At 43.7% G+C, this 143548-nt stretch overlaps 6 protein-coding genes and 1 non-coding gene across 15 annotated transcripts in view; 2 read left to right on the top strand and 5 right to left on the bottom strand.

The window, feature by feature from the left end:
* Positions 1-31393, top strand: part of LOC139407001 (AT-rich interactive domain-containing protein 1B-like) — a 115423-nt gene extending 84030 nt beyond the window's left edge. For 6 of the 7 annotated variants that reach the window (XM_071150237.1, XM_071150232.1, XM_071150234.1 and 3 more), the window contains 16 exons: positions 12-255; positions 1162-1251; positions 4788-4964; positions 9093-9462; positions 13348-13514; positions 13765-13886; positions 16104-16313; positions 16617-16830; positions 21107-21245; positions 21406-21581; positions 22030-22186; positions 22451-22567; positions 22678-22771; positions 25689-26496; positions 26998-27128; positions 27621-31393. In XM_071150237.1, coding sequence (XP_071006338.1) covers positions 12-255; positions 1162-1251; positions 4788-4964; positions 9093-9462; positions 13348-13514; positions 13765-13886; positions 16104-16313; positions 16617-16830; positions 21107-21245; positions 21406-21581; positions 22030-22186; positions 22451-22567; positions 22678-22771; positions 25689-26496; positions 26998-27128; positions 27621-29384 — 4980 coding nt within the window. In that variant the 3' untranslated portion in view covers positions 29385-31393. Of the gene's footprint in view, positions 1-11; positions 256-1161; positions 1252-4787; positions 4965-9092; positions 9463-9837; positions 10049-10273; positions 10345-13347; positions 13515-13764; positions 13887-15366; positions 15532-16103; positions 16314-16616; positions 16831-21106; positions 21246-21405; positions 21582-22029; positions 22187-22450; positions 22568-22677; positions 22772-25688; positions 26497-26997; positions 27129-27620 lie in introns of all 7 variants that reach the window. The other variant, XM_071150239.1, reaches the window with a different exon arrangement.
* The window catches only part of LOC139407008 (transmembrane protein 242), a 407233-nt gene extending 368352 nt beyond the window's left edge, over positions 1-38881 (bottom strand). The window contains exons 1-4 of one of the 2 annotated variants that reach the window (XM_071150249.1): positions 38757-38859; positions 38447-38547; positions 32757-32894; positions 32449-32607 (exon numbers count right to left, since the gene is read on the bottom strand). In XM_071150249.1, the coding sequence (XP_071006350.1) occupies positions 32482-32607; positions 32757-32894; positions 38447-38547; positions 38757-38841 (450 nt within the window). In that variant the 5' untranslated portion in view covers positions 38842-38859 and the 3' untranslated portion in view covers positions 32449-32481. Of the gene's footprint in view, positions 1-31464; positions 32608-32756; positions 32895-38446; positions 38548-38756 lie in introns of those variants that run through there. The other variant, XM_071150248.1, reaches the window with a different exon arrangement.
* A 10052-nt stretch (positions 38882-48933) lies between these two features.
* On the top strand, positions 48934-97273 carry LOC139407007 (palmitoyltransferase ZDHHC14-like). 2 transcript variants are annotated; one of them, XM_071150246.1, is made up of 9 exons: positions 48934-49838; positions 73015-73175; positions 84532-84690; positions 84954-85091; positions 88650-88698; positions 90179-90281; positions 90679-90788; positions 93929-94031; positions 95773-97273. In XM_071150246.1, exons 1-9 carry the CDS (start codon positions 49594-49596, stop codon positions 96193-96195), a joined length of 1491 nt encoding a protein of 496 aa, XP_071006347.1. In that variant the 5' UTR covers positions 48934-49593; the 3' UTR covers positions 96196-97273. The 2 variants fall into 2 exon arrangements, with proteins under 2 accessions (XP_071006347.1, XP_071006348.1); XM_071150247.1 differs by having other exon boundaries at positions 95818-97214.
* Positions 97274-101670: 4397 nt separating this feature from the next.
* On the bottom strand, positions 101671-110424 carry LOC139407000 (galectin 8a). Its single transcript, XM_071150231.1, has 9 exons — positions 110210-110424; positions 109533-109621; positions 109168-109378; positions 105286-105405; positions 105000-105053; positions 104752-104778; positions 104158-104246; positions 103800-103965; positions 101671-103319 (listed from the first exon to the last, which is right to left on the bottom strand). Exons 1-9 carry the CDS (start codon positions 110246-110248, stop codon positions 103170-103172), a joined length of 945 nt encoding a protein of 314 aa, XP_071006332.1. The 5' UTR covers positions 110249-110424; the 3' UTR covers positions 101671-103169.
* Positions 110425-111965: 1541 nt separating this feature from the next.
* Positions 111966-117769, bottom strand: LOC139406998 (ribonucleotide reductase regulatory subunit M2). Its single transcript, XM_071150230.1, has 10 exons — positions 117454-117769; positions 117136-117204; positions 116390-116533; positions 116181-116297; positions 115952-116085; positions 115259-115353; positions 115050-115183; positions 114753-114857; positions 114403-114516; positions 111966-112460 (listed from the first exon to the last, which is right to left on the bottom strand). Exons 1-10 carry the CDS (start codon positions 117544-117546, stop codon positions 112308-112310), a joined length of 1158 nt encoding a protein of 385 aa, XP_071006331.1. The 5' UTR covers positions 117547-117769; the 3' UTR covers positions 111966-112307.
* Positions 112606-112740, bottom strand: LOC139408175 (small nucleolar RNA SNORD94). Its single transcript, XR_011634229.1, has one exon. It is a non-coding gene; the product is annotated as a small nucleolar RNA SNORD94 (small nucleolar RNA).
* Positions 117770-123640: 5871 nt separating the features above from the next.
* On the bottom strand, positions 123641-135343 carry LOC139406997 (Kruppel like factor 11a). The gene is made up of 4 exons (XM_071150229.1): positions 135179-135343; positions 132967-133218; positions 124746-125709; positions 123641-124605 (listed from the first exon to the last, which is right to left on the bottom strand). Exons 2-4 carry the CDS (start codon positions 133207-133209, stop codon positions 124319-124321), a joined length of 1494 nt encoding a protein of 497 aa, XP_071006330.1. The 5' UTR covers positions 133210-133218; positions 135179-135343; the 3' UTR covers positions 123641-124318.
* Positions 135344-143548: the final 8205 nt, after the last annotated feature.

The following is a 143548-nucleotide window of genomic DNA, read 5'->3' as shown; positions in this document are numbered from 1 at the left end:
TGCTGTTCCAGGACCTGTCTGGCACCATAGATGACCTTCCTACCGGCACAGAGGTGGCCGTAAGCTCAGCGGTCAGTGCTTCGGGGTCCACCAGCAGCCAGGGCGAGCAGAGTAACCCGGCCCAGTCTCCTTTCTCTCCCCATGTATCCCCGCGCCTCCCCGGCCTGCGCAGCGGCCCCTCGCCCTCCCCCGTGGGATCACCTGTTGGCTCCAGCCAATCACGCTCCGGCCCAATCTCCCCCGCCAGCGTCCCAGGTATAGAACGAAACCCTGCACCTAGTTCTAGGAGTAACCTTCAAACACTATACCCCATCTCACACACACACATATCATACTCCAGACAGGGAACAAGGGCCATTTTGCCAGGCTTGATACACTAACTGAATTTGTAGTATTTCAGCCATTTCTAGTTCAGAGAGCAGTTCTGAGACCTCCACAGTGGAACAGCACAGCTCTGGTTGTCATGACTGGCACAACTGTGGAGGAAAAAGAGCTTTGTCTCATTACAGGCAGTTCTTTCAGAACTTCTTTTGCATTAGCGACTCTATAGTAGTTAGTCACAGTGGAAGAGAGAAGTCTGGTTCCGTACAGGCAGCTGGGGATTGGTTCCGTACAGGCAGCTGAGGAGGAGCTCTAGCCTCAGCTCCAAAACAAAGGCCTCAGTCATTAAAATAGTTTCTAAACTATGTTAGCAGTTCGGAGTCACTGTAATACAATTACTCTCCCACAGTGCAGCGCCTTGTTGCCCGTTTGACGCCAGGCTGGACTAGTTTAGGGAGATTTGTCCTTATTTGTGGCCAGAGTTACAGTTTATACCCCGACCCTTTCTCTCTCGCTACTCTGGGTGGTGATAACGAGGTCGACGGGAGACTATTTAGTCATCTACACACACACTCTCACCCCTGCTGGGAGAGCCGTCAGCCATTAGCCCCCACACTGAGGTACCAACGGACTTGTGATCGCCTCTGCATCCCATCGCCACAGAAACTGCTGCACACGCACACATACACTGTAGGGCTCATTAAAGTGCACCAGGCACACAGCTCCCAGGGAGAGGGGTTCGTTTTGCTAGACACACTGCTGCTCTTCGGGCCAACACACTAACACGACAGATATGGATGTGTGTGTGTCCCACTGACGTTTGCTTCCCTCTACTCCCAGGCACCCAGATGGCCCCCCAGACCCCTGGGAACATGTCTGATGTGGGCTCCCATTCCACCCTGAGCCAGTCCCCCATGTCTCAGGAGAGAGGTGAGATTTTCCTGCACATCACACCACCTTGGGAACCACGATCCTCCTCTCTCTCTCCAGGATATTTACCATGCGTGTGAACGATGAAGTCTGCGGGAATCGGTATACGCTCGGATAAGTCAAGTACGGGGGGGGGGGCTTTTTGCACACGTCCACTTCATTTCATCGATGGTTTGATAAATGAGGTTCCCCTCTTGTACACAATCTTGACCCTACGAGGGAAATATTTGAACGGAATATGGGCAACTCAAGCTTTTAGTCCCTCCCTAATAATGTATACTAGTGAACCTATGTCCCTCTAGGAGTCAATTTCCCCTGCTCGGTCGCAGGTGTTTTCCATAGGATCATTAGTACAACAGATTAGCCATAGATCATCTTCCCTTCAATGCCTCTAAACCACTGGGCTGCTGTCAGCACTGGGCCAGACCTCTGGCTGTGTCCCAAATGGCACCCATTCCCTATATAGTGCTATGATTTTGGGCTCTGGTCAAAAGTAATGCACTATGTAGGGAATAGTGTACCATTTAAGACGCAGACTCCGCTTCATAGAGGAACCGTAACTCTGTCTCTCAGCAGCGGCTGCCAATATGGTTGTCAGTGATGTCAGGCCATGTCAATGAGGCTGTCCAGCACTGTGGCTGGGGGGGGGGGGGGGGAGTAAAGGCCCAAATCAAATCATATTTGTGAGTAGTAGTCAAAATAACACCTCGCCAGCCAGCCAGACAGAAGCTTTTTCTCACTGTCTGAAGGGGATCGTTGTAACAGTGGTGGCATTAATACAAATGATCACTCACTCCAAGGCCCAAGCTTGGGGAGGGGAGTCAATTAAAATAGGTTTTGTGAGTGCTGTGAAAGCCCAGGGAAGGGGAAAGTCATGTTTTTTTTCTTCTTTTGACCTCATAGAGACTAAAAATAAATTGTTAAAGGGATAGTTCACCCAAATGAATTGCTGTCTTACCGTGTCCATAGACTGATTACAGGGCAGGGTTTTTGTTAGGAAAGGTCGGCACCAGACATTTGGCCAGGGGCATTTTAATTCAAAAACATTTAAGACATTTACCGGGTACATATGCATTGGTTGCGCAACCTGATCAGGGTGTCCAACCACAGAGCTCTGAATGTCAGGAATCACATTTACTTTAAAAATATAAACGCAACATGTAAAGTGTAAAAGAAATAGAAATATTAAATACACACAAAAATCTTACTTCTCTCAAATTTGTTTACATCCCTGTCAGTGAGCATTTCTCCTTTGCTAAACTAATCCATCCACCTGACAGGTGTGGCATATCAAGAAGCTGATTAAACATCATGATTGTTACACAGGTGCAACTTGTACTGGGGACAATAAAAGGCCACTTTAAAATGTGCAGTTTTGTCACAACACAATGCCACAGATGTCTCAGGTTTTTGGGGGAGCGTGCAACTGGCATGCTGATTGCGGTAAATGCGCTGTTGCAAGGGAATTGAATTTATTTTACCATAAGCCACCTCCAACGTAATTTTAGAGAATTTGGCAGTACGTCCAACCGGCCTCACAACTGCAGACCACGTGCAGGGTGGCATGTGGGCGAGCGGTTTGCTGATGTCAACGTTGTGAACAGAGTGCCCCCATGATGTGTACATATTCACTGTCTTTATCATTGGGTCAGTGCCACTTTTGTTAGTCCCAGAGTAGTCTACCCTGTAAATTGTGTGAAAAAACATTCTGCTAATGTGTCCAGTCATTTAAAATGTAGTAGAATTGCATGCAATTTAAGAAAGGCCAACATTGTCCTGTGATATAGCCTGCTTACTGGACGCCACTACGTACTACATTGAACAGTCTTTTTTTGATTGAGTTATATTATTAACCTATTATTAGCCTAAATTATGACTATCTTACATAGGTCTACAAATGTGAGGTTGCATGGAATGCTTTTTTTTCTAAAGGTGCATTTTTATGCTGAAAATTAGCTTCCCCAAACATAAAACCCATACGCACAGCAATGCGCACAAGGCAGTAGGCTACGCTAATTGCGTTATGTTTGTTCCATAATGCAATTAGTGGGAAAACACCATTTGTGAGGGGTTTCATGTGACAGAGATGAAAATATCAGTTGAAATTTAGAAAGGATATGTAAATATGCAACATGGAGCACGGGTTGCTAATATGACTAGGAGTGTGCCTTTGGTTACTGGACAATGGGAAAGAAAAAGTTGATTTGGAAACCAAAAGGCTACTTGTTTTAATGGCATATGGAAGTGTTTCTAAAATAATCGCCTGCACGTTTGGTTAGATTTTGGCTAGGCTACTATCAAGGCAAGGCGTGCCTCAAAATAGTTAGTAAACCGTTCAGGTTTTAAACAATTAAGTATGTGTTTTCAAAATGCATACTGCCTCCAGCTCATTGCAATGTGACAATCTGAAGCCTGCCTAGTTGCCAATGCACTTGAATGGCGAATGGGAAGCGTGCTTCAATTCACCAGTTGAGAAGAAAGAAAATTGTAGGCCTCTTTTTAATTGTGACAATGTTTGTTTTTTTCTTCCTTTTTTTTTTACATGCAATTGCCTTTAGAATTTTTGCTCAATGATTGGGCTTATTAAAGCAAATGTTTCACTCCAGCAGCAACAAACTTCTGTTTGATGAGCTGTCGCAGCATCTCTCGTGCTACATCAACTGGTATTTCAATCAATTAATTGGCTAAAATACATTTGAACATCTTGGCCATGTTCTGTTATTATCTCCACCCGGCACAGCCAGAAGAGGACTGGCCACCCCTCATAGCCTCTTTCCTCTCTAGGTTTCTTCCTAGGTTCTGGCCTTTCTAGGGAGTTTTTCCTAGCCACTGTGCTTCTACACCTGCATTGCTTGCTGTTTGGGGTTTTAGGTTGGTTTCTGTATAGCACTTTGTGCTTTTACACCTGATGTAAGAAGGGCTTTATAAATACATTTGATTGATTATCTCGCAATGGGCTTTTTTTATTATTTATCTTGGACAATTGACCGGCGGCAATTTTATTTATCGTCTTTTCATTTTTTTGAACGGAAAAGCCGGCTAATACCGGCTAACGGAAACATTGATACAGGGTAAGGAAACAGTATGTAATTTGGGTAAACTATCCCTTGAAGTGGTAGTGAGGTACTGTATTCAAATGATTTTCTCACTACTATGCCCTTAGATGTGGTTTTGATCAAGCAAGATGAAAAGTTAAAATTTATAACAGATGAGACCTTTTCTGCAGTGGCCGGGCGGATGTATTAGCTCTTGTGGTATTTGTCGCCCTATTCAGATCAATTTAAATGTTTATTTGGTCGTTCGCTGTAGCATTTAGTAGTGCTTTTCAACAGACAAGGCTAAGTGTTACCATTCAATTGAAGTGAGTTCACTTAAATTGAACAGACTTGCAACATTGACAATTGGGTTCTCATATCATTGAGTACGTGAGAGATTATTAGAAATGTCTCTTTTTTAAGTACCCCCATTCTAACCTTCCTTTAGTTCGGGTCTCAGTTTGAATGCATTTAAGATTATCTCCCTCTCTCTCCCTGCAGGGTTCCCACCTGCCATGCAGCGGAACACCCCAGGCCCCCAGCAGTCGGGCCAGGGGCCCCCCGTGTCCCCTCACCCCTCCCTGGGGGGCTCCATGCACCCGGGCTCCTATCATCAGCAGCAGCAGGGGGGCCCAGGCCCCTCGTACGGATCCCAGACCAGCCAGTACGGCCCCCAAGGTAATATTCCGCTCCAGGGTGAAGTTTCCCCGAAGTACAAAACTAGGATCAGCTTCCCCACCCCCAATCCTAACCTTAACCATTTAGTAGGGGAAATGCAAAGCTGACCTAAGATCAGCATCTAAGGGCACTTCCCCACAAGGTGATACATCCTCCGTGCTAGGGACTGATGAGTATGTCGGTGCCCAGTAAGACAGTCCAGCCCGTTTCTTCACCCTAGTCTGGCCTATAGAAAGACTCAGTCTTTACTTAACTCACTTTATTGTCCACTTGGGAAATGTGTTGCAGTGTGATGTACACATTTAAATGGTGTTTAAGAAAAAGGACAAGAACCATGCATACAGTAGACAACAAATTCACAATAACAGTTATATACAGTATGAGAGAAGAGCAGCCTGTTGGGTTTAGTGGGTGGATAGGGGGGACACTCTCGCCCCTGAAGCAGAAGGCTATATTTGACATTTACATTTAGCTCTTATCCAGAGCGACTTACAGAAGCAATTAGGGTTAAGTGCCTTGCTCAGTGGCACATCGACAGATTTTTTTTCATGTTGTTGTGTTGGGGATTTGAACCAGTGACCTTACGGTAACTGGCTCAATGCTCTAACCACTAGGCTACCTGCCACCTAGTGGAATGGTGCCAGTGCTATGACTATCCTATGGCCCAACTCCAACACGTTTCTACAGGGTTGGAGAGAGCTGGGCTTTTTCCGCAGCTAAGTAAATCTCCAATCAACCTCCAAGTTTTTCATTCTCTACATATACTGTACTCTCCCTCCCCTCCCGTGTGTGTGTGTGTGTGTGTGTGTGTGTGTGTGTGTGTGTGTGTGTGTGTGTGTGTGTGTGTGTGTGTGTGTGTGTGTGTGTGTGTGTGTGTGTGTGTGTGTGTGTGTGTGTGTGTGTGTGTGTGTGTCAGGGCTGGGGTAATGGAGGAGAGCTGTGTGGCTGGCTGTGCTATCAGCAGACCTGGGTTCAAATACTATTTGAAATAATTTCAAATACTTTATCTGGGCTTGATTGAGCTTGCCTGGCTCAATGGAACCAAAATAATAGTCCCAAAACTCTAAACCCCTCCAACCTTGCACTCTACAGGGACTAAGGCAAATGCTCAAAGTATCTGAAAGATTTCAAATAGTATTTGAACCCAGGTCTAGTGTGTGGTGTTCAGAGCCTACTCCAGGCCTAGCAGGGCAACAGAGCAGAGCAGTGGCACACACACACAAGCAAGGACTATTAATCAGGCTTCTGGAGCGGGTGGGGGCGAGGACCAGAGCTATGAAAACACACACACATCGGCCACGCATTCATCATAAAGGCACAACGCATGAGATGGATTACCATAATGACCCAATGTGTGTGTGAGCCCCCGCTCCAGATGAGTACACACAACCCAGCACACACACACACACACATTGGTTCATGGGTTGGTTTTCTTCCTCAGCTGAAACAACAGAGTAGCTTGATGAATGCTGCACAGCAGGCTTTCATCCAGTCAACCAAAGGGTTCTCGACGCGCCGCATGTCTCCAGTAATTCAAATAACTACATTCCAACGTCTCAACCCTAAAGAAAGCCTAAAACAGAGGCCCCTTCACAACTATCTATAAGCATCTATGCAACAGCCCTGAGCAGTACAGATCCCTGTGGGCGCTGGTCAAAAGTAGTGTATCATATAGGGAATAGGGTTCTATTTGTGACTCCATAGACTTTCTGTGGACACTCAGGGAGGTGGAGGGGGGGTTTACCTAGTCTCTGATCCGTGTCACACCCAAAGATGTATACAGTGAACAAAAATATAAACGCAATATAAACATGTAAAGTGTTGAAGTTAAAGATCCCAGAACTGTGCAAATACACATGAAAAAAAGCTTATTTCTCTCAAATTTGTTTACATCCCTGTTATAGTGGGAGCGGGCAATTGGCATGCTGACGGCAGGAATGTCCACCAGAGGTGTTGCCAAAGAATGTAATGTTAATTTCTCTACCATAAGCCGCCTCCAATGTTGTTTTTGAGAATTTGTCAGTACTTCCAACCGGCCTCACAACCGCAGACCACTATGGCGTCGTATGGGCGAGCGGTTTGCTGACGTCATCATTATGAACAGAGTGCTCCAAGGTGGTGGTGGGGTTATGGTATGGGCAGGCATAAGCTAAGGACAATGAACACATCATTTTATCGATGCCGATTTGAATGCACAGAGACACCTTGACGAGATCCTGAGGCCCATTATGGTGCCATTCATCCGCCGCCATCATCTCATGTTTCCGCATGATAATGCACAGCCCCATGTCACAAAGATCTGTACACAATTCCTGGAAGCTGAAAATGTCCCAGTTATTCCATGGCCTGCATACTCACTGGACATGTCACCCATTGAACATGTTTGGGATGCTCTGGATCTACGTGTACGACAGTGTGTTCCAGTTTCCTCCAATATCTAGCAACTTCGCACAGCCATTGAAGAGGAGTGGGACAACATTACACAAGGCCACAATCAACAGCCTGATCAACTCTATGCAAAGGAGATGTGTCACGCTGGATGAGGCGAATGGGGGTTACACCAGATACTGACTGGTTTTCTGATCCATGCCCCTACTTTTTTTTTTTTTAAAGGTATCTGTGACCAACAGATGAATATCTGTTTTCCCAGTGGTGAAAAAACTGTAACTCAGTAAAAATCTTTAAAATGGTTGAATTGTTGCATTTACGTTTTTGTTCAGTGTATAAATCAAATTAAATCGGTCACATACACATATTTAGCAGACGCTATTGCGGGTGTAGCGAAATGCTTGTGTTCCTAACTCCAACAGTGCGGTAGTATCTAATATACTATTGTCATATATATATATATATATATATATATATATATATATATATATATATATATATATATATATATATATATATATATATATATATATTATAATATATATATATATATATTATAATATATATATATATAGATAGATAGATAGATAGATAGATTACAACATGTATTATATTACAGACACCTTAATGCATACTTCTAAATGATGTCTGAGCTATAAAAACATTTTTAAGTCATGTTATTTTCCCCACTACAACAAAAACTACTTAAATACATGTAATTTTGTCCTTGAAATACTGTAGAATTCCTATGGCGGACTGCACCTTCTGGGGAAGGTATGGCCGACCCAGTGGTTTCACAGCCTCTCATTGACCAATACATAGCATCAGCAATCCAGGGTTAAAAACATCACTGGTCACACCCTCTGTTCCCCAGGGGGATTCTGGGTATAACATGACTCAACAGAGGAGCTGTCGCTGCCAGATCATTACCATATACACTGAGTGTACAAATCATAGACTGACCAGGTGAATCCAGGTGAAAGCTATGATCCCTTATTGATGTCCGTGTTAAATTCACTTCAATCAGTGTAGATGAAGGGCAGGAGACAGGTTAAAGAAGGATTTTTAAGCCTTGAGACAATTGAGACATGGATTGTGTGTGTGCTCCATTCAGAGGGTGAAGACAAAGATTTAGGTACCAGGCGCATCGGTTTGAGTGTGTCAAGAACTGCGACACTGCAGGCTTTTTCATGCTCAACAGTTAGTCTGGCTGCCAGGACTTAGGCCTACACTTCCCCACTCCTATCCTCTCATCCCCCTCTTCTGTTCTTCTCTCTTCTATCCCTCTTTCCTCCTCACATCATCTCTTTCTCTCATCCTCAATCTGCCTTTGAACAGAGCTCGTTATAGGGGCAGACCTAGAATAACTCCAGGAAGAGCCAAAATGGCAGCTCTCCCTCCAACGCCATGGCCGAGAGTCTTTTTGGAAGTCTCACATGACAAAAGCATCTCTGTGTGTCCCCCCCCCCCCCCCACTCTTGTGAAATACACTATAACAGATTGTGAAAGTAACCGGTCTGGCTGGAGTGAACATCCAGTGGCACAGAGGAACATGAGGCAATGCTCTGTTCACATCATATTGCTTGCATCCCAAATAGCATCCTATTCCCTATGTAGTGCACTACTTTTGACCAGGGCCCCTGCTTTTGAAAGTCTTAACATAGATAGAAGAATGAAGTGTCTGTGAATCATGCTGATGATTCTCAGTCCTGATGAGTTACTGTATTTCTCTGTCTCTAGGTAACTACCCCAGGCCCCCGAACTACGGCGGGGCTCCCAGTGCCAACTACAGCGGCCCCGGCCCTGGCATGAGCAACAGTTTGGGCATGAACGCCAGCAGCCCCATGCATGGCCAGGGCCCCGGACAGCCCTGTGGCTCCATGCCCGCCGGGCGAGGCTTGGGTCCAGGGGCCAGCGGGCGCCCCTACCCCTGTGCCACCACCAACACCATGGCCCCCACCTCTCCCAGCATGCCGCAGCCTGCCGGACAGGGTCAGGGCATGAGACCGCCCCTGCCCAACGTTAATCGCAAGCCGGGCCACGAGGCAGGCCCCGGCCCCAACGCCATGCAGGGTCCAAACGCTGGTTCCAACCCCTCTGCCCAGGGCCGGTGAGTCAGGACAGGGGCCAGGGAGGGCCACAGAAGGGTTATACATGCTAATAGGGCGCGTCCCAAATTACATACTACCCCCTATTTTCTTTTACCCCCTTTTTTTACCAGGGCCCATATGGCTCTGGTAAAATGTAGTGCATTTTACCAGAGCCATAGGGGATATTGGGGATATTGTGCCATTTGGGATGCAACCAAGGGCTATACTGACACTTAAGTTCCTCATGTTCACATTGTCTCCTCCACACCCCGCATCCACCCATCTTTCACACACTAAGGTTATGAGGTGTGTACTAAAGAACGCTACAGACTTTTTCCTCATGTGTCTCTGTGAGTTTGGAAACCAAAGACTTCTCCTTCCGTCCTTCACTCCAGGCCTCCCTACGCGCGCTCCCCTGCCTACCCCAGCCAGTCTTGGCCTGGGGTCCGTCCTCCCCTCTCTCCCTCCCCCCATCCCCACCCACAAACCTCCCCACACCCTCAACCTCATCCCCAATACAGCCCCCATCCTCACCCTCAACCCCATCCCCATTATCACTCCCAAACCTCCCCACATCCCCAACACAGCCCCCAACCTCATCCCCAACACAGCCACCATCCTCAACCCCATCCCCATTATCAGCCCCAAACCTCCCCACACCCCTATCCTCACCCCCAAGACAGCCCTCATCCTCGACCCCACCCACATCCTCGACCCCACCCTCAACCCCATCACTCTCCCTCCACCCACCCCCATCAGCCCCACCCTCACCCCCAAACCTCCCCACACCCCCATCCCCGACCCCATCACCCTCCCCACTCTCCTTCCTACCACCCCCAGGTCAGCAGTGCAAAGAGCCATATCCATCCCATGATGCAGCAGCAGCAGGCTGAGCAGTACGGGTAGGTGTCAGTGTCACGGCTGCAGTCTGTAATACAGACTCTGCATGCTGCTGTCCACTGGTCACATCACTAACCGAACCCTGGGCTGCACTGGAGACACTTTCCCCCCACTCACTCAGACAGACTAACCCTGGGCTCCACTGAGGCTCTGCTGCACAGGAGTCCCACTCCTCAACTGTGGGTTGTTGAGACTAACCTGGCCACTGTGGCCAGTAAACACGGGCATGTTTTCTCTCCTGCTACTGCATGGCTTCGTCAGAGACCAGCGGATGTGTACAGTACTTTATTTGCACCGTCGAAGAAATCCCTTGACAAATCAGAGAAAAGGGCCAAGCAATATTATGATCCTGCAAAGTCAAAAGGGAACAATGCTGATTAGAAATTCAGAACTTGATTGAAATAAAACATGGGCAACGCAAAAGGATTGGATATATTATTAGCGAGACTGCCAGTGCTCCCTCTAAGCTGCGCGCGTGTGTGAGGCGCGCAGCTCCCCCAGGACTGCCGCACAGAAGAAATATCAGCCCATGCAGAGAAGCATGAGATTGAACTTTTCCCCCTTAGTTAACTATCAACGTTTCCCTTTACTGTGGGAATTGCGATAGAATCAACGCAATGTTAGCCACTTTCAATACAACCTTCTGAAACAAAAGGAACTATGCAAGACTTAATCTCTTACATAGTTAATATGTAAAACTTTCTTGTAGGCATAACGCATCGGAGTAGGATTCTATTGCATTGACAGGCACCACTCAGCCCGTACTCTACACACTAACCGGTGCATAACCAATCAGAGCTACGGTAGGCCTGTATGTAAATAGACCATTGCCATATATGGATCTGTATAGAACAAGAAGGCCCGCACACTGTTAAAGCTCCCAATTCACCAATTCAACGTTTCCTTCCGAAACGGATCTTCATCAGGTCAAACACACTGAGGGTTCACATCCCAAAATATACACATTTCACCTCACATGACCATTGCGTACATGACGCACGGTGAGTGCAAAAAACATATGTATATCTCTAATAATTAAATAACAACGAGATGGGTGCATGTAATGGTTCCAGAACATTAATATATATTTGCAAAATGACCAAGTAGGTGACCTGGAAGGCAAGACAAATCAAAGTGACATGTTCATGAAAGAAATGGTCTGATATCAAACTCCTGGCTCAGACCTCTAGGAGACATGGTACACAAACGCTGAATCCAATCCTATTCTCTTCTCAATAATAAATGTTAGTTAGTGAGTTATTAGCCCAGTTATAGATCATTTGTAGTCAGAAATTGGGGGAGTCATAGCTTTCTACGAGAACACAAAACGTGTACATTTCTAGACATCTTTGAGAAGAGCTTTTTTTGTTTTTAAGGGGCAGTGTTGTATTTGAGACAGGCTTGAATAAGCTAAGTAGCCAATAGGCAGAGGGCAGGATCATTTTCCTGATTCTCTGTAATAATTAATGGTCATGTGGTTTCTTGCACCAAACAACACGACAACATGTTCAGTCAACTCCTTGTCTGAAGGACAAGTGGATAGACGAGTTCATGTCAACCTCTGCATGGTTTTTTTTTTTCTTCTTAAAGTCTCATGGAATGTTGGCCTACATTGAACACCACTCATTGGCTGGTACTGTAGGCTGAACGATAGAACAGCTATTTCCGTGTTACCATATTATGGGATGCATTTTCTGCATTGTTTTTGACAGTAGGCCACTCTAGTAGGCCTACATTATGATCAAATAGCCACAGTAGCCTCTTTGACCACTGTCTGAAACTGTAACTTAAAGCGGGTACAGCCTCAGTGTTCACAGTAAACGCGTGATGGAAGTTGCACAGACCTGAAATTTGCTCAGTGGCCCCCCAAAATTTGAGGGAACATTTCTGTCAGACAGAGTGAGAGAGGGAAGGTAAATCCAATCCCCTGTAAGCATTGGTTGGATTGTTAGCTCCATTAGTTTAGTATTGATTTAATTGGTAATTTAGATGGTCTCATTATTAGCATCAGTGGATTGGGAGAGGAATGAATGTTGGTACCGGGGGTGGGAGAAGACAATGGTTGTATCCCAAATGGCACCCTTTGGGCCCTGGTCAAAAGTAGTGCTCCATGCAGGGAATATGGTGCCATTTGGTACTGGTTGGGTATAGACGTGTTACTCCAATAGAGGTCGGGGACGTTACTCATTTAATTTCCCCTCTAAGGGAAAGGAAGAGGGAGGAATCGAGGCATGTGCTGTGTTTGAGTACTTCCCAATAATCTTTATTTTCTCCTGAAGTGTGCACTCATTCACTACTTCCCACAAATCTAAAAGCATTGGATTTGTGTAGGCATGAGCTAGAAGGAGTTTCCACTATATTTCTTATACCGGTATTTCCCCTTGAATCGGTGAAGGGAAGTGAACGAGTGCACACTTTGGGGGGAAGGAGACATTATTAGGATGCATCCTCTGTGTGGCGCACAGGGAGCCTGACGGTGGGTGGGAGCAGTGAACACAGGGGGTTTCTTCTCACTGCTCCCCAGCCTTTAGATGTGCATATTATCCCCCCCCCCCCAGGATTTAGTGTTGTAAATGTTCGCTCTACTTCTTCTGTTTTAACAGCGCGTTTTCTTTGAGGCGTTGAGAAAAGCTGCTGCCGGACTGCTTTTCATTACCGACATGCACTATTCATATTGTCTCTTGCTCACAACTAAAATCCCTCAATCTACCAATACTTCCATCTGTCCGTCAGTTCAACTTGAATGTACTGTATAACAGCGGAGACTGGTGGCACTTTAAACCGGAGGACCGACTCCTAGTAATGGCTGAACCGGAATGAATATGGTTTCCCGGTGTTTGAGACGGTTCCGTTCATTCCATTCCAGCCAGAACTGTGAGCTGTCCTCCGCTCACTAGCCTCCACTGATAGTTGAGTGTGCTGTATGAATATAATGCCTTTGGTAATGATGTTATGTATTAAGGTGATGGTAAATGACTAATCCAAACTCTTGCTCTGGTTTTCAGGCAGGGAATGACCCCCATGCCGCACCACCCAGGCATGAACCCCGTGGGCCCCGGAGGTGTGGGCCCCAGCCCTGGAGGCCTCTACAGCCAGCAGCCAGGGGCTAACACCTCTGGAAGGATGACTCCACAGGGGCCCCACCCGCTCTACAACGCACCCCCACCCTCAGGTATGCCACACTCTGTGACATGCATTCTGACAAGGCAGCTAACTAATAGCCTGTTCCCAGATCTGTTTGTGTTGTATAGCCAACTCGTATGATCATTCATGGCCATAGGAGTTGTCTGTAAAATACAAACAAACAGATCTGGGTTGAAACTCGCTAACTAGCCCAATGTCCAACGTCTTTTTACATGTATACCAGACAAGCCCCAGTATAACAGTGAACAAGAGCCTAACCCCCTTTCCCGTCGCCACAGGGCCCATGCAGATGGGAGGAGAGGGGATGGTGGGTCCCCCTGACCCCAAACGGAGGCCCCCAGAGCAGCACAGGGAGGGCAACACTCCTGCCCCTGCCGTCGAACCACCACCTAAACCCAAGGTACCAGCTATCGCTCTAACAGAGGCATCCGCTTTTCCTCTCCGTCTCTTTTACATGTACTCGTTTCCTGCCAGTGCCTCTGAAAGCATGTCCTAATAATGCATGTGTTTGGATGAGGAACCTGAATGTGGCAAAGCGCAGCAAACACCGCATCTAACGAGGCAGCAGACAAAAAGGAACACAGAGAACTGAGAAAAACATTCTTGAGTCGTTGTGAGGATTTTCTAAAGGAAGAAGCACTGACATCGGTTCGCTTTCTCCATCTCTATCATAGTCTTCTTCTGTGCCCACTGGGAGAGTGGATGCCAAAATAAATACTGCTTTATAGCGGTGCCATTTTGTATTAAAAAAGGCTTTTTATGCTCTCTTTTCAGCATATTGTTTATCATTATTACCCCACTCATGACTGTGTGAGTGAGTGTCTTTTTTTGACTGATTGTGGATGTGTGACAGACAGGCATACCAAAATAACCTGTCTCCAGTCAACTGCAAAGAACTTGTTACTGTTCACAATGCTCTCTCTCACGGGCTCCCATTTCTCTTGTCAGAGCTTCTTTTGGGGTTTTCCTGTTTTTTTCTCTCTCTCTCTCTCGTTTCACCCCCCTTCCTCCCTTGTTTCACATTCCCCTCTCGCTGGTTTAGTTTGGTATTTGTACTCCTCTTAGTTCCAGACATAGTTGTGTGAATGTGAACAACTTTTTTTTTTCTCTCCTTCCCGCGTTCATTTGAGTCTGTTCACCTCATTACCGGCTGGTGAGAAAGGCCTCTTGATCACAAACTACTGAAAGAGGTCTGTCAGCCCAACTCGTCTGTGAGGAACTTCTGTTATTTCTGTTCTGTCTCAGGTCTAGTTAATGATCACTCCTCCTATATTTGCCTGGCTTTGTGCGTTTCTGCTGTCAGGGCAAAGACCGCAGCAGTAGCTAGCACGGCTTCATGTTTCAACTCGTGAGAACATAAGAGTACTAGTAATAACGGCTTGTGGCCTTTGGTGCTAAAGCTCCTTGCCTGCTCCTGTTTGGCTGCCTGCCCTAGAATGCTGTTGCTCAAACCCGTCTAGTATGGCTGCTCTCACCGTGTAGTTTCCACCGTGTGATTTTCCAATTGTGTTGGAATATTTTGAAGCCAGTCAAACCTGCCTGAAAGACTCCAGGTGTGACTGAGAGAAGGGCCATCGGGGAGAAGAAAGAGGGGAGGGGGGGGGACGCAGAGAAAGAGCGAGCGAGGCAGGCGAAAGGTTGCATACTGGCTCGGGTTTCTCTGTGGGGTTTCTCCGTAGGGTAGTTACACGCGCACGCGTTGGCTGCAGGCCCGCTGAGTGCTCACTCACAGGATGCCTTTGAGGAAAGGTTTTGCATGATTGTTTGACTCTGTTTTTGTGAGAAAGTGTATGAAAGTCCGACATGAAATCTCTCTCATCACGTGTGCGTGCGGCGTGCGTGTGTTTTATGTTTTTGTTTCCGTCTATTCCCCGTCGCAGGACCGCTACAGCTCCTCTCAGTGTATGTCCCAGCCCCCCACCCCGTGTCCCCTGTCCCCCAGCCCTGCTAGTCTGTCCTCTTGTCACGGGGCGCAGGACAGCAGAGATATCATTAGCAGCCACCCTGCTGTCGCTGGGGCCTGGCCAAAGACCCCCACCAGCCCTGTAAGTGCCTCAAGCACTTTTACTCAGCTTGTTGTTTACAATTTTTTTTTTACATTTTGTTTGTCTTTGTTTTTTGACGCCTGAAATGTGATTGTGTTGTCGTTATTTGTGACCGAGACTTTCTTATTAAGACATGCATGCAATTGGAGCTGGACAAAAGGATTCCCTTCTAACACTCTCTTTCCTCCTACCTCTTTCCCATACGGCGCTGGTTACCTGGCAGTCCTGCTGCCCCACAATATCTCAAATGCTTCTCTTGTCACATGAAACTCTCTAGTTTGTATTGCGTATTATTGTTCGGATGATTGATTGTGTTAATGAGAAAGTTCTCCAATCCTGTGAGTGGACCTGTGTCACATGCTCCGTTTCTGTTTGACAGCCGTGGGACCTACCTGGCTGTATAGCTGCCATTCAACTGGGTTTGAATGGAATATACAACAACAACAACAAAGTCTAATAATGTAAACCTGGATGTTGATCACATCAGTCTGTATGAAAGCGTCCATAACCAATGACAACAGTGGTAGCCCTGACTGACCTCCCCACCTCTACTATATGCCCCACCCCTTTAGAAGCCCAGCCCGGCCACCATGACCAATGAGAAGATCCGCATCCTGTATGAGATGGGTGGGGAACCCGAGAGGAGGATGTGGGTGGACCGCTACCTGGCCTTCATGGAGGAGAGGGGCACGCCCGTACCCATGCTGCCTGCCGTGGGCAAGAAGCCCCTGGACCTATGCCGCCTCTATCTGTCTGTCCGAGAGATAGGAGGCCTGGCTATGGTGAGTCGTAAGTGGCTTCCCCTAGGTACAGATCTAGGATCAGCTTCCCCTCCCCCAATTTGAACCGTTAGTGGGGAAAATGCTGGCTGATCACAGGAACGATAGGCTGGAGACTTTAAGCAGTAGGTGTGCTGCATCTACACCTCAAATTCGTATTTCCATCAGACAGCCCCTTACGTCACCGATCGCTATTTACGGCCGATGTCGCCCATCCATCCTAGTGCTACCAGATCATATACGCTTTCATACCCAACTCTGTTTGCTCAGTCTTCTGTTGGCCATGCCCCCCCATTCCCTCTACAGGTGAACAAGAGTAAGAAGTGGAGGGAGCTGTCTACCCACCTCAACGTGGGCACGTCCAGCAGCTCCGCCAGCTCTCTGAAGAAGCAGTACATCCATTACCTGTTTGCCTTCGAGTGTAAAGTGGAGCGGGGAGAGGAGCCGCCGCTGGAGATCCCGGGAGAAACCAAGAAACAGGCCCAGGCGCACCAGGCTAGGATCCAGCCGCCCTCACCAGGTGAGTAGAGCGATGGAGATATGTATATCGTGTGTTGTAATTCTGTTTGAATCAGTGAAACGGTGGGCGTTGTCCAGGAGGTAGGCTCATGCCCTCTGGGTCGTGTCGGCTCGGGCAAGGCTTACTTTACTAGGAACTGTAGCCACGTCACTGAGCTGTGACCTGTTGCTTGTGACACAGGCGGGTTGGCTGACAACGTCACGAAAACGATGGGCGCTCATCGATGTGGCCCGGAAGGCCGTGCTGGTGTTATGCTTCTGAGCGGCCAGATGGCTAGCAGCAGTGACAAGAAGCTGCCGTGTGGCGAATCGTAGGTGGCTCGTTTCAGCCAGTCGTATCTTGTTCTTGACACCACGTCTTGTTTTGAGGTGTTTTGACTGATGTCAATGCTAATACGGCTAAAGCGTTTAGCTAGCTAACCGACAACTGTAACGATGTATTTGAGAGACAACATGTGCTCATGGTGCAAATGTATTTATATTTTCAATTAACATTTGGAGACGAAATCTAGTTTTAAACAGCCAACCCCATCTGTTTCGCCCCATAGTTGCGTGCGTGTCCCGTTTTTGTTGTTGCTAAACAACCAACCCGTCCATGCAGTGCAATACAAACCTGTAATAACGCATTCATCTATGCTATGTCCCACATGCGGTGAGTTTACCGCCCTTCACTCATTCCTCTGTAGATATAGGAACATTACAACAAGTCATTGTGTGTAACACCTGCTGTACGTCCAAGGTGTGAATGCTGTGTGTGTAGACGAGAGTGATAAGCTACCTGCTGCTGTGGTTGACAAATATGTACACCCGTGCATAGTCATCTTACACAGGGATGAACAGGGGAATATGCATACATCCACAGGCAGCCCCGTACGGTGTGTCTAATCTAAGCACATCCTCTGCTCACTCATCCGGCCCTCCAGTTAATCCATCTCCATTCTCCCTGGGCTGGCTACTCCCTCCCTGCGCCCTCCCAGCACGTGGGTCTATTTCTGTCTGACAGGTGATTGTGTCAAACTGCCGAGAGGGAGGGAGAGGGGAGAGCTGTCAGACAGCCAGCTGTAGGATTCCCCCCCCCCCAGGCGAGATGGTTGATGTCAGAGGGAGAGCGAAAGAAGGGGGGGAAGAGAAACACAGTTAAGACCGGGGGGGGGGGGGGGGGGGGGGGGGGGGGGTGTAGAGCTGTCAAGCAGCGGGGGAATTACCCTTCCCCCTAGAGAAGATGAATAGGGGAGGGAGGAGTGTGGTGTGGCTGTCTGGGATATAAACAACAGTGACCTCCGTCTGACCTAGTTTCCCACAGACAGATGGACCAGTGAGGCAGCATTTTTTTTTTCTCTCTCTTTGTCTCTCTCTCCCTTGCTCTCTCCCCGCCTGATTATGGTGGGGTCATGTGGGTTCACGCTCAGAGAGAGAGAGGGGGAGAGCGATGGCGTGTGGCTGAAACACTTCATTGTTTACTTTTGAAACACCTCTCATTTACAAACACATTGACCTGGCCAGCCAATTCTCTCTGCCTATCTCTCTCTCTCTGCCTCTTATTACAGACAGGGTTTTTAATAATTTCCTGAATTGTCAGGTTTCTTTTATTCTGGTCTTGTATCGTTAATGAGAACAGTCATTTTGATATAAGGAGATGCCAGAATGTAAAATTCTGAATTAATTGCATGCATCCCAAATGGCACCCTATTCCCTATATGGTGCACTACTTTTTGGGAAGCCGACGTTATTGCTAGACTAAGCAGTCGTCATACATAGCAGAGCCGGCTTGAGGATCCATCTAGCCTGAATCAGAGAGGTAACATTGTTGTACCAGTGGTGTATTGTACATGTATCATAGATTTTTTTACATTTAAGTACTCATATTTATCTCGTACAATGTTGTTATTCTCATATATTGAGTTCGAAGCATCTTTCTTTCCCAAATTCCATATATACAACACAGATTTAGATATATCATATCATATCATATCTCATATCTCTACCTCTAGACTTGCGTTTTGTCCAGGGGGTGTCCTTGTACAAGCTGCCTCATGCTACACAAACAGAAGAGGGGCTCCTTCCCTCTGGTGCGTTCTCGTCCTGACGAGGCTTACTTATACTGTACATACAGTATTGCAAAATTGTTCAAGCTCAGTCAAATTGCATGGTGACCGCTCATGGACTGCACTCTTCAAGTCATCCCACAGATTCTCAATGGGATTAAGGTCAGGGCTCTGACTACGCCACTCAAGGACATTCACCTTCTTGTCCTTCAGCCACCGTACGGTTGCTTTGGCGGTGTACTTTGCGTCATTGTCATGTGGAAACGTGAGCCATCGCCCCATTTTCAACTTCCTGGCAGAGGGCTGCAGGTTCTCCTCAAGAATCTGTCGGTATTTTGCACTGTCCATTTACCCTTCTATCCTGACAAGCGCTCCAGTCCCTGCTGAAGAGAAACACCCCCACAACAGGATGCTGCCACTGCCGTGCTTTACTGTAGGCGTGGTGTTCTTTACTGTAGGCGTGGTGTTCTTTACTGTAGGCGTGGTGTTCTTTACTGTAGGCGTGGTGTTCTTTACTGTAGGCGTGGTGTTCTTTACTGTAGGCGTGGTGTTCTTTACTGTAGGCGTGGAGTTCTTTACTGTAGGCGTGGTGTTATTTACTGTAGGCGTGGTGTTCTTTACTGTAGGCGTGGTGTTCTTTACTGTAGGCGTGGTGTTCTTTACCGTAGGCGTGGTGGTCTTTGCCGTAGGCGTGGTGGTCTTTGCCGTAGGCGTGGTGGTCTTTGCCGTAGGCGTGGTGGTCTTTACTGTAGGCGTGGTGTTCTTTACCGTAGGCGTGGTGGTCTTTACCGTAGGCGTGGTGGTCTTTACCGTAGGCGTGGTTGTCTTTGCCGTAGGCGTGGTGTTCTTTACCGTAGGCGTGGTGGTCTTTACCGTAGGCGTGGTGGTCTTTGCCATAGGCGTGGTGGTCTTTGCCGTAGGCGTGGTGGTCTTTACCGTAGGCGTTGTGGTCTTTGCCGTAGGCGTGGTGTTCTTTACCGTAGGCGTGGTGGTCTTTGCCATAGGCGTGGTGGTCTTTGCCGTAGGCGTGGTGGTCTTTGGGTGGAAAGATGTATTGGGTTTTCGTCAAACATATAGTTTTGCGTTCAGGCCAAGAAGTAAAATTGGTCTCATCTGGCCACAGAAACTTTTGTCACTTGGTCTCGGAATCTACAATGTGCTTTTCGGCAAAGTTCAAACGAGACGTGGCTTTTTTGGGGGAAGTGGTTAGAGGCCATATTTGTGGAGCGCTTGTGATATCGTGGTCACAAGCTCCTTCAAAGTCGACATTGGTTTCTTAGCCACTCTGATCAGTCTCCTCCTCCTCCCGGTCATCCAGTTTGGAGGGAGGGCCTGATCTATGCAGGTTCTGGGTGGTGCCATACGCCTTCCACTTCTTAATAATGGTCTTACCTGTGCTCAGAGGGATAGACAAAATCTTTTTATATCCATCCCCTGACTTGTGCCTTTCCGCAACTTTATCTCCTAGATAATTTGAAAGTACCTTTCCGCCCATAGTGGATTCTTTGCTTTGAATTGAACTACTGCTTTTATTCTGAACTAATCTGTCACTATAATTGATCACAGATGGAAGCCAATTAGCTTGATTTGTGATCTGGAAGGTGGTTGGTTAAACCCCAGCAAGTTTGCAATTGCAATTCTGGGGGGGGGTTCACTTATCCAAATAGGGTATTTTACGGTTTTACTTTCAAATACATTTTTAGAGTTTTTATATGTATGTTTTTCCACTTGGATATTGTGGGTTACTGTGTAAATAAAGGGGAAAAGGCAACAAAAGGTGAACATTTTGAAAGGGGGTGGTGACTTTCTATACCCACTGTACATATCTCTATATGGGGCAGCAGGTAGCCTAGTGGTTAGAGCGTTGGGCCAGTAACCGAAAGGTTGTTAGATCGAATCCCCCGAGCTGACAAGGTAAAAAAAAATATCTGTCGTTCTGCCCCTAAACAAGGCAGTTAACCCACTGTTCCTAGTCCGTCATTGTAAATAAGTATTTGTTCTTAAAAGACTTGCCTGGTTAAATAAAAATAAAATGCAAAAAATATGCTGTATGGCTGTGTCTTTTCCCTCAGGCTCCCTGTAGAGCCCCCATGTTTGTTGTATAATTCAGTCAATATTTCTTAAATACAAAAAGTGTTCAGTATCTTACTCCATTAGCCGGCTGTTACATTTACCAGAACTCTGTTTATTTAGTTTTACAATTTTGACTGCCGTTGCTCATTTTCCCCCCAGCCAACTCCGGCTCCCTACAGGGACCCCATACCCCCCAGTCTACAGGCAGCAGCTCCATGAGTGAGATGCCAGAGGGTATGAAGCGCCCCACCCCAGCCACCACACCCCACGGACACATGACCCCACAGCCAGGAAACAGGTAGAGGCCAGGGCCCGGGGGCCACTCAGTGTGTTGTAGGGATGTCTGTGTTTCTGTGTATGTTTGTGTGTGTGACTTAGTCTTACTGTATACACACATGGATACCCTTTGTATCATCCTTTCTTGTCCTCCTCACCCCTCCTGTATGTGTCTGCCTCAGGAACAGTGGTGGAATCCGTGTCCAGGATCCCTTCTCAGAGATCAGTGACCCTGCCTTCCACAAGCGAGGGCCTATGCCCTCTGGCGCCCCCTACCAGCAGAGTGGCGGTAGTTCAGACCCCTCCGTGAGGATGCAGTACGATGCCAACAAGGACCTCTATGGAGGGCCCCAGAAAGGTGAGTGGACGATCTTAAAACACGTAACATAACACAGTGCACTCATACACTGGTATTATCCCCATTGCTTGTGTGCACTGTGAATTAGATGAAAATCTACATAATACACCTATTGTCTGAATAGGATATGGTCTGGTACTTTTTAAATGTCTTTTTCGTCCTTGTTTTTGGTTACGCCATCAGAGCCGATGTAAAAAAAAAACGCTCTGTAGGGATGATTGTTTCCTTAGACTATGTTGCCACCCAGTGGTCAACTGATGTACTACACACCCTTGCCTTGGATAACGCTTGACATGATTATGATTGCTGATGACATCTGAATCGCCTGTATTTGCAAAGTGCATTTACGCGTACCAAGGAATTTGACCTGGTGAAAGGGTGCTGACTTAGTGTTGACACGTACTCTACATACAGTATATACAATACCATGTCTATTCTCCCTCCACAGGGCCAGGGGGAAGTGAGTCCTATGGACCAGGTCAGATGCCCAGCGGTGCCGTGCAGGATATGTACCCCCGTGCTTCTCCCTCAGGAGCCATGCCAGGGATGGGCATGGGCCCCGGTCCGCGGTCACAGTACCCCTACGGGCCTGGCTATGACAGAAGGTGTGTATTCTGCTAACCATAGTAGATGCATCGCTGGGTGTTATACCTGTAGGAAAAGGGTTGTTTCGTGCTCAAACAACTGGAGTAGAGGTGCCACCTTCAAATCGAATGCTGGATCAAAAGTTGAGGCACGGCACTCTATTATAAAACATATATTATTAATTGTAAATCACGAGTCATTAACATTGCACAACGTTTCAGTCAGAGACATTGATCAGAGAGTTCTATAAATGCCCAAAATAATTGTTTCCTCCTACCTTCCAGACCAGACCATGTGATGGGTCCAGAGGGGGGTATGGCTCCCCCTGGGGGTCAGAACAATATGGGACCTTCCAGCGGTGACCCCAGCATGTACTCTGCCAACAGATACCCTCAGCAGAGGTAAGACGTCCGTCTAGGCTAATGGTGATCATCAGTTTAGCATTGCGCAGAAACACGCCCTTGTCCCCATCTATCTGTGTTCTAACTGGTGTCATCCTCCTCCGCCACAGACCACATGGACATGAGAGTTACGGGCAGCAGCAATACCCTCACGGCCCCATGCCCTACGGTTCTCACCAGCCTGGAATGTATCCACAGCAACAGGTCAGTCCCAGCCTCCCGTTCCTAGAGGGCATTGTGCTTAAGCTACTGAATCTATTGGAAGTGACCTGGGAAAATAGACTCACTTAGCCATTTCAATGCAAAGTGAAGTTTAAACTCAACTCGATTAGCAGTCTACTAAGAAATGGTCAGCACATCATGCAGGGGGAAAAGTAAGGTCGGTACCGGTAAAACATGAGCCCTATCAGAATAATTACAACTAAATGTCAAGAAAACTGTCTAGTACAGCATGATCTAAAAACAAACAAAAGACGGGACTCTGACGCGTGCGACGATACAGTATATTGATTCGTCTCTGACATTCTTCAATTATTGTAGGAGACCAAAAAAATTGCGCTTTTCACTTTCTGAAAACAGATGTTTAAACCCAGGCAGGTTTCAGGAAAGCGCTTCAGTTGTTGGGTCCAGCAACAGATGAATAGCCAGGAAGCTTACTTAAAAAAAAATATTGAATAGAGACATTGCTGATTTTATCAGTGTAATCAGATTGAATATATTAGGATATGTTATTGACATTGAACTGACTTCTATAACCTACTAACCAGATGCATTTGCCTTTGAATAGGGAATAGCGTTATGTTCTGCCAACTATTAGCTGAGAAAAAAATTGCCACAAGGCCAAACCTATTGCCGACCCCTGCTGCACACCATTCTAGTTTAACGGGGATAGGAGTTTTTTTTGTCTCGCCTAGGGCGGCAGAACGTCCAGGGCCAGGCCTGTTAAATATGCCCATAAATGTTTTTGGGGAACGCAAGTGCACACAAAGATGCCCCGTACCGGGAAGAAATTCAATCTTTCACCCCGACGTGTCTTGTTGCTAGTGATCTTAGGCTTGTGTGTGCGTGCGGCTGCTCGGCCATCGAAATCCATTTCATGAAGCTCCCGAGGTAAAAGTTATTGCGTTGACATTGCTTCCAGAGGCAGTTTGGAACTCTGTAGTGAGTGTTACAACCGAAGACAGATGTGCTTCAGCACCCTCCGGTCCCATTCTGTGAGCTTGTGTGGCCCACAACTTCCCGACTGAGCCGTGGTTGCTCTAGATGTTTCACAATAGCAGCCCTATCAGGGCAGAAATTTGACGGACTGACTTGTTGGAAAGATGGCATCCTATGACAGTGCCACATTGAAAGTCACTGAGCTCTTTAGTAAGTCTATTCTACTGCCAATGTTTGTCTATGGAGATTGCATGGCTGTGTACTCGATTTTATACACCTGTCAGCAATGGCTGTGGCTGAAATAGCCAAATCCACTAAATTGAAGGGGTGTATCTGTGTGTGTGAATACAGTGTATTCGGAAAGTATTCAGACCCCTTCCCTTTTTCCACATTTTGTTACATTACAGCCTCTGTTTGTTTACATGCGATATCCCCTCCTATGAGTGAAAAGTATGTGTTCTATAGCTATAAAGTGTAGGGAGGAAGATGAGCCATGGTTGGCTTCCATGAAGTGTTGCGCAAGGGCACAGTCCATGTTTTTATTGCAAATAGCAGCCTTGTGTTCTACGACGCAAAGTTGCTATGCTTGTTTAGTTTGACCGATATAAGCAGCCCCGCTGACGCATTTGAGCATGTATATGATATTTGTGGTGCTACAATATTTTTTTTTTTTAAAAGATAGTATTGCTCGTACTGTCACATTGTACACAGTGGCCACACTTGTAATTGCCATTGGGCGAGTTCGGGAGCCAAGTGACACACTTCTTGGGTAGCTGCATGCTGTGCATAATCGTTAGCTTTGCCGGTATGTTCCGTGTAGACCGGGTGGTTACTGTCTGGGGGTAAAAGTGTATTCCTACTCTGTGGAAGATGGTATACTCCCACCTGTTGTCTTTATTTTTGTGAATTGTAAGATCCAAGAAGTCTATTTTCTCCCGATTTCTCTCTGCTGTGAATTTATATACACTCTACCGTTCAAAGGTTTGGGGTCACTTAGAAATGTCCTTGTTTTTGAAAGAAAAGCAATTTTTCTGTCCTTTAAAATAACCTCAAATTGACCAGAAATACAGTGTAGACATTGTTAATGTTGTACATGACTATTGGATCTGGACATGGAATATCTACATAGGCGTACAGAGGCCCATTATCAGCAACCATCACTCCTGTGTTCCAATGGCACGTTGTTAGCTAATCCAAGTTTATCATTTTAAAAGTCAAATTTATGATTAGAAAACCTTTTGTAATTATGTTAGCACAGCTGAAAACTGCTGATTAAAGAAGCAATAAAACTGGCATTTTTTAGACTAGTTGAGCATCAGCATTTGTGGGTTCGATTACAGGCTCAAAATGTCCAGAAACAAATAACTTTCTTCTGAAACTCGTCAGACTATTCTTGTTTTGAGAAATGAAGTCTATTCCATGTGAGAAATTGCAAAGAAACTGAAGATCTCGTACACCGCTGTGTACTACTCACTTCACAGAACAGTGCAAAATGGCTCTAACCAGAATAGAAAAAGGAGTGGGAGGCCCCGGGGCACAACTGAGCAAGAGGAAAAGTACATTAGAGTATCTAGTTTGAGAAACAAACGCCTCACAAGTCCTCAACTGGCAGCTTAATTAAATAGTACCCGCAAAACACCAGTCTCAATGTCAACAGCGAAGAGGCGACTCTGGAATGCTGGCCAGTTTCCATGCTACAATATTAATTTACAACATTAACAATGTCTACACTGTATTTCTGATCAATTTGATGTTATTTTAATGGATAGCATATATATATATTTTTTTTTATTTTATTTTTTTTTATTTTTCAAAAACAAGGACATTTCTAAGTGACCCCAAATTGTTTGAACTGTAATGTCTGTGTATGTTTGAGTAAGGTACGGCTGCAAATGAGAAGCTATCATTTTTGCAATGCACTGACTACAGTATCTAACGTGTAATGTTCTGTGTTCCCTCTCAGGGCTATAAGAGGCCAGTAGGACCAGAGGTCATGTACGGTCCCCCTGCTAAGCGCCATGAGGGTGAGGCCTACGGCATGCAGCAGTACGGAGGACAGCAGCCAGGCATGTACAGCCAGTACGGAGGGAATTACATGGGGCCAGAGCGCAGGCCCATGCAGGGCCAGTACCCTTACCCCTACAGCCGAGACCGCATGGGGGCCACCCAGGGGCCACAGCAACATGCCATGATGAGTGGTGGGCCCCCTGCTTCTTCCGGAGCCTCTGCAGAGGGCCCACAGCTTAACATGTGGCACCCCAGGACAGACATGGGCTACCCCGGGCCTTACCGTGGCCAACTGGGCCAGGGGCCCCCTTACCCTGGTTTGGGACGGGGCCCGGGGGATGACCCAGAGGGAAGGAACTCCCCAGATGGGCAGTGGCCTCCCGGACCTCCAGGCCAGCACCAGCCCCCGTATCCACCCCACTCCTCCTCTGCCTCCTCCATGCCCCCAATGGCATCCAGACAGCCCACCTCCTCCTACCAATCCAACCCCGCCATGGCCAACCACATCTCTAGAGCCCCCAGCCCCTCGCCCTTCCCCCGGCCCATGGGGGGATCCGGACCCCTGTCCCCCAACAATGGGGGCCCCTACATGGCATCTCTGAAGAAGGCAGGGATGCCCGGATCCATGCCGGGCTCACTCGGCGGAGGGATGTCAGGGCAGGGCATTCTACCTCTCCACAGAGATATCAGCTTCCCTGTGGGGTCAGTGGAGGCCACCCTGCCCAAACTCAAGGCCCGACGCAGACTTACCTCCAAGGAGACCGGTAGGAGAATGAAGCATACTAACTAAATTCATAATGGCTGCTTCCCAAATAGCACCTTATTCCCTTTATGATGCTCTACTTTTCACCACAGCTTTATGGGCCCTGGTCAAAAGTATTGCACTAAGTAGAGCAAAGCTGGGCGATATGGACAAAAATCCATATCGTGATAAATTGCCTAAATTGATTCAATAACGATTAATAGAACTATATATTTATAACAATCTGCACCATGTTTTTTTTTTCATCCTTTAAAATACTACGACTAGTTTGACTGTTGTAAGCCGTCAATTGTCTCATTAACTATCACCCATATTAGCAAACTTAATTAATTTATACTTGACATTTCTCTAGTATAGGCTACTTATCATAATGAACGATATCAGCAAAATGCCTGTGATGAGTGATCGGTACGGTCGGTGTTGATTTATGTTTCTTTTATAGTCCCAGCTCTAATATAGGTCGCTCCCCTCCGACCTCTGTACTTTGACCTCTTACCCACAGGAACTCCGGAGGCGTGGCGCGTGATGATGTCCCTTAAGTCAGGTCTGCTGGCGGAGAGCACATGGGCCCTGGACACCATCAACATCCTGCTGTATGACGACAACACTGTGTCCTCCTTCACCCTCGCACAGGTGAGACGGTGCTACACAAACCATATCCAATGTCCAATGATATCCATTATCCACGAGACGGGACTAAACCAATGATATTCCCTCCGATATCTATACTATACCATGTCGAATACAGGCCCACACCATGGCTTCATTCTAAGTGGTGTGGATATTTGACAACCTGCACCCCCTGCACATTGACTCGGTACCAGGTACCCCCTGTATAACGCCTCGTTATTGCTATTTTGTGTTACATTTTATTTTTTACTTCAGTTTATTTAGTAAATATTTTCTTAACTCCATTTCTTGAACTGCACTGTTGGTTAAGGGCTTGGAAGTAAGCATTTCACGGGAAGGTCTACACTTAGTTATATTCGGCGTATGTGACAAATATAATTTGATTTGACCATGACTGGATGATGAAGGACAAATGATTAAGCTATTGTCTATGGTCTTTCACACAATCATTTCAGAATGCACCCAACTAATATGTTGTTCCCTGTGTTATCCCAGTTGCCTGGCTTCCTGGAGCTGATCGTGGAGTACTTCCGCCGGTGCCTGATCTCCATCTTTGGGATCCTGGATGAGTATGAGGTGGGCACAGAGGGACAGAGAACGCTGCTAGGACCAATCGCAGACCAGGAGGAAGAGCCTACCGTTCCAGAGCTCGGCAGCCAATTACGCGAAGAGCAGAGGGATAACAGGCCAGAAGAGGCGGAGATAGAGAAGCCCACAGCCAACGGCAGCACAGAGGCGGCGGTCCCAGACGAAAAGACGGAGGAGCCTGTCGAGGTGACTGTGAAAGAGGAGAAGGTAGAAGGGGAAGAATCTGAGGTGGGGGCAACCACGGATCAGTCTGAGCCTCCCCAGCCCGAGGGGCCCCCAGAGCCGAGGCCCAAACAGGCCAGTAAGTACGACAAGCTGCCTATCAAGGTGGAGGAGAAGAGTGCGGCGGAGGACCAGGTGGAGGAGCGCCAGGGACTCAGCCTGCCCAGGGGCTTCAGCTCCGGCCTGCTGCACTGGAAGGCTGGAGGGGGGGACTCCACGGCCCACATCCAGACACACTTCGAGAAACGCAGCGAAGAGACAGACAGCAAGCATACAGAGGAGAGGAAGGTGGAAGAAGGGGCCGTTGTAGAGAAGACCATGACTGAGACAGCCACCGTGGACGATATGCTGAGTGCCCGACCAGGCTCTCAGTCTCTGTCAGAGAGGAACGATCTTACTGGGACGTTCTCCTTTGGAGAAGGGGCGCAGACCCAAAGCCCTATCTTGACCCTGCTGGAGGACGAGCCTCGCTGCTGGGACGAGGCGCCCCTCTCCACGGCCGAACCCTGGCAGGACGCCCTGGCCCGCCGCTGTGTCTGCGTCTCCAACATCGTCCGCGGCCTCTCCTTCATCCCAGGGAACGACAACGACATGTCCCGCCACCCAGGCCTGGTGCTGATCCTGGGGCGGCTGGTCCTTCTGCATCACCTGCACCCCCAGAGGAGGAGGACGCCCCCCAGCTACCAGAGAGAGGAGGAGCAGGGCCGGGCCTGCAGCAAGGACGAGTGGTGGTGGGACTGTTTGTCAGCCCTCAGGGAGAACACTCTGGTCACCCTGGCTAACATCTCAGGTCAACTAGACCTGTCCCTCTACCCAGAGAGCATCTGTCTGCCCATCCTGGACGGGCTGCTCCACTGGATGGTGTGTCCCTCTGCCGAGGCCCAGGACCCCTTCACCACGGCGGGCTGCTCCTCCTCCCTCACCCCCCAGAGATTGGTGCTGGAGTGCCTGTGCAAGCTGAGCATCCAGGACAACAACGTGGACCTCCTGCTGGCCACGCCACCGTTCAGCCGCCAGGAGAAGCTCTACGCCACCCTGGTGCGCCACGTGGGTGAGCGGAAGTCCCAGGTGTGCCGGGAGATGGCGGTGGCTGTGCTCTCTAACCTGGCGCAGGGGGACCCGACGGCGGCGCGTGCCATCGCTCTGCAGAAGGGCAGCGTGGGAACACTCATCGGCTTCCTGGAGGACTGCGTGGCCATGGCCCAGCACCAGCAGGGACCCCACAGCCTGCTACACCCAGCACCAGTCCCCCACCCCGAACCCCCCAGCGTTAACATGATGTGCAGGGCCGCCAAGGCTCTGCTGGCCATGGCCAAGGTGAAGGAGAACCGGCCAGAGTTTGTTCTCTACGAGAGCAGGCTACTGGATAGCTCTCTGTCCTCTGTGCTGAGCTCTGCCGTGGCGGCCATCATGTGTGAAGTACTGTTTAAGATTGGACGCTCCTCGTGACAGCCACAGGCAGAGACACAGAGGGAGGGGGGGTGCTTGGTCTGACAGCCAAGCTACAGTGAACATGAACATGGGTGTGCGCGGTATAATATTTTTATTTAAATAAAACAAAAATGTTTTTACATACAAATAAATATATAGAATATATATAGCTCCTATGCCCCATTCGCAACCTTCATTTGGGATTTTTAAATCATTTTAATACAAATATTTAATACTTTGTATTTTACATTTTTATCTATTATTTTTATTTGTCGGTTCTTTTTGTTTTAACCAAAGTTGGCACCCGATGATAGAGAACGTACTTTAGTTTTGGGGTCTCTTGCTCTTAAAAAAATGTTTGGTAATTATCCGTGGCTGTTTGTCTGTGTGGGATCTTTCTGATGGTGGTTTTCTGCAGGAAGAAGCAGACTTATTTAAATTGTGAATCATGTTGTAGATAGACCTCTTATGTATTAATGTAAAGGAAAAAAACACTGACTCAACTCTGAATATACAGATCATCATGTATCCTGTTCTGGGGGGGAGAAAGTATATTGTGCAAAAGGATTAAGGGCCTGACTCAATCAGAACCACTTTAGCCGACATCCGCATAGCTGATATTTTGATGGTGGAACTGCGTTAGAGCTGTCAAATCAGCAGGATTCCACCCTGCATCCCACTGCTGGCTTGCCTCTGAAGCTAAGCAGGGTTGGTCCCTGGATGGGAGACAAGATGCTGCTGGAGGGCCAGTAGGAGGCACCCTTTCCTCTGGTCTAAAAAACTATTTCCCAATGCCAGTGATTGGAAAGGGGGATACCTAGTCAGTTGTACAACTGAAATGTGTCTTCCGCATTTAACCCAACCCCTCTGAATCAGAGAGGTGCGGGGGGCTGCCATAATCGACATTGCCCTGTGTAGAGTGTGATGTTAAAGGGGTTCTGTGGTCACTAAAGATCCCCAAGTACTTATCGTAGGGGTGTTAACGCTGGTGTCCTGGCTAAATTCCCAATCTGGCCCTCAAATCATCCCCAGCTTCCAATTGGCTCATCCCCCTCTCACCTGTAACTATTCCCCAGCTCGTTGCTGTAAATGAGAATTTCTCAGTCTACTTACCTGGTAAAATAAAAATCTACAAGCGGCTCCTGGCATTCTACCTAAAGTGAACATTGCCATTGGCTGCATGGAGTCGCATTAAGAAAAATCCCACGCAGCCTTGTTTACAAGTTTGAACACTGGAATGTGAGAGAAAATTCCTCATTATTTCATTTGAATGATTTTCAATTCGATGGGTGTGGCTTCATGACAATAACCACAAGAGCAGCTGCTCACCAATTTGACAGCACCGACACAGTTCCACCTCCGGCACCGCTAAAACATGAGCTATACGGGTGTCTGCTATCGCTGGTTAACGCTTGATCAGATTGTAATTAGGCCTTAGTTGGCTTGTTTGGGAGAGATTATGAAATAAGCATTGCATAATAATATTACAATACCAGTATGAGGGAGACATGAGTCACCCTGTTCAACTGACTTACTTTCTGGTAACCATAGCAACAGACAGGTAAACTCTCAAACCCACGTGCAGTACTTCCCTCAGTCTTATTTTTTCTTTTTTTATATATATATATAAGCCCATGTGTATATAGAAGTTGTATATTCAGACAGCCCTATTTGGTATCTTCTCCGAGAGATGTGGTATAGAGAAGTGATGGTAGTTGATCATTATAATGGATGTTATGATTACTTTGTATTTGGTGTCATTTTATGTATTTAAAAGAATGATGTTGACTGACTGACACAGGTCTCTTGACATATAGGGATGATTTCAGTCTGACTAGTTTTGACACTTATTTAGATTGTACAGTCAGCTAACTAATAGATCACAATGGGCAGAACTGTATTCCGGAATTGAATTGTTTAAAAAAAATCATGTCCGATTGACAGTTGACATTTGATGAACATTGTTTTTCAGTAAAATGTTTATACTATATGTTCCACATGTTAAGAATAAATGTACATGAAATCTGGTTGAGCACTGTGAAGGGTGTTTGACTCTTTTGTCCAGCGATTGTAAACTGGAGAATCGTGGCAGAATGAATATGGCCAAACGTTTTTATTCACTTCCATTGTCCAAGAATCTCCTCTACAAAGTATCACAACCAACCATGTAAAAAAAAAAATGCATGCATTCATGACTAAGTCGTTTTGGATAAAAGCGTCTGCTAATTAACTGCAACCTATCAGACTGTAGATAAGTACAGAGGTTTATTGATCATATGCACGACAGATCACATACACAGAGAAGTGTCAGTTCAGCTGTAACCAACACCGTGCTCCACGTCACAGCTGTGGCATCAAATGTTTGCATGACAACATCAGGGGCGGCAGTCACAAGCACATTTAGGATGACGCACACGTATTTCTACGGCTAGCCAGGACAGTTTAAAATAGTTCAGGTCTGTTCTCGCTTTGATACTTGTCTTTCATGGGAATAGCTGATGGCAAACACTTAAATAGGTGTTACATTGGATGATGGGTCTGTTTTAAGTGAAACCAGACTGGTGCCTCACATTCAGCTGGCCAGCCTTCACTGTCTTCAGAACTGCAAACACATTTAGCTTTTTTAGTTTCATAGAACAAAAATAGAAGTGTCAATTATATCATGATGGCCTATGAAGAAATCCAAACAGCCAGAGATTACAATATTAGAAAGCAGTTGCTGCCTAGGAATACTGTGCTATCATGTTAAGTTGTCACTCATTGGCATGACAAAAATATTTTGCTTGACAACGAGCAATGGAGTTGGCAAGAGCACACAGACTGGCACTAAGCCTAACTCCTATACTAGTACAAGACAGTCCTGTGCTCTTAAATATTAAGCCTCAAATCAGAAATTAAGATTAACCATGCTGCCTCAATCCATTAGTTTAGTTTATGATTTCTCTTCCACACAAGGAGTACTCTGCATGGACTTCAGATGAGCATCGGTGAATGAGCCCAGTAACCTGCAAGTACAGCTATTGGATGCCAAGTTCCTTTCCTTCTCAGCCCATGCCACAGTAATTGTTTAAATCAGTGGTTTATTAAGGCTGCCCTGAACCAGACAGGGAGAATGTCAGCTAGATCCGTTGTTCTCTTTAGACTTGAAGATGGAGTCCCATTCCTCCGAGTTGGCCGGTCCTTCCTCGTTTTTGGGAATAGCTGGGAAAACAGACTGCATCTTCTGCCTGAACTCTGTTAGCTGTGAAGATGAAGTGGAGGTTTCTTGAGCAGTACATGCATGGACTTTATTTGTTTACATTTACTGAGTGTTAGTTAAAAGGTGTTGTTAGTCTTTCATGCTTTTCCGATGGAATGATAAGGGCAAGACCATGATGGTTAAATACGTACACTATGGACCCCCATGGCTTTCCAGACTGAGACACTGAGCAGGCCCATTCCACACCAGGCGCAGAGAGAGCCCCACCCCAGGGCACGGAGAGCCAGGGACGCCCCAGTCTCCGGTACTGCAGCAGTGGCCATTGTTCCCTTGAGAGAACACATACATACACACATGAGTTGCTCTACACATGGTTCCAAACTTAAGGTTACTTTCGTAACACCGGTTCTCTAATGACTGAGCTTTATCACCAACTCGAAGGACCTATCAAAAGCGTCTGTTGGAGACAGATGGGTAGAATGGCACTTCCTTATTAGGAGCCTCTCTCCCACTTCTCTTTCTCACGCTCTTGCAACCAGGGGAATGCGGTGCTACATCTCACTCATCAGAGAACCGGAGTTACTTGTTTCAATGTATCACTATGGGGATATGGCTGCAAAACATGCTCTTCGAAGCCTGGGTAGTCCCAACCCTCAGAGACGACAAAACAGGGAGTATGCACCAAGAGAGAGGGGGGGAGGGGTGATTACAAAGTGAGGGGAAGCCCAATTCAGCTCACATAATCTTAGTTTAATGAGATGTACCTAATAGGTTAACTCCTATAGGAGAGGGCCCTTTCTGTTCAGTCATACCATTTCTAAAAAAAAAACTGTAAAAACAGAGCGTGCATAAGGGTGCTGGCACTCTCTTCCTTTTTCCTGACTATGCCCCGAGGGCGAAAGCATTCCGGTGAGGGTAGAGAATTGCTTTGTTGCTTGTAGTTACTCCACATAATTAACCTAAATGCCAGAGTGAAAATAATACGGAATACAAATATTCCAAAACATGTATCCTGTATGGAACAAGGCACTAAAGTAATTTTTTTTAAAGCAAAGGAATAAACTTTTGGGCCTAAATGCAAAGCTTTGTGCTTGGGGCAAACATCCCATCCCTGAGTAACTGCCTCCTTATTTTCAAGCATGGTGGTGGCTGCCTCATGGTATGCTTGACATCGTCAAAGACTGGGGAGTTTTTCAGGATAAAAATAAACAGGATGGAGCTTAAGAACAGGCAAAATCCAAGAGGGAAACCAGCTTCAGACTGCTTTACAGCAGACACAGGGAGAGGACTTCACCTTTCAGTACGACAATAACCTACACTGGTTGCTTACCAAGAAGACTGAATGTTCCTGAGATTTTAAATCCACTTAAAAAATCTATAGGAAGACTTAAATTGCTGTATAGCCATGATACCCAACACCATGACAGCTTGAATATATATATATTTTTTTAATTGTTCAAAGCTCGTTATAAAGACTCACAGCCCTAATCGCTGCCAAAGGTGTTTCTAACATGGGGTGAATTCTTAGCTTATCAAGGTATATTAGTATTTTATTTTCATTAATTTAAAAAACGATATCCACGTTTTTATTCTACTTCAACAGAGTATTTTGTATAGATCAAAAATGTTTTTAAAAAATGTTTTATCCAACTTTGTAACAAAATGTGGAAAAAAATCAAGGGGGTGAATACTTATGATACCCACTGTACATGAGTTGATCTACACATGTGAGCAGAAAACAACATCTTAAAGGAGGTGAAAACTGTTAGCCACCCTGCAAACGGAATTGATCTAACTGAAAGAGAAACTCTAAACCTACCCTGGAAGAGGAGCTGTCTTTCAAGGTTACGTCACAAATGGCACCCTATTCCTTATATAGTGCACTACTTTTAACCAGGCCTCTGATCAAAAGTAGTGCACTATGCAGGGAAAAGTGTACCATTTGGGATGCATCCAAGACTGAAGAAGCGGTTTAGAAACCAGACGCAGGTCACTAATATTATTACCTCTTAATGTAATTATTGTCCATGTGGCCTGCTCATTAGATTAGCTATTATTAGAGTTTGGCCAGACTCACTGTAGCTCTTCCTAGATGGTTAAAAGGCTGCCTGAAGAGATTTGATTTAGTGTAGGCTAGTCAGTGTCCATCAACATCAGCTGCCTATCCCTAGTGTTGCATATAATGTTACCAACGGTCTTATTTTACGTCTGATTCTTTACGAGTTGTTTTGCTCTGATGGGTATGAGCGGTCCTGTGAGTGTGCTACAAACATGTCTTATGGAGTTTGGTCACTTTGGGCAAACTCTCTTCTCAAAACCAGCCATAAGTCATAACAGCATGAAATCTACATATGCAAGTTGCCAGATTCATGTATGAGATACCAGAGACAGCCCTGGTTCCATGACAAACAAGCCTTGAAATCTGCTCTTTACAGTGCCTCCATTAACATAACAGTGACATGTTAACTGTCTAGCAATCTCGTCAGGTTCTGGACAATCTCTACAGTCCATCTCTGTTCTCTGTGAAAGAAGCACTCCAGCCAGCCAGTGTGACCTCACAACCGCATACCTCTTACAAAGCACTAAATCAAATTTGACCACTTTACAAGGCATTTTCGGCTGAGATTGATGTTTACAAAGATGGCCCTATGGGCTTAAAAATAGACTTAAAAATCCAACAAAGGCACCACTATGCTGCTGGGCCAAGTATATCTTCATAACTAATATCAGCTCAGAACTTGTGACTGTCCCAAATGGCACCCTATTCCCTAAATAGTGCACTACTTTGTCCAGAGCCCTGGGCCTGTATTCACAAAGCATCTCAGAAAAGTTCCTAGGAATCCTGTTAAAGCCCGTTTAAAGACTAAAAAAAATCTCTCAGCTCAAAGTAACATTTCTCAGCTGGTAATCAGACAGTTTGCGGTACCACAAAGGAAAGATGGCAATGCCTCATCGTGATTGTTGCATGACCCCTTTCCAGTACACAACACACTGACGCGCTCGACTCTTGCTGGCAGTAAGAAAGCCATCTCCATCTGCACCCATTCAACATAGATTTACAACTCTTTACTTCAACAAAATACATTGTTGGAGTTCTCATACACTTACAATGATGTTTAGATTTCTGTTTTAATATTCGCTAAGATTATATTTGTTTGATCTTTGCAAAATAACTATTTTGGGTGTAGCAATTGTTAGCTCGAATGCTAACGCTCATTGATATAGGCTGTAGCCAAAGAGATTTAACTGGTTGAAGTGTTTAAGTATAATGCAGTTGATTTGCGGTGATGACACAAACATTATATTAAGCAGGACTAGGGCGGTCACAAACCTTTGTCAGCCAATGATTGTCAGGCAAATAACGGTTGGTCTCACGGTAATTGACAGTTAATTAACAAACACATTTAGCATCTCCTGGCTTCGACACACAGCCACTAATGCAGACCTTTGGAACATCTACATTTTAAAAAGTCTAACAAATCCATGTAATATAACCTTCACAATAAATCCATGATTTATTTTAGACAAGTTTAAAGAGGCATGATATGAAGAAAATGTAGTCTATTTCAGAAGAATAGCATACTCTTGAGTTGTTCTTATGTTAGGTCCTGGTGTGGCTATGCCAAATGGCTGTGGGCTACACAAGTTAATTTAGCTGACAAAATTGGCTTAGAATTCCGTGGCATTATTTTAAAGTATAAAGAATAAAATTGAACAAAGCTGAATAAAATAGAAAGGATATTTTCTCCAAACAATGAGGAAGTGCGCACACGCGGCTACTCTAATGAGCGGTTAACAAATAAATAGGTACTTCTATATGCTTAATTTAGAGTTATTAATGTAACTTTAGTTGTTCTTCAAACGTTGGGCTATATGTTTGGATTTTTAATACATTGTAAGGCTGAATGATGAGACTAATGATGATTTGAAAAAAACTTGCTTGAAAGGCATGAGCTCTGCTTTGTTTTTTTGAGTAGGCTGTACATATTTCAATAGTCTCTCATTCACAACTTGACAAGCATGTGATAATGCCTGGAATTTTACGGTGGCATCCCCTTTGTGGCTGTAATGCTCAATTTAGAGTGGACCATCATCATGCACCCGTCTCAACTGGGGCAGTGGGAAATAAAATACATGTCATCTATGCTTTTAAATAGCGAATGGAGGACTCTTTTCCTGTGGGTTATTTTCATGCCAGCCAGGTTGGCTATACTCCTGTTGTAAAGATAAACAATGTGCTTAATATTAGGAATTTGATAAATAAATATAGTAGGCCTAGTCTATAGAAAGCTAATAGGACAACCCTATTTTTAGTAGAGGCCATCACTCTGTTTTCTCGCACAATTGCATAGCCTATAGAAATGTTGCGCAACATGAGCTCATGAAGTTTGATTCGATTTTCGATTACATTTGCATTGATGTCAGGTGATTAGAGGGACAATAGAGTGCTGAGTACCAGGCAGTTAGCAAGCTTGGTAGGCTACTAATGATCAGCATCAGCTTGGAGAAGCCTAATTACCGTGACTAAACGGTCACGTGGAATTTGACTGCGTTCATGACTCGTGACCGCCGGTGTGGCGATAATTTGGTCATAGCAACAGCCCTAAGCAGGACATTCATACGAGCCTTAAAATCTAATTGTAATCCAAAAGTAGTGTGAAATGCACTCATAAGCAACATGTAAATAGAGCCTTTTTCTTTGCTGCTGTTCTGTAAGAACTCCCTCCCCCTTGTTCTGCCACCAACTTGCGTGCATCGTCCTAGTGTGGAAATCTTTGCAAACACAGAAAGGGGTCTATACAGCATGCTTCAGACCACGACAGTGAATGTGAGCATATATCAAATGTTGTAATGGTAAAACATTTTATAAAACATTTGCCTGACAGGATCTTAATTATTGCCATGCATAGCCTTTTTTAATCACATGTTTATGGTTGTTAAAAGTGTCATTTGCACAATATTACCGTTATCAACACACTCATCGTCACTCCCGTTTAACAACTAAATTGCTTTGGCACCGTAGGCATCAAGTCACTTGCAGATAATGTTGCATACAACGTCGACAGGCCATCATTTTCATCAAACACTATCAAAGTTAACATAAGCACTATAGATGCCTTCAATTGCATAATTTATATGCATGCCCAATTGAGGGATATTTGTAACAACGTGATGTGGCGTTCCAAATGGATAACTTGAAATAACATGAACTAAGTAATTAAATAATCCAAAGAAAATCATGTATTTATTAGCCTAGTAGTTATAAGTATTTAGGCATGTCAGGTAAAATATGTCTTGTGAAATTGTCAAGAGATACTACTGTTACATGTAAATCTAGATTATTTATGGATTAATAAAATATCAAAACATTATTAACTCAAAAGCAATTGCATGTGACAGAAACCACTGACTCGCTGCAATTTTCTATTATCAAGACACCTGCTGGTAACTTAACTGGTTAGGACAGCTTATTGGGTGTCCTAAATACTGTAACTGTTTGAATCCCCAAGCAGACTAGGTGAAAAATCTGTTGATGTGCCCTTGAGCAAGGCATTTAACGCTGATTGCTCCTGTAAGTCACTCTGGATAAGAGTGTCTACTAAGTTACCAAAATGTAAACATTATCCCACCAATGTAGCAATTTTGTAGAACAGCAGTTACAGGGTAAGCACACTTGCTACCAATTGTGCTGTGCCATCAAGATACAGTTGTTCTTGCCTTGCATACATGGAGGTCAAGGAATGCAATTAATGCCTTTACATTTCAGACATTGTCATTATGTAGCCCAGCCCTATATAATATCACTTCGTCATGGGTCAAGACTAACATGAATGTGACTTAACCTGTATGTAATGCTGTAGCTATATCAAATCATAGCTACCTTGCTAAACCAGCCTGGACTCTTTTTCTTGGCCAAGGCTAACGTGGAGCCGAATCCTGCTATCATCCCAGCAGATGCGACAGTCGTCAGGAAAGCTGCACCTGAAAAAGGTCGATGGGACGTTGGTTATGGGTCTCAAAAAATGATCAGGTGAGTAATCAACTATACTAGCTACTGTACTAGCTAGCCAATAATTCAATACTTTGCAGTGAGTCTGTCAGGGTCAAGCTAATGTAGCTAACAACAGCAATACAAAAACCGAATTAACTGTGCAAACAGTGAAACAATTGTTAAATAAGCAGTCGCTTGCCTTTCATTTGCTGTAGTTTGTCGTCGTTATCTGTCACAATTGCAGTAGTGACATTCAAACTCGTGTTTTCTTTCTCAGCTGTCATTTTGTAAAAAGGCAAGCCTCTGTCCGTCACTTAAAGAATTCCGGTGGAAACATGCTAGGAACATTTAATTCGTTTTTAACGTTCTGTCACGAAAATCTAAGCCATTTTAGGGCTACCGAATCAATACATCGTAGTATAATGATTCAGTACTGTGCATTTGAACATGGGAATGTATATTTCCATTTGAGAGTTAAATACATGTACGGGTACAACGATTCCCATGACACTACGTCAGTGGTGTAAAGTCCTTAAGTAGTACTTTAAAGTATTTTTAAGGGGTATGTACACTTAGCTTTACTATTTATATTTTTGTTAACTTTTACTTCACTACATTCCTAAAGAAAATAAATGTACTATTTACGCCATACATTAACACACAAAAGTACTCATTACATTTCGAATGCTTAGCAGAACAGGAAAATTGTCAAATTCACGGACTTAATCACGATAACATCCCTGGTCATCCCTACTGCCTCTGACCGGTCTGACTCACTAAACACAAATTATCACTAAACACAAATGACTGGGTGACTTTCACTTTTGCTTGAGTCATTTTCTATTGAGGTATCTTTTTTTTTTTTTTTTAATCTATTTTACTCAAGTATGACGATTGGGTACTTATTCCACCACTACACTACTTGCGTGCGCTCGTATCTGTCCACTGACGTGTGCTCGCTCACATGTGTTTGTAGGAGCTGCATTACATTATAGGCAGCGGCATCGTGAGACTGTCCTTTTAGTCATACAAATGTCCCATGCTTTCAAACAATGAACACAAAAATGCGCTCCACAACGAGACTATGATATTGTACTATAATAATTGGGATGATGTGAGATGTATCAAAGCATCCTGCTGGACATCACTAGCCCACTACCTGTAGCGTCTATTCATGAAAATACAGTATCTTCTGGTCGGGGGAGTTTTCTGAAGAGCCAGTGACGACCCTTCATTCAAGCAGGTGGGGCAGAGTCTGTTTTGCATGTTATTTTGGCATTAATACTTGCCACATATCAGTTTTCAAACAATGTAAAATAATATACATCTCATTGAGTTAATAAAGCTGCATACAAACATGGTCTCTTTTGTTTTCTTGAGTAAGGCAGCTCCAAAAATGCAGGTGTTTCAGCCTAGCTCGGTGCTTTCTGTGGTGTTGGGGCAAGTGAGCAGAAAATACAAAGCGTTGTGCTGTAATTAGCTCAGTGTTCTGTCACTCATGGGGACTTTATGTCACTGCCAAGTGTAAGAGGAGACATTGGAAATTCTAGCCCTTAGGCTGCTGTCATGGAAGTGCCCATCCAAGAAGGCTCAAGGTCATTGGTCACAGATAAAATGATGTCAAATCATGTTATATGTTCAGTAGCGTTGATTGTGAAAGTATGATGTTGACATGATCAGTCCAATCTTAGCTAGCAGTCATCATCATGAATCAAGTTGACAATCTACTGGCAAATCATTTTTAATCCTTGTCATATGAAGAGAAATAATGAAGAGAAATGATAGATAAAAACTTGTCGGTGCTCATCGGCCATTGGACATAAACATTACACAACAAGTTACACAACAAGTTGGTAATCGCAAATTCAACGAGTGGTTTTGAAGGAATCAGTGACAGTGGCTCTGTGGTCCCAAATCTGGGATTAAGAGGCTCTTTTCCAAATTTAAAATGATAAACATTCCCATTGGCCATGCTGTCAATGAAGCATGATTTGTGCCACACCCAAAACAACTGTTAACTCAGAAGGCCGAGATCCTACTTGGTGAACACTGTAGAAATGGCCCATGTTCTGAATTTGGTCGCTGTACAATTCAAAAGTGCTAAACAAATAGTTTATATTGAATAACATTACGTCCGTCCAAACTCGCTCATTGTCTTAATCAAAATTACTGATGGCCTCTTATCCACTTCGTCCCCTTATGCCATAGTTTGCACATCTCAATTGGCATTAGAAACCACATTGGTTTATTAAGCAAGTCAGCCATGTTTTTTTTAAAGGCAGTAAATGAGGCTGAATGAACTGTTTCGCTGCCAGACAAGGCTGCGCTGATAGCCAGGTGTAGCAGTGGTAAGATGTTGGGACTGCTGTTGGGATGGCTTTATGTTGGCCCTAACAGTTTGTGGGCACCGTTTGTCGCCATTACAGTGCAATTAATGTATGGTTTAGTGTTGTATTGTGTTGTGTTGTGTAGTGACTTTGCTGGCATGCATCCCACTGGTTTTGGAAACATAAGGAATGTATCTTTCATATCAGCAATAAGTATATTTCAAAAACAAAAGGTTAAATTAAAGATGCAATTAGCGAAAGTGTAGTTCGTAGGCTGGAGGCACACATAGCCTTATGGATCTGTGCAAACCTGCTACAGTAAGTGTATATTTTTAGTTTGAAAGATTGTTTCTGATAAGTTCCATGTTTTGTAAACCCTATTCCAAGTGATTTTCTGCCAGGTCTCATAGATTACACGTAACATAGTAAACGTAAATCCAGGGAATGTAAATCCGTTTGGTATGGTAACATAAGACAGGTTACTTAAGGCAAAAAAATGAAAGGAGGGTGGTTGGTCGGGGTGGATGAGTAGGAATATAACTCAAACGTCTATCAACGCGATGGTTGCATGTTTAAGTCTCATCAAGGACAACTTTAGCATTTTAGCTAATTAGCAACTACTTGCTACTTTGCAACTACTTAGCATGTTAGCTGACCCTTCCCCTAACCTTAACCCCTTGCCTTCTAGCGACCTTAACACAAGACCTCATCTTGGTGTAACGGATAAGGTGTTGGGTTGACAGTCGCTGGACCTGGGTTTCAAATAAAAATGTATAATCAAATCAAATGTTATTTGTCACATGCGCCGAATACAACAGTGAAATGCTTACTTACAAGCCCTTAACCAACAATGCAGTTTAAGAAAATACCTATGTAAAAAAAGTAAGTGATAAGAAAAACAAATAATTAAAGAGCAGCAGTAAATAACAATAGCGGGGCTATATTTGTATACATTTTTTATTTTAACTTTATTCAACTAGGCAAGTCAGTTAAGAAATGACAGCCTAGGAACAGTGAGTTTACTGCCTTGTTCAGGGGCAGAACGACAGATTTTTACCTTGTCGGCTCAGGGATTCAATCTTGCAACCTTTCGGTTACTAGTCCAACGCTCTAATCACTAGGCTACCTGCAGGGGGTACCGGTTCAGAGTCAATGTGCTGGGCACCAGTGTTGAGGTAATTATGTACATGCAGGTAGGGTTATTAAAGTGGCTATTCATAGATAATAACAGAGAGTAGCAACAGTGTGGGGGTGCAAATAGCCTGGGTAGCCATTTGATTAGCTGTTCAGGAGTCTTATGACTTGTGGGTAGAAGCTGTTTAGAAGCCTCTTGGACCGGCGGTCTGGTACCGTTTGCCGTGTGATAGCAGAGAGGACAGTCTATGACTAGGGTGGCTGGAGTCATTGATAGTTTTTAGAGCCTTCCTCTGACACGGCTGGTATAGAGGTCCTGGATGGCAGGAAGCTTGGCCCCGGTGATGTACTGGGCCGCACGGACTACCCTCTGTAGTGTCTTGCGGTCAGAGGCCGAGTAGTTGCAATACCAGGCAGAGATGAAACCCGTCAGGATGCTCTCGATGGTGCAGCTGTAAAACCTTTTGAGGATCTGAACCAAATCCATGCCAAATCTTTTCAGTCTCCTGAGGGGGAATAGGTTTTTGTCGTGCCCTCTTCACAACTGTCTTGATGTGCTTGATTCCATGTTAGTCTGATGCTGATGTGTCAATGAATTTCTCCACCTCCCAAAAATCAAAATATTAATCCACTATAATCAGAAAAGGAACGTTCTTTACTGTGAACAAATCCATTCCCACTTTAGACCAAGGACGTGCTGGTACGTCATGTGGGTGCAGCGTTTCCTTTTGATGCTTAGGTAGATTAGCATTACATATGCTGCACACAGCCACAAAGTGTTTAATTTCTTGGGTCATGTTGGGCCGGAATACTGAGTCTCTGGCTTTGCTGATACTTGCTTTGACCCCTGAGTGCTCTGCATGGGTATGAGAGAGAATCCTTGGGTGTAGAGTGTCTGGCACTACCACCCTGTCGCCTTTGTAGACAACCTCTTCCTGCATTGTGAATTAGTCTCTGTATGTCCAGTAGTCCTTCACCAGGATGGGTGTACTCTTTCTTCTATCTGGCCAGCCCCATTAGGATAAAAGACTGAAGAATTTGAGAAGTCTTGTCCTCTGCTGAATGAGCTTTGATAGCATCCTTTGTCTGTGGGGAGATGTTTTGATCAGTAGCATAGTACACATCTTCAACCTCAGCCTGTAGAGCATATACTGTCTCATTTGTCTGATATTGCAGGTAACTAGCTGTTGGTAGTGCTGCTCTAGACAAGAAATCTGCAATGTGAAGCTCTACTCCTTTCTTGTATACTACCTGTAGTTTGTAATTGTATTTATTATTATTATGCACTATTATAGCACTCTTCGAGGGGTCCAGCAAAATTAAGGCAGTTTATACCATTTTTAAAAACATTACAATACATTCACAGATTTTACAACACACTGTGTGCCCTCAGGCCCACTTTGAGCCAGGAGAGCCAGGAGAGAGCCAGGAGAGATTGACATGCATATTATTAATATTAGCACTCTGTGTACATCCAAGGGCCAGCCATGCTGCCATGTTCTGAGCCAATTGCAATTGCAAAGTCCTTTTTTTATGGCACCTGACCACACGACTGAACAGTTGTCAAGGTGCGACAAAACTAGGGCCTGTAGGACCTTCCTTGTTACTAGTGTTGTTAAGAAGGCAGAGTAGCGATTTATTATGGACAGATTTCTCCCAATCTTAGCTTCTGTTGTATCAATATGCTTTGACCATGAAAGTTTACAATCCAGGGTTACTCCAAGCAGTTTAGTCATCTCAACTTGCTCAATGTCCACGTTATTTATTACAAGATTTAGTTGAGGTTTAGTGAATGATTTGTTCCAAATACAATGCTTTTAGTTTGGGAAATATTTAGGGCTAACGTATTACTTGCCACCCACTCTGAAACTAATTGCAACTCTTTGTTGAGTGTTGCAGTCCTTTCAGTCACTGTGTTAGCTGTATAGTGTTGAGTCATCCGCATACATAGACACTCTGGCTTTACTCATAGTCAGTGGCATGTCGTTAGTAAAGATTGAAAAAAGAAAGGGGCCTAAACAGCTACCCTGGGGAATTTCTGATTCTACCTGGATTATGTTTGAGAGGCTTCAATTGAAGAACACCCTCTGTGTTCTGTTAGACAAGTAACTCTTTATCCACATTATAGCAAGGGGTGTAAAGCCATAACACATATGTTTTTCCAGCAGCAAACTATGATCGATAATGTCAAAAGCTGCACTGAAGTCTAACAAGACAGCCCCCATAATAATTTTATCAATTTCTCTCAGCCAGCCATCAGTCATTTGTGTAGTACTGTGCTTGTTGAGTGTCCTTCCCTATAAGCGTGCTGAAAGTCTGTTGTCAATTTGTTTATTGTGAAATAGTATTGTATCAGGTCAAACCATTTTTTTCCAGAAGTTTATTAAGGGTTGGCAAGAGGCTGATTGGTTGACTATTTGAGCCAGTAAAGGGGGCTTTACTATTCTTGGGTAGCGGAATTACTTTAGCTTTCGTCCAGGCCTGAGGGCACACACTTTCTAGTAGGCTTAAATTGAAGATGTGGCAAAAAGGAGTGGTAATATCGTCTGCTATTATCCTCAGTAATTTTCCATCCAGATTGTCAGACCCCGGTGGCTTGTCATTGTTGATAGACAACAATACTTTTTTCAACTCTTCCACACTGACTTTAATTCAAAAGAATTCAAAAGTACAATTACCGTCTTTCACAATTTGGTCCGATATACTTGGATGTGTAGTGTCAGCGTTTGTTGCTGGCATGTCATCCCTAAATTTGCTTATCTTGCCAATGAAAAAGTCATTCACGTAGTTGGCAATATCAGTTGGCTTTGATGAATGAGCCATCTGATTCAATGAATGTAATTTAAGGTGCCCCAAAGCCTTTTACTATCATTCTTTATATAATTTATCTTTGTTTCATATTATAGTTTATTTAGTTTAGTCACATGATTTCTTAATTTGCAGAACGTTTGCCAATCAGTTGGGCTACCAGACTTATTTGCCATACCTTTTGCCTCATCCCTCTCAACCACACAATTTTTCAATTCCTCATCAATCCAGGGGGATTTAACAGTTTTTACAGTCATTTTCTTAATGGGTGGGTGCTTATTAGTAACTGGAATAAGCAATTTCATAAATGTGTCAAGTGCAGCGTCTGGTTTCTCCTCATTATACACCACAGTCCAGCAAATATTATTTACATCAACAACATATGATTCACTACAAAACTTCTTGTATGACCTCTTATACACTATATTAGGCCCAGCCTTTGGAACTTTGGTTTTTCTAGATATTGTATTGTATTATATTATATTGTGATCACTACATCCTATGGATTTGGATAAAGCTTTAAAGAAAAATTCTGCAGCATTAGTAAAGATGTGATCAATACATGTTAAGGATTTAATTCCTGTGCTCTTTGTAACTATCCTGGTAGGTTGACTGACAACCTGAACCAGGTTGCAGGCACTGGTTACAGTTTGAAGTTTTTTTCCTGAGTGGGCAGCTAGATGAAAGCCAATCAATATTTAAAATCACCTAGAAAATATACTTATCTGCTTATATCACATACATTATCAAGCATTTCACAATTATCCAGATACTGACTGTTAGCACTTGATGGTCTATAGCAGCTTCCCACAAGAACAGGCTTTAGGTGAGGCAGATGAACCTGTAGCCATATTACTTCAACAGTATTTAATATTAGATCTTCTCTAAGCTTTACAGGAATGTGGTTCTGAATACAGACCGCAACACCCCCCCCGTTGGCATTTCTGTCTTTTCGATAGTCATTATAACCATGTATTGCTACCACTGTATCAAAGGTATTATCTAAGTGAGTTTCAGATATAGTCAGAATATGAATGTCATCTGTTACAAGCAAGTTATTGACTTCATGGACCTTGTTTCTCAGGCTGCATATTGTTAATATGAGCTATTTTAAGCACTTTTATGGTTTGCTTCATTGTTTTAATGCTTTACTGGGAAGCTCATCAGAAGTAGACTTGCTCATATTATTTATGTTGGAGCTGATTGTGCAGCTCACCCTGCACTAAGTGGTCTTCCTACTAGGGCACACCACCTCAGTGCTAACAGTGTAACTGGTTCATAGGTTCATGATTACTGCATACAATATCTGTAGGATAAACAGAGGTATTCGGTGCAATTAGGGTCACATAAATTAAGTTACCTACATTGTGTTTGCCAATGCCTCTAGGATCATGTACATTAGATGCAGCATTATGACAACTCATTGTCACAATTGTAGGGACTAACTGAGCTGGCCTTGGATCATTGAAAAGTCATTGTTTCAAAGCAGCCTTGAAATGCGTGGGCAGAGTCCAGGAGCCATGATGATTTGGATGGACTCCATCATTCCTGCAGAGTATCTTCTGTTTCCAGAAGGTGTCAAAGTTATCAATAAAAGTGACTCCAGCAGAGCTACAGTAATATTTTAGCCAGATGTGTAATGCCAGCAGAATCTTTCACACATGCGGCCCAATGGTGGTAATGGACCTGAACTGATTGCCCATTTTTTGGAGTCTTAATGGAGTCTTAGTTCTTTAAAATCAATTTTCAAATGTTCCGAGCTAGCCCTCCTGATGTCGTTTGACCCCACATGGACTACGACAGTGTCAGCTCCTGGCAACAGTCGGAAGCAGCCCTTAACCACTGCAGCCTCCTGATAACGCTGAAGCTTTAGCATCAACCTTTGAAGTCGCTTTTTTTTTTACCCCGTTTTTTTCTCCCCAATTTCATGGTATCCAATTGTTGTAGTAGCTACTATCTTGCTACAACTCCCGTAGGGGCTCGGGAGAGATGAAGGTTGAAAGTCATGCGTCCTCCGATACACAACCCAACCCATCCAACCCGGAAGCCAGCCGCACCAATGTGTCGGAGCAAACACCGTGCACCTGGCAACCTTGGTTAGCGCGCACTGCGCCCGGCCCGCCACAGGAGTCGCTGGTGCGCGATGAGACAAGGATATCCCTACCGGCCAACCCCTCCCTAACCCGGACGACGCTAGGCCAATTGTGCGTCGCCCCACAGACCTCCCGGTCGCGGCCGGTTACGACAGAGCCTGGGCGCGAACCCAGAGTCTCTGGTGGCACAGCTGGCGCGGCAGTACAGCGCCCTTAACCACTGCGCCACCCGGGAGGCCAGAAGAGGATTTTTGAAGATAACTTCAAGCGACTTGTGATCAGTGTGCACCGTGATAAAGTCCCCGCCATGAAGGTATTGATCAAAACGGTCACAGGCGAACACTATGGCTAGGCACTCCTTTTCAATTTGGGAATATCCTTGCTCCGTGGGTCTCAATGTCCTTGAAGCAAATGCAATGGGCTGCCCCTTCTGCAGGAGCGCTGCCCCTAGGCCTTTGTCACTTGCATCACATTGTAGGGTCACTTCTTCAGAGAGGTCATAGTACCTCAGTCTTGGTTGGTTGCTTACCAATTTCTTGATTTGCTCCAATGCATCATCACGTTGAAGAAGCCATGCCCACAGCACATTCTTTATTGGTCAGCCAACCCAATGGCTCACATACGTCAGACATAGGAGGTAAGAATTTGGCTAAGTAATTTACAAAACCAAGCAGTCGCTGCAATGCTTTTGCGTCTGTAGGTGGCGGCATTTGCTGTACTGCCTCCACCTTCTTGGGGTCTGGCTTCAGGCCTTAAGCTGTCAAAATATGTCCCAGAAATGTAATACTTGTGAACCGGAGCTTAACTTTGCCTTTATCTGCACACTTTAGGAAAATTGAATTTTCATACAACCCCATGTGCTGGGCATTTGGCTCTTGCGTGTGTTGATCCACAGTACATGCACCATCTTTAGTATTTTTCCATCTTGCATCACTGTCTGATGAATGTTTCCATTTTTTATCAACATGGTCTCTGTATTTGTTCTGAGTGGCATAATTTACAGATTCTGCCTGTTCAGGGACAGTGTTGATCTTTTTTAATTGGATCTGCATCTGTTCGCTTGCTTTGCATATATCTATGGCTTTAGACAGCGTAAGTTGTGGTTCGCACAGCATACTTGCTCTTACTCTGTTATCTTTACACCCAATCACAAGTCTGTCTCTGATCATTTTGTCTGTCATTGATTCTAAATAACATGAATCAGACAATTGACGTAGCCTCACAACATATTTTACCAGACGTCTCTGCTTGAGTTTGTTCACGTGTTAAAAATAAATCTTTCATAAATCACATTACGACTGGGTTCAAAATGTCTTTGTAAAACGTCAAGGATATTCTTTGAAGCATATGGCACTCTCTTAAGCAGTGTTGCCACTCGCACATGCAGGTCTTTTTTTAATCAGGTCTTTTTAAAATGGTATCTAAGCCCGTAGTGATTTCATAATTCTCCCACTGATCACAGAAAAACAATTTGACTGAGAGACATTGCAGGCTCTTTGTCCTCGCTCAGCTGTCCCACTTGCGTTTATTTGACAGCGATTACATTGTCCACATACCGTATCCTATTTTCCATATTCATACCACTTCTAACACCACGTTATTATGTATATGGGAATAGCTCATGTCAGAGAGTGTGGTAAAAATGCTAGCATAATCCTTTACTCAGGTATTATAAATTACAGGTCACACATCCTAATCAGATACTCATAATGCACCTGTTTATATATCCTAGATAGGTGCCCCACTAGCGCCATCTCTGGGTTGGCATTATGCCCATTATCTTAACAACTATGTTACCTCTACCAGCGACAACTATTAACGTGTACTATGTTACCTCTACCAGCTGAGTCCAGGTTGGATTATTGATGTTTCTAAATGTTGAAACAGAGCTTCGGGATTGTAGTTTACATGGTCCCATCAGTAAAGGGTGTTTATAGCTGAGAACCTTTGTGATTTGCATAATGCCTTGTTTAATGCCTTGGGTTCTCGAGAGCAAGGGCACGACGTTATTGCGCTGGCGGCTTGCAAGAAAAGCCGTGCCACCACTTCTAGGAAATCTAATCGGCGCTATTCTGCAGTAAAATCCTCGTCTTTTATTTGTCGGACATCCTCGTTGGAGAATGGCATTTTCTACACTTTGAGTGGCATGTGAAAAGCATTCTTCTCTTTTTAAGGACACTCGAAGGACGTATTTATGACTGGGTTTCTTCTCGCTTCCTCTCCAGATTTTTGATTTTCATTGTGTTTACATAAATCTGGCCACTTGACAGTGACATCGGTCGCCTAGGGTGGCTACAGGCAGTTAGTTTTTTTTTTTAACGCAATGGAAGTATTATTCAAACAATTGAGGTAATGATGTTTCTTTTCTCAGACAAAGTGGCATATCTGATCAAATTCAGGAGGATGCAAGGCCGAAGAGGAAACGTAATTTAAAAAGTAGGCTATGTTTTATTATTTGAATAAACGATCATCAGGATGTTTATTCTTCTTATCCCACTAACCGGAGTAGTGGAAATGTATTGTTCAGTAACGGAACTTTTCTTGCTCTGACAGCATTGCATCACCTCTGTGGCAAAGGAGTATCTCTGGAACAAGCACGGAGCACATCTTTACCCCCCATTTATCAGCTGCCCCTTGATTCTTTGTATTGTTGTAAAAGGTGCACTGTTTACAGATGTATCTCGGACTTGATGAGCCCGTGCGGGAATGCCAGTATAATCAGATCTGCACGCGCAACTCGTTACCTATGGAGACCTTAGGGCACAAAAAGAAGAAGATTCCCAGAAGGAAGTGGCAAGTCTTTCCCGGTCGAAATAGATTCTACTGTAATGGAAGGGTCATGATGGCGAGGCAGACCGGGGTCTTCTACCTAACCCTAGTCCTGATCATGGTCACCAGCGGGCTTTTCTTCGCGTTCGAGTAAGTTTAAATTACACACTACAGTTGCTCATGCAAGACCTTAACGTAATTCACTGGTGATGCACTGAGCACATTTGTGAGCAAGGGGTGGGCTATGTAACCGCAGTCAATTTGTTTTTAATATATTATATTATATTCGGAGTTCATTCGTCAATAGCTCTCAGATGCAAGGTCCTAGGATGATGATAATTATATAACTAGAATCAGATGATGGAAGAGAGCAAGGTACACCATTTCTTTTTACCGATGGTCAAACTCTTCCATTAACAGAGCCGAAAAGGAGGCGATATGCAATTTCTGGCGCTCAGGTGCTAGGGACCATCGTAAAAGTGCAATATCGGTTGCATTCCCATTCAAGAGGGTTAGCCCTATATCAACATTACACATTGCGTAGTGCCGAGTCGCTAAAGGGCCCAAAATGTTTATTAGTTACCTCTAACTACTAAGGGTGCTATATTCTATCTATCTATCTACAAAGATACCAGGTGAAATGCAGATGTAAAGCCACATAATGTGAGGTCACTTACCCCCCCCCCCCCATCCATGCTACATTCATTACAATTCCAGTTCACCACCCTGATTTTCACCTGAACTTTTCCTGATATTTTCAATAGCTCACTGTCCATATGAGTTACAGATATACAGACAAGTATGTTGGGTTCCTTGACATCTTATCAAAGGTACACCTCACAATTGATTCTCCAAAAATGTTCGCCTAGTACATCTGTGGTTATTAATTAACATACAGATCTAATTTTCAATAGCTTCCAGTCCAAATGACATACAGTGCCTTCGGAAAGTATTCAGACCCATTGACCTTTTCCACATTTTCTTATTATGTTACAGCCTTATTCTAAAATGGATAAAATCAAATAAAAATCTGCAGCAATCTACAAACTGACAAAGCAAAAACAAGTTTTTAGATTTTTTCAAATGTATTAAAAGTAAAAACAGAAATACCTTATTTACATACAGTACCAGTGAAAAGTTTGGACCCACCTACTAATTTTCTTTATTTTTACTATTTTCTACATTGTAGAATAATAGTGAAAACATAAACTATGAAATAACACATGGAATCAATCATGTAGTAACCAAAAAAGTGTTAAACAAATCAAAATATATTTTAGATTCTTCAAAGTAGCCGCCCTTTGCGTTGATGACAGCTTTGCACACTCTTGGCATTCTCTCAACCAGATTCACCTGGAATGCTTTTCCAACAGTCTTGAGGGAGTTCCCACATATGCTGAGCACTTGTTGGCTGCTTTTCCTTCACCCTGCGGTCCAACTCATACCAAACCATCTCAATTGGATTGAGGTCGGGTGATTGTGGAGGCCATGTCATCTGATGCAGCACTCCATCACTCTCCTTCTTGGTAAAATAGCCCTTACACAGCCTGGAGGTGTGTTGGGTCATTGTCCTGTTGAAAAACAAATGATAGTACCACTAAGCGCAAACCAGATTGGATGGCGTATCACTGCAGAATGCTGTGGTAGCCAAGCTGGTGAAGTGTGCGTTGAATTCTAAACAAATCACAGACAGTGTCACCAGCAAAGCACCCCCACACCATCACACCTCCTCCATGCTTCACGGTGGGAACCACACATGCGGAGATCATCCGTTTACCTGCTCTTTGTCTCACAAAGACACAGAGGTTGGAACCAACAATCTCAAATTTGGACTCATCAGACCAAAGGACAGATTTCCACCGGTCATAATGTCTATTGCTCGTGTTTCTTGGCCCAAGCAAGTCTCTTCTTCTCATTGGTGTCCTTTAGTAGTGTTGTTTTTTTTTGCAGCAGCAATTCAACCATGGAGACTTTTTCACGCTGTCTCCTCTGAACAGTTGATGTTGAGATGTGTCTGTTACTTGAACTCTGAAGCATTTTTTGGGCTGCAATTTCTGAAGCTGGTAACTCTAATGAACTTATCCTCTAAAGCAGAGGTAACTCTTGGTATTCCTTTCCTGTGGAGGTCTTCATGAGAGCCAGTTTCATCATAGCGCTTGATGTTTTTTTGCGACTGAACTTGAAGAAACTTTCAAAGTTCTTGAAATTTTCCTGGATTGACTGACCTTCATGTCTTAAAGTAATGATGGTCTGTAATTTCATTTTGCTTACTTGAGCTGTTCTTCCCATAATATGGACTTGGTATTTTACCAAATAGGGCTATCTTCTGTATACCACCCCTACATTGTCACAGCACAACTGATTGGCTCAAATGCATTAAGAAAGAAAGAAATTACACAAATTAACTTTTAACAACTGTTAATTGAAATGTATTCCTGGTGACCACCACATGAAACTGGTTGAGAGAATGCCAAGAAAGCTGTCATCAAGTCAAAGGGTGGTTACTTTGAAGACTCTGAAATATAAAATATGTTTTGATTTGTTTAACACCTTTTTGGTTACTACATGATTCCATATGTGTTATTTCATAATTTTGATGTATTCACTATTATTCTGCAATTTTGAAAATTGTAAAAATAAAGAAAAACCCTGGAATGAGTAGGTGTGTCCAAACTTTTGACTGGTACTGTACATATTCAGACCCGTTGCTATGAGACTCAAAATTGAGCACAGGTGCATCCTGTTTCCATTGATCATCCTTGAGATGTTTCTACAACTTGATTGGAGTCCACCAGTGGTAATATCAATTGATTGGACAAAATTAGGAAAGGCACACACCTGTCTATATAAGTTCCCACAGTTGACAGTGCATGTCAGAGCAAAAACCAAGCCAGGATTGTGTCGAGGCACAGATCTGGGTAAGGGTACCAAAAAAATTCTGCTGCATTGAAGGTCCGCAAGAACACAGGGGCCTCCATCATTCTTAAATGGAAGAAGTTTGTAACCATCAAGACTCTTCCTAGAGCCGGCCGGCCGGCCAACCAAACTGAGCAATCGGGGAGGAGGGCCTGGGTCACAGAGGTGACCAAGAACCCGGTGGTCACTCTGACAGAGCTCCAGAGTTCCTCTGTGGAGATGGGATAACCTTCCAGAAGGACAAACATCTCTGCAGCACTCCACCAATCAGGCTTTTATTGTAGAGTGGCCAGACAGAAGCCACTCCTCAGTAAAAGGCACATGATAGCCCGCTTGGAGTTTGCCAAAAGGCACCTAAAGACTCTCAGATCATAAGAAACAAGATTTTCTGGTGTGATGAAACCAAGATTGAAGTCTTTGGACTGAATGCCAAGCGTCACGTCTGGAGGAAATCTGGCACCATCCCTACGGTGAAGCATGGTAGAGGCAGCATCATGCTGTGGGAATGTTTTTCAGCGACAGGGACTAGGAGACTAGTCAGGATCGAGGCAAAGATGAACGGAGCAAAGTACAGAGAGATCCTTGATGAACACCTGCTCCAGAGTGCTCAGAGTGGGACATTGGAAATGGAACTGGGAATATGGCTCATTGGAAATATGACTGGGAATATGGCTGAATACAGACAGTGTAGTTATTCCCTCCGCAAGGCAATCAAACAAGAATGTCGGTATAGGGACAAAGTGGAATGGCAATTCAACAGCTCAGACACAAGACATATGTGGTGACCAACGTCTTTCTTTCAGACAAACTAAACACCTTCTTTGCCCGCTTTGGGGATAATACAGTGCCACCGCACAGCCCGCTACCAAGGACTGCGGGCCCCCCCTCTCCTTCTCTGTGGCCGACGTGAGAAAAACATTTAAACGTGTTAACCCTCGCAAGGCTGGGCTGGCATCCCATGCCACGTCCTCAGAGCGTGCGCAGACCAGCTGGCTGGTGTGTTTACGGACATATTCAATCTTTCCCTATACCAGTCTTCTGTCCCCACATGCTTCATGATGGCCACCATTGTTCCCGTACCCAAGAAGGCAAAGGTAACGGAACTAAATTACTATTGCCCCATAGCACTCACTTTTGTCATCAGGAAGTGCTTTGAGAGACTAGTCAAGGATCATATCACCTCCACCTTACCTGCCACCCTAGACCCACTTCAATTTGCATACCACCCCAATAGGTCCTCAGACGATGCAATCGCCATCACACTGCACACTGCCCTATCCCATCTGGACAAGAGGAATACCTATGTAAGAATGCTGTTTATTGACTACAGCTGAGCATTCAACACCATAGTACCCTCCAAGCTCATCATCAAGCTGGAGGCCCTGGGTCTCGACCCCAGCCTGTGTATTGGGTCCTGGACTTCCTGACAGGCTGCCCCCAGGTGGTGAAGGTAGAAAACAACATCTCCACTTTGCTGATCCTCAACACTGGGGCCCCACAAGGGTGCGTGCTCAGCCCCCTCCTGTACTCCCTATTCACCCATGACTGCGTGGCTATGCATGCCTCCAATTCAGTCATCAAGTTTGCAGACGACACAACAGTAGTGGGCTTGAATACCAACAACAACGAGACAGCCTACAGGGAGGAGGTGTGAGCACTCGGAGTGTGGTGTCAGGAAAACAACCTCTCACTCAACGTCAACAAAACAAAGGAGATGATCGTGGACTTCAGGAAACAGCTGAGGGAGCACCCCCCTATCCACATCGACGGGACAGCAGTGGAAAAGGAGGAACATTTTAAGTTCCTTGGCGTACACATCACGGACAAACTGAAATGGTCCACCCACACAGACAGCGTGGTCTTCAACCACAGGAAGCTGAAGAAAAACCCTCACAAACTTTTACAGCTGCACAATTGAGAGCATCCTGTCGGTCTGTATCACCACCTGGTACGGAAACTGCATCACCCACAACCGCAAGGCTCTCCAGAGGGTGGTGTAGTCTGCACAACACATCTCCGGGGGGAAACTGCCTGCCCTCCAGAACACCTACACCACCCGATGTCAAAGGAAGGCCAAAAAGATCATCAAGGACAACAACCACCCGAGCCACTGCCTGTTCACCCCGCTACCATCCAGAAGGCGAGGTCAGTACAGGCGCATCAAAGCTGGGACTGAGAGACTGAAAAACAGCTTCTATCTCAAGGCCATCAGACTGTTAAACAGCCATCATTAACACCGAGAGGCTGCTTGCCTACATACAGACTTGAAATCATTAGCAACTTTAAAAAATGGATCACTAGTCATTTTAATAATGCCGCTTTAATAATGTTTACATATCTTGCATTTCTCATCTCATATGTATAAGCTGTATTTTATGCCATCTATTGCATCTTTCCTATGCCGCTCGCTCATCGCTCATCCATATATTAATATGTACAGTTGAAATCGGAAGTTTACATACACTTAGGTTGGAATCATTAAAACTAGTTTTTCAACCACTCCACACATTTCTTGTTAACAAACTATAGTTTTGGCAAGTCGGTTAGGACATCTACTTTGTGCATGACACAAGTAATCTTTCTAACAATTGTTTACAGACTAATAATTTCACTTATAATTCACTGTATCACAATTCCAGTGGGTCAGAAGTTTACATACAATAAGTTGACTGTACCTTTAAACAGCTTGGAAAATTCCCGAAAATGATGTCATGGCTTTAGAAGATTTAGAAGATGTGTACCTGTGGATGTATTTCAAGGCCTACCTTCAAACTCAGTGCCTCTTTGCTTGACATCATGGGAAAATCAATCAGCCAAGGCCTCAGAAAAAAAATTGTAGACATCCAGAAGTCTGGTTCATCCTTGGGAGCAATTTCCAAACACCTGAAGGTACCACGTTCATCTGTACAAACAATAGTATGCAAGTATAATGGGACCATGCAGCCGTCATAATGCTTAGGAAGGAGACGCGTTCTGTCTCCTAGAGATGAATGTACTTTGGTGCCGAAAAGTGCAAATCAATCCCAGAACAAGAGCAAAGGACCTTGTGAAGATGCAGAAGGAAACGGGTACAAAAGTATCTATATCCACAGTAAAACGAGTCCTATATCAACATAACCTGAAAAGCTGCTCAGCAAGGATGAAGGCACTGCTCCAAAACCACCACTAAAAAGCCAGACTACGGTTTGCAACTGTATATGGGGACAAAGATCGTACTTTCCTGAGAAATGTCCTCTGGTCTGATGAAACAAAAATAGGACTGTTTGGCCATAATGACCATCATTATGTTTGGAGGAAAAAGGGGGAGGCTTGCAAGCTGAAGAACACCATCCCAACCGCGTAGCACGGGAGTGGCAGCATCATGTTGTGGGGGTGCTTTGCTGCAGGAGGGACTGGTGCAATTCACAAAATAGATGGCATATTGAGGGAGGAAAATTCTGTGACTATATTGATGCAACATCTCAAGCCATCCGTCAGGAAGTTGAAGCTTGGTTGCAAATGGGTCTTCCAAATGGACAATGACCCCAAGCATACTTCCAAAGGTGTGGCAAAATGGCTTAAGGACAACAAAGTCAAGGTATTGGAGTGGCCATCACAAAGCCCTGACCTCAATGCTATAGAAAATTTGTGGGCAGAACTGAAAAAACATGTGCGAACAAGGAGGCCTACAAACCTGACTCAGTTACACCAGCTCTATCAGGAGGAATGGGCCAAAATTCAGTGCCCGCTTGGAGTACATGTCCTGGTAATCCGTCTTGCCCTGCAACCTTGTGAATGTTGACCTGTTTAAAAGGTCTTACTCACATCGGCTACAGAGAGCGTGATCACACAGTCGTCCGGAACAGCTGATGCTCTCATGCATGCTTCAGTGTTACTTGCCTCGAAGCAAGCATACAAGTTATTTAACTTGTTTGGTAGGCTCGTGTCACTGGGCAGCTCTCGCCTGTGCTTCCTTTTGTAGTCTGTAATAGTTTGCGAGCCCTGCCACATCCGACGAGCGTTGGAGCCGGTGTATTACGATTCAATCTTAATGCTGTATTGACGCTTTGCCTGTTTGATTGTTCGTTGGAGGGCATAGTGGGATTTCTTATACGTGTTTGGGGTTAGAGTCCCGCTCCGTTTAAAGCGGCAGCTCTACCCTTTAGCTCAGTGCGGATGTTGCCTATAATCCATTGCTTCTGTTTGGGGTATGTGCGTACGGTCACTGTGGGGACAATGTCATCGATGCACTTATTGATGAAGCCAGTGACTGACGTGGTGTACTCCTCAATGCCATCGGAAGAATCCCGGGAACATATTCCAGTCTGTGCAAACAAAACAGTCCTGTAGCTTAGCATCTTTGTCATCTTTTATTGACCGGGTCACTGGTGCTTCCTGCTTTGGTTTTTGCTTTTAAGCAGGAATCAGGAGGATAGTATTATGGTCAGATTTGCCAAATGAAGGGCGAGGGAGAGCTTTGTACGTGTCTCTGTGTGTGGAGTAAAGGTGATCTAGAGTTTTTTTATTTTCCTCTGGTTGCACATTTAACATGCTGGTAGAAATGAGGTAAAACGGATTTAAGTTTCCCTGCATTAAAGTTCCCAGCCAGTAGGAGCGCCGCCTCTGGATGAGCGTTTTCCTGTTTGCTTATGGCCTTATACAGCTCATTGAGTGCGGTCTTCGTGCCAGCATCGGTTTGTGGTGGTAAATAGACAGCTATGAAAAATATATATATAAACTCTCTTGATAAATAGTAGGGTCTACAGCTTATCATAAGATACTCTACCTCAGGCAAGCAAAACCTTGAGACTTCCTTAATATTATATTTTGTGCACCAGCTGTTGTTTACAAATATACACAGACTGCCACCCCTTGTCTTACCGGAGTCAGCTGTTCTAACTTGCTGATGCAGCGTAAACCCCGCCAGCTGTATGTTATCCATGTCGTCATTCAGTCATGACTCGGTGAAACATAAGATATTACAGTTTTTAACCTTTTTGGGATAAGGGGCAGCATTTTCACTTTTTGATTAATAGCTTGCCCAGAGTGAACTGCCTCCTATTCTGTCCCAGATGCTAATATATGCATATTATTATTAGTATTGTATAGAAAACACTCTGAAGTTTCTAAAACTGTTTGAATGATGTCTGTGAGTATAACATAACTAAATGGCAGGCGAAAACCTGAGAAAAATTGAACCAGGAAGTGGGACATCTGAGGTTTGTAGTTTTTCAAAGCTTGGCCTACCGAATACACATTGAGATATGGATGAGCTTGCACTTCCTAGGTCTTCCACTAGATGTCAACCATCTTTAGAAACAGGTTTGAGGATTCTACTATAAAGGAGGGGCTCATGAGACCTCTTTGAGTCAGTGGTCTGGCAGAAAGCCTTGGTCTCATGACACGCGCTGCCGACAGAGTTACCTCTCGTTCCAGTGTTTTTCTGAAGACAAAGGAATTCTCCGGTTGGAACATTATTGATGTTTTATGTTAAAAACATCCTAACGATTGATTCCATACATCGTTTGACATGTTTCTAAAGGACTGTAACAGACATTTGAGTTTTTGTCTGGAGGAAGTGCCTGCGCCTCATGAAGATGGATTACTGGGCTGAACATGCTAACAACAAGTGGCTATTTGGACATAAATGATGGAACTTTATGGAACAAATCAGTCATTTATTGTCGAACTGGGATTCCTGGGAGTGCATTCTGATGAAGGTAATCAAAGGTAAGTGAATATTTATGGTGTTGTTTCTAACTTTGTTGATTCCAAAATGGCGGATATTCCTCTGGCTGTTTTGGGTTCTGAGCGCCGTTCTCAGATTATGCTTTTTCCTCAAAGTTTTTTGGAAATCTGACACAGCGGTTGCATTAAGGAGAAGTCTATCTTTAATTCTGTGAATGACACTAGTATCTTTTATCAATGTTTATTATGAGTATTTCTGCAAAATCACCGGATGTTTTGGAATCAAAACATTACTGCACGTAAGGCACCAATGTAAACTGAGATTTTTGGATATAAATATGCACATTATCAAACAAAACATACATGTATTGTGTAACATGATGTCCTATGAGTGTCATCTGATGAAGATTATCAAAGGTTAGTCATTAATTTTTTCTATATTTCTGCTTTTTGTGACTCCTATCTTTGGCTGGAAAAATGGCTGTGTTTTTTCGACTTGGCAGAGATCTAACATAATCATATGTTGTGCTTTAGCTGTAAAGCATTTTTGAAATTGGACACGATGGGTAGATTAATGTCCCGTTAGTAGGATATTTGTGATCGTAGCTCATCTATAGTTAATTTACGTCCCCTATATCTCTTTCTCATGCGAATGATTGGGATTTGGGACTTGCCAGGTGTCTGAAGTAAATCCTTCGCGTCCGACTCGTTAAAGAAAAAACTTTGTCCACTACGAGGTGAGTAATCGCTGTCCTGATATCCAGAAACATTATGTACAAAATAAGTTACAAATAACGTGAAAAAACACAGTTGGTTAGGGAACTGTAGAACAGCAGCCATCTTGTAGCGTCATACCCAAGAAAACTCGAGGCTGTAATCGTTGCTAAAGGTGCTTCAAGAAAGTACTGAGTAAAGCATCTGAATACTAATGTTAATGTGATATTTCAGTTGTTTGTTTTTTTATTAGCAAAAATGTTTTAAAAAAAATGTTTTTACTTTGTCATTATGGGGTATTTCGTGTAGATTGATGAGGAGGGGAAACAATTTAATTTTAGAATAAGGCTGTAACGTAACAAAATGTGGAAAAGGTGTGGGGTCTGAATACTTTCCGAATGCACCGTATGAAGTACATCTAAAAACCACTTGATGTTAGGTCAATGACATCCCTTCTTCATAGTACACTCATTAGAATTGCCATTTTTCATTTAACTGAAAATACATTAATATTTCCTGTCCATGTGAGCTACAGATCTACAGACAAGTGTGGTGGGTTCCTTGACCTCTCTTATCAAAGGTACACCTTTATTTTCTTAAAATTCAAAGTTTGATGTTCTGAAAAATACAATATACTCTACACTGAGCATTTTTATACAATTATTTGAGACTGGAGAACACAATGGGAGGGATCTTAGACTTTTCCTCCATACAGAATCTTTCTAGATCCTTGATATCCTTTGTATGTGAATATGGACTGCCCTCTTCAATTCAAACAACTGGTTTTTAATGGGGTTCAAGTCAGGAGACTGAGATGACCATTTCAAAATGTTGATTTTTTTTGTGTGGTGAATTTACCATATGTTTGTAGATTTGTATGTGTGCTTGGGGTTATTGTCTTGCTGGAAGATCTACTTAAAATAGCCCCATAACATATTTTACAGTTTCTCGATGCCAAAGAGCTCTATTTTCATATCATCGGACCATAGCACCCATCCCAAGTGCCAATGTTGTTTATCAAACTCCAGGCGGAGTTTGACATTGTTTTACTTTTAATTATATCAATCAATAGTGAGCTCACCCGTAATGTGATGAATTGTAAATAGTAATTGCTATTAGGTCATTCATATTCTGGTTTCTGTCACCCGAGAGATCTAAATATGACCGCTTGTGTCACGTCAATCTTTCCTCAGTTAGCTCTAGGACCAATGTAGCCTACATTTTCCGGTTTGGATGATTGTGTTATGCAGTCGCTACTTCTGCAAATGTCTAAACAGGGATCACTGTAGATTGTTCATATCCGTGTGTTGGTACTTGTCAAAGGGTTAAACCAACTTTGTTTTCCCCACAACAATTTACTTTTAAAATATGAACTTGTTTATTTTTTATGGATTTTATGTGAAAAAATACATGCTCAAAAAACATAAGTAGGCCTATGATCGGAGCAGGAGTAGATGTGACAGTACCCCTCCTGACGTACGGCTACAGCCGCAGGATAACGCTGACCAGGGGGACGGCCCCGATGGCGAGGAGTGGGCTGGTCCGGACCGCGGAGGTGGAAATCGCAGGCAATGTTGGGATCCAGGATGTCTTCCACCGGGACCCAACAGCGCACCTCTGGACCGTACCCCTCCCAGTCCACCAGGTACTGGATCCAACCCCCACGACGTCAGGAGTCCAGGAGGGACCTGACAGCATAGGCGGGGCTCCCATCAATATCCAGGGGAGGTGGAAGGGCGTCGCGGAGGACGGCACCAGCCAGTGGACCAAACCTCCTCTGCTTACCTGAACCACCCGTCCACCGCAGGAGTTTCGGTCTGGCTCGGGGTCCATGGAGCCAGGGCTGGCTGATATCCCAGGACACACTGGAAGGGGGTCAGCCTGGTGGAGGAGTGACGCTGTGAATTCTGGCCGTACTCTGCCCAGGGAAGGAACCTGGCCCATTCCCCCTGGCAGTGACTCCTAAGGAACCTCCCCAGCTCCTGGTTCATCCTCTCTACTTGCCCGTTGGACTGAGGCCGGTACCCGGGTGTGAGGCTTATCGTGACCCCCAGCTTCTCCATGAAGGCTTTCCATACCCGTGACGTGAATCGCCTCCTGGGGACTCAGTCAAGACAGACTGGTCTGCATTACAACAGATAGGGGTGCGAACGTGGTGAAGGCCGCTCAAATCAACAAATGGACGCGACTGCAATGTTTTGGACATCGTCTGCACTTGGCCATTGGTAAGTAACCTTGCCAATTGTGTATATTGAAGTGATTGGTTAGATGAAACTAAATGTGCATTTTTTTATCAACTGATTAAGTTAAATATTACATTTTGTATATAACTAAAGGGATTATTGTGATTTTAAAATTGTATTCAAATCTCTTACAACCTACCCCAGCACAAGTTGGTGACAGAGTCGCCTACCAGGTAGGGATCATGTCAAAAGATGGTGCAAAGGATACTGGAGCAGGAGAAAGACATTTCGCAGGTCTTGTCCAGTGACCAGAAGACCCGGCACTTAGCTCCCACCTATACTGATATAGATGTTCTTGAGTCCATCAACCAGATATTGACCCCACTCCTAGAATTCACAGATGCTCTGTCTGGTGAGTCCTATGTCAGTGTGTCTTATCTGAAGCCAGTACTACACCTGTTCAATACAGAGGTCATGAAACCTGATGGTGAAACAGAGCTCACCCAAACCATCAAAACGATATGATGACCTAGCCACAGATGACCTCCTGGACATAGCCTCGTTGGTTGACCTTCGGTTTAAAACGCATTACATCAAAGAGGAGAAAGTGGGCCACATAATAGCAAGAGCTGTCTCAGAGATGGTCAATGAGGGACATGAAAGCCCAGCACAGGGAGACGTTGCTGCTGCTTCACCACAACTGCCAGCTAAAAAGAGAAATTAATTGGGCAGTTTAAAAAAAAATCCATGCTCCATCACCACAGGTCTTACTGAAATCCAGCTGGTAGAGAAGGAACTCAGCTGCTACCTTCAGTCTCCTGATGCTGACAGTGAAACCAATCCACTGAACTGGTGGAAGATCCACCAAAAAAACGTTCCCAAAGTCAGCCACCTAGCAAAGCACTACCTGTGCATTCCTGTGACCAGCTCCCCCTCAGAGCGCGTTTTTAGCACAGGTGGCAACTGCCATAGGGCAAAAAGCCAGAGATCGTAGACAGACTTGTCTTTCTTGCTTGTAACTTGTAAGACAGCAACTACCCCAACTTCAATTGTGATATGCCATTAGGCTAACAGTTATAATGCATATTGCCTTGCACTATTTGTTTAAAAAATATATATATTTGCTGTTCACAACTTATAAGGGTTTATAGCTTTTAAAAAAAGTGGAGTTAATGTTATTTGTGAGTTATTCTACTACTGACAATAAATAAGAAATATTAAAGCGTTTGGTTTGTTCAGGAATTCTTGAGTCTGAAGCAGATATGCACCTTTTAAACATTATTTGATCAATATTGTGATAATTATCGTTATCGAATGAAAAAAAAATAGTAGTATTCTAGTAGTATTTTAGTAGTATGCACATGGATACAATTTCTGTGGGTTACCTTGACGTTGGGACAGAACGGCCCCCACGCCCACTTCTGAAGTGTCTACCTACACCTCGAAGGGCAGTGTAGGATCTGGGTGTTTCAGCAAAGGGGCAGAGGTGAAGTATACGGAAGGCCTCATTGACTGCAGGACTTCACACCAACTTACGGGGACCACCCTTGAGGTGGGAGGAGAGGAGGAGAGGCGATGGAGCTGAAGTTCCTAATGAAGCGGCAGTAGAAGTTGGCAAACCCCAAAAACCGCTGTAGCCCCTTTATGGTGGTTGGGACTGGCCATGACCTGACTGCATCCCACCTTCCTCTCCATCATAACTCCCTATGGACTGATCCTAAGAAGGAGACAGCGACCTGATGCAACTGGCACTTCTCCGCTTTCACATACAGGTGATTCTCCAGGAGTTGTTCCAGGACTACTCTGACGTTGGCGATGTAATCCCCCAAGGTGACCGAGTAGACCAGGATGTCGTTGATATACACAACCACCTCCTGGCACCCGAGCATGTCCCAGAACACCTCGTTAACGAATGCCTGGAACACTGACAGAGCATTGGCTAATCCATAAGGCATCACCAAGTACTCATAGTGACCAGACATTGTGCTGAATGCCGTTTTCCATTCATTCCCCTCCCGGATGCGGATCAGATTGTAGGCCATTCATTCCCCTCCCGGATGCGGATCAGATTGTAGGCACTCCGTAGGTCCAATTTGGTATTTTAAAAAACGGGCACCACTGAGCTGTTCGATCGTGGACAGCATAAACGGGAGAGGGTAGCGGTACTTGGTGGTGATGGAATTGAGTCCTCTGTAATTGATGCACGGGTGTAGATCTCCGTCCTTCTTGGCAACGCAGAAGAAGCCCGCCAACTCAGGGGAGGTGGACGTTCGGATGAAACCCCGTTGGAGAGCCTCCTGGATGTACTCCTCCATGGCCTTGGTTTCAGCCACCGACAGAGGGTAGATGCGGCTGGGCGGAGGCGTAGAGCCTGCAAGCAGGTCGATGCTACAGTCCCAGGGGCGATGAGGACAGTAACAGACAGGTGGCGCAGGTCTTGGAGAAAAATCTCCTGGAGATCCTGGTTATACTGAGTAACGGGTCTGATAACTTATGTAAATATTATATTTCCGTTTTTATTTTTAATACATTTGCAAATATTTCTACAAACCTGTTTTTGCTTTGTCGTTATGGGGTATTGTGTGTAGAATGATGAGGGAAAAACGATTTCATGAATTTTAGAATAAGGATGTGATGTAACAATATGGAAAAAGGGGAAGGCGTCTGAATACTTTCTGAATTTTTATTTGGAAATGTTTTTTTATTTCACCTTTATTTAACCAGGTAGGCCAGTTGAGAACAAGTTCTCATTTACAACTGCGACCTGGCCAAGATAAAGCAAAGCAGTGCAACACAAACAACAACACAATACAATAGATCAAGTCTATACACAGTCTGTGCAAATGAGGTAGGATAAGGAAGGTAAGGCAATAAATAGGCCATAGTGGCGAAATAATTACAGTATAGCAATTAAACACTGGAGTGATAGATGTGCAGAAGATGAGTGTGCAAGTAGAGATACGGGGGTGCAAAGGAGCAAAATAAACCAAATAAATAACAATATGGGGATGAGGTAGATGGATGGGCTATTTACAGATGGGCTATGTACATGTGCAGTGATCTGTGAGCTGCTCTGACAGCTGGTGCTTAAAGTTAGTGAGGGAGATATGAGTCTCCAGCTTCAGTGATTTTTGCAATTCGTTCCAGTCATTGGCAGCAGAGAGTTGGAAGGAAAGGCTGAATGCAGTGTACATAAATCTTAACTAAGTCAGCAAGACTCATAGTCATCCTCTGTGATCCTTCACACGATGAAGGTCTGTGAAACATTTCCATAGATCTCTAAGCTTCCTTTTTATTCAAATTGTTTTAATATAAATATTTAAACAATACAAAACATACACATACAAATGACAACAGACGCATACAAACATCCACAACATCACCCCTGCCCAGACCCACCTGCTTACACCTCCATCCATCTCCAGCACCCGTGTCACTCTCCGCCACATGGCCTCAAACTGCAGCATTTTGTTTCTCTCAGTCGCCCATGCACTTTCAACATTTAGATAATAAAGTATTTGACTTTTCCATTTTTTTAACGATGGAGCATTGGTTGATTTCCAGTTTTGAAGTATACTTTTTTTCAAGATTATTGAGGAGAAAAGGATCGTCCAACCCATCGATCTCTAATTTCTGCAGGTTTCCAAAGGGTCATTTTTAAAGGTTTACATAATTGCAATCAAAACGGGTTCCAATTAAGAACCTTTTTGGATTTGCTTAGTGTATCAGCCTGAAAAGCCTGCAATTCAATGGCCTACTCATTGAGTGCTAAAATGTCACCAATATAAGGCAATTAAGTCACATACACAGATGTCTTCAATTAGAATTGCTCATGACAGCTTGTAAATGCCCAATGTTATCACATGCAAATTCATTCATTTGACATCAATGGTAATATGCAGAGAGTCGAGGGATGACTGACAGAGATTTTCCTGTCTCTCTCCCCATCCCCCACCTTTCCCTCTGTGGTCTTTCATTCCTCCCACATTCCATACCAAAACATGGCACCGTAGTGTTCCCGTTTCCGTAGTAACAGTTTCCTCTTGAGCTCTTTGTGTCCTGTCGAACCAACAGCTTGCAAGGCAACTGGAGGAGAGTCACCGATTAGTCCCCGTTTGATTTAGGTTGTATCCTGTTCCCTATATAGTGCACTACTTTTGACCAACGTCCTTGGTGTTTTCCCTATTTTGTTGAATTACAACCTGTAATTATAAAGGATTTTTATTTGGATTTCATGTAACGGACATACACAAAATAGTCCAAATTGGTGAAGTGAAATGAAAATAATTACTTGTTTCAAAAAATTGTGCGTCCATTTGTATTCACCCCCTTTGCTATGAAGCCCCTAAATAAGATCTGGTGCAACCAATTACCTTCAGAAGTCACATAATTAGTTAGATTGCACACAGGTGGACTTTATTTAAGTGTGAAATGATCTGTCACATGATCTCAGTATATATACACCAGTTCTGACAGGCCCCAGAGTTTGCAACACCACTAAGCAAGGGGCACCAGCAAGCAAGCGGCACCATGAAGACCAAGGAGCTCTCCAAACAGGTCAGGGACAAAGTTGTGGAGAAGTACAGATCAGGGTTTGGTTATAAAAAAAATATCAGAAACTTTGAACATCCCACAGAGCACCATTAAATCCATTATAAAACAATGGAAAGAATATGGCACCACAACAAACCTTGCCAAGAGAGGGCCGCCCACCAAAACTCACGGACCAGGCAAGGAGGGCATTAATCAATCAGAGAGGCAACAAAGAGAAGTATTGCTGCAAAGCTCCACAGCGGAGATTGGAGTATCTGTCCATAGGACCACTTTAAGTCTAACACTCCACAGAGCTGGGCTTTACGGAGGAGTGGCCAGAAAAGCCATTGCTTAAAGAAAAAAATAAGCAAACACATTTGGTGTTTGCCAAAAGGCATGAGGGAGACTCCCCAAATGTATGGAAGAAGGGACTCTGGTCAGAGGAGACTAAAATGTAGCTTTTTGGCCGTCAAGGAAAACTCTGTCTGGCGCAAACCCAACACGTCTCATCACCGCGAAAACACCATCCATGCTGTGGGGATGTTTTTCATCTGGGAAACTGGTCAGAGTTGAAGGAATGATGGATGGTGCTAAATACAGGGAAATTCTTGAGGGAAACCTGTCTGTCTTCCAGAGATTTGAGACTGGGATGGAGGTTCACCTTCCAGCAGGACAATGGCCCTAAGCATACTGCTAAAGCAACACTCGAGTGGTTTAAGGGAAAGCATTTAAATGTCTTGGAATGGCCTAGACAAAGCCCAGACCTCAATCCAATTGAGAATCTGTGGTATGACTTAAAGATTGCTGTAGACCAGCGGAACCCATCCAACTTGAAGGAGCTGGAGCAGTTTTGCCTTGGAGAATGGGCAAAAATCCCAGTGGCTAGATGTGCCAAACTTATAGAGACATACCCCAAGAGACTTGCAGCTGTAATTGCTGCAAAAGGTGTCTCTACAAGTATTGACTTTGGGGGGGTGAATAGTTATGCACGCTCAAGTTTTCTATTTTTTTGTCTTATTTCTTGTTAGTTTCACAAAAACTATTTTGCATCTTCAAAGTGGTAGGCATGTTGTGTAAATCAAATGATACAACCCCCCCCCCCCCCCCCAAAAAAAAAATATTTTAATTCCAGGTGGTAAGGCAAAAAAACAGGAAAAATGCCAAGAGGGGTGAATACTTTCGCAAGCCACTGTACATAGGGAATAGGGTGACATTTGGGATGCAGTCAGCCTTGGTTTCTGTTGGTTGTGTTTGACTCAAGGATAAGACTAAAGTAATTACAATCCTCTAGCCTGAGTGAAGAGCCAAAACATTCATCCGTTTATAGTCCAACATGCTCTGGGATTTGCCTGGGAAACATAGCACAAATGGTCAAATGAATGTGTCGTGATTCAACCATGGAATGGATCAACTGCCGGTTAACGTTTGCATGTTGTTTTGTGATTTTTTGCATAGAGCATCAGAAAATGAAATGACGGAAAGACGATCATGTCTGAATGTTTTCACTTCTCCTCTTCTCAAGGCTGAGAAACATTCATTTGATTCATGGGGATACATTTATAATAATAGGGCCCAGAACACCATTGCCTGAAATTTGGGGTCCAGAAGATACTGTCCTTGTGTATTTTTAAGCTTTCATTCAGACTATTTTTCCAGTACAGTTTCTAAGACTGTCCATATTCCATAGTCTGTATACCAAGGGCACAGTCCTTTTACAAAGGCAGTGGGATAGAGAAATGCAGCTATATACTGTAGATTCAAAGACTCGCTACAATGTCCCTACCCAACCTTTCCCTCCACTGTGTGCCAGATTCACCAGATTCAAGCCCTCTGACAATTATCCCTGTTTTGGGTAAAATGCCAACAACAACATTGGGAAAGGGGTATACCTAGTCAGTTGTATAACACTGAATGCCTTCAACTGAAATGTGCCTTCCGCATTTAACCCAACCCCTCTGAATCAGAGAGGTGCGGGGGGCTTCCATAATCAACATCCACGTCTTCTTGGTTGATAACCTCCTCCTTAGAAGGACAAAAAAAGGAAGGACTAAGCTACTACTTGGAAACTTTCTGCAGCTATTTCCAATCCCAATTATGACGGACTGATAAGGTCTCTGGGTTTCGGTCTAATTCAATTCCTGTGTAGCCGCCTCACAGTGCTAAAGTGGCAGCTATACTGCTCTCATATCAGTCAACACTGACTATGCAGCAGTAAGTGGATAAAAGCATGGTATTTCACTTCATGACTACTACCATTTAAGATTTAATGTAGTTTTAGAGGTGCTCCTCTACCCTCACTGCCTAGGCTATAACCTGAAACCAATGAATCAAACCTGAGCTCAACATAACCCCCCCCCCCCATGAAATGATGGAGATCTCAATGTCTGATATTGGAACAACACATAGAGCACTTTATTAAGGGAACCTACATGGGGTTATTTCATGAAAGATTTTGATTTGGATATTGTACCCACTAAAATATGAATGGACATCCAATCCTCGTTCTAATCAAATCGTTGTATAATAGATAATACTCAATCTAATTTAGGAAGGAACATTCCAAATCTTTCCCAAACGTTTATGTTATGGGCTGCGTCCCAAATGGCACCCTACTTACTGCACAGTGCAGTAGTTTTGACCAAGATGCCATTTGGGACGCACCCACGATCTGAGAATGACTGAAGTCTTGTGAGAGGAGCCATAAGTGGAGTATTTGATGAATCTCCCCCACCAAGCCCAGAATAACAGGATCTGGGGCTGTTCTTACTAACCCCTAGGACCAGTCGCTCTGTCCTCTCACTCAGTCTTGCAGACAGAGGTAAAGTTCTTAATGGTAAGGTTGCCTAAGAATATGGATCATCAGTACTAATGGATGTTTTAAAGATATCGACCAGAGTGCTGAAGGTAAGATATTAGTGATGTGGGAAAAATTGATACAGCAGTATCATTTTTTTTTTTACGATATCAATTTATATGACAAAGTGTTGATTCAAAAAATAAAATGGAAAAAAACGTTTCTTTATTCGTTAAGATGTTACCGTTAAAGGGGCAATCTGCAGTTGCTACGTCCATTTTTTTAGACCTTTAAATGGATGATATGTACCAGTTGATTCTTGAAGAATATAACTTAGATGCCTATGAGCTTAGTTCAACTGTCCTACCCCATCAGAACCCAAAATATAAGCTTGTTTTTGTCTTTGTTTGTAAACTAGGTAAATATAAACAAACACTGTATAATTTTGATATCGTGGATGGTCGGTCCTTGTATCCATAACTCTGTCCATGAGTTTGAGAATGGTTACATTTCTCTAGCCCCATCCCTCCGTGTTCTACCAAAATAGTGGCTTAGAGACTGCTTTGTTATTGTTTGAACTGCAGATTTCCACTTTAAATGGTGAGCTAATATGTTTTGAGTACTTATGTCCATGACTGATCAAACTCATTTTCTCATGACTTTCTCTTGTCCCTCTACAGGAGAAATATAGCGACCAATGTTTGGAACAGTGAATTGCATTGAAATTGCCATATTGAATCGTAATACATATAGAATTGTCATACATATAGAATCTAGGGCTGTCCCAGACCAAAATGTTGTCTGTTCTTTTGACCAATCAATTGGCACCATTTTTATATATATATATATATATACCCTATGTGTTTTAATAAAATCAACTATATGCACTGAGCTTGATGCTTTAAGTGCACTGTTTGAATAAATAATTAAGACACACAAATGACTTGAGGGAGCCAGAGATCAAGATAACCCCAAGGAAAAAAACTGTTCCTGACCCTCCTGCTCCTGCTGGCCTTCACAGATTTTGCCATTATGCTCCTGAAGTTGCTGGTAATAGGCTACACCAGGGGGTTGGAAAGCTTTTTCATGGGGAGTGCTAACTTGGCAATTTATACGTTTTTTTTTCCACATACACAATTTATCTTACAATTTCTAACCGATCTGCATGCCAGTTATGATTTTCATATACACATTTCCGTGGAACACTTCAATTATAATAATGTATTTTTGTACTATTATGGGTATATAAAAAAAAGCATCCATAAAGCCAACAAATAAAAACACTGTAGGTAGAAAATATCATGATTTAAAAAGAAATATCCTATAGCCCTAAATCACATTGGCTACACATGGAGGTTTGTTCATGTTCTTTCAATCACATTCATCTCTCTACTCTGCCTGTCTGCATCGAACTGGAAACATATCAACTATCAACTGGGTCCGGCCCTCTGGTCGCTCTAGCAAACTTGAAACATTGTATCAACTATTCTGGGCACTCAGTTTACCCCTGCAGTGAGCTCCAGACTTCGCAGAACTTCGCAAGGGTTAAGAAAGTAGCGTAATCAGGTATTTTATGACGTTTTCACTGCATGATATTTTCCCCTTTCACACCGAGGCTTGGTGGTTATAAGGGAGAGAGCTGGTAAGAATTGTCAAATACATTGAGGAGCTATTGTATATCATTGTCAATGGATGTAAAAAACAGACTTGGTTTACTTGCTGTTTGAGGCGAAGAAAAAAATAATTTGAGAAGCTCCACAGCTCATTAGCAGTGGTGAGTTAAGACAATCAGAAAAACGATCAGACATCCCCAAATGTGTACATTTGCGCGCAGGCCAGGTAGCCTAAGTTTACTCCCATGCATAATCAGATGCGCGTCTTTACTCAACATTGACAGGAGCGCCAAAAATAAGACAATTCTTGAATTGACAACTCGTAAATGGAATGAAATAAACCAAAACTTGTTTCTCACAAGTGTAGCATAGGTTGTGAGCTCTGCCAACAACATGTCCACTCCGACGATGAGAACGGTAAACGACTGTATGCATTAACAGAAATGACTGTAACCAAACAAACATTGTAGATGAGAAAATATGGGAATTAACGGTAAATGTATTACTGGTGATATATGTAATGAGGAATTGATAGTCACTAACAATAAAAGGGCTAATAATTCACACAATTAAGTTATGAAACAATGGATGTGCACAAACTGGCCGGAGAGAGACGCGCCTTGTGCAGAGAGATGGACCGAGCCATCATCGCGGCCTCCGCAATGAATTAGTCCACGCTTAATGTCCACCAGATGCATCATAGTCTTGCTTTCCGGCGGATGTCATTCATTTTCAATGGAGCAGTACGCAACATTACGTTCGGGGTGCCTCACTAGGCTGCGTACTACATTCATTCAATGTGTTCAACTTGTGTGTTGCTTTACCGTGCGGTGGTACAAACGGGAGTACACACAGACGCCAACTACCTAGCTTTTAGAGAGTTGAAAAGCGAAGTACATGTGCCTCAGGTACATAAAATGCGGGTTCGACAAAACAAAACACATGCTTCTGGTGGATATTGGGCATGACATATTTTTGATAAATTTGCGACCGCAAACGAAATGAAATCTCGGGTCAGCCCTAATAGAATCGCAATACAAATCGTACCTGCATCGTGATAATATCGTATCGGGGGCTTCCTGGAGTGTACTATTTGCATTAGAGCTGAATCCACAGCAGACAGCCAGTGGCTGTTGTTGTGGGAGGCCATTCCATTTGAATGGAAAAATGTATATAAGGCCATAACATATTTATGGAAAGCGCCCAGTCCAGGGGGTGTACTTGTAGCGTACATAATGCTACCTCACGCTATAAACAGGAGATTGGCCTACAGGGCAGGAGCTTTTCTGGCTCAGACAAGGCTTACTTTTACTTTATATATTTTTAAATTGCACAGAAGGTCATGCCCTTTGTATGGTAAAATTCACGTAGCGCCATACCATTGCCATAGCGTAGCCTAGTGGTTAGAGTGTTGGACTAGTAACCGGAAGGTTGCAAGTTCAAAACCCCCGAGCTGACAAGGTACAAATCTGTCGTTCTGCCCCTGAACAGGCAGTTAACCCACTGTTCCTAGGCCGTCATTGAAAATAAGAATATGTTCTTAACTGACTTGCCTAGTAAAATAAAAAATAATAAAATATGCATAGAATGTGCTACTAGATACACAGACAGCAGCAGGCTTTGAGAAGAGAAGATATATCTATAAATAATGTGAAAATAAAAACGAGGGCGTACCTTTCATTTCATGGCTTTGTCACGGATGCCAGTCGAGTAAGATGCTTGGAAATGGTTTTTCTTCTCAGCCCTAGGCCAGTAGATTTCAGTCAGTGGATGCATTCCAAATGGCCCCATATTCCCTATATCCTCCTGAGACCCAAAATAAAAAATAAGTTTGGAATACACTTATTTATTTTTTTGTATAAGAAGTGTTTGGGGTGGGAAACAACATTTTACGAAGAAAAAAAGTTAGAAAATATTGTTATTTATCTTTTATTGTATGTGCAAAATTGTCTTATGTCGTGGTTATTAGGATGTAAACATGAACACATTTACATTAAAGCACAGAGTTTCTAAACCCAGAGGCGCAACATAGCTAGACTCCCGGGAAAGCTTGCAAAACAGGCGAAACAGACCAGGCCGGGGTTTGAGAAGTCAATGAGAGAAGTGAACAATTCTTCTTAAGTTGTTCATTTTCTTAAACTAAAGAAAGGCACAACCTAGATTTGAACCAATGTCTTAAGTAGTTGAACATGTTATTACTCCAACCTCATGAAAGTGACACACTGACACGTTTTCATCATCAAAAACAACTTTATATCGAAGGAGTGTGTGTAATTAATTCATCAAACTTATTTAAAAATTTCTATAATATATGCTAATTTTGATGGCAGACATTTTTTTAAGAACCAAGAAGATAAAGTTGTCAAGGTCACACCCACACACATCTCACTGAATACTGTGGCTTATATGGCCTCAGAGATACAGACCAAGAACTGACGTTCACTAGAGAAGACAAAAATGAAATGCTGGGTCTCAGGAGGATAAAATTGTGCACTACTTTTCACCAGAGCCCTATGGGGTGTGTTGAATTGTGCCACTGAAAAGCAGGCTATTCATTTTCACTTTCCAGGAAGGCCATTACTCATTGGCCCTGGCCGTCTTGTCTTGTCACCTAATGAAGTCAGATACAAAGGACATGACAGTAGTGCTTTAATGTGATCGCACTAACCAACATCTGTTCATGAACAAAACACTGGGATTGGGATAAGTGAGTTAGCTAATCAAATAATTACTGTCTGTGCGTGTCTGTCTGTGTGTGTGTGCGTGCATGTCTGTTTGTCCTAACAGTTTTATTAGTTGTAAACATTCCACCCACTCAAATACAGAGACCACACTAAGAACAGCTACCAATTAGGCCTACGTACTTTTCCATTCTTAAACCTTTCTTTTTATCTTCTCTCGTGCAGCTGTCCGTTCCTGGCGTCCAACCTGACCCCAGCCATCCCAGTGATCGGAGGGGTGTTGTTTTTCTTTGTGCTGGGGATGCTCTTCAGGGCCAGCTTCAGTGACCCGGGGGTCCTGCCCCGCGCCACGCCCGACGAGGCTGCCGACCTGGAGAGACAAATAGGTAACTATGGAGACGACCTCCTTTCCTGACGGTCCAGAGTCCAGGGGATGGTTTCCCAAATGGCACCCTATTCCCTATATAGTGTATGTGAGTAGTATACTAATTTTGACCAGAGGTGGGTTTTGGTCAAAAGTAGTCCGAGGTCCTGGTCAAAAGTAGTGCATTATGTAGGGAATAGGGTACCATTTGAGATGCAACCCTCTATCACAGGAGCAAGCCACTAGTTCTGTTTTGTTATGAGATCCAATCCAATGCGTACCAAGAAGAAATCAGTCAGTGATTTTCAATTAGCAAAATCTGTGCTATACAGACAGAACAATCTGGACTTGGACCAGGCAGGACTCTGCACTCAGAGTCTCTGATGCTGTTTATTCTCCTTGTTTGTGTTCAGCTAATGAGGCAGATAGATTTGAGGTCAACGTGAACTTCCCCTGACCACTGTCAAACGGTTTGGATCGAGCCAATCACATGCGACCTCTAACCGCCTTTGGTGTCTGTGTTCACGTGTGAGATTATAAGGTATTCAGTGTTGTTTATGTTTGGAGATGACATCAGCTTTGAGAGGCGCTTTGCCCTGAGCACCAATGGCATGTTGTTCAAACAGTCTGACTAAAGGCCTCGTTTTAGAGTTCAATCTAGAAAATATCTCATCAGAGTCCCAAATGGTACCATATTCCCTGTATAGTGCACTACTTTTGACCAGGGCTCATAGGGCTCTGGTCAAAAGTAGTGCAATATGTAGGGAATAGGGTGCCATTTGGGATGCATCCCTCTATCACAGGAGCAAGCCACTAGTTCCGTTTTGTTATGAGATGTCCAATCCAATGCGTACCAAGAAGAATCAGTCAGTGATTTTCAATGTGCAAAATCTGTGCTATACAGATAGAACAATCTGGATGTATTTTTGGAACTCTGTTTTTTTCTGTGAATACAGCATTCCAGAATAGACTTGTCAATCACAAAATATCCAGTACTAAGAGAATGACCAAATTTGGGCATTGTTTGCTCTGTTTATCTAACTCCAGCTTTCTTAGAGCAGGAGAGAAAGCGTCTCTCGTGGTTCCGTCACAAATGGCCCCCTATTCCCCGCGTAGTGCACTACCATAGGGCTCCCGTCAAAAGTAGTGCACTATATAGGGATTAGGGTGCCATTTGGGACACCCACCTATGTCACACCACATCAACAGTGTTTTAAACAGCCATTGAGGAAGGGTAGAAGTAATTCACTGTTATATTTACTCAATTCGGTTGTTTACAGTCTGTGGCCGGTCACAATGTGATGCACTAGAAACAACATCCACACATCCTCTAGTAGAGGATCTGGAGGTTCAGTACTGTGTGCTCATCTCTACAAACAGCGAAATTGGTACTAATTGCCATCAAAATCATACCTGTAAACAATACCTATCAACAAGAATTACATTTTGTTTGTTAAACATTGATGAAAAGTGATGTTACAGGCCTGCACTGAAAAAAGCGGTGGACTTTTGGAGAAGTTGTCTAGTCTGTTTCACAACCTTCCCTAACTCTTGCAACCTCTAAACTCCTTCAAACAACTTTCTTTCCCTCTTTTTTGTCTTTGTCGCTCCCTCTCTCCAGTCTCGCTCACAACAAATGCTTGCTTTCGAGCAGCTCAATATGTTTTCAATTCTAAGCTGCTTTATTTGCTGCTTCCCACAACTCACTTGCAGTCAAACAAATCCTTCTGTCTGATATCTGCTTCATTTCTCTCTTGCACTGTGTGTGTGTGTGTGTGTGTGTGTGTGTGTGTGTGTGTGTGTGTGTGTGTGTGTGTGTGTGTGTGTGTGTGTGTGTGTGTGTGTGTGTGTGTGTGTGTGTGTGTGTGTGTGTGTGTGTGTGTGTGCGTTCGTGCGTGTGTGTGTGTTGATCCTCTCCTTTATATACATATCTCATCATTCCTGCACTGTCTTCCAGCAGGAGTCTTGTTGTTAAATGCATTCCCAATCCTCTGTGTATAAGAACGGCATCTGAAGTGACAGCAAGTGATCTCCTTCCCTTTCCCCAATATGCATAATGTATACTCCGTCCCAACGCAACTGCCGTCACCACCACTGTCAATTGCTTGTTTTTCATGTACACAAAGTCGTGGTTAAATATTTAGGCTAAATCTCAGTCCCACAGATGTTCGCCACATTGACGCATGGTGTTGCCTGAAACTTTGATCCACAGTTACTTTACAGCCTCTTTAAAATCTTTATAGTCAACTTTATTCACTCAGTTTATATTAAACAATAAACCAGTGGGACAGTGTATGAAAATACTTGTCCAAGGAAGGCAGTGATGCTGAGTGATGGCAATAAAACCCTGTTTAAAGTATCCTGCTTTTTAAATGAAGCCATACAGAGTTGGCTACATATTTTCAATTTCCTCCTCCAGAAAAAAAAGCCGAACAGATGTGCAAGGGATAATATGCATAGTAATAATGAACTGTACTTCAAATCAAAGTTTATTTGTCACGTGCGCCGAATACAACAGGTGTAGTAGACCTTACAGTGAAATGCTTACTTACAGGCTCTAACCAATAGTGCAAAAAAGGTATTAGGTGAACAATAGGTAAGTAAAGAAATAAAAACAACAGTAAAAAGACAATGTAAAATAACAGTAGCGAGGCTACATACAGGCACCGGTTAGTCGAGCAGATTGAGGTAGTATGTACATGTAGATATGGTTAAAGTGTCTATGCTTATATGATGAACAGAGAGTAGCAGTAGCGTAAAGAGGGGTTGGCGGGTGGTGGGTGGCGGGACACAATGCAGATAGCCCGGTTAGCCAATGTGCAGGAGCACTGGTTGGTTGGGCCAATTGAGGTAGTATGTACATATGTACATGAAAGTATAGTTAAAGTGACTGTGCATATATGATAAACAGAGAGTAGCAGCAGCGTAAAAGAGGGGTTGGGGGGGGGACACAATGCAAATAGTCTGGGTAGCCAGTTGATTACCTGTTCAGGAGTCTTATGGCTTGGGGGTAAAACTGTTGAGAAGACTTTTTGTCCTAGACTTGTCACTCCGGTATCGCTTGCCATGCGATAGTAGAGAGAACAGTCTATGACTGGGGTGGCTGGGGTCTTTCACAATTTTTAGGGCCTTCCTCTGACACCGCCTGGTGTAGAGGTCCTGGATGGCAGGCAGCTTTGCCCCAGTGATGTACTGGGCCGTACGCACTACCCTCTGTAGTGCATTGCGGTCAGAGGCCGAGCAATTGCCATACCAGGCAGTGATGCAACCATGCTCTCAATGTTGCAGCTGGAGAACCTTTTGAGGATCTCAGGACCCATGCTCAATCTTTTTAGTTTCCTGAGGGGGAATAGGCTTTGTCGTGCCCTCTTCACGACTGTCTTGGTGTGTTTGGACCATTCTAGTTTGTTGGTGATGTGGACACCAAGGAACTTGAAGCTCTCAACCTCCTCCACTACAGCCCCGTCGATGAGAATGGGGGCGTACTCGATCCTCCTTTTCCTGTAGTCCACAATCATCTCCTTAGCCTTGGTTACGTTGAGGGATAGGTTGTTATTCTGGCACCACCCGGTCAGGTCTCTGATCTCCTCCCTATAGGCTGTCTCGTCGTTGTCAGTGATCAGGCCTACCACTGTTGTGTCGTCTGCAAACTTAATGATGGTGTTGGAGTCGTGCCTGGCCATGCAGTCGTGGGTGAACAGGGAGTACAGGAGGAGACTGAGCACGCACCCCTGGGGGGCTCCAGTGTTGAGGATCAGCGTGGCAGATGTATTGCTACCTACCCTCACCACCTGGGGGCGGCCTGTCAGGAAGTCCAGGATCCAGTTGCAGAGGGAGGTGTTTAGTTCCAGGATCCTTAGCTTAGTGATGAGCTTTGAGGGTACTATGGTGTTGAACGCTGAGTTGTATGTAGTCAATGAATAGCATTCTCACATAGGTGTTCCTTTTGTCCAGGTGGGGAAGGGCAGTGTGGAGTGCAAGAGATTGCATCATCTGTGGATCTGTTTGGGCGGTATGCAAATTAGAGTGAGTCTAGGGTTTCAAAGCTTTTCATGGCTCAGTGCTTTCAAAGCACTTCATGGCTACGGACGTGAGTGCTACGTGTCTGTAGTCATTTAGGCAGGTTGCCTTTGTGTTCTTGGGCACAGGGACTATGGTGGTATGCTTGAAACATGTTGGTATTAGAAACTCAATCACGGACATGTTGAAAATGTCAGTGAAGACACCTGCCAGTTGGTCAGCACATGCCCGGAGCACACGTCCTGGTAATCCGTCTGGCCCTGCAGCCTTGTGTATGTTGACCTGTTTAAAGGTCTTACTCACGTCGGCTATGGAGAGCGTGATCTGTCACTGTGGGGACGACATCCTCAATGCGCTTATTGATAAAGCCAGTGACTGATGTGGTGTACTCCTCAATGCCATCGGAAGAATCCCGGAACATGTTCCAGTCTGTGATAGCAAAACAGTCCTGTAATTTAGCATCTGCTTCATCTGACCACTTTTTATAGTACAGGTGATCTAGAATTTGTTTTTTCCCTCTGGTTGCACATTTAACATGTTGATAGAAATTTGGTAGAACTGATTTTAGTTTCCCTGCATTAAAGTCTCCGGCCACTAGGAGCGCCGCCTCTGGGTGAGTGGTTTCCTGTTTGCTTATTTCCTTATACAGCTGACTGAGTGCAGTCTTAGTGCCAGCATCTGTCTGTGGTGGTAAATAAACAGCCACAAAAAGTATAGCTGAAAACTCTCTAGGCAAGTAGTGTGGGGTGCAATTTATCACAATATACTCTACATCAGGCGAGCAAAATCTAGAGACTTCCTCAGATTTCGTGCACCAGCTGTTGTATACAAATATGCACGGACTGCTCCCCCCCCCCCCCCCCCCTCTCATCTTACCGGAGTGTGCTGTTCTATCTTGCCGCTAGCTGAATATCCATGTCGTCATTCAGCCACGATTCCGTGAAACATAGGATATTACAGTTTTTGATGTCCTGTTGGTAGGATATTCGCGATCGTAACTCGTCTAATTTATTGTCCAATGATTGCGCGTTGGCGAGTAGTATTGACGGTAACAGCAGCTTTCCCACTCGCCTTCTGCGGGTCCTCACGAGGCATCCCGCTCTGTGTCCCCTGTACCTGCGTTTCTTCCTCTTGCAAATAACGGGGATGTTGGCCCTGTCGGGTGTTTGGAGAATGTTCTTTTTTTCAGTTTATAACACTGTATTTACAATATACAGTGGGTAGTGGAATCAATAGTTTATATTAGAACAGCATGTTGGTTCGAGACCCAATACTCGCCAGATGGTAACAGAGTGAAAAGTCAGTGGCTCGGGTAACTGGAGTTGCAATTTACTGCCCTGGGCACATCTGCAGTTTTCATGCCTCCATGCAGCATGCCTAAGGCACGTTCACGCAGATGAGCAGGGCCCTGGGCATCTTTCTTTTGGTGTTTTTCAGAGTCAGTAGAAAGGCCTCTTTAGTGTCCTATGTTTTCATAAGTGTGACCTTAATTGCCTACCATCTGTCTGTAAGCTGTTAGTGTCTCTAACGACCGTTCCACAGGTGCATGTTCATTAATTGTTTGTTTATGGTTCATTGAACAAGCATGGGAAACAGTGTTTAAACCCTTTACATTGAAGATCTGTGAAGTTGTTTTGATTTTTAAGAATTATCTTTGAAAAACAGGGTCCTGAAAAGGGTATTTTCTTTTTTTGCTGAGTTATTTATATATATATTATACAGTACCAGTCAAAAGTTTGGACACACATACTCATTTAAGGGTTTTTCTTTATTTTTACTATTTTGTACATCGTAGACTAATAGTGAAGTAAAATAACACATGGCTCATGTAGTAACCAAATCATAAATATATGTTATATTTTAGATTCTTCAAAGTAGCCACCGTTTGCCTTTATGACAGCTTTGCACCGCTTTGGCATTCTCTCAACCAGCTTAATGAGGTAGTCACCTGGAATGCATTTCAATTAACAGGTTTGCCTTGTTAAAAGTTAATTTGTGGATTTTCTTTCCTTCTTACAGTTTTTTTCGATTGCTAAACGACAGTGGACACAACTGGAGTCACATGTGCAAAACTCTAACTACAGTCTGCACAGCAGCAGTTCATATGGTCCAAACTCTAGTTTGTTTTTCATTGCTTGAACACAGTTTTCAAAACTCTACACACTTATCCCATGACTTTAACCACAACCTGCACAACACTGTGGATTTACAGCACTTTGTTCAAATGCTAACACACTGCTGTCAAAACTGTGAACCACACATTCAAAACGGAATAGATTTCAGCCTTGTGCCTTTCAAACACTGCTGATTGCAATTTCAGCTGAAAGGCTAAGCAGGTGTCTTGTTTTAGACTTGTTAGTGAACACACACACACATATTACAGTATATATATGTAGAGCTCAGAAAGACTCATTTTGGAAATGGAACAAGGAAGATGGGTTCGTGGAGGGAGAAGGGTGGCAGGGAGAGGGCGGATGCGTGGAGGAAGACAAAGAAGACAGAGCTGTTATTTCAGATGAAATAAGGGCTACACTTATAGACCATGTCGTGAACCATGGTCTCTCATTGAGAGAGGCAGGGTTGAGGGTGCAACCCAATCTGCAAAGATCCACAGTGGCATCTGTAATGCAAATTTTCCATCATGCAAACAGGTAAGAGTTACATCCTTACAGTAAATGAAAACATTAAAGGAATCTATTTTGTATTGCCATTATATAATATTTACACAGATATATATATTACAGTAAGTTTGACTGTAAAATATATTTTTACAACAGGACCCAAAGGCTGCCCCCAACAGGGGGAAGAGGAAAAATATTTTCAGATGCGCAGGAAAATGCTATTGTTGACATGGTTGTTGTCAACAATGCAATAAAACTGCGGGAGATTCAAGATAGAGTGCTGGCTGATAATGATATATTTGAAAATGTTAATTCTGTCAGCACAACAACTATTGCTCGAGTCCTAAAGAAACACCAAGTTACAATGAAACAGTTATACACTGTACCGTTCGAGAGAAACAGTGAACGGGTAAAAGAGCAAAGATACCAATATGTCCAGGTAAGACGTCTGAGGTTACGTACACAGCTATACAAAATATTTACAGTAAAAAAAAACACTAGCATTTCTACAGTAAAACTGTGCACTTACTGTTTTTCAGAGAGTAATGGAGGTGGAAGCACTGGAAAGACCACATTCATTTGTATTTATCGATGAAGCTGGATTTAACCTTGCCAAAACACGGCGCAGAGGAAGGAATGTTATAGGTCAAAGGGCCACTGTGGAGGTTCCAGGCCAAAGGGGGGGAAATATCACCATGTGTGCTGCAATGGCCAATGATGGTTTGCTTCTCAACACACCACTCATTGGCCCATACAACACAGAAAGGCTTACAGCTTTCCTAGAACAACTCTATGCTCAGCTAGTGCCAGCAGAATAGGGGGAGCCAGTAAGAAACCCCCAAGTTTTTGTCATAGTTTGCGATAACGTTGCTTTTCACCACTCTGCAGCTGTCACAGATTGGTTTGCAGCACATCACAGATTTATGGTTTTGTACCTGCCTGCATATTCACCCTTCCTCAACCCAATAGAGGAGTTTTTCTCTGCCTGGAGGTGGAAAGTGTTTGGTCACCACCCACATGACCAAATGTCTCTTTTGGAAGCCATGCGTGCCGGATGTGAGGACACGAGTCCAGAGGACTGCCAGGGATGGATAAGGCACTCCAGAAGGTTCTTCCCCAGGTGCATGGCAAGAGAAAACCTGTGGCCTGATGCTAGAGAGAGGCAGGATTAGCCCCTCAATTATTTGTTTGAATTACAGTATGTACTTTTAGTTTCTACCTTTTTTTTCTCATTACTGTAATTCCGTAAATTACTACAGACTATTGAAGCAAACTGCTAATTTTAATTTACCTTAAAGAATTGTTATGTTCTAAAAAATGTAATAAATCATGTGAAAGAATGTCACTCTTTTCTTTGAAGAAAATATTACTTTGTATGAAGTCACTGAAATTGTTCAAACTGTAAAGATGAAAAGTTTGTATTTTCTGTATTGGTGTTTGATGCTAGTGTTTTTACTCTCAGTGTGTTCTGAGTGACAGTGTGTGTTATCTCAGTGAGGGTTGTGCATAGTGTTTGCCTGCACTGAGCGTGTTTTGAGCCATGTGTTAAGAGTTGTGTTGCTTGGAATGAGTTTTGCAGGTGATGTGAACTGTTTAGCTCAGGTGACTGTTGGTAGTGCAGACTGTAGTTAGAGTTTTGCACATGTGACTCCAGTTGTGCCCACTGTCGTTTAGCAATCGAAAAAAACTGTAATGCGTTTGTGCCAATCAGTTGTGCTGTGACAATGTACTGTTGGTATACAGAAGATAGCCCTATTTGGTAAAAGACCAAGTCCATATTATGGGCAGAACAGCTCAAGTAAGCAAAAATAAATTACAATCCATCATTACTTTAAGACATGAAGGTCAGTCAATCATGTTTCAAGAACTTCTTCAAGTACAGTTGCAAAAGCCATCAAGCACTATGATGAAACTGGCTCTCATGAGGACCTCCACAGGAAAGGAAGGCCCAGAGTACCTCTTCTGCAGAGGATAAGTTCTTTTGTCTGGTACTGTGTGTATTTATACACTGCTGTTCAAACGTTTGGGGCACTTAGAAATGTCCTTGATTTTGAAAGAAAGCACATTTTATGTTGATTAAAATAACATCAAATTGATCAGAAATACAGAGTAGACATTGTTAATATTTTTTATGGAATATCTACATAGGCGTACAGAGGCCCATTAACAGCAACCATCACTCCTGTGTTCCAATGGCACGTTGTGTTAGCTAATCCAAGTTTATCATTTTAAAAGGCTTATTGATCATTAAAATAGTCTTTTGCAATTATGGTAGCACAGCTGAAAACTTTTTTACTGATTAAAGAAGCAATTAAACTGGCCTTCTTTAGACTAGTTGAGTATCTGGAGCATCAGCATTTGTGGGTTCGATTACATGCTCAAAATGGCCATAAACAAAGACCTTTCTTCTGAAACTCGTCAGTCTATTCTTGTTCTGAGAAATATTGGCTATTCCATGCTATAAATTGCCAAGAAACAGAAGATCTCGTACAACGCTGTGTACTACTTCCTTCACAGAGCAGTGCAAACTGGCCCTAACCAGAATAGAAAGAGGAATGGGAGGCCCCGGTGCACAACTGAGCAAGAGGACAAGTACATTAGTGTCTAGTTTAACTAGCAGCTTCATGAAATTGTACCCGCAAAACACCAGTCTCAACGTCAACAGTGAAGAGGCGACTCCGGGATGCTGGCCTTCTAGGCAGAGTTCATTTAAGCAGAGTTCCAGTGTCTGTGTTCTTTTGCCCAACTTAATATTTTGCCCATCTTAATTTTTATTGGCCAGTCTGATATATGTATTTTTCTTTGCAACTCTGTCTTGAAGGCCAGTCTCTTCTTCACTGTTGACGTTGAGACTGGTGTTTTGCGGCACTGCATCTCAGTGCTTGAGGCATTACTACAGACCCTGGTTTGATTCCAGGCTGTATCACAACCGGCCGTGATTGGGAGGGTTAGGGTTTGGCCGGGGTAGGCCGTCATTGTAAATAAGAATTTGTTCTTAACTGACTAAATAAATAAAGGTTAAATAAAATCAAATTAAATAAAAGTCCTCCTGTCACGGGAGTAGGGAATTAAGTGACGCTGAGTGAGCGATATGCAGAGCCGCAGAGGTGTTGCCCCCCCATCTCCAAGCTTGAGGAGCAGGCCGTGTGTGTGTGTGTGTGGTGTGTGTGTGTGTGTGTGTGTGTGTGTGTGTGTGTGTGTGTGTGTGTGTGTGTGTGTGCATGCGTGCGTGCGTGCGTGCGTGCGTGTTTGTGCATGTGAGTGTTTGCTTGTGAGTCTGTGTGTATGTGCCTCTTATCTCTGAGTGGAGTGCTAGGTCCTGCTGAGCAGATGAATAATGTAATGCCAAGTAAACATCGTTCCCCAGCGGCCCGCCACTGTAAAATACATCAGTGAGGAAGCCAGTAAAATGTGCTGACTGATATATCAAGCTCCGAAAGCCTAGGTAATCAAATCGAATCAAATCAAATTTGATTTGCCACATGCGCCGAATACAACAGGTGAAATACTTACTTACAAGCCCTTAACCAGCAATGCAGTTTTCAGAAAAATACCTAAAAAAATAAGGAATGAAAGTAACGAATAATTAAAGTTAGCAGTAATATAACAGTAGTGAAGCTATATACTGTACAGGTGGTACCGGTTGTGGTGGTTCATTTCTTTACTATCAAATGAGGAGAGACAAACCTATCGCACAAGTCAGAGTTATACTTAAACTAAATCTTTAATCGCTTATTAATAAGGGAGCAGGTCAATACAATGCACACATATAAAGTGAATCGATTGAGTGCTCTGCAATAATGTTGGCTGGCCAACGATTCACGCTCAAATGATTCGTTGAGAGCCCCGAGACAAAGTACAAAGGTATTTTATAGCCAAGATACACCCCTTTCAACCTACATGACGAACAACAGATGTATAGAATGGGTCACAAGGTTAAGATTTGTATGAAAGACACCTGTAATTCATAGCAGACAGTATCTGCTGTGTCAACAATTTTATTGTGTAGAGACCAGTGTCTGGCCCTCTAACTCCATACTGGAGCCATCTCTCTCTGGTACCATATAGAACAGAAACATTAACTCATGATCTGGAATGCTCTTTAGGTTTTATCACCCAAAAGACATGGTAAATCTCCTGTCAGTATTTTCTCCCAGAGGCCCATCCTAAGTAGAACACACAGACACAATAGTTATAAGAACCTTCTATTCTGTTGCATAAAACAACCATTTGATGCAATACAAGTATTATAACATGATCTTGAAGTTTTCCACCATACGGTACAGAGTCAATGTGCAGGGGCACCGGTTAGTTGAGGTAATTGAGGAAATATGTACATGTAGGTAGAGTTATTAAAGTGACTATGCATAGATAATAACAGAGAGTAGCATCAGGGTAAAAAGAGGGGGGGGGGGGGCAATGCAAATAGTCTGAGTAGCCATTTGATTTGATGTTCAGGAGTCTTATGGCTTGGGGGTAGAAGCTGTTTAGAAGCCCCTGAAATGTGATGGTGTGACTTGCTTTGTTTATCACAGGGAAATAAAACCAGAGCCTGAAAATTACCCAAACGCAAACCCCCTTGGATACAGGTACTCGTGTCTGGCCCCTAACGGACTGGCTGTGCTTTAGGAATAAGATACAGCTCTGAGGCTGTACTGAATATCCACCATAGGAGAACAAAGGAATATGCTTCCCTTGTGAACTAAATCTGACTTACTCTTGTTTGGTCCTCCTCAGGCGCGGCCAACGGCCCCAGTGGTCCAGGGTACAGGCCGCCCCCGAGGACCAGAGAGGTGGTCATCAACGGGCAGACGGTGAAGCTCAAGTACTGCTTCACCTGCAAGATCTTCAGGCCCCCGCGGGCCTCGCACTGCAGCCTGTGCGACAACTGTGTGGGTGAGTGCTGTAGTCCTGAAAATAATAGGAGAAGCTAACTGACTCGATGGCTGCTCCATATGCATGACTTTTAAACCACCTACTCTCTCCCATCTCTCCCTTTCTCTTTCCACTGTTTTATTTCCCTTTCTATCTGCTTCTCTCTTCTTCTTTATGTCTCTATGCCCACTCTTTCCCTTACCTCTGTCCGACCACTTTTCTATTTACCTTTGTCTAAACGTACCTTTCCCCTCTCTCTCTCTCTCTCTCCCTCCTCTCTGCAGAGCGTTTTGACCACCACTGTCCCTGGGTGGGGAACTGTGTGGGAAAGAGGAACTACCGTTTCTTCTACCTCTTCATCCTCTCCCTCTCCTTCCTCACTGTATTCATATTCGCCTTCGTCATCACACACGTCATCCTGAGTGAGTATAATACCGACCAGAGACTGAAACACACACACACACAAAGCGGTGATGCCCTGAAATACACACAACACTGTTTTTCCCCAAACAATGTCCCCCAGGTGCCCAGAACATACTGTTGGTTATCCAGATAATATCATCAATGACAAGATGAGTGAATGCATAACACTGGTATTTCTCTCACACGTTATATATTTTTTTTTTGCCCTAGCCTTCTTTAATTGTAACTCTAATTATCCTTACCCCACACACAGCGGTTGAGCAGACGGTTAACCACAACCAGGTTTTCAGGTGTATGTCACCGTCAGCAGTATCCACCCATTGTCACGTTCTGACCATAGTTCTGTTATTTAGTATTTTAGGATGGTCAGGGCGTGAGTTGGGGTGGGCAGTCTATGTTTGTTTTTCTATGTTGGTTTTTGTGTTTGGCCTAGTATGGTTCTCAATCAGAGGCACGTGTCGTTAGTTGTCTCTGATTGAGAATCATACTTAGGTAGCCTGGGTTTCACTTTTGGTTTGTGGGTGTTTGTTTCCATGTGAGTGTTTTGGCCACACGGCACTGTTTTGGTTTTGTAAATTCACGTTGTTATTTTCTGTTTGGTGTTCTGAGTTTGAATTAAAAATCATCATGAACACTTACCACGCTGCGCTTTGGTCCGATCCTTACTCCTCCTCAGACGAAGAGGAGGAAATCCGTTACACCCATAAACAAAAGGCCGCTAGCCCTGAGCAGCACTACCTCCTAGGGCACTTCATCTCGATCAGCACCGCCTCCCACTTCCCCTCCGCCCCTCTACCTCTACCCCTCTTTAGAATACTACCCTCCCTCTCTCCCTGCTTCCCAGCGCCAGTGGAGGCTGGCTGTCAGGAAAGCTGCTGACACGGCTGGTCTCTCTCTCTCTATGAGGGAGAGAGGGAGCGGTGTTTGTGGTGCTTTACTGTACACACAGATCAATCAGGCAGAGCAGAAGCAGGCCAGGGGTCGTATGTATCAAGCCTCTCAGAGTAACAGTGCTGAACTAGGATCAGGTCCCCCCCCATGTAATCTCATCTAAAAGGATAAACTGATCCTAAATCAGCACTCCACCTCTGAGATACACTGAGTTTTATACATACGGCCCCAGAGGTTTGCACAGTGCAACCCCAGTCTGGGGACCACCACTCACTGTGCAGAGAGAGAGAGGCAACGAACACATGTCCTGGCTTGACTTACCTGTTTCTTTCTTAGTCATTTCCACAAATCCCACGATGGCTTTCCTGGGTGATTATGGCTTTTCTACCGGCGATAACGAGTGGATTCAGGTTTAATCTGTATCAGTCATCAGCATTCGGCCCATTGATTACTGTGGCTAACAGCGTCAGTTTTACGGGTTGTGGGTATTGATGTTGGTTAGTTGTTATTTTTAGTGTTTCTGTGGGTAGGCTAGAGATGGGGTTTGGGGAACTCCTTCTGAACCATTAGCTGTCAGTCATTGTCTGCATTCCAAATGGGCCCTGGTTAAAGTAGTGCACTACAGGATAGGGTGCCATTTGAGATGCACACATTCCCTGCTGAACCACAGTAGAGGTGTTTTGATCAAGACTATAGTTCCTGGTAGAAAATCCTTGACCGATTTTAGCCTATTGAGCCTACACATTTAGGCCTGGCTTAACCTATTTTGGTACAGTCAGTGTGACTAGCATCAGTTACAGTTGAAGTCGGAAGTTTACATACACTTAGGTTGGAGTCATTAAAACTTGTTTTTTAACCACTCCAAAAATGTATTGTTAACAAACTATAGTTTTGGCAAGTCGGTTAGGACGTCTACTTTGTGCATGACACAAGTAATTTTTCCAACAATTGTTTACAGATTATTTCACTTATAATTCACTGTATCACAATTCCAGTGGATCAGAAGTTTACATACACTAAGTTGACTGTACCTTTAAACAGCTTGGAAAATTCCAGAAAATGATGTCATGGCTTTAGAAGCTTCTGATAGGCTAATTAACATAATTTGAGTCAATTGGAGGTGTACCTGTGGATGTATTTCAAGGTCTACCTTTAAACTCTGTGCCTCTTTGCTTAACATCATGGGAAAATCAAAAGAAATCAGCCAAGACCTCAGATAAAAAATGGTAGACCTCCACAAGTCTGTTTCCTCCTTGGGAGCAATTTCCAAATGCCTGAAGGTACCATGTTCATATGTACAAATAATAGTACGCAAGTATAAACATACCGCTCAGGAAGGAGACGCATTCTGTCTCCTAGAGATTAATGTACTTTGATGTGAAAAGTGCAAATCAATCCCAGCACAACAGTAAAGGACCTTGTGAAGATGCTGGAGGAAACAGGTGCAAAAGTATCTATATCCACAGTAAAACGAGTCCTATATCGACATAACCTGAAAGACCGCTCAGCAAGGAAGAAGCTACTGCTCCAAAACCGCCATAAAAAAGCCATGGGGACAAAGATCATACTTTTTGGAGAAATGTCCTCTGGTCTGATGAAACAAAAATAGAGCTGTTTGGTCATAATGACCATTGTTATGTATGGAGGAAAAAGGGGGAGGCTTGCAAGCCGAAGAACACCATCCCAACCGTGAAGCACGGGGGTGGCAGCATCATGTTGTGGGGGTGCTTTGCTGCAGGAGGGACTGGTGCAATTCACAAAATAGATGGCATCATGAGGAATGGAAAATTATGTGGATATATTGAAGCAACATCTCAAGACATCAGTCAGGAAGTTAAAGCTTGGTCGCAAATGGGTCTTCCAAATGGACAATGCCCCCAAGAATACTTCCAGTTGTGGCAAATGGCTTAAGGACAACAAAGTCAAGGTATTGGAGTGGACATCACAAAGCCCTGACCTCAATCCTATAGAACATTTGTGAGCAGAACTGAAAAAGCGAGCAAGGAGGCCTACCAACCTGACTCAGTTACACCAGCTCTGTCAGGAGGAATGGCCAAAATTCACCCAACTTATTGTGGGAAGCTTGTGGAAGGCTACACGAAACGTTTGACCCAAGTTAAACAATTTAAAGGCAATTCTACCAAATACTAATTGTGTGTATGTAATCTTCTGACCCACTGGGAATGTGATGAAAGAAATACAAGCTGAAATAAATAATTCTCTCTATTATTATTATGACATTTCACATTCTTAAAATAAAGTGGTGACCCTAACTGACCGAAGACAGAGAATTTTTACTAGGATTAAATGTCAGGAATTGTGAAAAAACGAAGTTTAAATGTATTTGTCTGATGTGTATGTAAACTTCCGACTTCAACTGTACGTAGACATGTTTTCCCAGACATGAGAAATACAGACATTGACAGGCGTTTGAGTCGGAGGCAGAATAATCTCCTTCGGAGCATACAGCTTCTTGTCCTACTGTGGGTGCTGTGAAGCAGCTCTGAGATATTCCGTCACCAGGACTGAGAAGCTCTAATTCAGTGGGAAGTAATGCTGTGTATGTACTGACTAGCTCATCATCATGGTGCTCAGTGGACCTTTGGATGTTCCCCTCCTTATGTAACAAACCCCCGTCGTTTCTCTGCTCTCTCTGCTCTCTGCAGGATCCAACCGGACAGGCTTCCTCAGCGCACTCAAAGACAGCCCTGCCAGATATCTTTTTACTGGGGGGAGAGTGTGTATGTGTGCGTGCGCACATTTAGATGTTGGACGTCTTTATTTCTGTTTATATACTCGCCCTTTAATTGGAAGGAGATTGCAGAGAACATCATTAGCATGATCTCTGAATGGCAGATAACACTGCCCTTATCTCCCTCTTTCCAACTGTGGGAGTCATCTAAAGGTTATCACTCACTTTCACACACACACTAACACACACTCAGAAGCGATAAACACCATTTTTCAGGGGGTAAATTCTGCACTGTAAATTGTAGTGCAGGATTTGGTTTGATTTGAGGGGAGTGCTAGATGCCGGCATTTCATTTCCATTAGGGAGCAGCCGCAGCCAGATGCACTGCCTCTGTTTCCATTAGTCCCCATCCAGCCACCCCGCTGCTTTTCTGAGAATCATGCACCTGTCACGCATCATTTGGGCCTTGATCACACACACACACACACACACACACACACTCACACACACACACACACACACACACACACACACACACACACACACACACACACACACACACACACACACACACACACACACACACACACACACACACACACAGGCAGGCAGGCCCCCAATCAGCCTGCAGAAAGGCAACGGATCTGACACGCACACAATCCGATGGCTGAAATACACTAAATAAATGATAGAGAGAGAGAGAGAGTCATTGATTTGCCTTGTGTGTGGCACGTGCGTTGCTTTAGATGTGTTTGTATGCATTGACTGCGTATGTTAGTCGATTGGCTGGTATGTATCCGCTTTGGCTGGAGTCATTCAGAACATTATAGAGGACATAGCAGTTATTTCATGTAGCCGTACCATATGTTGAGAGCATTGCCGAGGAAATCACTGGCCCCAACACAATGTTCTGGTAGTCCGTGCAACTATGTCCAACTCTGTGCATTAGCAAGGTCAAGTGCAAGAGCCCTCTCCATCTCTCACCCACATTTAGATGCCGTTCATCTCAACTTGGTCTAATTGACTGATGCATGCATTTAGCATTTACATTTGATTAATTTAGCTCTTACCCAAAGCGACGTACAGTTAGTGCATTCAGCTTACGATAGCTAGGTGGGACAACCACATATCACAGTCATGGTAATTACATTTTTTCTCAAAGTAACTATCAGAAAAGTCAGAGCTAGTAAGGGGGAAAAAAGTGTGAGTGTTAGTTCACAAAATTATTTTATTTATTTATTTTGGGGAGAGGTGTGAGGAGGGGGTCTGAGGGGGGGCGCTGTGGGATTATTTAAGATACTCTTTGAAGAGGTAGGGTTTCAGATGTTTTTATAAGATGGACAGGGACTCTGCTGTCCTAGTTTCAGGTGGAAGCTTGCTCAACCATTAGGGTGCTAGGACAGAGAAGAGCTTTGACTGGGCATGCATGCGTTTTGCGTTGCCATGACAACACATAGGTTGTTATGGTGATGGTGGCCTCTCTTCCTTGACTGTTTGTCTCACTGTGCTGGAGGTGCTGGTGTGTTTCTTCTCGGTGTGGTCCATTGTGGGTCTGTCGGGCTTCCACACCTACCTGATCAGCTCCAATCAGACCACCAATGAGGATGTGAGTACGAACACAAACAAGCACACAGATGTACGTACACACACACACACACACCACATCTCTTCCCCCTCTTTCTCTTATCAGACTTTGACTGCTGATAACAATTCTGTCTCACATTAAGGGTCATTTCATGCTTGGGCTTCCATGTAAGAAGTCGCTGGCATGATTTTTTTCACTTACGCTGCTGAGGTTTTGGTAGATTGAACGCTCCAGAATCCTCCCTAATCCTTCTTAACTGTCTCCTCTGGTCTGATTGGTCAAGTTCCACTGTCCTCCCGAGAGTTTCAAAATGTCTCTTCACTTTAGTTTTCTCCTCAATTCATTAACCTTGGTTGGAGAGCGAGGTAGCTGCAGTGTTCTCCTTCCTTTGCACTGATTGGTCATGTTCCCTCTCCAGATTAAAGGCTTGTGGTCGAACAAACGGGCGAAGGACAACTACAATCCCTACAGCTACGGGAACATCATGACCAACTGTTGTGCTGCCCTCTGTGGTCCTCTTCCACCCAGGTGAGTTACTCTCTGCCAGGGCTAAGCTAACAGCAAGGCTGGGTTTGCGTTCAGTTGGGAGAAAATGTTTTGAAACAGGAGGGTACTTGCTGAAACGTATCAAATGAGAACTCAGCCTTTTGTTTTCCATTGCAAAACGTTTTTGCCATGGTGTGCACAAGAGTTGTGGACTCGAGTCACATGACTTGGACTTGAATTTGACTCGAGTCACAAAATTGATGACTTGAAACTCGACTTTCTAGAGAATAAAATGACTTGACACTTGACTTGGACTTGAAACCTCAAGACTCTACTTTGATTTGAGACTGATGACTTTAATTGATCTAGCCAGGTTTTGTAATGTTTTGTCACTCGTTTTTTGGCACAGAGTCTACGTGGATTACTCTGACTTTACATGCAGTCAGAGACAGTAGCCGCAGCATCGCCCTTGGCTAGTAAAACGCACACTCAGCCCTCTGATTCGACCAGCAAACTGTCAATCAACACAGGTCATCAAATTGTAGGGAGAGAGGATTGCCATAATAAATAAATATGCAACTCCAAAAATGGTTTGGTAATTATTAACCGTTTACTGTGCAAGCTCACCAGCAATGGGGCAACCATTCCTAGCAAAGGCTTACTGGTCTTTTGTAATGTAAAAATAGCTTGAAAGTTATGTTGGAAGTTCCGTGTGTCTGTGTCCTATATCTCTGTCATTTGTGTTGTGCGTAATAGGAGCGCACGTGCCTCAGTGCACATAGAAATGGGCTACGTGGCCTGCGCTCCATAAGAGAAAATGATTGTTCCATGTATGCATGGTGTTTAAATGTCAGTAATAATCATTAAGTCTGCTTAAGACAAATGTACCAATGTAACAATGGATGTGGAAATAGTCTTTTACATTGTAGAGCCAGCTGATTGGTTGGAATTGCCAATGGGGTAATTGTATGGTCCTGGGGGCCAAGTGCTTATATTACCTGTTTGAGCTCCTGTTAGACAGACTCGATTTGGTTCCTCAATTCGATTTGGAAAATGCATCATATGGGGATGATTTGTGTATTTTGAATGTTACATATCTTGAAAATGTGATTGCTGACATGCAAAACATTTTGGGACTGTGTCAACAATCGACTAATGAAACAAATACCAAAATATCATTTTTGGCTGGAGTTTTCCTTTAAGCCTGATACAGAGGCTATTTCTTTTTGGCTGTTGTCCGTGTATATTTGGTAAATCTACTTGTATATTTCGTATGATTAGGACTCTTTCACAATTGGATAACCAAAGTCCCTATTTTACAATTACATAGGTTAATAAAAATGTGTTGTAGACAAAATAATGAAAAGGGCTGACTGGTAGCCTCAATAAACAGACAAAGATTTGTAGTTGAACAAGTCGTTTCATGTATAGATTTTTTTTTTTTACTTGACTTGAGACTTGACTTGAAGAACTTGACTCGAGGAATGCACAACTTGGACAACTTGGACAGTCTTGATCCGTTCTACTTGGGACTCGACTTGTGACTTGAGACTTGCTTGTGACTCTAATAATAGCAACTTGGTCCCACCACCTGCACTAATGAGCACACACCCTGCACTAATGAGCACACACCCTGCACTAACAATCCTCACCAGTCACGACTGTAGCTATAAGGGATCTTAGATTCAGCTCTCAATCTCTCTCTCCTTCTCCCCCCCCATCCTCCACTCCTCTCCCGTTCTGCATTAGTCAGCACCGACAGAAGGAGCTCCACTTATGAGAATCACACAGCCTCCCACTGTTTTTTAATAAGCAGCACTCTCAATCACGATATCCATCAGCGCACGCAGGAATAATTACTGTACACTCTGTTTCTGCCGTCTTTCGAGGGAACTTGAACTAGCTTTGTCTTACACGCTATTGGGGATGAGCTCAGCACATTGTCTGCGTCCCTAATAGCAACCTATTCCCTATGTAGTGCGCTATATAGGAAACAGGGTGCCATTTGGGACACCTCCGTGGTTAGCGCCCTCACAGCATATCGTTGGTTATGATGTTTAACGTAAATGGTCTGGCTAGAGGAGATAATGTCGTTCAGCCAGTAAATTTATGGAGTAATATTAGTGTAAATTTAGTGTCAATGTTATTTTTGGCACTAATTTGACTCCATACACATTATGATACCCTCAGATACAAAATCAGGTTAGTTTGTCAAACATCTGGTGGGGCAACATTTATCATTGATTCGTTAGTAAGTTCTACTACATGAATGGGTTACAACTGACTTGAGAAGAGTTGCGCAATGGGATGTGTAATAGTAGTTGAGTTATTTGTAAGGTTTGTTCAGTAGGTAGGGACAGGTAACTGCCAAAATAATGGAAGCGCTTGAGTAAATGAGGGATACAAAGTTTACTGAATGCAGGTGCCTTCACACAGGTGTGATTCCTGAGTTAATTAATCAATTAACATCCCATCATGCTTAAGGTCAAGCCATAATGCTAGGCAAGCCATTCGTTTGGCTACCATGGCTATGCCCCTGTAGGATGACAATGCCCTCATCCACAGGGCACGAGTGGCCACTGAATGGTTTGACTAGGATGAAAACGACGTAAACCAAATGTCATGGCCATCTGTCACCAGATCTCAACTAAATTAAACACTTGTGGGAGATTCTGGGGTGGCGTCTGAGACAGTGTTTTCCACCACCATCAACAAAACACCAAATGATGACATTTCTCATGGAAGAATGGTGTCGCATCCCTTCAATAGAGTACCAGACACTTGTAGAATCTGTGCCAAGGTGCATTGAATCTGTTCTGGCTCGTGGTGGCCCAACGCCCTGTTAAGATACTTCATGCTGGTGTTTCTTTTATTTTGGCATTTACCTGCACATTGGGTTGGATCCACTGGGAATTTCACATATCATTAACACGTTTGCCGTTACCTCAAGGGAATGAGTTGGGGATTGTTCTCCATCTGGAAACAGGTGGCTGCAGTCTGCTCTGTGTGTGAGTATGCATGGAGGGATGGGGCCTGGAGGCTTCCCACACACGCACCCAAACAAACTCACACATGCTCTTGCCGACACACACACACACACACACACACACACACACACACACACACACACACACACACACACTTCAAGACCTCTGCTCATGTCCCCTGTATTCTCTTCCTAGTCTTATTGACAGAAGAGGCTTCATCCAGTCAGACACACCCCAGCCTGTGTCACACTCCAACGGAAGCAGCATGTACGCCTCCACCCAGCTTCACACTCACATGGTAGGTTGTGTGTGTGATTCTTTATGCATTCTGTAAATAGATGTTTAGTGTTTGACAGGACTGAGTTGGCACTTCAGTATTTAAATCTGCTGAGAAACGCTTTCAAATACCTTTTTTTACCCATTTTCGCCTAAAATGACATACCCAAATCTAACTGCCTGAGGTTCCTGAGGTTCTGAGGTTCTGAAGGATATGCATATTATTGATACCATTTGAAAGGAAACACGTTGAAGTTTGTGGAAATGTTAAATTAATTTAGAAGAATATAACACATTAGATCTGGTAAAAGATAACGATGTTTTCTTTTGTTGTAAAGTAAATTGTACCATCTTTGAAATGCAAGAGAAAGGCCATAATGTATTATTCTAGTCAGGCGCAATTTTGATTTCGGCCACTAGCAGTGTATGTGCAAGTTTTTGACTGATCCAATTAACCATTTTATTTCTGTTCCAAATGTTGTATCAAGACTGCCCAAACGTCCCTAATTGGTTTATTAATACATTTTCAAGTTCATCACTGTGCACTCTCCTCAAACAATAGCATGGTAGGTTTTCACTGGAATAGCCACTGTAAATTGCACAGTGCAGTTAGATTAACAAGAATTGAAGCTTTCTGCCAATATCAGATATGTCTATGTCCTGGGAAATGTTCTTGTTACTTACAATCTCATGCTAATCACATTAGCCTACGCTACCTCAGCCGTTTCGCGGGGGACCCACCGATCCTGTAGAGGTTTTAATACTGTACGTCAGTAACTCACTCAAGGGCTCTCGCTTACAAATGACAAATTGAACCAGGCTTTGATGTTATTACAGGCCAACAGAGGGCAGTAATCGGTCTATATCCATGTCATTATTGGGCTCTGAACTTCTTTCTCTCTCTTTCTGTCTCTCTGTCTCTCTGTCTCTCTCTCTCTCGCTCTCTCTCTCTCTCTCTCTCTCTCGCTCTTACTTCTCTCTCTCTCGCTCTTACTTCTCTCTCTCTCTCTCTTTCTCTCTCTCTCTCTCTCTCGCTCTTACTTCTCTCTCTCTCGCTCTTACTTCTCTCTCTCTCTTTCTTGCTCGCTCTCTTTCGGTGGCTGCCGTGGGCTTTACCCTCTGGTCCAGAGAGCAGTATTTAATAGTAAATGAACACAGCTCATGTGTTTTGTATTCATTAATTCAACGGGGTGTAGCTTCTCACTTCTCACTCTGCTTTTAAGTGTGACGGATGAGGAACTCCTATCACCCTCACTCTGAATATATCCATGTTTTAAATCACTCTGCTGAATAATGATGAATATAATTCCCTCAACGTCGGTGGATCCTCTCCCTGCATTGCTTTTCAAATAGGTGTTTTATATCTCAAGCAGAATAATCATAGTCTTCTGGGTGGTTCCTCATTTGCATACAGCCTTGTTTGAAGCTGGCAGCTGTGAGAACAAGTAACTTTGGCCAAACGCCCGTGGAGAGATTATGAAAATATTATTTTTTTTAAACTAAAATAATCCATTTTGGGCAATCTCAAAATGTGTTGAGTTGTTTGAGTTGACGTAGTGAGTTAACTTCATGTTCTTTTTATTCTTTCCTCCTTTTTCTGTTTTGTCTGTTAACCTTTTTATTTGTGTGTATTTCCACTCCCCCTATAATTTCCTTCCTTAATTTCCTGTCTCTCATCAAAAACATATAATTCTCCTACCGTTTCTTTTTCCCCTTCTCTTATCTTCATCTATCTCTCCATTTCACTGTCCCTGTCTCCTCAGTGTGACCAAGAGCACTGCATTCAGAGCACCAAATTCGTTTTGCAGGCTGCCGCCACCCCCCTGCTCCACAGCAACTCCGTCATGATTGGTGGAGGGGGACCCCCTTTCCCTGGGAAGAGTTCCTTGGTGGTCCCCTGTGCCTCCCTGGCCCCCAGCCAGCCCTCCCTGCCCTCCATGCCCGGGCTGAGCTGTGCAGGGGACATGTTGACTCTGAGGGACCCAGACACCCACTGCCACCACCACCACTTTGCCAGCCCTGAGGAGACTCCCTCGCCCTCTGGCCCTATGCCTCTGACTTTGCCCTGCGCTGCCCACATGACCCACGGTGGACACATCCACCCGGCCCAGTTCTACGACCCTGCCAGCCAGGACTCTCTGCATGAGGACTCTGTCAGGGGCCTGGTTAAACTCAGCTCTGTCTGAGACTGGGCCCCACTGCCATTTCCCCCTGGCTCTTTGGAACCACTACCCAGACATCACACTATTCCCTATGTAATGCACTACTTTTGATCAGAGCCCATGAACTCTGGTAAAAAGTAGTGCACTATATAGGGAATAGGTTGCCATTTGGGACGTAGCCTCTCCCCTCTCTATCTCTCCTTCCCTCCACACTCAGGACCAAAGCCATATTTCCCCTAACATTCCACCTGAGCGCTCCCTCCATCCCACCCAGATTTGCGCCCACCTGTTGAGTTAAGCTATTGTAGTGCCAAACAGACAGACAGACCCTCAGTCTCCACTGCACCTGACCAGGACCAAAGTCACACTTCTGACTCCCACTTCCTCTTCACAGTAGTATAGCTGGTGCTCTACCAGGTGTCTACCAGGCCTGGATACAGGTTCAGCCTTCTGCCAAATGTTCATGACTTGTGCTTTATTCTCCAATGACATGTAGAGGAAATCACCCGAATCTCTCTTCTCTCTCTCAGCTAAAACCTACCAAGGCAGTTGCCATTTTGTTTTGCTGACATCCGAGGACACACACAGCGTGATACTTCCCTGGTTCTTCGGGACTGTTGATTAGCTGGAAAGACATGAATCCGGACTAAATACAGGACTTGTTTATAGGTTTCCACGTGTGTTGTGTGTCCTGAGTGGTGACACTCTTTTCTACAGTAGTAATGGACACAGCCAATCAGTGTTAGCCCTGGCCACAGATGATGTCACTTCCGGTTTGAGATTGTGTCAACACTGTACGTGGTAATCGGTGGTGTTCATTAGTCAGTCCTGGTGTCTGTGTGACGCCAGTCGCATTTCATTTTTGTTTTGTTCAAATGTGATGCCAAAACATCATTGTGCATCCCAAATGTCACACTCTATTTAGTGCACTACTTTTGACCGGGGCCTATAGGGCTCTGGCAAAGTAGCACACTATATAGGGAATAGGTTGCCATTTGGGATGTAGGTAATATGTAATATGATTACTGTGCCAAGAAATTGTCATTGACTTCCAGCTTTATACATTAATGCCTGTGGATAATTAATAAATTCACATTTTTTTATGTACAAGGGTGGATTTTATTTATTCAACCAGCCGGTGCGCAGTCATTTGACAGAAGGGCAACACAATACCCAATACCCTTTTCAGTGAATACCCTTTGCAGACGGAAATGAGCTGCTAGCTAAGTCTGGTACAACTGTTGACAAAATTCCCAGGTTTTCCAGACGTCACAGTCGGAAGATTCCCAGAATCAGGAGGAATATGCAGGACATCCGGATACCTCCAACCAGGATTTCAGGAAAACCTGGGAATTTAGGGAAAGGTACTGGCTTTTTGCAACTGTAATCTGTTGACCAAAACTGATTTGGAGTAGACAATGCCATTCCAACAGCTTCTTCTGTACCATGCTACCAAGTGTATGACTATGTATCATGCTCTATCACAAGTCTACGACTGAATGCTTGCAGGCCAGTTCAGGGCCGGCCCTAGCCTTTTTGTGGACCTAAGCAAAACTTGGTTGGGAGACCACCAGAGTTTTTAGTTTTAAAGTACATTTCCTGAATTCTACACATTTTGCCATGTTCTTTTGGAGTTTCATTTATTTGATCATTTAAAACAAGGTACACATACAAAATGATGCACTTGATTAAGAATCATCGAGAATAAACAAAAAAAGTATAAAACATTTCCATTGGGGAGTAGAGAAAATGGTGCAGTTTTAAAGTGTTCTGCAGTTCTACACATTTTGCCATAGGGTGGAGAGAAAATATTTGCTGTTTTACAGCTAATTTCCTGCAATTCTACTCATGTTGCCATGGTGTGGAGAAATATTTTTGCAGTTTTAAAGTCATTTCCTGCGATTCCCCTAGCGGCCGGGGGCCCCAAGCGATCGCTTATATCACTAATGCCTGGAGCCGGCCCTGAGTCAGCTGACGGCAGTGACTGATATCTTATTTACATTGTGTAGGTACTGGTAGATCTACATGGCAAAGCCAGCTGTGAGGGATCAGCTGCTGGCTGGATGGTTCGTGAGATAATGATGCGAATGCTATTTTTAGGGCTGATAGAGGCTGTATACTGCTCTCTAGTGGATACACTGAGGACTGAGATTCACTTGCCCTCAGACTTATCATCTGTACTGAAAGTACTGTAGCTTGGTCCCAAATCTGTTGGTGCTCTTGCCATTGCTCGTTGTCAAGACAAACAGTGCTAAGGGAGTTGGCATGATAGCACAAACAGACTGGCACTCAGTCTGTCGTCAAAGAGAATACACAACGCACAATCAATGAAGGATATATTAAGTTTCCATTTATTCTTACTCGCAGATAAAATGCAGAATTGACATTACTAAGAATTGCAAAACACTCATTTAAAATACATAACACATAATACGTGACAGGAATAGAATACAGGACACTTGAAACATTAAAGGACATTTTTCATGATGAAAATTGAAATGTTAATGTGTGATTGTTAAAAAGAGAATTTTAAGGAAAGGCCATTTAAGAGCTAGAGTAATTATACAGTCTGATAGCAGTGGGCAGAGTGGTGTTTCACAGTCTGATAGCAGTGGGTAGAGTGGTGGCAGTGGGTAGGTCATTCAGTGGGTGGTCAAGAGTGTGCATGTCCTTCACCAGGTGCGCAGTCACTTGGCAGAAATGTTTAGTTTTAAAGTACATTTCCTGCAATTCTACACATGTTCTTTTGGAGTTTCATGTATTTGATCATTTAAAACAAGGTACACATACAAAATGATGCACTTGATTAAGAATCATCGAGGATTAACAAAAATAAGTATACAACATTTCCATTGGGGAGTAGAGAAAATGGTGCAGCTTTAAAGTAAGCGTGCACTGCAGCCTGTTGTCGCCTGCTCTGCAGGGACGGGAGCTGTAGTTGCACTGCTCAACCTCTGGAGATGAACCTCAAGGCCCTCTGCACCCTGTCTATTTGGGCCGGCTGCTTTTTACTGCATCCAACTAACAGCACTCCACTGTATTCCAGAGAAGGCCTGATCAGTGTAGTGTATACTGTGACCAGATATTCATCTGGTCGGCCATTTCTGACAAGGACAGTCAAAAAGTGTAGGCGTTTTGAGGCCTTGACTGCGCCACATGTGTCACCACTGAGGTTAGAGTCCAGATAAAAACCAAGATATTTGGTCATTGTTACCGCTGGTACTTCCTGTTCTCCTAGGATTAGAGGTGCAGGTTGTGGAGGGTCTGTTGAAAAACATAGCAGAATTTCCACAGACTTTTTATCCGTTCAGGAGCATGTAGTTGGATGGGGCCCACTCTTCCAGCTGCTTTGCCTCCAAGCCCATGGAAGTGTCCTCTTGGATGCTGGTTAATGGTATGCCTCGGGACAACCCTATATTGTCCGCATACCCAGTATCCAGAGTGTCACTGAAGACAACTTTTCGGGTGGACATGTGAAGGAGAAACAGATGTGGTGAAACCACACACCCTTGTGGCACACCAGAAGTGACCTCTGACCAAGGCCTAAATGTGCCATTTGCCATCACTCTCTGCCTTCTTTCTGGTGGTGTAGCTGCTGAGCCAGGCTAGTAAACCTAGGACACAGTTCAATGTCAGACAGATGTTGTGAGAGCTTTGCCTGATCTACTCGAACAATGGATTTGGACACATGTTCAAGTAACACCCTCACCATTACTGGTTTTCTGGAATCTGTAGCTGTCAGACAGGAGTGTATAGCTTTCACAAGGGCGGTAGTAGTGCTGGATTAAAGACTCACTGCAAAAGAATGTCCCACCTATAAATACAGGAATGTACACACACAAGGGTAATAAAATAAAAAAGTGTTGTGAGCAAAATAGTGTTTTTTTTATACACTTCATTGAGTAAGTCATTCAATGAGTAGGTCTGAGGGTGCCCTCTAATATCATCAACCTCGCTCCTAGCTTGCAGGAACAGTACAGCCCAACAGTGGAGATGTCATAGTACCCATGTAGCCTAGCGGGCAAACAGGAAAATGGTTCCAATCAATTTTCCACCATTCATTTTTCCCATAGGGAATTTTAGAAACACTTTAAATAAGGTCTGTGTTTTGTGCAGGCTTACCCTGACGTGATGTTTTGATAACCATGTACATTTCAGTGGTGGAAAAAAATAAAATGTCATACTTGAGTAAAGTTATGACTCAAGTAAAAGCGAAAGTCACACAGTAAAATACTACTTGAGTAAAAGTCTAAAAGTATTTGGTTTTAAATGTACTTACGTATCAAAAGTAAATGTAATTGCTAAAAGATATGTAACAGATGTGAAACGGCTAGTTTAGTTAGCGTGGGCGCTAAATAGCGTTTCAATCAGTGACGTCACTTGCTCTGAGACCTTGAAGTAGAAGTTCCCCTTGCTCTGCAAGGGCCGCGGCTTTTGTGGAGCGATGGGTAACGACGCTTCGTAGGTGTCAGTTGTTGATGTGTGCAGAAGGTCCCTGGTTCGCGCCCGGGTATGGGTGAGGGGACGGTTAAAAATTATACTGTTACATTGATGCTGTTGACCCGGATTACTGGTTGCTGCGGAAAAAGGAGGAAGGTCAAAAGGGGGGTGAGTGTAACAGATGTGAAACGGCTAGTTTAGTTAGCGTGGGCGCTAAAAAGCGTTTCAATCAGTGACGTCACTTGCTCTGAGACCTTGAAGTAGTAGTTCCCCTTGCTCTGCAAGGGCCGCGGCTTTTGTGGAGCGATGGGTAACGATGCTTCGAGGGTGACTGTTGATGTGTGCAGAAGGTCCCTGGTTCGCGCCCGGGTATGGGCGAGGGGACGGTTTAAACTTCTACTGTTACATATACTTAAGTATCAAAAGTAAAAGTATAAATCATTTACAAACCCTTATATTAAGGAAACCAGACGGCACGATTTTCTATTTATTTATTGATAGCTAGCGGCACGTTATTTTTCCAAAAATGAAAATAGTGCCCCCTAGCTTCAGGAGGTTAAGGAAACTAGACGGCACCATTTTCAATTTAAAAAAAAAAATGTATTGATAGCTAGCGGCACACTCCAACACTCAGACATCATGTACAAACAAAGCATGTGTGTTTAGTGAGTTTGCCAGATCAGAGGCAGTAGGGATGACCAGGGATGTTCTCTTGATAAGTGCGTGAATTGCACCATTTTCCTTTCCTGCTTCAAATTCAAAATGTAATGAATACTTTTGGGTGTCAGGGAAAATGTATGGAGTAAAAGGTACATTATTTTCTTTAGGAATGTAGTGAGTAAATAAGTCTACACAAAACAGCCCTCATTTGAAGAGTTTCTTAAAATCCCCTATGGGATAAATGATTGTAACCATTTCTCTGTTTGAACACGAGGTTTTATGGGTATTATGACTCATTCTGTGGTACCACACACACACACACCCCTACACCTAAACCTTTTGAGATGTGCCTTTTGTTAAGTAAATCAGGTGATAAACTAAGTAAAAAGGAGACTGGAGTGCGACTTTAATTTGTTAGTTTATTATGGTCACACAACTTTACACATACTTCAGTCATTTCCTATGGTAAAGCTTGTAGGCTTTTGCTTACAGTTGTTCTTGGTTGATATTCAAATATAAAACTTCAGTTTTGGGGACAGAAAATACTCAACACACAGTAGCATATGCACAAAATCCACCTTTAAAATGATAGCTCACGAATATCTATGTGGAAACTTGCATAGGAAAGTTGATGACTACCCAACTTTTTGTTAAAGAGGCTCCCTGATAAATTGTATATTTGTGCAGATATTGCTTATATATATATATATATATGTTACATAGTGGTTAAGTTGCTATATAAGCCAGTGTCAGTTTAGCCACCGTTCCCAGTATATCGTAAACATAAAATAAACCTTTTTGCTCAGTTATCAAGGGTATTTTTATTTAACTAGGCAAAAGGGTAAACAAGAATGTCATTCAATACCATACAAGCTCACTCTTGTACTACATGGTATATTGTATAACATATCACATTATGCGATTTTTTAGATTGGAGAAGTGGTAGCAGTGCAACAGCATAGAGCTATAATAAATTAGATCAGCTTTCATCCATATTTTATGCCCGTGGCGGAAAATATTTTGCCGTAGAGTCTAGTAAATGAGATAACCTGCTAATAGGAACGCTTTCACATGCCAGGGATGAAAAGGTTAAAACGAATTGCTATTCTGATGCGTTAGGCCGAAAATTATTATTACAAAACGGATCATAGTGATGCTATCACAATAGCCACCTGATCACCCTGCCCACGTTGCCTCAAATGAATAAAAAGGTGTTTCTGTTTTTACCTACCCTTTTGTCACGTTACCCATACCTGCTTCCGCAGATAATTTGCTAATTACATTCAACCTGCCCAAAATGAATTGATATGTTGTCAGATACTTGATTAGTAGTCCATTAATGTACTGAGAGTCCCAAATTAAAACCAGACCACGCACATAGGAGGAATATCAAGGATAAAATGGGTAGAGGACATGCAGTGGAAGATGCTTTTCAGCGAAGCTATATTGAATCCCTGGCTGAGGTGGCTATGGCCCATTCTCCATGCTTCTCCCAAAATGCACACTTGCACACTTTCTTGCATGGCTTTTACAATGGTGGATACTTCCTCCAGCCAATGCTTGCACCAATCCTTTTAAATCCATGAAGGGGAGTGTGAAAGGTCTGCTACTGCTACTACATTTCTGGAAAAGGGTTGTGAATTGTGACGTAGCCAGAGTTGGAGGTCCTTCTAAGGGTGACTGGGGTCAGATCTTGGAGGTTAGCAGTGTGTCCTAATAATATATCCTTAAAAGCATTGGATTGATGAAGGCATAGGCTAGCTAGAGGAAGTTAAGCACCATATTTCTCATGCGGGTCATTTCCTTTCAAATCAATCAATGAAGGAATGTGAACAAAAGCACACTTTGGGAGGAAGGAGATACAATTGGGACATAAAACAGATCTTGGAGGTCAGGGATCACCACAGCTTGATATCCAGCAGCTGCAGGTCTCCCAGGATCTCCAGCTCAGTAATGCGGCTCAGGTCCTGGACACGGTGCTTATAGTCCAGTTGGTGGACCCCGTTCACCGCTACCTTGAACTGGTGGGCCTCACACAGGATGATCATCTAGAACGAGCAACAAACGGGCGAGGGTATGAGGGGTAGAATCAGATGTAGTATTCAGACATGATCTTGCATCAGGCAGCATCGCTCCTACATAATGGAATGAAAGTCATGCTATCTGACATAAAACAATGGGATTCAGAATGATTCAGTATAATGCTGTATCTTTCCATTGTTGGGCCTTGCTGTGAATTAATGCAGATACTGTCATTCAAAAATGATTCCAGGCAGACAATAAAACTGTTTCAGACCAAAATTCTCTGTCTTAAGACTATTGACATGAAAGATGGCGTTTCCCCAGACATTCCAAGTGTATCCAGGGTCGTTTTCACTAGACACCAAACAGAAGAAAACGGAAAGAAACAGAGTGGGACTACCTGAACTTCACCAATAAGAAACCCGCAAAATGTTTTCTGTTGCCTAACATTTTGATAATGAATACACTCCAGTGGAGTACAGAGGGAGAGGGTGGGGAAGGGTTACCTCAAAGTACTCCCCAGGGGAGAAGGGGAAGCTGGGCAGGGTGTTCTCCTCGGGGCCCCAGCACTCGGACAGGTAGGAGTTACGGATAAACACGGCGGCCTTCATACGGGGGTTCAGGTGGAGCGCTATGTCCTCCGTGTTACCGACTCTCAGGTTCACCAAGAAGCTACAAGTTAAATACAAAAGTCAATTTAGCAACGAATGACAAAACGCTGCATTTCATCAATGTTAATTGAGCAGTTGCTAAGTTTCAGAGAATTTATGGATAAAGAATGGTGTGGAATTTGAACAGAGTAATGTGAATTATATTTTATATTTGGACAATCCTTTCATGTCCCCTAGCCTGCTACATACATACCTGTGTGGGTACAGGCTGGTCTGTCCTTTGATTGTGATGGTGTGTCCTACACTCAACCCCTTGGTCAGTTTGCCCCTGAAGGGCAGACTCTGCAACAACAACAACAAAAATCACAAATGACTTCTGTCAGCAGGTCACACAAAATAAATAGCACAGTTCATGTCAGACGAGTAAAGTATTCAAAATGGTGCATCACAAAACAGACTTGGTACAGAGTAACATGTGATGAACCTTAGGTAGTAGCAGAGCGTTGTATTGCAAATATAAGGCTCTAGGTGGTACAGTACATGGCACCAAATCTTCCAGACTCGGATTGACCGTGACGCTGTGGAAAATGACATGTACATCACAGTCCCTCAGAGCCTGCTGTAATGCTATTGGGATATTTGTCCATGTCTGGAATAGGTGATTCAATAAGACAACTTCCAAAGGCCCAGTTGTTGTGGCACCAGTGGGCTGAATTTGATTTGAAATGTAAAAAATGTAAAAAACGAGTTGACAAATGTTGTTCTAATCAAATGTGTGATGTATTACATCGGCAGCACAGCTGCTTCATATTACAATCATATAATATATTATGTAATAACAACTTACCAAGTCATCTGACATTGAAAGCACTTCCTGTCAAAAAGAAAGTAAACGTTTTGCTCTCATTAGAGGCAAAGCATACTTGACTTGAATTTAATGCTATACATGTTGGCATAAAGAGTCCATGCAGTGTGTTAAACAATCCCATCGCTTGGAGTCAAAAAGGCTCCCCTCCAAAAGCACCACAACCGCGTTAGCAGTCTTAGCAACAATAGATTTCCTTTTATTTCATGTTGATAAAGCAACTTCCTTACATTGGCTTGTGGGCCTCTGTTGTTCACAACACCAGGTGGAGGTGGACCGGGGTTCTACAATTTGAAGTGACAAAAACTTTTTACACCCATGGGTCACAACAGGTCAAACTGTTGTTCAGAACTTAAATCTCCGGCAAGGACATATAAGTCTTGTGAAGAATTCAACTTGAGGTGCATAACATATGGCTGGAGGCCTTGAAATCATAAAGCCAGTTAGGCTATAGCTGGATAATATAAAATGTTTCATATCTGACATATAATAATGAAGTTAGGATGAGTTACTTACAGAGCCGGGGAAGAAGCCGATGGCCTGAACCTTGACCTTTCCAGAAATGGCCAGTGTGTCCACCTTATCCAGGTCCAGTCTGTGGTTATACTGCAGTACATGAGCACCGTTCACTGCCACCTAGAGAGAGGTAGATAACAGTGAGACAAACAGTGGGAGAATCCTCTAAAGCAGAGGTGTCAAACTCATTCCATTAAGACCTAGACAACCAGGTGATGAGTTCTTTACTATACTAAACAAAAATATAAAACATTGAAAGTGTTGGCCCCATGTTTCATGAGCTGAAATAAAAGATCCCAGACATTTTCCAAACTCACAAAAGCGTATCTCTCTCAAATTGTGTGCACAAATGTGTTTACATCCATGTGAGTAAGCAGTTCTCCTTTGCCAAGATAATCCATCCACCTGACAGGTGTGGCATATCAAGAAACTGATTAAACAGCATGATCAATACACAGGTGCACCTTGTGCTGCGGACAATAAAAGGCAGCTCTAAAACGTGCAGTTTTGTCACACAACGTCTCAAGTTGAGGGACCATGCAATTGGCAGGCTGACTGCACAAAGTGTCCGACAGAGCTGCTGCCAGAGAATTTAATGTTCATTTCTCTACCATATGCCGCCTCCAATGTCATTTGACAGTACGTCTAACTGGCCTCACAACCACAGACCACGAGTAACCACGTCAGCCCAGGACTTCCACATCTGGCTTCTGCACCTGTGGGATCGTCTTATGGACAAGGGGTTTCTGAGGAGTATTTATGTCTGTAATAAAGCCATTTTGTGGGGAAAAACTCATTTTGGTTGGCTGGGCCTGGCTCCCTAGTGGGTGGGCCTATGCCCTCCCAGCCCCATCCATGGCTGCGTCCCTGCCCAGTCATGTGAAATCCATAGATTAGGGCCTAATTTACTTATTTCAAATTGACTTATTTCCTACTATGAACAGTAACTCAGTAAAATCTTAGAAATTGTTGCTTAAACTGGTTGTTTAAACTTCTTCCATTTAAGAATAATGGAGGCCACTGTCTTCTTGGGGACCTTCAATGCTGCATGTATTTTTTGGTACCCTTCCCCAGAACTGTGCATCGAAACAATCCTGTCTCGGAGCTCTAAGGACAATTCCATCAACTTCATGGCTTGGTTTTTGCTCTGACATACACTGTCAACTGTGGGACCTTATATAGACAGGTAGGTGTGTGCCTTTCCAAAACATGTCCAAAAATGTAATTTATCACAGGTGGACTCCAATCAAGTTGTAGAAGCATCTCAAGGATGATCAATGGAAACAGGATGCACCTGAGCTCAATTTCGAGTCTCATAGCAAAGGGTCTGAATACAGTGTGGAGAACAAGTATTTGATAACCTGCAAAATCGGCAGTGTTTCCTACTTACAAAGCATGTAGAGGTCTGTGATTTTTATCATAGGTACAATTCAACTGTGAGAGACGGAATCTCAAACAAAAATCCAGAAAATCACATTGTATGATTTTTAAGTAATTAATTTGCATTTTATTTGCATGACATAAGTATTTGATCACCTACCAACCAGTAAGAATTCCGGCTCTCACAGACCTGTTAGTTTTTCTTTAATAATCCCTCCTGTTCTCCACTCATTACCTGTATTAACTGCACCTGTTTGAACTCGTTACCTGTATAAAAGACACCTGTCCACACACTCAATCAAACAGACTCCAACCTCTCCACAATGGCCAAGACCAGAGAGCTGTGTAAGGACATCAGGGAAAATTGTAGCCCTGCACAAGGCTGGGATGGGCTACAGGACAATAGGCAAGCAGCTTGGTGAGAAGGCAACAACTGTTGGCGCAATTATTAGAAAATGGAAGAAGTTCAAGATGACGGTCAATCACCCTCGGCCTGGGGCTCCATGCAAGATCTCACCTCGTGAGGCATCAATGATCATGAGGAAGGTGAGGGATCAGCCCAGAACTACATGACAGGACCTGGTCAATGACCTGAAGAGAGCTGGGATCACAGTCTCAAAGAAAACCATTAGTAACACACTACGCCATCATGGATTAAAATCCTGCAGCGCACGCAAGGTCCCCCTGCTCAAGCCAGCGCATGTCCAGGCCCGTCTGAAGTTTGCCAATGACCATCTGGATGATCCAGAGGAGGAATGGGAGAAGGTCATGTGGTCTGATGAGACAAAAATACAGCTTTTTGGTCTAAACTCCACTCGTAGTGTTTGGAGGAAGAAGAAGGATGAGAACAACCCCAAGAACACCATCCCAACCGTGAAGCATGGAGTAGGAAACATCATTCTTTGGGGATGCTTTTCTACAAAGGGGACAGGACGACTGCACCGTATTGAGGGGAGGATGGATGGGGCCATGTATCGCAAGATCTTGGCCAACAACCTCCTTCCCTCAGTAAGAGCATTGAAGATGGGTCGTAGCTGGGTCTTCCAGCATGACAACGACCCGAAACACACAGCCAGGGCAACTAAGGAGTGGCTCCGTAAGAAGCATCTCAAGGTCCTGGAGTGGCCTAGCCAGTCTCCAGACCTGAACCCAATAGAACATCTTTGGAGGGAGCTGAAAGTCCGTATTGCCCAGCGACAGCCCCGAAACCTGAAGGATCTGGAGAATGGAGTATGGAGGAGTAGGCCAAAATCCCTGCTGCAGTGTGTGCAAACCTGGTCAAGAACTACAGGAAACGTATGATCTCTGTAATTTCAAACAAAGGTTTCTGTACCAAATATTAAGTTCTGCTTTTCTGATGTATCAAATACTTATGTCATGCAATAAAATGCAAATGAATTACTTAAAAATCATACAATGTGATTTTCTGGATTTTTGTTTTAAATTCCGTCTCTCACAGTTGAAGTGTACCTATGATAAAAATTACAGACCTCTACAAGCTTTGTAAGTTGGAAAACCTTCAAAATCAGCAGTGTATCAAATACTTGTTCTCCCCACTTTAAATAAGGCTCTTTTTTTAAATATTTTTTTTAAATATTTCAAACATTTCTAAAAACCTGTTTTTGCTTTGTCATTATGGGGTATTGTGTGTAGATTGAAGACATTTTTTTATTTAATACATTTTAGAATAAGGCTATAATATAACAAAATGTGGAAAAAGGGAAGGGCTCTAAATACTTTCCAAATGCACTGTATTTGGCTTTTACCTTAGCCATAAGAAACCTTCTGAAGCCAACCTCAACCACTAAGGGAAGTGAAAAATATATTATACTGAATTATTAACACATCTTGCAGGCAAAACTGACTTAGCACCTTCCCCCATGCTTAATATACAACCACCGGACTGAACAGTGACACAAAAAACAAGGAAATGAAAGTGAATCTTTGAGTCACAGGCCATGTCCCAAATGTCACCCTGTTCCCTATATAGTGAACTAGTTTTGATCAGGGCCCTATGAGCTCTTGTCAAAAGTAGTGCACTAAATAGGGAATAGGGTGCCATTTGGGACGTGTCCACAGGCTTATGCCTGATACAGGGAAAGGACGTGATCATGAGGAAAACATTTATTTCAAGAGCATCCCTTTCTCTACATGAAAAGTATGTTGCATGTTGAAAACTCTCAAAAAGGCCAAAAAGCACCTACACCTATTCCCACAGAACCACGAGCCAGTCTTTTCAATTAACAATATTGTTATGAATAATTATGAACCTGAACATTGATCCAGGGCAAAGGCTATTATAGATCAGGGGAATCTGGGGCTGTATGTATCAAGCATCTCAGAGTAGGAGTGCTGATCTAGGAACAGATCCCCATAGTCCATTTAACCTTATTAACTGTGATTAGTAATAGGCAAAACAGATCCTAGATCAGCACCGCTACTATGAGACGATTTACGAGTATGGGCTTAAAGGCATCTAATCTGATCACTAGTTATCCTGACCTTAAACTCGTCTTTCTGCACCAGGACGATCATCTCAAACGTTGACCCCAGTGTGAAAGCGTTCTTATACAGGATCTCCTCCTTGCCCCAGGTCTCTCTCTCCAGTGTGTTGCACACGATGCAGGGAGATCTCTTAAAGCGAGGGTTGAAATGGAAGGCTATGTCCGCTCTGGGCTTTGTGCTGTTCCCACGGGTGAAGTCCACCTGAAACCTGGACACACGCACACAGCTGTAATTTGCTATAAGCGACTTCATCAACTTCCATAAAATGTTCTTTCATATGACTGCATGTCTAGAGACACGTGACGGTAATGTGATGTCATTCTTGAGATGTGTGTGTAGTGTATCCATAATCAACCCCATACCTCTCACAATCACTGGGAACAGTGCCTTGAATGAGCACCATCTCCCCCGGCTGTAAACCTCCCAGGATTGTCCCAGCAAAGGGAATGGTCTGTGAGTAGAGTAGAATGTGTTAATTGATAGCAAAATAGTCAGACTAGGTTGTTGTTTGAATGCATGAAATTAGAATGCATGTTAAACTGAAACACTCATAATAGACATATTCTACAAAACTAAAGTGAAAGTATGACCTGATGCGGCATTCAAGACAACATGGAAACTCTTGAACCTCCGAATTAAAATGTGCTTGCAAGTTTTGCATAGAGCTTCCTACTGGTTGAAACGGACACCTTCCAAGTGGGAAACACTGAGCTTATTTCCCAGTTGTCATGAACGCGGCATGAGCTCCATGAACTATTTCCTGCTGTCAAAAACATTGCACGCACGCGCCTGACCTACATAGACACTTCAGAAAGGTTCAGTACTTGTGGGACTGTTCGTGTACCAAACGTCATCAAACCATGTTTTCCAGCTTCATATCAACCTGATAAATGATGAAAGAGACAACGCTTGTATAACTGACGTTAGCTGATAACTAGCTAACTGACCGAGCTGAATTCAATATTATCTCGCTTTAGTTGATGTATGAGCAAGTATGAATCACAATTTAAAATATATATATATTTTCAAAGCATCTCACCGGATTCAGAACAGTTTGTTTCGGGTTCGTGATCGACATAGTTGAGTGGTTCAGCAGAAAGCGTTCAAATGGGCCCAAGAATGCCAACGACCCGTGCTTTTCATTAACCGTCCGGTTACTTCCTCATACGATGTAAAAACAAACGGCTTTCAGCCAATGACATTCAAAGCCCCGCCTTCGCTATGTGACAGCTGGGGTCGAGGCACGGTTTTCAGATTGCGCTTTATTACATTTTCTTTCTTGCAACAATGTTTTTTTTGGGGGGTGGGGGGCCCTTGGTCCATATGTTTGGTTGTTTAGCATCAAAAACGACGCGCGCAAAAGCATGGGGCAAAACATGAGGTTGGCTAAGATTGACATGTAAACTATATCTTCTTCCAATGTTTATTGAAAACAAATACGTTTGAACAATGACCACGTCTCAAATACATCGTTAGCTAGTGAATTTGAGACATATTAGCATTGACATTAAAGCAATCAAAACAAGACCTTATTAATAAGAATAACTAAACTGAAATGAGCTATTTACGATTACGCACCTAGAAATGTGCCATTCTTGCTAGCAATCTGGCCATCCAAAATCAAAACAGGCGGACTTCTAACAAATAGAAGCGCTCAGCTTTCTTGGGAGTTTTCAGCCAACCCATCCATTGTACGATTTGTTTCAAATAAATGTTGAACTGTTTAGTAGCCTACTTATACTGCTCAACTTCTGGCTCAAATTTGATGATATGCCAATGTTCCTTGCCACTCATTTTGTCACTATGAAACGCCAGCGGTGGATAAAGTACTTGAGTAAAAGTAGACAATAATAGAAAATGACTCCGTTAAGTGTCAGCCATAAAAATACTACGCGTTTTAAATGCACAGTAGTGATGGATGAAGTACTCAAATGCCAGAGTAATAGTAACAAAAGGAAACGCTACACCTAAAATGTCAAACCAGATGGCACAATTGTTTTGGAACAGCAGTGGAGTACTTTAAGGTGTGGTACTTTAAGCTTTGGGATATCTGTAACTTACCTTTTTACATTCCTAAGGACCACTACTCCATACGAAGTTACATTTTGAATGCACAGCAGGATAGAATGGTCCATTCACACGCGTCATCCCTAAGGCCTCTGATCTGACACGCAAACACATGCTCTGTAAATAGTCTTATTGAGTGTGCTCCTGGCAATCCATTTTTTTTTTTTGCCAACTGGTTTGCTTAAGGAATTTGAAATGTATTTTTGCAATTATATTTAATGTACTGAAGTATCAACAATCTATGATTTCTCTAGTATTTTACTGGGTGACTTTCACTAGTCATTTTCTATAGGAAGGTATCTTTACTTTTACTCAAGTATGACTATTGAGTCCATTCCCCCCACACAACTGGCCAGGGTTACTCAAATATCATTTCAAAATGCAGTTGTTTTTAGTGAGTCCACCAGATCAGAGGCAATAAGGATTACAAAACATTCTATTGGTGGTGGAATGGGACCATATTTCTGTCCTGCCTGAGCATTCTAAATGTTATTTATTTGGAGTCAGGGAAAATTATTAAGTATTGTCTTTAGGAATTCAGTGGAGCAAGTTATTCAAGTAGATACACCACTGAAACTATATTAGCGACTCCAAATGAACACAAATGTAATTACAGGGGTCAGCTGAATTTTACTTTAATTCCACGAGTTGACTCTTCAGTATTACCATCTGTAAACTTAAAAGAAAACACTAGGCTAAAATTATTATAAAAATAGCCACTGCATATGTTGAATTTGTACATTTATTACAAAATAGAAACCTAGATAAAAACAATTTAAAAAGCTACTATACAAATACATCATAAAACCAGACACTGGAGGAGATGTGTGTTGTGAATGGTAATGTGCATGGTGATGTCTGTGGACCCAGCAATTAAGACTTAGTCTGCCTCCCAAAACCAGGACCCATGGAAGCTCTGGTCAAAAGCTATGCAATATATAGTGAGTCCTTTGAGAACCATTCTTAGGAATGGATGAGGAGCTACAATGAGGTGGTCCAGTAACATGTAGCTAGGCCCATGTCCTCTTCAAGTGTTGAAAGTGTCAATGTCTCAAGAGCTTAGCAGAGCTTTAGAAGTCAGCATCCAGCCGGAAGGCGTTGTCTGTGGTGCCAGACATCACACCCATCCTCTGGTACTCCCCTACCCGCTTCTCAAAGAAGTTAGTCTTGCCCTCCAGCGAAATGTTCTCCATGAAGTCAAATGGATTCTCCACTCTGTAGATCTAAAATGGAAGAGTTAGTGGAAAGTCTGTTAAATGCAAATCCAAATTAAATACTGTACATCTGCAATATAACAAAGTTTTTCCAGACTTACAGTAGTGAGCTCCTACATTTTACATGTCCATGCTTTTACTATAGCTTTACAGGCAAGACTCAGTCAGGCGTCTGTATCGTGTTGGCACCCCAAGTCTGCAGACCACATGCCCACTGAGCTGAGAACACCAACACTCAGCTCCCATTATCAGCTGAGGTACGTACCCCTGCGCTTTTCATCATTGCTAGCCCATTTCAGAATGAATTTCTAAACAAAGTGCATGGACCCATGGAAATAGTTAGAACTCAAACATGGGGTTTTATTGGATTGAAACTCGTCATGTCAAAAGGACACATTTGTCTCAAAGGACAAGAAGATTATCAATTGTTAGGCTCAACTCAGTCCTCATCCTCCCTCCTTTTGAGAAAGGGCAAAGATGAAACAAATGGGCTTGTATGAAATAAGACTCCTGCTCCACGCATGCATCAGGCAAATTACATTTACAGGGGTGGAATGTGTGAAGTGAAAAACAAATTTAGCTAGTTGTGCAAGACCTTAGATAAAATTAGGGTAGTTTTCAAATGTGTATGCTTTTTCAGCAGATTCAAAGGGAGTGAGGCAGATCAAACCTCTTCAGCGAATGACTCCGGTAGAATACTCGTTTCCTCAGCAGGAGGAGAGGACACTCCTCCATTCGCATACCGTCTTGTCTAATTGACAAACACTCGTTTCCAGGAAGAGAGGACCCAAGTCTCCCACGGTGTTTCCCAAATGGCACCCAATTCCCTAAATTTTTATTTTACCTTTATATAACTAGGCAAGTCAGTTACGAACACATTCTTATTTCCAATGACAGCCTAGGAACAGTGGGTTAACTGCCTTGTTCAGAGGCAGAACGACAGATGTTTTACCTTCAGTTTGGGGATTTGATCTATCAATCTTTCAGTTACTAGCCCAACGCTCTAACCACTAGTCTACCCTGCCGTCCCATACATATCCTTGTAAAACTGACCATCCTACCAATCCTCGACTTTGGCGATGTCATTTACAAAATAGCCTCTACTCAACAAATTGGATGCAGTCTATCACAGTGCAATCCGTTTTGTCACCAAAGCCCCATATACTACCCACCATTGCGACCTGTACGCTCTCGTTGGCTGGCCCTCGCTTCATACTCGTCGCCAAACCCACTGGCTCCATGTCATCCACAAGACACTGCTTGGTAAAGTCCCCCCTTATCTCAGCTCGCTGGTCACCATAGCATCACCCACCTGTAGCACGCGCTCCAGCAGGTATATCTCTCTAGTCACCCCCAAAACCAATTATTTCTTTGGCCGCCTCGCCTTCCAGTTATCTGCTGCCAATTACTGGAACGAACTACAAAAATCTCTGAAACTGGAAACACTTATATCCCTCACTAGCTTTAAGCACCAACTGTCAGAGCAGCTCACAGATTACTGCACCTATACATAGCACACCTATAATTTAGCCCAAACTACCTCTTTCACTACTGTATTTCTTTTATTTATTTTGCTCATTTGCACCCCATTATTTCTACTTTGCACATTCTTCCACTGCAAATCTACCATTTTAGTGTTTTACTTGCTATATTGTATTTACTTTCCCACCATGGCCTTTTTTTGCCTTTACCTCCATTATCTCACCCCATTTGCTCACATCGTGTATATATAGACGTGTTTATACTGTATTATTGACTGTTTATTTTACTTCATGTGTAACTCTGTCGTTGTATGTGTCGAACTGCTTTGCTTTATATTGGCCAGGTCTCATTTCTGAATGAGAACTTGTTCTCAACTTGCCTACCCGGTTAAATAAAGGTGAAATAAAATATAAAAATACATAGGGATTAAGGTACCATGAGGAGACAAAGCCATGAACCATAATCTCACCTTGTCAAAGCCCAGTTCCAGCATCAGCCTGTCAGCGACAAACTCAATGTACTGAGTCATCAAGTCACAGTTCATACCAATCAGCTTTACAGGCAGGGCTTTTGTCAGGAACTCCTGAAATTAACAAACATAACAATCAGACCATAAACTAATAAGCAGGGTACAAAAAGCTAATATCCCAAATGGCACCTTAGTGCACGACCATAGATCTGGTAAAAGTAGTGCAGTTTAGGTCAAAATGTGCCATTTGAAAATCACAGTAAGATAATTAATTGTTACCCAGAAATTATAGAAAAACTGCATTGGACTTTCAATCAGGGAAACATGTCCTTCACTTTTAATCAACATACCTGCTCAATCTCAACTGCATTCCTGATCAGATTAGTGACAGTCTCCTTTGAGGGCTTATTCACCAGGTGCTTGAACATGAGGCAGGCGAAGTCACAGTGCAGGCCCTGTATTCATATGGAACTAGTTAGTAAGATCATGTCAACTAGTCATGAAGAGCGTTGCTTTTTCAGTGAAACAAGCACATGAAAGGTATCCAACGTCATGCAGTATTAGTAACCAAATAGTTGTAATGATTTAATTTCAATTAGGTTAGCATGCTGGGATCATAGGTAAATCAACGCAATAGAAACACCCACCTCATCTCTGCTGATGAGCTCATTGGAGAAGGTTAGGCCAGGCATGAGCCCCCTCTTCTTTAGCCAGAAAATGGCAGCAAAGGAGCCAGAAAAAAAGATCCCCTCAACAGCTGCAAAGGCAACCACACGCTCACCTGGAATAAAAACATCGCTCATTACCAACTGGCCAACCAATCATGTGTTGGTTAGGAAAAAAGTTATGTACATACCAAATTTAGCACTTTTGTTACCGATCCAGTTCAGGGCCCAATCCGCCTTCCTCTTCACACAAGGGAGGGTTTCAATGGCATTGAAGAGGTAGTCCCTGTAAGACAAAGAAAAGTATATTAGGCAACATTGTCACAAAGTAGAAGGCTGAACTATAAAATGCTTAAGACTTTAAAAAGTTCAATGTGTAGAAATCACTGCCATTTCTGGTTGCTAAGAACACTAAGTTCTACTAATTTCAGTTTATGTGACAAAACATTCAACATATAGTATTGTACTTTCAAACTAATCAAAAGCTGTGTACAAAACTGAAAATAAGATTAAAATTGTAACAGAAGCATAGAAAGTGCACATAGAACAGAGCAACTGCTTAGACTCACATTAAATTTGAATTTCCTGATCATTAACTCATTCCTATGCAAATTTGGTCCGGTAACCCTAAAAGCTACATATTGCAGTAGGGTCTTGAATTAAGGGCATTGGTGTATATTTTATCATCATGAGGCACAGTCTGGCATCTATATCATGTCGGGACCCCACCCAGTCAGCAGACCACATGCCCACTGAGCTAAGAACTAGTAGCTACACTCAGCTCCCATTAAAAGCTGAGGTACATAAACCAGCACTTCTTACCACTGCCAGAAAATACAGAACTCCCCTGCACTACCAACTAAGAGCTTGACTGACAGTCTGACCTCTCTTTGGGGTCTTTGATGTAGGTGTCAATGAGCAGGCTGTACATCTCAGAGTGGATGTTCTCCATGGCGATCTGGAAACCATAGAAGCATCTTGCTTCTGTCACCTGGACTTCCTGTGTAAAGCGCTCCACCTAGTAGAGAAACAGGAGACTCCTATTAGATCAGTGATTTCTTGTGTAGATAGCTAAATATTGACTGTTGTATTGTACACACACAAGCAATTTACCAGGTTCTCGTTGACAATGCCATCACTAGCAGCAAAGAAAGCCAGTATGTGAGAGATGAAGTATCTCTCCTCTTCCTTCAGAGACTCCCAGTGTTGTGTATCTTTGGACAGATCAACCTGGAAAACAAAATTAACTAAAATATCATGAACCAGCTCACATATCATTTACTTATGCCAACACCACTAATGATGCAGCAACTTGGACATACCTCCTCTGCAGTCCAGAAAGAAGCTTCTGCCTTCTTATACATCTGCCAGATGTCATGATACTTGATAGGGAAAATGACAAACCGGCGTGGATTATCCTTCAGGAGTGGCTCTTCTTCAGCATTGAATTTCTCGACATATTTAGGCTAACAAAGTATAAAAAAATATATTTTAAAAATAGTTTAATCTCATTACTAGTCAAATGTTGCAGAGCTAAAACAAACTTTCCTCAATGGTTAGAAAAACAGAATGTGCTTATAATTTAAGTGGAAATACATGCATGTAATAAGACAAAAAGGCATACCAGTTTATGTAGACTGTCCACAACCCAACGTTAAAGACGGTTGAGTTATGCTATGTAACATTAGTTAGCTTGTTAGCAGTAACTAGCTAGTGACCTACTCAAGACAAAGGCTTTCGTGACATGGCTGGAATGGAAGGCTACTGGCTAGCAACTGACGTTAGCCTTATGAAACACTTGAGTAGACAGCTTGTGTAACTACTACTAACCATTCAAACATATTGACTTGAGTTCCTCGATTGCTAGCTTACATTTGACATAGACGGCATCATGATTTGATGACTCGGCAGGTAGCTAGAATAGGCGACATTATTTGCGGCAAATGAACACCTCGGACACATTCTAGCTAATTATCATGTTAGAGTTAATTACGCATGTCGATGAGCTACAAAAATGAGCACTGCATAAACTGACAACTTAAAGTAAAAGTAGCCATTGTTCACGCACCTCAGAATCTGCAAAGATTTTGCGCGCGGTTTTCGAGGCCAGAATCCGGGTCATGTTCAGGCTGGGGGGCTGCATTGGGAGGAATGACACGTTACCTTTGACAAATTAGATAACTGGCTTCCTTAATTTACATTCAATTGATTAATGTGCTGGACAGAAAGACGTGACAGGTTAACTTTGCCTAGTTAGGTTACGGCTAGTAAAGTCATTTAGCTAACCAGCTGAGGCGAGTTTGCCTAACCACCTTTTAAATAAAACCAACGACATCAAAACATAGCTAGGTAAAATAAATAGAGTTCACGTCGACTTCAAACTTACCGTGTTTTCCTTGTCAACGAGTGAAATGTTGTCCATTTGAGTGGTGATAGCGTTTTCATCTTTCTTGACGAGTGGTGAACGAGTTGCAAACATTTTTAAAGACACACGAGTTACACAACAGAAACAATTTGAGGATAAGTTAAACGTCAGTAAAATTGCAAAAAAATATATATATATTCACAACTATCAACAGCACAATTCCATTGCCTAGATCAACGCCACAATCAAACGCAAACAACTCGAGTTCCCCGTATTTATTGAATTTCTGGCGGTCGATTCCAAGTCGTCAATAGAGTCAAAGCTTTTGTTGGTATTTAAATTTCTTAGAGGGTGCAGCCAATCAGATTGCACTTTTCTCCCGCGTCATTTTAAAGATTGCGGGAAAACTGCTGATACTGTTACAAAACCAAGAAAGGAAAAAGTTAAAATGTCAGGAAAGGCGCGCTAATGTCAAACAATAGAGCTATGCCATTATTTATCCCAAAAAACTTTGACTGTACTATGTTTTTAAAACGTTGAATTACAAAACATAATGTCATATATAAAGTTAGAAATGTGTAGAAAAATATGACAGAACAGCAAGTGAAAAAAGTTTACTAACAAGCTGGATGGCTGGCTAGTGGCTAACTAACAAGATTTTCAGCAAACTTAACATGTGTAAATATTTGTATGAACAAAACAAGATTCAACAACTGAGACATAAACTGAACAAGTTCCACAGACATGTTACCAACAGAAATTGAATAATATGTCCCTGAACAAAAGGGGAGTCAAAATCAAAAGTAACAGTCAGTATCTGGTGTGGCTACCAGCTGCTTTAAGTACTGCAGTGCATCTCCTCCTCATGGACTGAACCAGATTTGCCAGTTCTTGCTGTGAGATGTTACCCCACTCTTCCACCAGGGCACCTGCAAGTTCCCGGACATTACTGGGGGGAATGGCCCCATCGTCACCCTCCAATCAAACAGGTCCCAGACGTGCTCAATGTGATTGAGATCCGGGCTCTTCGCTGGCCATGGCAGAACACTGACATTCCTGGCTTGCAGGAAATTACACACAGAACGAGCAGTATGGCGTGTGGCATTGTCATGCTGGAGGGTCATGTCAGTATGAGCCTGCAGGAAGGGTACCGCATGAGGGAGGATGTCTTCCCTGTAACGCACAGCGTTGAGATTGCCTGCAATGACAACAAGTCTTCTCCAATGATGCTGCGACACACCGCCCCAGACCATGACAGACCCTCCACCTCCAAATCGATCTGCTCCAGAGTACAGGCCTCGGTGTAACGCACATTCCTTCAATGATAAACGTGAATCCGACCTTCACCCCTGGTGAGACAACCACGACTCGTCAGTGAAGAGCACTTTTTGCCAGTCCTGTCTGGTCCAACGACGGTGAGTTTGTGCCCATAGGCGACGTTGTTGCCAGTGATGTTTGGTGAAGACCTGCCTTACAACAGGCCTACAAGCCCTCAGTCCAGCCTCTCTCGGCCTATTGCGGACAGTCTGAGCACTGATAGAGGGATTGTGCGTTCCTGGTGTAACTCGGGCAATTGTTATTGTCGTCCTGTACCTGTCCCGCAGGTGTGATGTTCGGATGTACCGATCCTGTGCAGGTGTTGTTACACGTGGTCTGCCACTGTGAGGATGATCAGCTGTCCGTCCTGTCTCCCTATAGCGCTGTCTTAGGTGTCTCACAGTATGGACATTGCAATTTATTACCCTGGCCACATCTGCAGTCCTCATGCCTCCTTGCAGCATGCCTAAGGTACGTTCACGCAGATCAGCAGGGACCCTGGGCATCTTTCTTTTGGTGTTTTTCAGAGTCAGTAGAAAGGCATACAGACATTATTTCTAACAAAATGGTGCTGTTGAACAGAATTTGTTTTTTCCCCGGGTGTGTATGTGTTTACCTCATAGAAAAAACAAAGACTGAAATGATTATGCAAACGCATTCTCAGCCGCTATAACCTCGGTTATCCCCTTTGTGAATGAAAGGTCAAACTAACGCCAATCTTCTCCGTGTAACATGGGACAGTTCAGAGTACAACGCATTTCTCATCCCTGGATTGAGGTACGTTTTCCGAGACATACAGTGAGCTCCAAAAGTATAGGGATAGTGAAATGTTTTGTTGTTTTGGCAATGTACTCCAGGCCTTTGGATTTGAAAGGATACAATGACTATGAGGTTAAAGTGCAGACTATAAACGTTCATTTGAGGGTATTTCAATCCACATCAATATCGGGTGAACCGTTTAGAAATTATAGCCCATTTTGTACAGGACCGAGTTTGGGAAACCCTGTTTTAGGGGACCAAAAGTGTTGGGACAAATTCACTATTGTACAGTATTTTGTCACAAAGGTCACTATGATATTTATCTATAACTTTTTCACTGATCATTATTCACGATCCATTCAGGACTATCTGTAATGATTGTGGAGTTCACATTAATGTAGAACAAGTTGAGGAGAAGTATTTAGAAACATCTTATTTACAATTTATGGGGGGTAGGGTAAATGTCTGTTTGGGGGGGGACAAGATCTAATCAAAGTGTATTGGTCACATACATGTGAATAGCAGATGTTATTGTGGGTGTAGCAACATTATTGTACTTCTAGCTTTGACAGTGCATTAATATTTAACAAGTAATATCAAAAAAATTACACAACATATACCCAATACACGCAAATCTAAGTAGGAATGAATTAGGAATATATAAACTCCCTTTTTCAGGACCCTGTCTTTCAAAGATCATTCCTAAAAATCCAGATAATTTCACAGATCTTCATTGTAAAGGCTTTACACACGGTTTCCCATGCTTGTTCAATGGAGCACAAACAAACAATTAATGAACATGCACCTGTGGAACTGTTGTTAAGACACTAACAGCTTCCAGGGGGTAGGCAATTGAGGTCACAGTTGTGAAAACTCAGGACACTAAAGAGGCCTTTCTACTGACTCTGAAAAACACCAAAAGAAAGATGCCCAGGGTCTGTGCTCATCTGTGTGAACGTACCTTAGGCATGCTGCAAGGAGGCATGAGGACTGCAGATGTGGCCAGGGCAATAAATTGCAATGTCTGTACTGTGAGACGCCTAAGACGGGAAGACAGGACGCAGTGGCAGACCACGTGTAACAACACCTGCACAGGATCGGTATATCCAAACATCACACCTGCAGGACAGGTACAGGGTGGCAACAACTGCCCGAGTTACACCAGGATCGCACAATCCCTCCATCAGTGCTCAGTCTGTCCGCAATAGGCTGAGAGAGGCTGGACTGAGGGCTTGTAGGCCTGTTGTAAGGCAGGTCCTCACCAGACATCACCGACAACAATGTCGCCTATGGGCACAAACCCACCATCTCTGGACCAGACAGGACTGGCAAAAAGTGCTCTTCACCGACGAGTCGTGGTTTTGTTTCACCAGGGGTGGTGGTCGGATTCGCGTTTATCTTCGAAGGAATGAGCGTTACACTGAGGCCTGTACTCTGGAGCGGGATCGATTTGGAGGAGGAGGGTCCGTCATGGTCTGGGGCTGAGTGTCACAGTATCATCGGACTGAGATTGTTGTCATTGCAGGCAATCTCAACGCAGTGCGTTACAGGGAAGATATCCTCCCTCATGTGATATCCTCCCTCATGTGGTACCCTTCCTGCAGGCTCATCCTGACATGACCCTCCAGCATGACAATGCCACCAGCTATACTGCCCGTTCTGTGCGTGATTTCCTGCAAGCCAGGAATGTCAGTGTTCTGCCATGGCCAGCGAAGAGCCCGGATCTCAAACACGCCTGGGACCTGTTTGATCGGAGGGTGAGGGCTAGGGCCATTCCCCCCAGAAATGTCCGGGAACTTGCAGGTGCCTTGGTGGAAGAGTGGGTAACATCTCACAGCAAGCACTGGCAAATCTGGTTCAGTCCATGAGGAGATGCATTGCAGTACTTAATGCAGCTGGTGTCCACACCAGATACTGACTCTTACTTTTGATTTTGGACACCCCTTTGTTAAGGGACACATTATTAAATTTCTGTTGGTCACATGTCTGTGGAACTTGTTCAGTTTATGTCTCAGTTGATGAATCTTGTTATGATCATAGAAATATTTACACATGTTAAGTTTGCTAAAAATAAACGCAGTTGACAGTGAGGAAGTTTCGTTTTTTGCTGAGTTTACATGTGGAGGAGCGATGTCAGAGCGGAACGGACTAAGATACAGTAGAATAGTATAGAAAAACAGTATATACACATGAGATGAGTAATGCTAGATATGTCAACATTAAGTGACTAAGAGACTGTAGAATAGTATAGAATACAGTATATACATATGAGATGAGTAATGCCAGATATGTAAACATTATTAAAGTAACTAGTGTTCCATTCCTTAAAGTGGCCAGTGATTCCTAGTCTATGCCTATAGGCAGCAGCCTCTAATGTGCTGGTGATGGCTGTTTAACACTCTGATGGCCTTGAGATAGAAGCTGTTTTTCATTCTCTCGGTCCCAGCTTTGATGCACCTGTTACTGACCCTCGCCTTCTGGATGATAGCCGGGTGAACAGGCAGTGGCTAGGGTGGTTGTTCTTGATGATTTTTTGGGCCTTACTGTGACATCGGGTGCTGTAGGTGTCCTGGAGGGTGAATAGTTTGCCCCCAGTAATACGTTGGGCAGACCGCACCACCCTCTGGAGAGCCTTGCGGTTGCGGAAGGTTGCAGTTGCCGTACCAGGCGGTTAGACAGCCTGACAGGATGCTTTCAATTGTGCATCTGTAAAGAAATTGTGAGGGTTTTAGGTGACAAGTTAAACTTCTTTACCCTCCTGAGGTTGAAGAGACTCTGTTGCGCCTTCTTCACCATACTGTGTATGGGTGGTCCATTTCAGATTGTCAGCGATGTGTACACCAAGGAACTTGAAGCTTTCCACCTTCTCCCCTGTAGTCCCGTCAGTGTAGATAAGGGAGGTGCACCCTCTGCTGTTTCTTGAAGTCGACGATCATCTCCTTTGTTTTGTTGACGTTGAGTGAGAGGTTATTTTCCAGGCACCACACTCCCAGAGCCCTCACCTCCTCCCTGTAGGCTGTCTCGTCATCATTGGTAATCAAGCCTACTACTGTTGTCGTCTGCAAACTTGATGATTGAGTTGGAGACGTGCTTGGCCCCGCCGTCATGGGTGAACAGGGAGTACAGGACACCAGGTGTCGCAAGATAGCTGACTAGTGGTGACTTTTCAGCAGCCTGATGGTCTGGGAGTAGAAGATATTGGCCAGTCTGTTAGTTTTTGCCATGAGGCCATGACTGCCCGTGTCTGAGTGATGGAAGCGGGGAGGCTGCCTTCCTGCGACACCTGATGTTGTAGGTGTCCTGGAGGGCAGGCAGTGCGCACCCAATTGTGTGTTTGGCTGAGCGTACCACCCTCTGTAGTGCCTTGCAGTCAGTGGCGGAGGAGTTGCCGTATCAGGCTGTGATGCTGCCAGACAGTATGCTCTAGATGGTGCTCCTGTAGAACACAGAGTCCTCCGGGACAAGCCAAATTTCTTCACCCTCATGAGTTTGAAGAGTTGCTGTGGTGCCTTTTTCACCATGGTGTCCGTGTGGTTTGAACATTTCAACTCCTCGGAGATGTGTACGCCAAGGAACTTGACGTTTTTGAGCGTCTCCACCGTGGCCCGGTTGATGAGGATGCCCAACCTGGTGTGTTGTGTGTCCATAAAGTTAAGAACTGGAAACCTGACAAGGCTTTACTTTATTCACACACGTTGTGAAGTATTTATTTCCACTGAGTGGTGCTGTTGGCCTATATTTTAGTGGGAGCGCTTACAGGGACCTTTCAATATTTTGCTTATGTGAATGTCGGTCAGTAAGGCAAATGGGCGGGTACTGTGTTAGCCAGTTAAAATCCTCTGATCATATTCCAGCTGAATGGACATTTTCCAATTGGTCACGCCCCCTTAGCACTCTAAAATACTGCAATGTGATTTGAGGAATGTTGTTACTGGGTGGTGGGATGAGACTGGTATTCGAAATCAAAGGGGATCGAGTGCAATTGTGTAGCAGAATACGTAATATTGTCCCCAACACTGCTAAGAATGAGAAATAGCAAGATTGGGTGTTTCATCATCATGTTATTGAGGAAATATAGAGACCAAGATTGGGTGTTTCATCATCATGTTATTGAGGAAATATAAAGACCAAGTTTACTAGTGTATTTTATTTTGTATTTTATTATGGTAAAAAACAATGGGACTCATAATAATTACAATTGGCTACATTAAAAGCTAGTAAAACTACACATTGGGACATGGCATAACTATAGAATTCATTCATAAATGGATTACTCATATTATTAGTATGGTGAGGCTTTATAAAGTATTTATTAAGTAATAATATACTGTATCTGTAATTCAAAAAAACAATCAAGCTATCAAAAACAGCACTTTTTAAGACAAATGTTTATTAAATAATATGCAAAGCAAGAAAGTAGGTAGTATCACAGTGAGGTATAATGTCCACTGACACATTTTAAAATATCAATAACATATATTCAATAAATGCAGATTGGAATACACGTAACATTCATATACAGATATTAATATATACATATTTATAATCACAGAGACAAATAGTAACAGAAAAGCACAATGCAAAGGCTTTGGCAAAAAGAGTGCATACATTTTGCTAAACATTACATACTGTATACATATTACAGATCGAAAGTACAAAACAAGCATAATAAAAAAATCCAGTGCAAGGTCAGTTTGTCTCCGTCCATGAATGAGTAGCAGCCTATGGTTTTTGTTTAATTTAAACCCCTGGTCTTGTGTGGTTGGTGGTGGTATATTGTCCTGAGATGACCGTACGGCCTGAGACCCAGCTAATTAGGGGAAGGGACCAGCACACTGAGAGAAAGGCTGGAGTTACTCGACGGACCCTTAGATGCCGCCATCTTGTTGACTTCAGTCGGCCACGTGGCGGTCCTCTTGGTGGTCATGTGTCGGCGAGCATGCTTGGTCAAGTGGTCGCTGCGCATGAAGCGCCGATCGCACATGTTACACACAAACTTCTTCTCGCCGGTGTGTGTTCGCCGGTGGCGGGAGAGCTCGTCGGAGCGGGCAAACTTCTTGTCGCAGCCCTCCCAGTGGCAGCTGAATGGTTTCTCACCTGGACGGCATGGGACAAATGGAAACTATATCAGTAGAAGATAACCCCACTACCTATTCAACATGACCATTAATCAAATTGCCATTGGTTAGAATATCCAGTGAATTGTCTAACAAGTTTGGTGGGGAGGTAGTACCTACCAGTGTGAGTTCTGAGATGGGCCTTGAGGTGGGAACTTTTGAAGTAGGTCTTCTTACAGCCCAGGAAGTTACAGACGTAGTTCCGTCTGCGGGAGAAGTCAGCTTGTGTGGCATTACTACTCTGCCCTGAGGGCATGTAAACTGGAGCTGGGGCCAGGGGCAGGAGCTTGGTGTTCCCGAGGGTCATGACAGTCTGTTGGCATGACGAGGCCTGGGAAACAGGGGACTGGGGAACCACAAACATCACCGTCCCGCGAGTCACTGAGGAGCCCACCAGCTGCAGCGGCTGGGGGAAGGAGGATGGTGACTGGGCTAGTATTGGCTTGGGCCCCCCCTGTGTCTGCATCTGCACCGGACCCCGATGGACAAACGCAGAGATCATCCCTGTCCGCCCATTGATTGGAAACACCTGGCAGAGGACCTGGGAGCTTTGGATGGGGAGTGAGGACCGGGAGGTGGCTGTGGCTTGGGATGGGGAACTTTCAGTGGGAGGAGTGGAGGGGCCTGTGCTGCTGTCAGGTGAGGATGGACTAACGTCCTTCTCTACCTTAACACACGGACCAGTGCTGCAGCTTTGTGGTTCAGTCTGCATGGGAATGGTCTCGGCCAAAGAGGCTGCTGTAGGGTTTCTGTTGGAGGAGGTGTGTTGTATCCCTATGAGGGACTGAGGTGGAATGTTGATACTGTGCTGTGAGAGGGCCCTGTCAGCAGTGTGACGGATAACGCTGGTCACCATGGCTCTGCTGGCTAGCTCTTGAGCTCCAGAGCTCTCTAAGAGGGGGGCCGTGCCAAGTTGTTGGCCCAGGAGAGGGGCATTCCTGTGGGGCAGACCTGCACAGAGTCTTGGCCGGGTTAAGACTGGTCTGGGGCCTGAGCTGGAGCTGGCCAATGAGGTGGTGGTGGTGAGGACAGCTGTGGAGGTGGAGGTCTCGGCAAAGATGGGGCTCTGAGGGGGAGTCATGCACTGTAAAAAAGAAAGAGAAAGATGAATTAAAGCAGGAATCGCAGGTCGTCCGTGACCCTATGCTGCCCCACTTCTGGTGTAGTGTTTTCACTTTGAACGAAAACAAGGGGGTTGAGCCCTGGGCTGGCCTTCTAGGCTAGGTGTGTCTTTGCGCTAATACCGCCTAATCGAATGACCCTGCTGCCCCGGAGCCAGTGTTGCCAACTTAGTGACTTTGTCGTTACATTTCGCAACTTTTACTAGGAAAGTTTTCTCGTGAAAATTTCAGCTACTTTTCAGGCTGCCTTTGGAGTGTTTTGACACAGAGGGTTTCTACGGTTTTGATAGCATTTAGCGTGAGTGGGAGAAACTGTCTGTGCAACAGAAGTCACATCAATGGTGCATACACAGACAGAGAAGCACAAGGGGAGGGGGTGTGCGGCTGGAGAGGGGGTGAAACGCTACGTCAGGGACTGCAGCTGTGCCGCATCAAGGCAAATTGTTGCTGGGATGTCATCGCAGCAACGTGATCTAGCGACTTCTAGCTTAATCAAGGAGCCAATAGTGGATCTCACTGAAAAATAGTTGGTATTTTTTGTTATGCTTTGTGATTCAATAGTTATTTTGTTGGTAATCGACCAAAATAGTTAGCTATGTTTGCCTATTGAGCACACCGCCTGCCTATATACAGCATAGATTCCTACCTAGTGTGAACTACCCACCAGAAAGACTGAATACCCAGCGTGGTCAGACAAGTTAACAATGGCTCATCTGCATGACACATTGGTAGACTATGGGCCATAAAGTCATAGGATGGTCACATTAGCATTACACATGTTAAACTGGTTACATCACATCCTTCGGAAAGTATTCAGATCCCTTGACATTTTGTTAGGTTACAGCCTAAATATTTTTTCCCCTCATCAATCTACACACAATAACCCATAATGACACAGCAAAAACAGGTTTAGAACGTTTTGCTAATTTATAAAAAATAAAAAACTTCAATATTACATTTATATTAGTATTCAGACTCTTTACTCAGTACATTGTCAGCGATTACAGCCTTGAGTATTCTTGGATATGCTGCTACAAGCTTGGCACACTTGTATTGGAGAGTTTCTCCCATGCTTCTCTGCAGATCCTCTCAAGCTCTGTCAGGTTGCTGCACAGCTATTTTCAGGTCTCTCCAGGGATGTTCGATCGGGTTCAAGTCCAGGCTCTGGCTGGGCCACTCAAGGACATTCAGAGACTTGTCCCGAAGCCACTCCTGCATTGTCTTGGCTGTGTGCTTAGGGTTGTTGTCCTGTTGGAAGATGAACCTTCGCCCCAGTCTGAGGTCCTGAGTGCTCTGGAGCAGGTTTTCATCAGGGATCTCTCTGTACTTTGTTCCGTTCATCTTTCCCTCGATCGTGACTAATTTCACAGTCCCTGCTGCTGAAAAACATCCCCACAGCATGATGCTGCAACCACCATGCTTAACCGTAGGGATGGTGCCAGGTTTCCTCCAGACGTGACGCTTGGCATTTAGGCCAAAAAGTTCCATCTTGGTTTCATCAAACCATCTTGGTTTGCCTTTTGGCAAACTCCAAGTGGGTTGTCATGTGCCTTTTATTGAGGAGTGGCTTCCATCTGGACACTACCATAAAGGCCTGATTGGTGGAGTGCTGCAGAGATGGCTGTCCTTCTGGAAGGTTCTCCCGGAAGGTTCTCCTATCTCCACAGAGGAGCTCTATCAGAGTGACTATCGGGTTCTTGGTCACTTCCCTGACCAAGCAAGGCCCTTCTCCCCTGATTGCTCAGTTTGGCCAAGCTCTAGGAAGAGTCTTGGTGGTTCCAAACTTCTTCCATTTAAGAATGTGTTCTTTGGTTCCTTCAAGGCTGCAGACATTTTTTGGTACTCTTCCCCAGATCTGTGCCTCGACACAATTGTGTCTCGGAGCTCTACGGACAATTCCTTCGACCTCATGGCTTGGTTTTTGCTCTGATATGCACTGTCAGAGCAAAAAGGCAAGTCAGTTAAGAACACATTCTTATTTTCAATGACGGCCGAGGAACTGTGGGTTATCTGCCTTGTTCAGGGGCAGAACGACAGATTTTTACCTTGTCAGCTCGGGGATTAGTTTGTGCAACCTTCTGGTTAACGCTCTAACCACCTGCCTTACATTGCACTCCAGGAGGAGCCTGCATGGCAGGCTGACTACCTGTTACGCGAGGGCAGCAAGAAGCCAAGGTAAGTTGCTAGCTAGCATTAAACTTATCTTATAAAAAACAATCAATCTTAACACAATCACTAGTTAACTACACATGGTTGATGATATTACTAGTTTATCTAGCGTGTCTGCGTTGCATATAATCGATGCGGTGCCTGTTAATTTCTCATCAAATCACAGCCTACTTCGCCAAACGGGTGATGATTTTAACAAGCGCATTCGCGAAAAACGCACTGTCGTTGCACCAATGTGTACCTAACCATAAACATCAATGCCATTCTTTAAAATCAATATACAAGTATATATTTTTAAACCTGCATATTTAGTTAATATTGCCCGCTAATATGAATTTCTTATAACTTGGGAAATTGTGTCACTTCTCTTGCGTTCCGTGCAAGCAGTATATGCAGCAGTTTGGGCCGCCTGGCTCGTTGCGAACTGTGTGAAGTCCATTTATTCCTAACAAAGACCGTAATTAATTTGCCAGAATTGTACATGCCAACCGTTAGAACGGTTCCCTACTTCACTGAAAGAATAAACGTTCTGTTTTCGAAATGATAGTTTCCAGATTCAACCATATTAATGACCAAAGGCTCGTATTTCTGTGTGTTATTATGTTATAATTAAGCCTATGATTTGATAGAGCAGTCTGACTGAGGGATGGTAGGCAGCAGCAGGCTCGTAAACATTCATTCAAACAGCACTTTCGTGGGTTTGCTAGCAGCTCTTCGCTGTGCTTCAAGCATTGATCTGTTTATGACTTCAAGCCTATCAACTCCCGAGATTAGGCTGGTGTAACCGATGTGAAATGGCTAGCTAGTTAGCGGGGTGCGTGCTAATAGCGTTTCAAACGCCACTCGCTCTGAGACTTGGAGTAGTTGTTCCACTTGCTCTGCAAGGGCTGCGGCTTTTGTGGAGCGATGGGTAACGATGCTTCGAGGGTGGCTGTTGTCGTTGTGTTCCTGGTTCGAGCCCAGGGAGGAGCGAGGAGAGGGACGGAAGCTATACTGTTGCACTGGCAATACTAAAGTGCCTGTAAGAACATCCAACAGTCAAAGGTATATGAAATACAAATCGTATAGAGAAATAGTCCTATAATTCCTATAATAACTACAACCTAAAACTTCTTACCTGGGAATATTGAACTCATGTTAAAAGGAACCACCAGCTTCGAAAACAAAACGTTTATTCTTTCAGTGAAATACGGAACCGTTCCGTATTTTATCTAACGGATGGCATCCCTAAGTCTAAATATTGCTGTTACATTGCACAACCTTCAATGTTATGTTATAATTACGTAAAATTCTGGCAAATTAGTTCGCAATGAGCCAGGCGGCCCAAACTGTTGCATATACCCTGACTCTGCGTGCAATGAACGCAAGAGAAGTGACACAATTTCACCTGGTTAATATAACCTTTATTTGAGCTAAATATGCAGGTTTAAAAATATATACTTCTGTGTATTGATTTTAAGAAAGGCATTGATGTTTATGGTTAGGTACACGTTGGAGCAACGACAGTCCTTTTTTGCGAATGCGCACCGTATCGATTATATGCAACGCAGGACACGCTAGATAATCTAGTAATATCATCAAAGATGTGTAGTTAACTAGTGATTGTGATTGATTGATTGATTGATTGTTTTTTATAAGATAAGTTTAATGCTAGCTAGCAACTTACCTTGGCTTCTTTCTGCATTCGCGTAACAGGCAGGCTCCTCGTGAGGCAGGTGGTTAGAGTGTTGGACTAGTTAACCGTAAATTTGCAAGATTGAATCCCTGAGCTTACAAGGTACAAATCTGTCGTTCTGCCCCTGAACAAGGCAGTTTTAACCCAACGTTCCTAGGCCGTCATTGAAAATAAGAATGTGTTCTTAACTGACTTGCCTCGTTAAATAAAGTTGTAAAAAATGTATTTGTTAAAAATTTCAACAAATCTAAACAAAAATCGGGGTCCAAAAATACCGATTTCCGATTGTTATGAAAACTTGAAATCGGCCCTAATTAATCGGCCATTCTGATTAATCGGTCGACCTCTAGCACTTTCTCACTAATGTACTCATATTTTATCAATATTATGTTATTGTTCTGGACCTGTTAGTTGTTTAGCACCCCCTAGTGGCAGTTTAAGTGCAGCAGGGTGGAATTTAACTGTGTGTCATGTGACAGGAAGCAGTTTCTGAAGTGAAGCAATGTTTGACAGAGTAGTTATAATCCTTCAACATCCTTCTATATAAGCTTTGTAATACACCATGTCTGTAAGTACATTTGTTTATTAACACAATATAAATGTTTATCACATATCATTTTCATGCTTCTGTAATAGATTGAAAATTGAGTTAACGGTTAGCTACTTTGCATTAGCTTCAGTGCTATTTCTCCCCAGGGACATCTAGCTGAGTAATATCAAGCATACAGTTGCATTCTAGTAACTTTATTTTATATTTGACTCTAGATTGAGTACTCTTATTCCTTATATTTAGTGCAGTAATTGTGGAATACATTCTGTGCTCTATACTACTGTAACTGAAAACATACTTTACTGTTTGTTGCAGTTTCACACTGTGATTCAAGTAAACTTCCAAAATGGCACCCTGTTTCTCACTGAGTTATTTGAATGAGTGTTTAGCTAACTGGATAGCTGGGTAAGGGCTATTTGGCGAGTCCAGTATAGTTATCAAATCAAAATCCCTTTTTATTTTGGCATAGGCAGGATGTTCAGCATATGGGGATATGACGTATTGTACCATGTACTATGAAATAACAATTTGTTTCATGTTTTCCCACAATGTCAACCTATAATGCACAGGATAGCTTGGACTTGTTGGATGGAGGAAAAATAGTCAGCCATAGATGTGAATATCCTAACCCTTCAGCTACACTACATGCGTCGCCATCAGCAGTGTCCATGTGACGTTCTACCTGCTACACCAGAACCCAACCAAATCAACATTTCAATTCAAGATAGAAATAAGGTTTTGTGTCAGCCATTCAGAATTGACCCTCTGTAGCAGAGCAGTAAGGATGCATTGTGGTTATACCGGCTCTGATGACCTTCTAGTAGGAGATGAAAGGTGGGAACCAGGAACAGCACATAACAGTTTGTGGCCTGGAGGTGAGGGACCTGGCAACAGAGTTGTTATTCCAAGCTGCTGTGTGTGGAAAGTACTGGCCTCCCGTGATCCGCTTCAGCAAATTTGAGGCTTTATTCCTGGTAGCTGGTAGCTAGCTGTACATGTCCTGCCTTGTGTGTGTGTGTTTCATTTAAGTTCTACAAGTGTTCAGTTGTCATTGTAATTGTCCCATTTCTTTTTAGAAATCAGTCACATTTTTGTTTTTAATTGTGAATTCAAATGTAAATGTGGATTTTTACATAACAGATTTGTGGTCATTTTATCATGCAGTAAAGTAGTCCCAAGTTATCCATGGTTCTGTTACACTGACAGTGTTGATGGTGATTGGAAAGAAAAAGTCATATCACTCAAATAAATTGAAATCCTTATTTGCGCAAGTGTCAATGGCCTTTCCAAACCAAAAATGTCAGAATACAGAAAATGTTAGCTAGCTAGCTAAGTATGTGTTAGCTAGCTTGAACACCGAACACACTACGGTTAGCAGCTAATGTAGCTAGCAGGCTAAAAATGCAACTAACACTTACAGTGCATTCGGAAAGTATTCAGACCCCTTGACTTTATCCACATTTTGTTAAAGCATTTGTTACAAACAAGATTCTCTGGTCTGATGAAACCAAGATTGAACTCTTTGGCCTGCATGCCAAGTGTCACGTCTGGAGGAAACCTGGCACCATCCCTACGGTGAAGCATGGTGGTGGCAGCGTCATACTGTGGGGATGTTTTTCAGCGGCAAGGACTGGGAGACTAGTCAGGATCGAGGGATGAACGGAGCAAAGTTGAGAGAGATCCTTGATGAAAACCTGCTCCATAGCACTCAGGACCTCAGACTGGGGCGAAGGTTCACCTTCAGACAGGACAACGACCCTAAGCACACAGCCAAGACAATGCAGGAGTGGCTTCGGGACAAGTCTCTGAATGTTCTTGAGTGGCCCAGCCAGAGCCCGGACTTGAACCCGATCGAACATCCCTGGAGACCTGAAAATAGCGCTGCAGCAACCTGACAGAACTTGAGAGGATCTGCAGGGAAGAATGGGAGAAACTGCCCAAATAAAGGTGTGCCAAGCTTATAGCGTCGTACCCAAGAAGACTCCCGAGGCTGTCATCGCTGCCAAAGGTGCTTCAACAAAGTACTGTGTGAAAGGTCTGAATACTTATGTAAATGTGATATTAATTTATTTATTTTTTGCTTTATCTTTATGTGGTATTGTGTGTAGATTAATGAGGAAAAAAACTATTTAATACATTTTTAGAATAAGGCTGTAATGTAACAAATGTGGAAAAAGTCAAGGGGTCTGAATACTTTCCGAATGCACTGTACATAACGTTACCAGTCCATGAGAGCGGTGGCCATGTTGGCGTCACTCTTTCACCTTTCAAAATTAACTCCAATGTTAATCCGGTTTCTGGATTGGTCATGAACAGTCGTTTTCTTGCTTCTTTTTCTCTTTTGGAGTCATTGATCCCAGATCCAAGAACAGAGAATGATACCTGTTGACTATGTCTGCTCTGTTTGTGTCTGGCAGCTGTAATGTTAGATTGCAAGTGAATCTCACTTCCTCTCCAGCTCCGGGGCAGCGGGATTAGCCAGACACACCTAGCCCAGAAGGCCAGCCCAAAACGGCTCAGGGCTCAATCCCCTTGTTTTCGTTCCATTTGAACCCACTACACAAGAATTGGGGCGGCATAAGGTTGCCCACCACCTGCGGATCCCTGCTTTAAACATTTTAACTCTCAAATGTGACACAAACCCATTCAATTCTCTATTGCAAAAAAGCTGATTGTAGTTTTGAATAAAATGGCAGCCGCTGGTTAGTCCCAACCACTCATTTTTCTATACTCAGGCTACTAGACTAACTACGTTAGCATAGAAAAGTGATATTTTACAGTAGAAATTCAAAACCACTGAGGCCTACATAATGGGATTCAACTCACCAGTGATGAGAGTGCGATCAGATCCTTGGGGGACTCCATGCTCTCAGGGTGCAGGAGGAGAGAGTCGCAGGAGTCAGAGGTAGGTGTCAGGGGGCGTGGCTTGTGGTTTGGTGACCTTTGACCCCAGGAGCTCATGCTGACGAGCGCCTCGGCGGCCTCCAGGTCGTGGTACTCAAAGGTGCTGCAGCTGGACTGCTCACTGTCGTACCTGTTCCTCTCCATCATCATCACCCTGATGTCCATTAGATCAGCCTGATGGGAGGCCACAGGGAAAATGCACCGCCAATCACCATCTGTGTCCCAAAATGGAACCCTTTTCCCTATATAGTGCACTACCTTTTACCAGAGCCCTATGGGCCATTAGATCAGACGGAGTGTGGGAGAGAATGAGTCCATAACGAGGATGCACCATTAATCAGACCAGAAATCAGTTTAGGGAATACTAACATGCACTCTAGTCTATTTATTCCCCCACCCCCCAAATAAAGAAAATTCTGTGCAAAAACTTAAATTGAGACTGGCCCAGTGGAATGAAGATGGACCAGCCCATCTGGTATTTGCCCAAACTGCCCATTCTTATTGCTGCTCTTTAAAAAAAAAAAAAATGTGCCTATCTATTTTTTTACTTTACTCTTATTTTTCTAAACTGCATTGTTGGTTAAGGGCTTGTAAGTACGCATTTCACTGTTGTATTCGGTGCATGTGACAAATACAATTTGATTTGATCACAATTACAGCTCAATAGCTTCTGATGGCTGCAGACTATTTTCAACACTGACATCTATCTCACTAAATATATCTAGAGTCCTACTACTGCAATGGTTCCCTCAGATGGTTTTAACTCAAGTTATGAACCATATTAAGCCTCAAAATGGTGGAAAACACATAGACAGTAGTCAATGAACAAGGGTTGGGTATTCTTCTAGATGTGCATGTAGCTATGTAGTGCAGTTTGTTGTCATCCGCTGAATGCTCAGCTGCACGTAGTCAGGCTGCTAGCTGCTTTAGAGGAATGGCGAGAGAGAGGGGCCCCACTGCAACGCTAAGCTAACAGCAGCCATTTGAGCGGGTGGATGGCAGGTGGGTGCATCCAATCCTCCCAGTTCCCAGTAGCTCACATAACATTGGACATCACCAAAAATAGACATGTGAGTAATGTGCTACATCAACAACAAAAACCCAGAATAGTCGATTTGATTAACATGCAAGAACTGTGGAGGGGGTGTGGGCCGCATCAGGAAGTATTGGGTTGAATTGAGAACCCCCGCCTCTTATTGAACTGCTTGAGGACACTCTCCAGCAATAACAACCAGCCACTTGTTTTATTGACACACATGGAAGCAGCTCATAATCCAATTCCAATCTTCATGCGTTTATCAATTAGCTAATCTATGAATCAATCGTCAATTTATGTCCAAAATGTTCAACCAAGCAGACTGATACATGGCACATACATACATACAGCAAACACAGTAGTCTAGTTGAGCCCCGCTAAAATGCAAAATGAGATGTACAGTTCCATTTGGCTTTTAGGGGCCACAATTAAAATGTAACACGATATCAATTAAAATTTTATTCGTCACATACACAGTTTACAGCAGGTATAATATCATGTGCAACGAAATGCTTATGCGCTAGCTCCTGCAACAATGCAGTACATTAATCAATAATAACAATAAAAGTCCAAAACAAAACAAGTAATGGAGTAGGTGGTATGCATATTAATAATGAACTGTATTTACAACTATAAAATGGGCAGTGACTTGGTCACGCAGTAGAATAAATAGTATATAATAGAACAGCAGCGTCGTGTGTGTGTGTGTGAGAGAGAGAGTTCTGAGCGCATGTGTGTGTTTGTGTAACAATGTGTGTGTGTAACAGTTTAAAATAACGTATAATCATATTGAAAAAAAGTATTATTACAATGTAACAATGCAGTGATATAAGGCGGATATAATGTAGCAATGTGTGATCACACAGTTGATACACTGTCCGTTGCGCGGGGATACACTAGTTTCATTCTGACTTCAAATAAACCAGACTGCCTGGGTTAAAAGAACATCACGTTCAACTTGGGCGGCTTGCTTCAATGCATTCAATTCAAGTTATATAATGCTGTAATGTGTGTGTGTGTGTTTGTCTGTGTGTAACTTATCGATGGTCTTGAAATACCTGAAGATTTAAAATTTTAAATAAAAATCAATCAACTTACCCGACAAGATTGCTATGAATTCGGGGGTGATGTGAAAGTCACCATATGGAAAGTATGAGTAAAACAATAATAGTAGAGACAGTAGCAATTTAACCACTCAACGAGCCCTGAGCACACAAGTATTCCCGCTGCCAGTTGTTGAGACTGGCCTTAGCTGAGTGAATCAAAAGGGGAGATGAAAAAAACTGAAACAAAATTCAGAGCAGACTGGCGGGTGGTAACATGTTACCAATCAAAAACAAAGGTGTAGCGGACGTCGTCCAATCAGATCGCAAGCAGCGCGTGATCAGGACGTGTCTGCGTCGCGATTGGAGCAAAGAGGGTGCGTGGCTGTTGGAAGGCGTGACGAAGGAGTCAGTGGTGTCAGAGTAAACCCGGTGAACTCAATGCTCGAGAACTAGGGGAAAGGTTGAAACGGCGAATCGTGAGATACTTGCACGCGTCTAGCTTGCTTTGGAACGAGAGCGCGCGCTAAGCGGGCATGCGCAAAATGGGCACAAAGAAATGAATAGGGAAACTGCAGAATGCAATACGTTGGCTTCGAAATAAAGAATAATATCTTATAGCGTCTAAATTGTTTTATTATCGATTAGTGTAATTGCATTGTAAAAATCTGGTGTATTAAATGGATGTTACTCTAAGTGTAAATAAATGTTGTGAATCAACCGGGTCATAAAATTCATATTACAGATTTGACATTTATTTTATATATACAGTAATAAGATTATACAATTAGGCTATTATGATAGTTTTCATTTTCTGATCTATGGGAATATATGTTGAAATATAAATGGAGCTTCATCATTATGACATTCTGAACAATTATGTCAATACCCATAGTAAACAAAAACAATCCCACATTTTTTTAAGTAAATAATTAAATGATGCAACATGATCAAATAGGATCACAGAGTAGTGTGTGGAAGAATAGAAAATATCAACAAATGGCCCACTGAAACACTTCTAAAATGCACAAATTACAGAACGTATAATATACTGAAATGTAATTTATATTTATTTCAATGTATATTTAAATGTTAAATGTACACTCAGTGGCCAGTTTATAAGGTAAACCCATATAGTACCGTGTCGGACCCCTTTGCCTCCAGAACAGCCTGAATTCTCTGGGGCATGGAAACGTTGCTCAATTGGTATCAAGGGACCTAACGTGTGCCAGGAAAACATTCCCCACACAATTACACCACCACCACCAGCCTGTATTGTTGACACCAGACAGGAAAGGGCCATGCTGCTTATGCCAAATCTTGATTCTACCATCAGCATGACACAACAGGAACCGGGATTCGTCAAACCAGGCATTGTTTTTCCACTCATCAATTGCCCAGTGTTGGTGATTGCGTGCCCACTGGAGCCGCTTCTTTTTGTTTTTAGCAAATAGGAGGGGAACCCGGTATGGTCGTCTGCTGCAATAGCCCATCCGTAACAAGGACCAACGAGTTGTGTGTTCAGAGATGCCATTCTGCACACCACTGTTGTACTGCGGCGTTATTTACTGGTTTGTGGGCCGCTGTTAGCTTGCACGATTCTTGCCATTCTCTTTCGATCTCTCATCAACAAGCTGTTTTCACCCACAGGACTGCCACTGACTGGATGTTTTTTGTTTTTCTCACTATTCTCAGTAAACCCTAAACACTGTCGTGCGTGAAAAGCCCAGGAGGCTGGTTATGAGATACTACAACAGGCGTGCCTTGCACCGACAATCATACCATGTTCAAAGTCATTTAGATCACTCGCTTTGCCCATTCTAATGTTCAATCGAACAGTAACTGATTGCCTCAATGCCTGTCTGCCTGCTTTATATAGCAAGCCACGGGCACATGACTCACTGTCTGTAGGAGCTAACCATTTTAGGTATATACATTCTATGCAGTTGAGGCTGCTGATGGGAGGACGGCTCATAATAATGGCTCGAATGGAGTCAATGGAATGGTATCAACCAAATGGAAAACAGTTATTTGATGTTTTTCATACCATTCCATAGACTCCATTCCAGCCATTATTATGAGCCGTCCTCCCCTCAGCAGCCTACACTGTTTCTGTGTCTCTTATTGTCTTCCTGTGCGCTGTGCCGTATTCCTCCTCTCCAGTCTCTTATGACTGAATCCCGAATCTGCACCCCACTCTCCTGCCCCCTTTCCCTCCCTTCCCTCCCTCCCGCCCCCTTTTCCCTCCTTTCTCCCCTCCAGCTGGTGAACCCAAGGACTCCTATGCATTGAGGTTGGTAACAGGCTTCCTATAAATAATTTCAGGGTGGGGCCTGGAAGGGAGCTCGCTTCACCCCTTTTGTTGTGGTTGTACATTACATTAACCCTTAAAAGGACCTTTTTATTTCACTTGGTGCTGCCCAGGCTTGAGCACATCCAGGTCCAATGGACTTTGCTCCATTTGACAGTGAACTGAACCACAGAAAATGAGCACCACTTGTGTAAATAGGAAATGCAGCAGAAGTCTTCCATGTTGTGCGATCTTGGAGGGTTGAGAGAGAATACATCAGTCATTCAGTCTGAGATAGAGGCAGCAGACAAAGAGCTTTTTCTCATTCCCCACCGGCTCCCTGGAGGTTGTATTAAGCTCACAGAAATAACCCTCATTTCGATCTACAGTGGGATCCCAATTCATTGACACCCTTGATAAAGATGAGCAAAAATGTCTTTATAGAATAAATACAAATACTGAGCTATATTGTATGCACCAAAACATTTGGAAATTATATTATTTTTTACTAATACAATTGCTCAGAAGCAAGAGATTTTGTTTAAAATGTAATATATTTTTTCAAAAAGGTAGGGGTCAGAAATATTGACCTCTGTTTTCAATACCTTTCAATACCTCCCCTTTTGAGGATAACATCAGCAAAACCAAGGAGTTGATCGTGGTCTTCAGGAAACGCAAGGAGTTGATCGTGGTCTTCAGGAAACGCAAGGAGTTGATCGTGGTCTTCAGGAAACGCAAGGAGTTGATAGTGGTCTTCAGGAAACGGGGAGGAGCACAGCCATATTGTCATCGACAGGGCTGCAGTGGAGAGGGTATAATAAAATGTTCCTCGGTGTGCACATCACAGAGAACCTCACATAGTCCAACCACACCACCACATGGTAAAAAAGTTGCAGCCGCGCTACTTCAACCTCAGGTGCCTGAAGAAATTTGGCATGGGGCCCTCAAATCCTAAAGAAGCTCTACAGCCGCACTATCGAGAGCATCTTGACCGGCTGCATCACCGCCTGTACGGCAACTGCGCCACCCTCAACCAGGAGGCCCTACAGAGGGTGGTGCAGACGGCCCAACACATCACTGGGGTAAGCTACCTGCCCTCCAGGACATCTACAGCAGGCGGTGCCTGAGGAAGGTCCGAAAGCTTGTCAAGGAGCCATGGACTGTTGTTTCTGTTACCATCTGGCAAGCAGTATCGGCGTATCGGGTCTTGAACCAACAGTCACCAAGACAGCTTCTACCACCAGACAATCAGACTTCTGAAAAGCTAAACCCAGCTGTTTCTCGTCACAGACCTGCACCTTAGAGACTATTTGCACCAGAGTGACTATATACACCGTAGAAATGATTTGCACTGACTACCCACACATCCAATCCTTCCACACAAACTTACACAAACTGTAAATACATCCATTATTACTATGCATACTACTCCTTCTATTACTTCTACTACTTGTTATTTCGACTCATTTCTTCATTGTTGTTATTCATGAATGTACTGCATTGTTGAGAGAGCTACCACATAAGCATTTCAGTGCACCTTTTATACCTGTTGTAAACTGTATGTGACGAATACATTTTGATTTGAGCCTTTTTCTAAAAAAAATTTGAGTTGGAGAGCACATTAGAAAGGATCTTAGACCATTCCTCCATACAGAATCCTTGATATCCTTTGTATGCACTTAATGACTGCTCTGTTCAATTAAAACCACAGGTTTGTCATTGTTCTCCACGAATCAGGGACTGATTTAGACCTGGAACACAAGGTGGGTGCAATTAATGATCAGGTAGAACAGAATACCAGCAGGCTCCGGACATTGTAGGGTCAGAGTTGAGTACCCCTGATCTACACGTTTAAAACACAGAAAAGCTGTCAAACACCTGAATGCATGTCAAATAAATGGCAATTTCATTCACTTTGGTTTCCACAATTATTGACACCCATGACAAAAATGACTCACTGTGCTATCTTCGATTGCGCAAGGGGAGACCTGAAAAGTTACATTGTCTGGCGCACGTCTTCAGGTCTCAAGCGATAAGGTTGTTCATCACAATGCATGGACCAGAAAACCACCTCTTTTGCACTCTCATTGGGGCGCACAGATCCTTCTGCTTCTGTTTGACACAGAAGATGTTGGCCTGAGTTCTAACCCAGTCAGTTATATTGGTGCTGTGATCTCTGAGTATGAGGTCAAAGGGGGGTGAAATGTAACCTGAGTAACCTTGCTGGAGACTTGAAGATTTGTATAAGCTTCCTGAACTCATCCCTTTGGGCTTTAGCGAAGCTAAGTGGGCTAACACAGTCTTGTGACATGCAGGAGACCCGTTTCGAACCCAGTAGCAATATTACATAGAGAGTGGAAAAGCTACCCTTAGAAGGGCAATTCAACTGTCAGTAAGCAAGTCAGTTAAGAACAAATTCTTAGTTTACAATGACAGCCTACTGGGGAATAGTGGGTTAACTGCCTTGTTCAAAACATATTTTTACCTTGTCAGCTTGGAGAGTTGATCCAGCAACCTTTTGGTTACTGGCCCAACACTCTGACCACTAGGCTACCTGCCACCCCAGGTATATATAGTGTACCTGCGGTTCATGCGATAGCGCTAAAACAAACACACACACTTATCTTTCTCTCATTGTGCAACTTTCTTCTCACTAAGTTCCAGATCAATTCAGTCTCACCTTGTTCACACAGTGAGTTTGTTCTATAGATTGTGTTATTTTAAGGCAACGCATAGCACCTGTTGAGGCTGTGGGTGTGGAAGGCGTTGTAATGTTGTGTGTAGGGCAGGGAGCAGGGAAGCTGTTTGGCAGGGAGTTGCAGGGTGACGCCACACTGCAAGCCAAGGGGCCGCTATGCAGGCAGCTGATAGCTAAGAGACCTAGAGAGAAAGAGAGAGAGAGGGTTGGTGGGAGGGGAGGTAAACTGAATGAACTTTCATTTCACGCACACACGCTCATGCACACACCCTCATGCACACACACACACAATGCCTCCAGACTCCAGTAGAGGGGCGGTAGTGTAGTGTAGTGCACATATATAACCTCTTTAGCTGACAGCCGCTCCATGCTAAAATACACTGAGGGATAACAGATCTGGCTCCTCCACTAACCTCCTGACCCAGCATATATACACTTCTGGTATTTTCTAACCACAGAATGTTTAAAGCATTGCCTTGCTTTTAAACAAATTCATTTGGACCTCAAAAGGATCACATGAAATGTAGTGTTTTTCAAGACATCCTTTGGGGGCCAGGAGACGAAAGTCGTGCAATTTCTTACGAACAAAGAAGTCATTGTTCAACACAGCCAAATGTCAACCCCAGTTTCTGAGTGTGAGCAACCTACATTTCAATTGTTTTACCTTGTATAGTCATGTTTTACTATATAGGAGCATGTCATGTTAAGTTAAGTGGATGGTCTTTTCTGTGAATCAAATGAGAATTCTAGAACATGGAGAGATATATGAACCAAAATCCCACAATGACATCAACACATGACATCACCCCAAGCTACAGGAAATTCTAATTGGGTGGCTGTTGTCTTGGAAACGCTGGAATATGGAGTAAACTAGCACTTTGCTTGCTAGACTCCACCTAGACTTAATGGGGAGACTTGATTGGTGTTTTGGCATGTGATGGGATAGTAACTTATTACGGTGAGAAAAAACAGAAAGGAAGGAGGCAAGGGATGGGATCATAAACTGCTGTCCACATCAAGGTTAGTTTATTATCTATAATAGATCATTTGCATTAGTTATTGAGCTGACCTGTTGGGTTGTGTGCAAATTAGGACTTTAGTGCGTGAAATGCTCGAGGGGTGCTTAAGGTCACGTTCTGTTGTCCTAGCAGTTGTGCACATTACCCAGAGGTCAGAGGTCGCGCTTTCAAGCCTACTCCCAACCCCACATTTGTGCCCTTTAGAACTTCTAAAGCCCAGGAACTCAGACAATCAATATCCTTCAACTTTGGTAGTGTAATGCTACAGAATACACACTATATTTTCACAGGTGTGGATCCTCATCCTACTCATCACAAAGGCTTGCATCCCAAATGGCACCCTATTCCCTATATAGTGTGCTACTTTTGACCAGAGCCCTGCTGATCCCCAAATGATTGAGAGACTTCAGAAAATAAACTTTTAAGGCTGTCACTAATTTGGTCCGCAGTGAGCCCAGAGGCAATGCAGAGTGGGTGGGTGTGAGAAGAGAGAGGCTGCTGAGAGCTCTGGGCAACAGATGTGACGTCCCCCAGGGACACTGAACAGTGGTGGGCTCACCAACCAAGGGGGAACTCACACACACACACAAACACAAACATGCACACAGGAAAATGAACATCACTTCAGCGAGCCTAACTAACAGAGAGTGGAGTGTGTTGTGGTGGGTGGGGTTCTGGAATGTTGGTCACCCCACTCCCCAAAAAAGGGAGGGCTTGACTCAAGCACTGAGATGTAACATGCTTGCTGTATTGCATACTGTCCACGCTCCCTCTCACCCCAAACTCCCTTAGTGGAAGTGTATTTGGGAGAAGAGAATGCTTCTCTGTTGACCCATGAGGTGAAATATCTCTTTGGTTCAGATTTGAACCACACCAAACAATTACACAGCACTCCAAGCATCCCACTGGGCATTTCAACATCATTTCAACAACAAGTTTTGATTTGCATTTGGTTGAGTTGTCAACTAAAGCAAATTCAACGGGTAATCCGCAAAAAAAATCACCATGTCAGTGGATTTAGGTTCAAATTTGGGTGAAAAAAATAGTACATTTACTTAGGTTGATTACTTTTTTCAAATCCATTCAGTTCCCACATTGATTCAGCCATTCAGTCATCACATTGATTTTTTAAAAACATTTTTATGGCCAGGTAACAATGTTGATTCAACCAGTTTTAGCCCAGTGGGATGTCTCTCACACCCTCACATGCGCTTTCGGTTAGCTGAGGCATGCAGGCAGGCAGCACTGTGACTGGCAGTTAGACCATGCAGCTAACAATTCACACAGTCAGGAGAGTTGGGCCCGAGCAGAGACCTACAAGGCCTTGCTAAAACACACTGGGATGAATGTAGCCCACGGCCCTGGGGTGGGGTGAAGTGAGGCCAGAGACTGGCTCTGATTACACAAGGAGAAGGGATATGTCCCAATTGGCACATTATTCCCTGTGGGCCCTGGTCAAAAGTGGTGAACTAAACTAAATAGGGACCATTTGAGACTGCACACAGACAAGGCTACCTTGCTCACCTGTAGTTTGCCACTCTCAGCACATAGCCTAGGCTTACAGTCAGCATCCCTAGGGCTACAGTCAGCATCCATAGGGCTACAGTCAGCATCCCTAGGCCTACAGTCAGCATCCCTAGGGCTACAGTCAGCATCCATAGGCCTACAGTCAGCATCCCTAGGCATACAGTCAACATCCCTAGGCCTACAATCAGGAGTCCTACAGTCAGCATCCCTAGGCCTACAGTCAGCATCCCGAGTCCTACAGTCAGCATCCCTAGGCCTACAGTCAGGAGTCCTACAGTCAGCATCCCTAGGCCTACAGTCAGGAGACATACAGTCAGCATCCCTAATCTACAGTCAGGAGTCCTACAGTCAGCATCCCTAGGCCTACAGTCAGCATCCCTAGGCCTACAGTCAGGAGTCCTACAATCAGCATCCCTAAGCCTGCAGTCAGCATCCCTAGGCCTAAAGTCAACATCCCTAGACCTACAGTCAGGAGTCCTACAGTCAGCATCCCTAGACCTACAGTCAGCATCCTTAGGCCTACAGTCAGCATCCCTAGGCCTACAGTCAGCATCCCTAAGCCTACAGTCAGGAGTCATACAGTCAGCATCCCTAGACCTACAGTCAGCATCCCTAGGCCTACAGTCAGCATCCCGAGGCCTACAGACAGGAGTCCTACAGTCAGCATCCCTAAGCCTACAGTCAGGAGTCCTACAGTCAGCATCCCTAGGCCTACAGTCAGCATCCCTAGGCCTACAGTCAGGAGTCCTACAGTCAGCATCCCTAAGCCTACAGTCAGCATCCCTAGGCCTACAGTCAGCATCCCTAAGCCTACAGTCAGCATCCCTAGGCCTACAGTCAGCATCCCTAGGCCTACAGTCAGCATCCCTAGGCCTACAGTCAGGAGTCCTA

The sequence above is a fragment of the Oncorhynchus clarkii genome, chromosome 4, assembly GCF_045791955.1.
Source record: "Oncorhynchus clarkii lewisi isolate Uvic-CL-2024 chromosome 4, UVic_Ocla_1.0, whole genome shotgun sequence".
Taxonomy (NCBI): Eukaryota; Metazoa; Chordata; class Actinopteri; order Salmoniformes; family Salmonidae; genus Oncorhynchus; species Oncorhynchus clarkii.
This window is presented reverse-complemented; position numbering and strand designations above follow the sequence as displayed.

What these genes read in the sequence shown, in the direction of transcription:
- LOC139407007 (XM_071150246.1), top strand. Translation starts at nt 49,594, where the DNA reads ATGTATCTCGGACTTGATGAGCCCGTGCGGGAATGCCAGTATAATCAG. An exon ending in GGGCTTTTCTTCGCGTTCGA is followed by an intron (nt 49,839 to 73,014) that starts GTAAGTTTAAAT and finishes TCTCTCGTGCAG; the next exon opens with CTGTCCGTTCCTGGCGTCCA. An exon ending in ATCAGACCACCAATGAGGAT is followed by an intron (nt 90,282 to 90,678) that starts GTGAGTACGAAC and finishes TTCCCTCTCCAG; the next exon opens with ATTAAAGGCTTGTGGTCGAA.
- LOC139407000 (XM_071150231.1), bottom strand. Translation starts at nt 110,248, where the DNA reads ATGTCGATCACGAACCCGAAACAAACTGTTCTGAATCCG. An exon ending in ACAGAGGCCCACAAGCCAAT is followed by an intron (nt 104,779 to 104,999) that starts GTAAGGAAGTTG and finishes TCTTTTTGACAG; the next exon opens with GAAGTGCTTTCAATGTCAGA. An exon ending in TTTCAATGTCAGATGACTTG is followed by an intron (nt 104,247 to 104,751) that starts GTAAGTTGTTAT and finishes TTGTTGTTGCAG; the next exon opens with AGTCTGCCCTTCAGGGGCAA.
- LOC139406998 (XM_071150230.1), bottom strand. Translation starts at nt 117,546, where the DNA reads ATGTTTGCAACTCGTTCACCACTCGTCAAGAAAGATGAAAACGCTATC. An exon ending in TAACAAAAGTGCTAAATTTG is followed by an intron (nt 115,184 to 115,258) that starts GTATGTACATAA and finishes TTTTTATTCCAG; the next exon opens with GTGAGCGTGTGGTTGCCTTT. An exon ending in TGGAACTGGGCTTTGACAAG is followed by an intron (nt 112,461 to 114,402) that starts GTGAGATTATGG and finishes CTTCCATTTTAG; the next exon opens with ATCTACAGAGTGGAGAATCC.
- LOC139406997 (XM_071150229.1), bottom strand. Translation starts at nt 133,209, where the DNA reads ATGGACATCAGGGTGATGATGATGGAGAGGAACAGGTACGACAGTGAG. An exon ending in TGATCGCACTCTCATCACTG is followed by an intron (nt 125,710 to 132,966) that starts GTGAGTTGAATC and finishes TCTTTTTTACAG; the next exon opens with TGCATGACTCCCCCTCAGAG. An exon ending in CCATCTCAGAACTCACACTG is followed by an intron (nt 124,606 to 124,745) that starts GTAGGTACTACC and finishes CATGCCGTCCAG; the next exon opens with GTGAGAAACCATTCAGCTGC.